Source organism: Balaenoptera musculus, chromosome 10, assembly GCF_009873245.2.
Source record: "Balaenoptera musculus isolate JJ_BM4_2016_0621 chromosome 10, mBalMus1.pri.v3, whole genome shotgun sequence".
NCBI lineage: Eukaryota > Metazoa > Chordata > Mammalia > Artiodactyla > Balaenopteridae > Balaenoptera > Balaenoptera musculus.
The window spans coordinates 85,053,964-85,198,142 of record NC_045794.1 but is presented as its reverse complement, the minus strand read 5'-3'; the positions used below and the strand labels follow the sequence as shown (position 1 = coordinate 85,198,142).

At 40.7% G+C, this 144,179-nt stretch overlaps 1 protein-coding gene across 5 annotated transcripts; it reads left to right on the top strand.

Annotated features, from left to right (window-relative positions):
• Positions 1–29,676: 29,676 nt before the first annotated feature.
• On the top strand, positions 29,677–103,708 carry IGF1 (insulin like growth factor 1). Of its 5 annotated transcripts, XM_036865474.1 has the most exons (5): positions 29,677–30,021; positions 34,533–34,689; positions 84,011–84,192; positions 85,688–85,739; positions 99,693–103,708. In XM_036865474.1, the coding sequence occupies exons 1-5, from the start codon at positions 29,959–29,961 to the stop codon at positions 99,716–99,718; spliced, it is 480 nt and encodes a 159-aa protein (XP_036721369.1). In that variant the 5' UTR covers positions 29,677–29,958; the 3' UTR covers positions 99,719–103,708. The 5 variants fall into 5 exon arrangements, with proteins under 5 accessions (XP_036721369.1, XP_036721371.1, XP_036721368.1 ...); XM_036865476.1 differs by lacking the exon at positions 85,688–85,739; XM_036865473.1 differs by lacking the exon at positions 99,693–103,708 and having other exon boundaries at positions 85,688–86,163.
• The last annotated feature ends 40,471 nt before the right edge of the window (positions 103,709–144,179 follow it).

Genomic DNA, 144,179 nt, shown 5'->3' with positions numbered 1-144,179 from the left:
TGGGTCTGTTGCTCACATAAACACTTCAAATGGAAAGAAACGTCAGCATTTTTGATCTGAACTATTAAGTTGAACCACATGAAATCATCAGTTTGCTACCTACCAATAATAGAAGGGTTATGTCACTCAGCCATACACCTCCTGGCTTGCTTCTCCCATCCAGACATGGCACACAAAGCTATTGTCAGCTGTCTTGAACTAATTTGGAGTGAAGAAAATATGGACCATAATGAAAGGGTGAAGTCTGGGACCAAACTGTACGGAAGAGAAAGCCTTCCCTGTCCCTTTGCTATTGCTTAGGACACTTGAAACCAAGGATAAGAAGGAAATAATGGTCATTTTCTCACTACCTCAGCACAAATGCATTCTAGTCCTACTGTACGCTTCGTTTTCTCATTGATAAAATGGGTCTAAAGAAATACCCACACCATACTTTCAGGAGGAAAGAATTTGATCCACAGGGCAAGTGCACTCACTATGGGCAAGTTCCCTTCACTCCTGCTTTTCTCATAAATGCTTTATTTATTGTCAAGTTTCCTCGGAGCAGCTATGGTCTCTGGTTTAAATTGGTTTGTTCTGGTTGGAGCAGACACATAGTAAGTGGGATAAAAGTCTGGGGTAAGGTTCATAGACACCAGGTTAAGATTTCCTGATGTATGTTTAGATGCTTCAATACTCGGTGGATGACTCTGACCCCAAATGATCAATGTCTCTGTTTGCTTTCTTGTTCTATTTTCGGATGCTGTGTAAACACACCAATATCAAAGAGCAATGTCAGAGTTCTGCTGTCACACTGGACTTTGCCACTGCCCAAAGACCTTGGCCAGTGTTATCACTGATCATGACTAATTGTTGGCAAAGCTGCAAGGAGTCCCTCTCATATCCTGCCTGGGGAAGTGTAAATTGAGAAAACCTTTCGGAAGACAATTTGACAGTCCCATTAAAAACCCAGAAATGTATGTAACCTGTATATTAGAAATTCATCATTAAGAATATCTGGTGAGAAAGTAGTTCATTAGATGTTTGTTTATAAAAACTTGAGGGGGGACCCTCAATATCCAATCATAGGTTTAATTAAATCAAGTATGACTAGGAATGCAATTGGGACATCAGAAATCTCATGATAAAGTGAGAAAGTGTAATCCATTGCTAAGTGAATAAAGCTGATTATAAAACAACCCAGTACAGCGTTTATCTTTTTTTACCAAATACACCAGAAGTTTAACAGTGGTTACGTCTATATGGAAGGATTATTGGTGATTTTTGTCATTCTCTGTGCTTTTCTATATTTTCCAAATTTCCTGCAATCTATGTAAAGTACTTACAATACTTTCAAAATTAGAGGGTTGTGGGAGGGGTGCATCTTTTTGTTTCTAAGTAGTTAATTCAAAAAAAAACTCTTTAAATAGCACTTTACCACAGGGGAACAGAGAAGAGGGCAGGGACTGCTGAGAATGATGGAGACACAAATGGCCATTGTTATATCGTGGTTATGAAAAATTTAAGAACCAGCCTTGTTGCGGTCTCCATGTTCTGTATTAGTACATGCTTAAAGGATGTTGTAGTGAGTTTTCCAGGCTACACGGGAAAACTTGCCTTGACCAGTTGCATTCAACTCAGTGAAGAGTACAATGGAATATCAGGGCAGAAAGCAATCTTAGAAATCAATTTGTTTTACTTCATTTCCTAGACGAGGCATCCAAGCTCAGAGGAGCCAAGTGACTTGTTTCAGGCTGCAGAGCTAGTCATGTCCTTAGATAGGGCCCTATGTAGCAAGTAGATTGGGGTTCGTATGATGAATGGGGGAAGATTATCACAGATTAGAAAGACCTTCCACAAAAGTACCCATTTGGAATAAGGTGGGGTATGAAAGACAGTAACAAGACAAGATGAAACCTGTGCTCGCCAGCGTTCCACTCACACAGTGTTTGTTTCAAGGAATGTTATGAAAAGCTTACTCGGACTAGAAACTGAGGCCTTGGGGCCATGAAATGGTTGGTGCCAAGGCTTCAGGAAGGGAGGCAGAACCCCTCTGCACAAGAAGAGAGAATTGTATTTGTTCCTTAGAAAGGGAAGGATGGGGAAAGAGGAAAGAGATGAGAAATGTTGGTCATGAAATGGTGAATAGATGGTTTTCTGTGAGGTCCGTGAAATAGCTGAGTTCTATATCCAAGTTGGGGCAACCAGTAGGCTGACTTGTCCCAACTCATCCTAGTTTGCTTGAGACTTTCTCAGTATTAGCAGTGATGGTCCATTGTTCCAGGAACCCCTCAGTCTTGGGCAAACCAGGGTAGTTAATCACCTTAGGGCAACATGTGCAATTATGGGAGTTGGAGACCTCATCTGACTTCAGGTTACAAAATACATTTTTACAAATCCAAGAGACTGTCGAATTTTGCAAAACATTGTCAAGTTTTGTAACAGGGTAAATGAGCAAAATGGGAAAGAAAACATCTCTTCCCACACCCAAAGAATCTATAATTTTTCAAAAGCCACTTGCTAGGCTGTAACAGTGCTTTAAATTATTTATGAATGTGAGAACCTTCATTAGAAAGCTTCTCTCTTGCCTGAAGACCAAAGATTAAATTCCTGCCCTGCCAACTGTGCAACTCACCAAACCTCTGTGATATATGTAGAAATCACATCTCTTGTAAATAAAACCCAACTTCCATATGTAAAAATGGAGATATGTTTGTTGTACTACTTCAAATTACTGAAGTTTAAATGAGCACTTCTTTTCTATTTTTGGAAACGCAAATGCGCTAATATTGAAGACAGAAGAAAGGTGAAGGTAAAGGCTCAACATCATAGTTTTGGGCTAGAAGCTGTCCCTAGCCCCATGGAAGCTGCCAAGTTCTCCCCCAAGTTTTCTCTTTTCCTGACCAGACTAAGACAAGTGAGTTAGTTTTTAGCAGGTACCTATATATTTAATTACTTCCTCAGGTAATTCTAATGTATAGCCAGGGTCAAGAACCTTGAGTATAGAATATGTGTGGTGCAATGGGTCCCAGACTGGCTGGTTCTGAGGCAAGTGGAATGCAGCCTGCACTTTGGGAAATGTTGCTGTTATGGTTAAGAGCACAGGTCTGAAGCCAGGAAGACCAGCATTGGGATTCCAGCTCTGCCCCTATGTAATCGTACAGATTCCTTAACCTGAGTTCTCACTGTCCTTGGGCATAAATTGGGAATGAAAATAGACCCTTCCTGTCAGATAAGAGGAGAAAATGTTTGTCGAATGTTTGTCAAATATTTAGAAGCATGGAACATGGTATAGAGTGAATAGTAAGAGATGGTCATTCTACTTCTAATTAGTCACTTAATCCTCTGTGAGTCTCAGCATCCTCATCCATAGAATGGAGTGCACCCAAGATCATCTCTAAGGTGCCTCTCAGGTCCAACTCTCTATGATCGAGTAGGATGTAAAGCAGGCATTGGCAAACTTTTTCTCTAATGGAACAAAGAGTGAATATTTTAGTCTTTATAGGCCATATGGTCTCTGTTGCATTAGACTCTCCCTTTATAATGTGAAAGCAACCATAGTTAATACCTAAATGGATGAGTGTGGCTGTGGTCCAATAAAACTTTATCAACAAAAGCAGGCGGTGGGCCAGATCGACCTTGGGCTGTAGTTTGCAGCATTCTGATGTAAGAGATAAAAGGAGCAGGTAAGTTCCTTGCACTCTGTGCTAGTCAGAACTGTAGTATTGTGTCTTCTCCCAGGTACTACACTTTTAGAAAATACTAAGGCATAGAGCAGTTACAGAATATGCCTTAGGTAGGTTATATTTTTCAAATTGGCCATAACAGTGTCTCCCATTATACTCGCCCTTTGTGCAATGAGACTTTGACACTCTTCTCATCAATAGGTGGGGCCCACATCTCCTAACTTTAACTCTGGGCAAAAGTTTGACTATGGCACGGTGACACTATGTGATTTTTGAGAAAAAAAAATTAATAAAATGATACAGCTTCCACCTGCTTCTCTTGGGACACTTGTCTTTGTAACCTAGACACTACGCTGTGAGGAAGCCCAAGTCACCCAGTGGAGAGGCCCACATGGAGAGAAACTGGCAGTCAGCACTGAATTGCAAGTTGTGTGAATAAGCCATCTTGGAAGTGAATCATCAATACTAGATGAGCCACCCCAAGTGGGAAGAGTAGAGATGAAACGTTCCTGCTGGGCACTGACCAGGCTGAAGCTTCATGAATCAAATAAATGATTGGTTTTACTTTAAGCCTTAAGTTTGTGATGGAATGTTAGGGATCAATAGATCAAGAAAGTTTGGTACTGAGAATGGAAAAAAAATGTGTGCGTGTGTGTATATATATACACACATATATACATACACACACACATATATATATATAAGTACATACATATATACGTATATATAAAGTCAGTGCCATATGTATATATGGCACTGACTTTAGGATTGGACAGTAGGCAGAAACCTAGAGGGTCTTGAAGGGAGTGTTAGTGAAAGCCCAAATGGTCTCAGGAGGCATCAGAAAGAAAAGTGAATAAAATGTTGTACTGAAGCTGGAGGAAAGAGTTTCCATGTTATGTAGTGGCAGAAAATCTGACAAGTCAGTCACCTGGATTAACATGGCCCATAGGAAATGTACCTAGTGAATCTGATGATTCAGCTAAGGAGATTTCCAAACAGAATATTGGAAGAGTCCCCTTACTTCTTCTCACTACCTATGATAAAATGTGAGAGGAGAGAGACGAGCCAAAGAATAAACTGTTGCACACAAGTGAGCCAGGGTTGGCAGAGTTTGAAAAATAAAACCATTTCTCACTCCTGGCCTTTCCAAGATTTTTAAATATATAAATGGCTTCAAGGCAAAGATAGCTGAATAAAGGGTGTGACTATAAACCCCTTTGTCTTCAGAAATATTTAAGGTGGTGCCTCAGAGACCCTTTCAGATAAAAGAACTACCAAGGATATGAGCGGTGTATATCAGAGATCCTCCCATTAAATGATAGGGCTTCCAAGAATCTTAAGGGCAATGTACTTCAGAAGACTTACAGGGGGCCAAAGATTAAGAGCCTGCCTAAAATAGGTTTGTAGGTATAACTTTTGTCTAATGGGTAAACATCAATATGATTCATGGAAAACCCACAATGTATTTATGATAATTTTTTCTGGTGGAAGCACTGCTGATTTGGGCTAAAAGCGACAGCAACTATATAAACTTAAAAGAGACCTTTGGACTGGGATATGGACTAAGAAAATTACTCAGCTACAAACATGGGCTACAGTTTATGGAAGATAAAGGATAATTTGGAAGATAGAACCAAGAGTCAGATGGTAGAACCAAGTGCTGTGGAGAACCATTCCAGGGAGTGTGAACCATAATCAAGGAACTAAGAATATGTGTCTGGCCGGATTCCAGAATTCTTATGGCCCCAAACAGTTTTGTGTTTCTTGTTTTTCTCTCTCTTTGAATAGAAATGTCTATGAGGTTATTCAATGCCTGTCCCAAATTATATATTGGGTATGAGGAGAGCAAATAACTTGCTTTGGTCCTAGATCTTCAGAATGGTACTCAAATGGCTATACCCAAATGCCATAATGGGATAAAACTAGGATTCTGGGAAAGGAGTAAGAGTATATTTTGCATAAAAGATGAATATGAATCATTGTGCCCAAAGCGTAGATTATGGAAGATTGTATTTTCTAAAAATAGCCATAAGAACAGCTCCAATCTCACATGCTTTTTTTTTTACAATGTAGCACTGACATCCTCTATCAAAATGTGATGACCTGTGACTTCTGAGGCTAGGTCATAAAGGTGATACAGCTTCTGCCTAGTTATCTTGAAATGCTTATCCTTGGAATCCAGGCACCATGCTGTAGGGAAGTCCAAGCTCACTGGTGGAGAGGTCATTGCTGAAATTGCCAGTCATGTAAGTGAGCCATCTTGGAAGTGGATCTTCCAACCTTAGATGAGCCACCCCAGCCAACGCCATATAGAGCAGAAATGAGCTGTCTCCACTGAACCTTACTCACATTGCAGATTTGTGCTATAAACAAATGATTGTTGCTTTTGAAGCCATTAAGTTTGGGGTTGTTTGTCACATAGCAATAGATAATTGGAACACTTAGCAAACGGTGGAGCTCACATTTGAACACGAATATGGATTTGCAGTTGGTACAGAGTGCTGCACTGCCCAGATCCCCCTTCAGGACTAAAAGGCATATTCACTCCAATGCTGGGAGTGTTTCCCACCAACAGCTCTCAGCTCTCAGGCTTCTACAGTAATTGGCCTTGGCTGAAAATAGCCATCTTCCCCAAGGTCATGACTCCATCCGGGCAGCCTGCATCCAACATCTGGTTGGTACAGGGATATAAAACCTCAGCCTCCTCACCCCAACTTGGGCCAACTCCAAAAATCCACCCCAGCTTCAGAACTCTCTATGGGGTCATGTAAGGCCCTGTCGCTGCTGCACCACAGCCCAACTTCTCTCTTTTCCGCATCCGCTTCTTTCACTTCCTCCACAGGTGCTGATCCCGAGAAACCTCCCCCAAAACTTCTTACACACAAGTCTCCATTTCAGAATCTTCTTGGGGAACCCAACCTGCAACACTATTCTTAACTATCATTAAAATAGTAAGAGTAGAATGAGATGTCTACAGAGGTGGTAAGCTCGAAGCATTTAAACATAGGCACTTGAAGGGAATAGGGTAGAAGAAAGTTAGTCTATGTAAACCACTTTTACTGAATGCCTACTGCATGGAAGTATAAATTTAAGGGACTGTCTTTATCTAGAAAAGTTTACCATCTAATAAAGGATATAGATAAGGAAATATGAAATTACAATACAGTGTAATAATTACTATAATAGAGAAGAATTCTAACAGGGCCATGGGAACCCAAAGGGTTGGGAAAGGTGTCTTTGAGCTTGGAAATATAGAACAAGAACAGCATATAAATATCCACAGGCACTGCCAAAAATCCAAACAGATGAGAAACGGTAGGTGATATAGCTAGAAAAGCTGGCAAGACCTGGACCATGAAATACTAAGTACCCTGGTTAGTGGAATGCATTTTACCTTATAGGAAACACGGAAGGGTTTCAAGAAATGCATCATCAAGGTTATATCCACATTCTAGAAAGATCACTATGGCCACATCTTGGTAGATGGTATTAAAAGTAGCAAGACTGGAGACATGGAGAACATTTAGGATTTGCTGTTGCAATGATCCTGATGAGAAATTATGATCTTTTCTATTATTATTCAATGGCACCAATTAAGAGAAATGGGAATTCTGTACCTCTCCCCCAACTGCCTGCCAAAGATTAAACCATCTAATCTGGGCAGTCTGTACTGATTACATTGAGCAATTAGATGATTAATCCTCTTCTCCACGGAGAAGCTGAGGAAGCAGAAGAAACATCAGCAGTTCACCAGTTTCATAAGAGCAAATTAGTTCCTCTATCCCCCAGCACTCCAGAAAAAGCACCAGTTCCTCAAAATGAAGATCTATGTTAATTAGACATTTCCGTGACATGCCACTACCCAGCCAAATGTTGAGACATTCTGGGTGCCCCTACAGAGTGGCTTCCCTGCCCAAGAATGTCACGACCACTTGAAAGACTTTCCCCAAGAATGACAACATTTCTGCTGGCAATGTATTATCAAGAACATCTAGTCTGGTTTGTGCCAGAACTTATTTGTTGTTTGTGTTTGTCTTTAAAAACATTCATCAGCCACCATTTCTTTGGTTCACAGGAAAGCAGAGACCTGTGGAAAATGCAACAGAAAAAGAAGCCTGGAGTAGGTCACTTTCCTGATTGTCTTGGAATGGAATCATCCCAACACTAGGGCATCTAAGAGCCCCAGCAAACTGCTGGAATCCTTTTAGATTCAATTCCCTTGGGATTAGAAGGTGAGAATGGAGGTAGGAGAAGAAGTTTCTATTTTGTTTTATTAACTATATCTACACTCACATAAAAACACAACTACAATTCACTTAAATTTTAACTTCTTAAAATACATTCTACATGAACATATCTAAAAATTAGACAGTGCAACAGATTATGGTAGGAAAAAAATGTATGTTTCCCTTCCACCTTGTCTGCCTTTTCTCTCATTCCCAATTTCCATGCCAGAGGAATCACTGGTTCCAACTTCTTCTGTATCCTCCCAGTGACACTTTATGCACACGTAACTATATATACTACATGGAGTCACATCTCAAACTACTTGCCCTCAAATCTGTGTCTCAGGGTGACTTCTGAGGAAACGCAGTTGAAAGGTACCCTCCTCAAAAGTTGGGATAATTTGCACTTCCACCAACAATTCTGTTCTCTGTCCCCACCTCAATTCCATCTCCACCCCAACTCACCACCAGTTTTATTGTTTATTCATTCATTTACTCATTTGTTCATTCATTCAGTAGATACTTGTTGAGCATTTTCTATGTCAGGCCAGCCCCTCGATACAAGATAGAGCCCTGGAGAGCAGACATACCATCTCCATCACCTGCACACCTTCTCCTTTAAATTGACACCTAAACATCTTTTTTTTTAAATGTAGGTCCAATATTCTTCCACAATTGGAGCAAAAGCATTTAAAATGCATAATCTTGACTAAAGCAACACATGAAATGAGAGCTTCCAACAAACTGTACTGGGCAACAGGAAGAGTGATGATCAAATCCTTCCCAGGTTTGCTAGGGGATGGGGTTGAAGAGAACAGGAGATGTCAGACCCTTGAATTAGGTCAAGGGGACCTAGGACAGAAGATATTTTTCAGAGATTTCACGTGTTGATCTAGACGAGGGTCTGGTCCAGGACTAAAAGAAGCTATGTACAGAACAATTTTGTCATAAGGCTACAAATGTTCTGCTTTCATGATTTATGGACATGTTTTTGTTTTTCAGACTGCCTGTTTTCATAGTAAAGAGCTTTATTCCCGGAGCACAAATTAATGGAGGTATTATTGTTTTTAAAAGAACAAGGAAAGTCACCCCTATCCTGGATGAATGCCACAGTCTGCCTTGTCTGCTCCTAAACCAGGGCTGCCAAGCTTTGCTGGGAATTCCCTCTATTCTATAATCACTGACTCCAACCACAGCTGGGCCCTTGATGCTCTGAATAAAACTTGTACTTATCCATGGGCAACTTTTTCCCATTCTTCTCAGCAGCTCTTTCAAACTTTCTCCTTTCTCTTTAAACCCCCTGTTCTTCTACTTTTCCCTTGCTCTAAGCACATTAACCTCTTTTCTATTTTAAGGGGAAAAGCAGGCAATCCAAACATGGGCTCCTGCCTCCACAAACCTCTCCACATCTGCTTCCATCCCCTTTTCTCAGTTACTGGCCTCTCCACCCGAGGACCTCAACTCTTTTCTCTGGTCCCCTCCAACTCATTACTCTAGGGCTTACCGCCTGTATCTTCAGCTTCTTCAGGCTTCATTACAACCTTTTGTCTTCAGCAAATAAACATGCCCAAATCTCTCCCATCTTTAAATAAAAAGGCTTCCCCTGTCACTCCCTCTAGCTGGCTCCTTCTCTGATTTCTTTGATAATGTAATGCCTTGAAAATAGTATCTACCTCACTGCCTCCACTTCTCCCAATCATTTCTAATTCCCTGCATCTTCTTGTGCCCTCCATAACACAGACACAGATACTGTTCTCATTTCCCCTCTTCAAATCTTGCCTTATTCAAAACCTCTATAGCAGTGTTTCTCAAAGGTGGTCCCTTAGACCAGCCAAAAAAAAAAAAATTACCTGGGAACTTGTTAAAGACTTAAACTCTTGGGCTCCACCCAGACTTACTGAATTGAAACTCTGGGTTGGGGTTCAGCCATCTGTGCTTTAGCAAGCCCTCCAGGTGACTCTCGTGTACACGTTGAGGTTCGAGCTCAATACTGCTAACCTCTCCTCTTCCTTTTCAAAATTCTTTCTTTATTTGGTTTCTGTGAACTTGATATTGCTGGTTCTGCTTTTACATTTTAAGCTGTTTCTTTTTAGTCTCCTTCTCCCGGTCATCCATAAACATGGTATTCTCAGTGCTCTATTCTCACACTATCTCTTCTGTCCATGTGATGTCATCTATTTACAACACTTCAGTTACAACCTGTATTCGTCAGGACTTTTGGTTATAAATGGCAGAAGATGCAATTCAACTTAGGTGAAGTTGAACAAAATTAAACAAAAGATAGAATTTATTGGCTCAATGTTACATATTTGTCTTGATCCAGGATCTTAAATAATGTCATCAGGATTTGGTCTCATTCTTTTTGTCTCTCAGCACTGCATTGAGACTGGAAACAAAACCTCTGAGCTGGTTTTGTTTCCAGTCCAGCTTCTTCTGTGAAGCCCCCTGAAGCTCCAAAAGTACACACTCACAGTTTTAGGGCCATGGTGGTTTATGGGCCCATTCTAAACCAATTGTTGTCACCAATAAAGTAGAATATGATGGTTTTCTTAAGCTTTAGTCACATCACCACCCCTAAAGAGAGAAGTCAGGCCAACCTTAACCAAATTGACACTGATTTATTTAACATACATTGAACACCTACTACTTGCCAAGGGCTGTTCTTGGTTCTGGGAATGCAACAGTGAACAACAGAGTCAAAGTGCCTAGGCTCATGGAGTTTATATTCCAGAGGCGGATATAGGCAGTAAGCAAATAAAACAAACCAATAAACAAAGATAAGCACAGGAAGATAAAAGACATGAAGAGTGATGAGGCTGCTGGGTCAGGATAGGGGTAACTTCTCAGAGAATATCAGAATGTTGTTAACAGAAGGATTCTAGGCAGGCAAAAACAATAGATACAATACCTAGGTCTACATCTTTAACCGTTATATCCAAGTGCCTACTGACCCTGTCACTTAATAGGGAAATTGAAATGTCCCAAACTGAAATTAGCCTATTCTCTATTTTTAACTTCCTACTCAGTTTTATTTTAATTGATTTTTCTTTTTAAATAAATAATTTTTAAACTAATAGAGTTCAATATCTTCTCTCCACCCCCTTGTATTGGAGATAATAAATAGTAAAGGGTAGTAGGCTAGAAGCCACAAAAATAGGAGTAGAGAGAAACTACAAAGACCATTTTTGAGAAGTCTGAGGTAGGAAGCTTGTGGAAAGACAGTTAAGGTAGAAAGATATGAATGACCTTCTTAAGAAGTCCCCTCCAATACTCCAGTGAAGCATCTGAGTAAAATTCTTAAATTTAAAATGACTTCATTTGTCCATTGTTTCTAGCTTCTACCCAGTGGTTCATGATATAAGCAAAGCTGGTTATCCAATTGCCCAAGCTCAGTTTCACTCCCCAAATCATGCCAATTCTGCCTCCTAAATGTTTCTGGAGAGTATCCTCTGACCTACACGTCTGTGACCACTTCCTTAGCCCACAAGTCAATCATCTCTTTTCTGAATCTCTCATCCAAATTCTACCCAGTCTTCTTGCTTGTAGCCTTGTCCCTTCCCCCAATATTCTCCACATAATTTCTGGAAATGTCATGGATTTCCAGGCAGTTCTGAAGGTTGACTTGATGTTTGTGGTCAAAAATCTAAGTGAGCCCTCTCACCTGATTATGTGTTTTCTTCAGCCACATTCAGCCGTCCAGGTGCAGGCATGGAGTTGACAGAGGTTCAGAGTTGGGGTTTTGTCTGGCAAGTACGATGGGAGGATAGATGGATGAGGTATATGAACACAAGAGGATGGATTAAAGTGGTGCGTCATGGAATCTAAGTTGAGTAAAGAGGGAAGCAAAGGCATGAGGAGACAATAGACAGGAAGATATGGTAGAATCAAAGGACTGGAGATCCCAATGGGGCAAAGAATGGTTAGAGTAAAAGTACCAAAATAAGTGAGCTGGAAAGATAGAAGATGGTTTGCAGGGAGTGGCGTACGTGGAATGAAGATTTTAGAGATAATTCTTTTATTTCTTCCCTGAGAAGATGTTTATCTAGCATATTCTGAAATCAGTGGAAAATGAACTGAACTTGGTTTAAGGTTTAAGCACACTTAGGCACTGGGCTTTTCGTGTGATAATATTTGGTAACCTAAGTAAGGGGCAAAACCCACAAATGACTGCCAGACCAGGACTTGAACCCTGGATCCTCAGATTGAAAGTCTAATGTTCTATGGACTGAGCTATCCAGGCTAGAAGACATTCAGTTAACAATGAATAAGGTATGAACGTGGGGAGTGATAGCTGGAGTGGAGGAACAGATGACTGGATGTAAGGAAGTCAAGGAGTTCAGAGGTCACGTTGTCAAATAGCTTGTTCGTATGGATGCTGAAGTCCTCAAGAATGGTGCAAGAAGAATGGTGGAAAGAAAGTCAATAATATAGACAATAAACCTTCAGCAAATGAAAGGGAATGATCAGGAAGACAATGGGTAACAGCAAGAAGGTGGGAAAGAAGGTGGCATATTCTGATAGCTTGTGCTTCAAAGGAGCTGGAAGTGGAGTAACGTAGGGAAGAGAGAGCAAAAATAATAAAGTAGTCATAGGGACACCCGTCCATCAACTCCAGACCCGGCTGTGCATGAAATACAAGAAGAAAAAAGTCACAAGAGAAGGCTGGGAAAAATCACTGTCCTGGAGAGGCAGATGAGTCTCTGTTAGAGCAAAAAGGGGAAGCAAAGAACATGAAGAAATGGGGGATTTTGCTGATGACATGTCATGAGTTCCAGAGGACACAGCAGAAAAGTTTGCAGAAGGGGTACAGAGAGTAAGTCACATTGAGGGATGTGCAGAGCAGTATAGAGAGTCCCCATGGTGACATGTGACCTGTAAAGCGGAATCAAAAGCATAAAGGAGTTAGTCCATGTGGTCTTTTAGAAGAAAGTTAGGGACTTCCCTGGTGGCGCAGTGGTTAAGAATCCGCCTGCCAATGCAGGGGACATAGGTTCGAGCCCTGGTCCAGGAAGATCCCACATGCCTCGGAGCAACTAAGCCCATGCACCACAGCTACTGGCCTGCGCTCTAGAGCCCTCGAGCCACAACTACTGAAGCCCGCACACCTAGAGCCCGTGCTCTGCAACAAGAGAAGCCACTGCAATGAGAAGCACGCGCAGTGCAACAAAGAGTAGCCCCCGCTCACCACAACTAAAGAAAAGCCCGCGTGCAGCAAGGAAGACCCAAGGTAGCCAAAAATAAATAAATAAAAAAAATTTTTTTTTAAAAAAAGAAGAAAGTTAGTAACCAGCTCTGACTGTAGCCTCCTTTCTAAGACTAGTCTCTGAAGCAGTTTTCAGGGATGACTTGGGAAGTGTTGGAAAGCAACATGTTCTTGATAAAAAGTATGAGAACCTCTGTTAGTCTTATATGGAACCCCAAAGCAATTCTTATTAAGCTCTGGGTAAACTGTAACCTTTCCAGGGGCTGTTGTATTTTTAAGGGAAGCTGTTTTCCAGTCTAGCAGATGGACGACAGGGGTTTTGAGCCTCTACACCTTGCCTCCTCTGACCCACCTCTATGTATGCTCCCCACTTCACCTCAGCTAATTGTCTAGAGAGTTAATATGGCAGAACAAAGATTATAGCTGCAACTTTCCCATCATTAAATCACTAAAATCAGATAAATACTAATATTTGATGTCATGTCTCTCGAAATCACAGCAGGTAAATATGACAGGAAGATCAATGTGACCACTTGTAGTTTGAATAAAATTTTAAAATCAGAAATTCTTCTGGGATGAATCTTTAGATTTGGTTTCCACTATGGATTGATGACAGGGGTGATAAATTTCGTAGTAGGTGAAACTTCCTAAGGGTTTTGCAATCATTCATGTTAGTTGAATTATTTCTCAAGGCTTAAATAAATTTAGGACTACCTAAAATCAGTTTGAAAAAGGTCACCTTAATTTTGACCCAACTTTTCTAATAAGGAGAGGCCATCAGACAACTCTGCAGACAACACACAATAGGTTCCAAATTGAAGAACTTTATAGGCCAGACATTTATACTAAATACATACAAACATCCTTGTACTAATAACATCTACTCTATTAGCACTTTTTGTGTGCTCAATCTGTGAGGTAGGTATTAATATCCCAATTTTATAGGTAAGTAGTTTCCTAGAGAATGAATAATTTGTCCAAGGTCACACACAGTCAGTGATGCTGCTGGGATTTCCATCCCAGTCTGTCGTATCCTAGGATTGTAGATAGGGACGTTCAGGGAGAATGAGTAACTTGCCCAAGGTCATAGAACTATTTGGTGATACTCCTGGGATTTAAACCCAGGTCTTGTCTCAATTTCTGTGACACTTACTTTGGGGGACAGTTATTTACTCTTTCTCACATGATGCTTCTATTTCCCCATCTGGACCATCTTGAAGCTTGGCCTATCCATCCAAAAATCTGTTTCTAAACTTCCTTTCTTTTAGTGTTGCCCCTCTTTTCTGAGGCACACAAATCTAGAAGAAATGCTTTTCCCAAGCAGGTGCCCATCTATGTGTCCAAGAAGCCATTCTGTTTACCATTTGCCTTTTCTACAAAGTGCCACATTAGAGAACATATGTAGCAAAAATACACATTTTTTCCTTCTTGTTCTCTTGCCCAGTTGGGATCACTGTACCCATTATTCTGTATACTATCCCTCATCAGATCTCCCATTCTCCATTTCAATGAGATATCAAATGAATAGGCAGTTGGACCTGAGATGGCCTCTAAGGTCCCTTCCAAGTCTAAAGTTCCATGAGTCTATCAATACTGTACTTCTGATTCTTGTCTTGAAACATGGTACATTAAGCACTAGTAGCAGATCTGTATTTTTGTTGGCACTCCCCTATCCCCCCCAGCAAAAATACACACAGTGATTATTTTAAATGTTGGATTTGCATTTCTGTAGCTTCTTCTATGATGTCAAGTAACAAGGTTTGATCGTGAAGAGGGAAGATGGTCATGGTTTTCTGTATTTGCCATCCAAAATTCCAAGTACCCAGTAGTAAGAGGAAAAGGTGACACTGATTGCCTTTATCTTTGAGGCTGAGGATGGATATGTATTTATCAGATAGTTCATGTTCATCTAGATGTCTACAGATCAACTGTTTTAGAAACTGTCTTGGCAATTTACCAGTTGACCTTTGTCTATTGCTGTTTCTGACTTTCCATGATTTTTCTCAAGTAGCTCTCTACCTACATCTAACATAATTTTGGTGCAGTTCTGCAAGATAAATTATTCCCTGCCAATAGACTAAAATTATCATAGTTATAATTCAGTTTTATAAATAGCAGTACCTAATTCACAAATGATTTGTGTTCTCAATGTTCATCCACTCCAAGAAATCAGAGCTGCATGAAGAAATTGAGGCTCAGGGACATTAATCCACTTGCTAGACTATTGGCTATGACGTCTCACGGTACACAAGTCCTTACTTTTATCCCAATTCTCTTTTTACTGTACCTAATTTTAAGTAGTGCCTTCTTTTTTTCCAAAAGAAAACATTTTATTTCTATCCAGTTGGAACCAGACCTTTAGGAATCCTCAGTACTAATAAACTGTGATTCTGCCTGCTCTCCATAACAATAATTTTTATTTATTTATTTATTTATTTATTTATTTATTTATTTATTTGTACAGCAGGTTCTTATTACTTGTCTATTTTATACATATTAGTGTATATATGTCAATCCCAATCTCCCCATTCATCCCACCACCCCATAACAATAATTTTTAAAAATTAAGTTAAGTGGGGAAAAGTTCAACCAAATAATGCTTGTGGTAAAAGGAGGGAGAGAAACGAGGTGGCAGCTAGATGGGGAAGTAGAATCAAAATGGGAGAAGGGCCAGAATATTTATGTGCTGATGAGAACGATGCAGGAGAGAGAGAGCTGAGAATACAGGAGGGGGGAAGAATTTCTGGAGTGAGGTCCTTGATAGGCGAGAGGGGACGCAAGTGGTGGTTGGCCTCAACTAGGAGCATGGACGTTTATGTCTACTAATAGGAAAGAAAACAGTATGTGACACAAAAAAAATGAGTGAGTAGGTGAGTATTATGGGAAGAGCTTGCAGAAAGTCTCTTATGGTTGTTTCTATCTCTTTGATGAAACAGGAAGTAAGGTCTTCAACTAAGAGTGAGGATGGTGGTAAAGGTGGTAGAGAATTGGGGCAAGAAGAGAAGATCTGAAAGAGTTATCTACAAAAGGAGGTGAGTGAACAGTCAAGGGAAATGGAGTATGATTGTCAGGCAAGGTCAAGGGCCCATTCTCCACTCTCTGCCCACCATAGCAATACACATGTAACAATAATCTTATAATTTGGAAATTGATCACGTGTTTAATTTAACACTTCAGGACTATATCATCTTGGATTTTGTGTGTGTGTGTTTAGTGTCTCTAAAGCAAGACAGCAAATTTCTCAAGGTCATAGATCATGTCTTGTATTTCTCTGTGTCCTTATAGCGACTCCCATGGGAGCTGGGCACATAGCAGAGGTTCCGTGAATACTCACTGCATTCAATTAGAACCGGATCAGCTACCTGTCTAGAATCAGAAACTGACGTGGTGTAGTAGAGCTTACAAGCCTGATGCCAACACAGAAAAGTGAATGTGCTTCAGGACTGTTAATCTGGAGCTCCTTGACCTTTTTAACTTGGAGATTTTGGCTTGGGGCGGAAGGGGGTCATAGGCTAGGAGGGCACCAACTGAGATACAAATATCCACACTGGAGAGTCGTCTGCTCTGTGCAGACTTAAGACCACAGAGGTCACTTTGGAAGACTTGCTTGTGTTTATTATAATGTTGCCAGGCAGGCATGGTGAAACCTTATCTGGCCCAAGGCAACTATAGTAAAATCTTTATCTGTAGCATTCAGATGAGTTAACTGAGATTTATTCTTAATCCATTTGCTTCCTCATTTTTCAAGAACATTTGGATATTTGTTTCCTACCTCTGTGCTTTCGATTTATGGAAACTACAATTTCAATGAGGAGAAGATTTGATTCAGCTTATAACACTAAGCTTATTCTGCCAGCTAAGAGGTTTGAAGCAACTTGAGATTTTAGTTTTTATTATTGCTTCTTTAAACCATGACTGCTATATCAGGTAGTTTTTACATGCGCAATTTTTTTTAAAGAATGACCTCTAGATTCTTATATTTCTAGTCTTATTTCAACATTAAATTAACTACCATCTCTCAAGTCAACCTGCATTAAAAAAAATTACTTAGGGCTCATGTTGTTTAGTTAAAGCCCACAGTTAGTACCCACAACACTCTTACCCTTTGTGTTTCTAGGAGGCCTTTTTTCAAAGTGGGTCAAGGCCACAATTAATTAATCCAGGTACTGGGTAGAAGAACACAGGTAGAAGAACATAGGTTGTATTTCTAGTTCTTAGCATGTTGCCTATTATGCTCAGCAGCTATTTTATGAACGAAGGAATAAATATATGAATAGAAATCTACATATGTACATAAGTGCCTACAAGAGGAGAAGGCATGAACACAGTGATATGCGAGTTGACAGGGCTGACTCCTCACTTCTAGCTGGTGCAGGAATGGAGGCATGAAGAGATAGCAGGAGGGCTGAGGAAGGGCAGGTGGAAAATGTGCTGAAATTTTCAACCCAAAGAGCTGGGGTTGAGGTGGGGGGCGAAGATACCTCATCAGGAACTAAAGGGTCAAACAGGGCAAAGCATGTCGAGAGTGTAGTAAGTAGTCCCAATTTGGCCAGAGAGGCAGATGAAGTTATGTGACGAGGTACACAATTTGGCCAGAGAGGCAGATGAAGTTATGTGACGAGGTACATTTGTTTGAAAAGATCAGTTCAAGCTGAATTGTAAAGGGCTTGGGAATTGTACTGATTCAGCAATAACTTCAACCAAAAAGTTGGTGTGATTCAGTACACTACCCTCCAGGATAAAGAACACTGTGAAGCAGAAAGCTACAGTCGAAAAGTCTAAACAGTTTTTAAGAGGGCTCAGTAGAGGTTGCTTAGAACTAATTCCTTTTGGAGGAGATATTGAAGTGTAAGCAACTCGACAAATAAAAGCATCTTTTTCTGATTGTGCAGGATATTGAACGGTCTGATTTTACAAAGGTCAGTTACTCAGTGATCCATTCGAGCTGCATTTACTTTCTGTGCCCCTAGACCTTTCCGGCAAATGTTGTTTGACAGTAGAAATGAGCATAGCGCTGTGAGGCTTAAACAAGGAAAGAAAGACCTCAGATGGAAAGGTCCTATAGTCTTGCCTTGGCTTGCTCTTTTTCTTTTTCTCTTTCTTTCTTCCCACTCGTTTTTACATGTTTGTTTTGTTTTGCACACATACACTTACCTAACTGGAACTGTAGGATTTAGCATTATAATCTCAAGTGTTTCAGATTTCAAGTGTGTCTCTGTCTCAATTACTAAAATCAGGCTTCCTGGGCAAGGAGAAAGCCTCCACTTTGCTCCCAGCGAATGATTGGGACATAATGAACATCTGGAATGTATACTCGGCTTCTTTACATGATTACTGATAGACCCAATCCCATCGCATTCTTCCAGGACTATAAAAACGTGTTAACATGGTTACATCACACACTTCAGCTGGTTTGTATAAGGCATGATTTTGCCATATGATATTTACTTAAAGTAAATAATAGTCCCATTCAAAGTGATGCTGTAGCTCAGGGCACCCATGTCAGCCCAGCCCTGGCATTTCCTGCCCATTTTCTGGACTTAACAAAATTGCTTGACACTGAGCTGTGTCAACTTACTTTCCAGGCAGCATAGTTTAGTAGTTCCAAGAGAATGATGTTTCTTCTAGTTCGGGGTGACCCCAGCTTTAGTGTGGGTACTTGGACTGCCCCAAATGATGAGTTGCATCTTTTCGTCATGTGTTTCGGAAATGGTTTCCCTCCACAAAGAAAATCCCTCGTGTAGGGTAACACAGCCCTGGGTTTGGCATGCTCAGGACATGGATGCTGCTGAAATTTTTCAAAAGGGCTCAATGAAGATCCTGTGGAATTGTAATTTATAAACCGTAAAAATGCAGATGTATCACCACTGATGCTAACTGCTGATGATTGCTATTGTCTGGTTATTCCTGACTGCACTTATTGTCTGTTCTTGGTTCTTCTCTCCCACTGAAAAGATTCCTTTCATTCCCCAGGAGTTTTGGGGTTTATGTTTTGTCTGTTTTGTGTCTGGGTCCTGAGAGTTGGTTGCGTTTGGATCACAAGAGTCCCCTGTCCCACTGAGGCTGTCCATAGGGCCAACACCTGGCTAACTGTCTGTAGTTTGAAAACCTTTGCTTTATCTGCAAAATCCACAAAAGTTACTGGGTCAGAAAAGTCCAGATATTGGAAGACTTGACCTAGATAGCCCCTTGGGAAAAACAGATGTCCTTACTTAGCAGTCTCAACCTCTCTCCAAATTTCGCAAATGCTACCACTGCCTCTGGGTGTCTCTTCCTCTCCAAAGCAATGGAGTGAGTTTAACAAACTTGCAGGGAAGCTAGCCAGTCCAGGATGTGGGATTGCTACCTTGATGGGAACCCAAGCTAGGAAGGAGTCTGCCAGCTGCACTGACAGTGCTCTAGCCCCAGCAAGATCCAAATTTTAAGTCACTGTTTTCCTTGTGAAGAATCAGGGATGTAAAGCCAGAGAGCAGTTGATTAAACGGAAATAGTTCAGCTAAGATTCAACAGCCAGGGAAAGAAGGGGGCACACACACACACACACACACACAAAGAATAACTGGGAGCAAAAGGCTAAAATACTAGTCAGTGATAATACAATCTGGTCAAACCATCCTATCTTGAATTGCAGGAAAGTCAGTAAGACTTTAGGAACTGTCCCTAATCCATCATAAGCTCCATTTGGGAATTGCCAGACAGGAAAAGCAATAGCTTTCTGAGAACCCCCAAGCTGCACCAATTCTAAGGCAGGTTGAAAGGGATTTGCTATGTCGTCTATTCCACAACAATCTGTAGATTCTTCCCTAATCTAAGGAAGTATAGACACCAAAGACTGAGTTTGCACTAGCCTCTAGGACGCTAAGAAGTACAGCATAAATTGTCATTGAGTGGGAAATGTTAAGGCCTTTATGTCTCAACAGAACAAAGTTTATTTATTTATTTTTAAAATTTTTTATTGGAATATAGTTGACTTAAAATGTTGTGTTAGTTTCTGCTGTACAGCAAAGTGAATCAGCTATACTTATACATATATCCACTCTTTTTTAAATCCTTTTCCCATATAGGTCATTACAGAGTACTGAGAAGAGTTCCCTGTGCTATACAGTAGGTCATTCATTAGTTATCTATTTTATATATAGTAGTGTGTATATGTCAATCCCAATCTCCCAATTTATCCTTCCCTTCCCCCCTGGTAACCATAAGTTTGTTTTCTACACCTATGACTCTATTTCTGTTTTGTAAATAAGTTAATTTGTACCATTTTTTTCGATTCCACATATAAGCCATATCATATGATATTGGTCTTTCTCTGTCTGACTTGCTTCACTCAGTATGACAACCTCTAGGTCCATCCATGTTGCTGCAAATGACATTATTTCATTCTTTTTTATGGCTGAGTAATATTCCATTGTATATATGTGTCACATCTTCTTTTTCCATTCATCTGTCAATGGACACTTAGGTTGCTTCCATGTCTTGGCTATTGTAAATAGTGCTGCAATGAACAGTGGGGTGCATGTATCTTTTTGAATTATGGTTTTCTCTGGATACATGCCCAGGAGTGGAATTTCAGGATCATATGGTAGTGCTATTTTTAGTTTTTTAAGGAACCTCCATACTGTTCTCCATAATGGATTCAGTTGACAGATGTTTGCCAGTGTGAGTTGCTTTACTGCAGTTGCCCACATGGAAAGCTCCAGGAAGACTACACTCCAGAAAAATCTATCCTCTGTTCTTACTGTAATTAGAGGAGTATAAGTGGCTTTCAGTATGAGGCAGGCTTTGCCTGAGCTTCTGGCTTGTACATCTTGTTTCTGGAGAGTAATTGTCTCTGCCGCTTTGGTTGCTTGTTTTGTTTTATTAGAAGCAACATGATATAGAGAAAAGTCTGCAGGGACTTGATTTCCTCTCTGTGTATTCTGAGGCAGTAGCTAAGGCTAGAAGTGGTGGGAATGAGGACCAGTAAACATAATCTCTCATTGTTAGTTTCCCCTAAAATGCTCCAAACATGGCTATAACCAGACTCCATCCTAAGTGTACATCTCTAAACTTTTCAGACTGGCTATTTTGGAAGTGGCTAGTACAATTATTCTAAACTCATGTTTAGAATTAATTATCCCTTTACTGAGTACCAGTAAAAGTCCAACATTGTACTGTGGGGAATGTAGGGGTAGTACAACAAAATACTGCAAGAGATCATCCATCTACCAAAGATGCATAAACCACGTAGTGGTGTGTATTAGACCAACATGAATTTGAATCCTGGCTCCGTAATTTACTAGGCATCGGACATCATTTAACTTTTCCTAGCTCGATTTTCTCTTCATTCATCTAACAAATATTTTTGAGAATCTGGTATGTTCCCAAAACAGCACCAGGCACTTTGAAACAAAAGTGGAAGTAAAGTATCTATATCATTAAGGTATGTGAGAATTAAGTGAGATGATTAAAATAATATGAAATACACTCAATAATGCTAGTGGTTATTATCATTATTAATTAACAAATATTTATTGAGAACCTATTAAAAACCAAGCACTAGGCGGGGGCCAGGGATGGACAGGTGAACAGTAACAGGCTATGAAGAAGCCATGATGGGCATTAGCAAGAGAGAAGACTGCTGAGGAAGGGAGTGTTTTGAATGACAGGAGAGGACTTAGATGTGACCAAGGAACTCTCAGGAGGTGTAACATGAACATGGCGTTTGAAGAAGACGATTCCAGCAACCAGAGTTGCCTAGATTGCCATGAGGGAAAACTGGTTAGAAGCCCATCCAATAATCCAGGAATTCATCAATCCGATCTAGAGCAACTCTGAGCAAATTGAGAGGAAGAGGCTGAACTTCAAAGACATGAAAAAGGAAGGAGGGGAAAATGAGGGTGAGGTTTGATGAGTGAGTGCATATAAATGTCACATAAAAAAGCCAAGACTGAGACAGTAAGTATACAGGCTCAAGCTTTGAAGAATAAAGAGGTAAACTAAGTCACTAATACACATTCACACAAACATATATATGTATAGGCTACATGTTCAGTCAATACTAAGTACAGATAACACTATTCAATGATGTTTTTAACAACTGTTAACTATAAAAGTAATACCTGCTAAAAGTAAATAATAATAATAATAATAATATCTAGAAAATGCAGAAAAGTACTGATAAGAAAGTTAAAATCACTTGTCATCCTGCTACCCAAAGGGCCATAGGACCCCCATTAATCCAGGCAAAGAGTCAGTCTCTGGGGACAGAAGCACATGGGATATCTCTCTCTCCATTTTGCCAATGGGAAGGACATCACCCTATCCCAAACACTACCTTATGCCTGAAACTTCTTCCCATTGATCAAAACTGCAATTTTTAAAATAAGGGAATGAACACACTTATTGTCTGGAGAAATTAAGCACAGATGTTTACATGTGTGACGGTGTGCATGCATTTTAGTGGTATGAGCATGGCTGTGTGTGTGTGCATGCATTTTAGTGGTATGAGTATGGCTGTGTGACTGTGTGCATGCATTTTAGTGGTATGAGCATGGCTGTGTGTGTGTGTCATATGCACACTTGTTCTCCTTAGCGGAAGGGAAAAAAATGAAGCACTGTTTACCTTCTTGTCACCAATGAACAGAATTTTCATAAAATATTAATGATATTGTCAAGGCAAGTGTGCTGTGACTTCCTTTTGGCAACGACCAAGGAACAGTAAGTTCAGGAGCCAAAGTTTAATGTATGGGAGGAAAACTTAGAATTGGGAAATGTAATCCATTAACTTGAGTTTTCTTTTCGTGAGGGAGGACCAGTGAGTGCACCTTTTGAGAACCACTAATGTGGTTATATGCGTCAACTTGGCTACGCCACAGTACCCAGATATGTGGTCAAACTTTCTAGATGTTTCTGAGAAGGTATTTTTTAGATGAGATTAACATTTAAGTCAGTGGACTTTGAGTAAAGCAGATCTCCCTCCATAAAGAAGGTGGGCCTCATCCAGTCAGTCGAGTCACTTAACAGGAAAAGACTGGTCTCCCTGGAAGAAGAGGGAATTCTGCCAGCAGACCATCTTTGGACTCAAACTGCAGTTCTTTCCTGAGTCTCCAGCCTGCTGGCCTACTCCGCAGATTCTGGACTTGCTAAACCTCCACAATTACATGAGCCAACTCCTTAAAGTATATTGATCAAGAGAGGGATTAACATATACCCACTACTATATATAAAACAGATAGTCAACAAGGACCTACTGCATAGCACAGGGAACTCTACTCAGTATTCTGCAGTAACCTATATGGGAAAAGAATCTGAAAAAGAATGGATATATGTATATGTATAACTGAATCACTTTGCTGTACACCTGAAACTAACACAACATTGTAAATCAACTATACTCCAATATAAATTTTAAAATTTTATTTAATTTTTAAATAAAAATTAAATATAAAAAAAAGAGAGAGAGGAGACAGATAGGCAATAGATCCTGTTTGTTCCATGGCTCTGGAGAACTCTGACTAATACAACTGAGTTTAAATATTTATTCTGAGCTCTGAAAGAAGCTGAGGCCTTTACCAAGGTGTTGTGAAAAGGAGCAAAGTGCGTGTTTCCATGGCGCACCTTCATTCCACCCTCAAGGGACTATGTTGGGCATAGGACGAGGTACAGTCTCCAAGGATATATGCTTCCCAGATGGATCATTACCAAGGGTTCCCCTAGATTCCGTTTCTCCTCCTCAATTGATTACTCAAACTTCTGTTTATGCAGGGAACCCTCACAGGAAGCAGTCTGAAATGTTTCTTAGTAGCCACCTTCAAGTAAAGAATCGAGGCTGGAGGCTATGTGCCCTGCTCTCAAAGAGCACAATAAAACTGCCTCAGTTGACCCACAGGAAGCATGGGACGTTCTGATGAACCAGTTTTTCCAGAAAGTTCATGGCTCACCAGAAATAAGATCTTTTTGCTTCAACCCTTATTGTGGAAAATCTTTATCAACTGTAATCATTTCGTTTTTCCATTAAAATTTACTTAACGAAGTATAAACACTACAATTAAATCTTTCAAAATGGCATCTCTGGCAAGATCATTGTGTGATCAGTCTCCACCTTCGTTCTTCTTACCCAGCACTACTCAGATTGGCCGAGGTTATAATGTAACCCAGGTCTGCTGTTGCATATTTACCTTGAGGCACTATGCCATTCCCAGAATTAATCACAGATTCAGTTACATACAAATCTTTGTTTACAAGAGAATCATGAGGGAATTAGACTGTTTTCCAGTCTTACAGCTCTGTGAAGGCTACTGATGGGGAAAGGAGAGACTAAAGGGCCTCCACAGTGCAGGAGTCTCAGAGCATGGCTGCAGCATTATCTCCCACATCACAGCACTGGGAACCTCTTCATTCCCATCTAATTTTGTCCATGCTGTTCACTCTGCCTGGAACAGCCTTTACTGTTTTTTTTCATCTTGGATGTGAACTTATGCCTCAAGACTCAACTCAAATGCTATTCACTCTACGAAGACGTTTTCAATATCTCTAAGCTCTAAGAAAGACTGGAATGAAAAAGAGTGAGCTTAAAGGGTATCTAAATTAACAGGAAATATAATTAATACATTTATATGGTGGAATGTTTTACACACAGGGTCTCTGTTCCATGCTTTTTTCATAGTGGTTAGGTTGGGTTTTTTTTCCTAACACAGAGAATGTTACACTGCAATCATGCCCAAACGTCAGATATTCAAATACCAATTACACCGTTTTTTGTCATGAACTATCTGTCATCTGCAATAGAATTTACTTACTTTTAAAATATTTTTCCTTAAATTGATTTTTTAAGACTTAGAAACATATATTTTAAACATCTACTTCAAAAACAGCATCACTTGCCCTGAATAGAAAGTATTCTTAAAAACAAATGCCATAAAACAAAACGGTATTATTAAATTCTGGATAAAACCACTGCATGCAAAGACTTTTGGCTTAAGGTTCATTTTTTGTTTTTTGTGTTTTTTTGTTGTTTTGTCAAAAAGGGCGATTAGCAAGTGTCAGAGAGGCACTGAAGACAGATTCGTACCAAACTGAGACTTTCTCCTCAGTAAATTCAGGCTAGAAAGAGAATTAAAAATGGAACCCCTTCCACTCTTACATGATTCTTTAATGCCATGTCTTTGACCATCAGTGTTAACGCCCACATTCTGAACACTGATGTGGAAGAAAGAGTGTAGAACGGACAGGGGGGACTGAATTTGAGCTTGGTTTGCAAGCACCTAACTTTGTTACATTAAAACAAGTCACTTGTCTATCCACCACTCCCCCACCCCTCATTTTTCTTATTTATAAAATGAAGAAGTTGTTCATTTCACTCTCAGAGAGTTTATTATCTTTTTTATGTGAAATAGTTTACCTTTACCACCATTTATTTTCCAGACTTTGATTCAACCAACAAAATGTTTGGAGCCCACACCAAGAGTAAGCACGGGGAGTAGAGCCATCATGATGATGGAGACGTCATCCCTGCTCTCGTAAAGTTTATCATCTTCCTTTCTCCCCTTAGCACTCTTCCCTTTTTTAAAACTAGAGTGAATTAAATACCTAGCTTATTTGTTTCAAAACATAAGTGCAATTTAAAGTGTATTTGAATCCCGAGCTTTGCAAAACTCCCCACGCCTCCCAAATTCCACACATCAACGGTGAAGATTGCGGTGGCAGTTTCCCCGCAGCCCACTAGAGGGCGCGCACATTTTTCTATTCCGAAAGAAAGCGTTCTTTGGGTACTTGCCCCTGAAAATTTGGAATTGGTGTCTCCTTTCCTCACTTTCTTTTCAACTTGGGGCAATTGTGGTGAGCCCTTAGGTTCTCTCACTCCACCAAGCCATCCTCGCCCCATGCAGTGACTCCTCATCTGCCATTACGAAGAATTCTTTTGCTACCCAAACCACAAAAGTTTTGCTTCTGACTGTTCTCAGCATTTGCCCTTTTGACATTTTAGAAGAAATAAGATCCGAGTTTGATGTTGAAAAGAAAGCATTGATTTCTTTAGTGGGAGGATTTCTTCTCCCTATTACTGTTTTCCCTAGCTGTGGGGAAAAAGCGCCTCTAAGGATTTAAAGCAGTTCCTTTGAGCTAAAGATCTTTCTGAGGGCTAACAGAGCTGCTTCTGAGCAGATCTTTTGGAGCTGCCATTGGTCCCCTTGTTAAGCAGCCTGTTGTATTTTTGAGGCCCAGCCTTTTCCTCTGAGTTTTACATTCTGAATTGACCAGATCTTGATCTCAGACATTGGAGAATACACTCCCAGACCAACCCTCCTCACAAACTGTGAGCCAAGAGACAGGCCCAGTAGTTTACCCCAAGTTCTCTGCCTGGTGGGTGGCCCCAAAGCCTTAAACCTCACCCGTTATTTGGTTCCAAAGTCCTCTTACCCCCAGATATCCATCCTAAGCTTTTCGTAGGAGTCAGCACTGACATTAATGAAATAAATTGTAAGTCTGCCCCACTGCACATGGATATGAGATGACCTTTTGAATGAGCGACTCTGCAGTTGACATGGGGAGGACTGGGAATGTGGCTTGAGCAAAAAGAGTGGGGGATGGGGTCTTGCCCCCCCCCCTTTCTGTGAATCTCAATCAGCCTGCTCTTAAGGAGATGAACGACTTTTTTTTTTTTTTTAAGAAAGGTGTCAGAAGTCTTCTGAGACTGCAGCTTTATGCAAATATGCTACTCAAGAAGAAGGCTTTAGGGGAGAGTTATTTATATCCCTCAGGCATTACACATGCAAAAGGTGAAACTGTGAATCTCTGCATTTCCAGGAGTGGATGTTCTCATGATGAGCACATCCTTGCTATTTTGGTGGCACACAATTCCCATATCTAACTGTCAGGTTGTTCCAGGCAGGAGACTACATAATCATTCAGTAATTTTAGAACGACCCTGTATGTTTCTCTCCAATGGGGCTTCTTGACCTGAACTTTTCCTAGGGATTAGATTTACTACCACCTTGGACCCTCTAGTAATAGGTGCATCCATCTCTTTTACTCTTAAACAGGTGCAGGACTCAGTCACTAAAAAGTCATCATGTGGCACATTTATTGCCCTTTGGCTTTCATGTTGACTCCTGGAAGTAGCCAAGAAAATGGCCATTTCCCTAGGAATTATTGCTCTGTTGCTGGCTCACCCTACCCAGAAATCTAGACCATTCTCCACATTGAAGTATACAATAATCACTTCAGGAAATTGCTTTCCCTGTTGGAAACTGAGAGCTCACATCGGAATGTTTCCACAGCACAGCTGATGATAATTACGACTCACTGAAATTTCAGTTTTCTTTGATTGTGACATAAAAACTGGGACATAAATTAAAACCCAATTATCCTTTAAGGGTAAAACCAAGAGACTGTGAATCTGTGTGTCGATAGTGCAGGAGCCCATTGTCGGATGGAACGGTGTGCACTCTGTCTCCCGAAGCAGCCTTTTACATGAAATGGCTGGGGATAAGGTGATCTGTTCATACGGCATGACAAAAGAGCCCATCAAACTGGGGTACAGCCTTGGAGAGGGCAGCGAGCTCCTAGGACATCTTGGAATGATTAAAACAAGCGAAAACTGCAATGGGAAAGTCACGGCCTTTATCTGTGAAGGTGCCCAGCGGTGGACCCAGGCACCCAGCACCAAGACTCAGCGGCTACCTGACTCTGCACACGTGGAAATGGCAGATCTTTCTACGTGTGAGACAATCTACATTATCAAAGTCCATGAGAGGAAGTTGGACTTTTTTTTTTTTTTCACGAAGGATGTGATCTGCCAAAGCTGCGGGGGGAAAAAAACAGATCTTTGGTAAATCAGGTCCTAAGTTAAATGTGTGAAGGGGAGGTAATTAAAGGAAGTCTTGGATTGTTCTCGAAGTATAGGAATTGCCCACACAGCTACAGATGCCTCCCAGGCCACCTCTTGATGATGCATATTTGTAGACTCTTTAGGTCAAATCACATCCCCTGGAACTTCCCAACTTTGCACCCCAAAGCCTCTCATGACACACCCCTCCTCCCCCATCCTGGATTCTCAACAGGGTTTCACTTCCCTGTCTTTCCAGAGAAAGTGTGCACTTTTCGTATTTTTAAAAGAGCACATACCCTCCACATGACAGCAGTGTTTTCCTCTCTGTCTCTGCCACTTAGCTGACAGCCCCTGTGGGGCCTTGACTGTGATGCATGTAATTGGGCACATAGTAGGCACTCACTAACTGATGCTGAATGTACTGCACCATTAAAATGGCATCACTCCGAACGTCTAACTTGTCTTTCTCGAAGGTAAACACTGCCACAAGTTATGAATCACAGAGAAGCCTTGAGCAAACTCAACCCCCTTTCAAAACCAATCGGGTTTTCTTTCGAGGGCACTCACTTCTGCAAACAACTTCCTGGCCACAGGACAACATAAAGACCCAGACAAGGGTTTCCTTGTTTTGAGTCGATGCGTCAATATCACTGGGTCTCATGAGAATCACGAGAGAGAGAGGCAAGGTCCAGACTATCTCCACCATCCCTGGGAAACCATGCCCCGACAGACCTCTAGGGAAAGTGGGATGTCCGACCTGGGCTTTTGCAACCTTATTTCATAATCTACTTTCTTATCTCCTACTTCGCAAAACCGAAGAGAAATTGGTGCAGGCTATATCGACAAAAGATCAGAACTTGATTCTCAGTGGCAAAGGCAAGTATACATTATAAATAGCAAAACAGCTGGCTTGGACCATGTTGCCGGCCACTCATCCAGTTGAGAGATTTGAATGACATCATAACCCTTGAGAGGGTATTGCTAGCCAGCTGGTGTTATTTAGAATACACAAAAACTGGAGAAATAAAATGCACTCACGTGCGCATGCGCGCACGCGCGCGCGCGCACACACACACACACACACACACACACACACACACACTCAGGTTCAAGTTATGCAGAAAAATATGAACGACAGGAAAATCATTTTCCCCTCAGGTGCCCTTCCCCTGGGGTGAGGGCGGGGGTGATAAGCAGCAGAGTAGAGGAAGGAAGAAAAAGATTTTGTTTTATTATTTCAGTTGGCTTTACAGCTCAGCAAAATCTCTGCCCTGTCGTGGGCAAAAAGCATTAGACAGTGTTCTAAAGGGAGCCAACTGCAAAGCTGCCCGCCCCTTTCCAGGTTCTAGGAAATGAGATCATTCCCCTCACTTGGCAACTAGGACGAGGGGTCATCCCAGCGCTGTCTTCCAATCTAGTTTACCCCAGTCATTTGAGGGTTAAAATTGTAGGGTATGTTTGAGATGGTCTTTTTTTCATTTCTTTTTTTTTTTTTTTTAATTTTGCGTTCGCTCTGGAATATAAAATTGCTTGCCCATCCTCCAAGTATATTCCTTTCATACTGGTAAGGTGTATTAGCAGATGTGTGTGTCTTCCTGCCCAGTAGAAAGTTAATCAGAGGACAACATTGGTATTTTAATGTCTGCTCACCCTGTCACTAACACGCATTCTTTTAAGGGAAAAAATGCTTCTGTGCTCTAGTTTTAAAATGCAAAGGTATGATGTTATTTGTCACCATGCCCAAAAAAGTCCTTACTCGATAACTTTGCCAGAAGAGGGAGAGAGAGAGAAGGCAAGCGTTCCCCCAGCTGTTTCCTGTCTACAGTGTCTGTGTTTTGTAGATAAATGTGAGGATTTTCTCTAAATCCCTCTTCTGTTTGCTAAATCTCACTGTCACTGCTAAATTCAGAGCAGATAGAGCCTGCGCAATGGAATAAAGTCCTCAAAATTGAAATGTGACATTGCTCTCAACATCTCCCATCTCCCTGGATTTCTTTTTGCCTCATTATTCCTGCTAACCAATTCATTTCCAGACTTTGCACTTCAGAAGCAATGGGAAAAATCAGCAGTCTTCCAACCCAATTATTTAAGTGCTGCTTTTGTGATTTCTTGAAGGTAAATATTTCTTACTCTTTGAAGTCATTGGGGAATTTTCTTTAAACTGTGTACTGTTTGCTTCTGCTTAGAGACGTTCTTCACTTTAGAATTTTCATTGTTTCGGCACCGGGAGTTATTTATAAATTGCTGAATATGCAATTCTGTGGGATCTGAAAAAATAGCTCCGGGAGATAAATGCCTTTGCACAGATATCTGTATGAGTAAAAACTATTGCAAGGTACTTATGCTAAATCCTCCACTTCTGCAGGGCTTGAGTGGTGTCATTATAGAAGATTCCTTTAAATCCTGTCTATGGTTAAGGGCTAGAGAGCATGGATATGAACTTTTGGATTTTTTTTTGCAGGTGCAGATGTTTTATTTTTAAGACCATGTTCGTGTGTATGTAGGACTGTGTGTGTATGTATCTGTGTGTGTGTAACTTGTCAGGACTTTTATTACAAGGCATGCCACATATAAAGAGTTACATTTTAAATGATATTAAAGCTTTTAAATGTGATCTTTGGAGCGAAGGTCCCGGAACTCTCTGCACTTACGCCCAGAGAGTCGAAGTTAGAGTGAAGTTTACTTTGCTCTTCTGAAAAAGAACTCCTTAAGAACTCTTGCTGACCTTGCACATTCGTATAATTTAAACAAATGCATACTGTATATGGAAAGCGGAAACTTTCTAGCAACTGCTATTCCAAGTTTTTTCTTTTGAAGAGGATTCTCAGGGGCGAAGTTTGGACTTGGGGTTTCGTGTTGTAAAACTCTGATTTTATACTCGGTGTTGTAAAGTCTCTTTAGGTAAATTTGGCTGGCGTTGTCAATGCACTGACTTCTCGTTTCCAATCACTGGCCCTAGTTCAAGTTTCCATTCTCAGCAAAATTATCTCTCTCAAGACTTGTGTTTTTCCAATTTGCAAGCACTTTTAAGCCGCTGTCACTGGCTCCCCGATGCAATTGCCTGAGGGCTCAATTCATAAAACGTCCCTACCACTTAGTACGGTAATCATTTGCTGCTTTCAAATACTCCACCACTAGGACTTTTCTTAGTCAAGTAAGTGGCTTAGGAGTTAAGGATACATCCTTGCCAGGCACCTGATTCTGCTGCACTTGAGATGCCAAGATGCATGCCGGCTACCTTGCTTTTAAAAGAAATGAAGTCAATATACACATATGCTATGTGGTCTGAGAGCTGGGGGCTTTGTCTCCCTGCTTAGACGATCTTAGAAGAGGCTGTGGAGTGTTATCTCTGCATTAATTACAAGTCTGGAAAACTCCAAATGAACTTTCCATGTTGTGTATGCTGAACTATTCAGAAGTAGAGCTAGCCGTAAGTTGTTGCTTTTTCCTGTACTTGGAGCAGGAAGTGGTTTGAGGGAGCTACGTGGTCTTTCAAACGTAATTCAATGAGTAAAGGTGTCTGCCAGGCAGAACTAGCAAGCTGATTGTACTCTGAGTCTCAAGATATTTCCGAGTGTTTGAATCAGGAGGAAGAGGGCACAGGAGAGGACTGAAGCTTGGGTCACTGTCTAGGGCGGCTACTATAGGCACACAGTGGAAATTGGTGGCTTGATTTGGAGGAAAAGATTGACTCAAATCCCAGCCGTGCAATTTGTTCATTGTCTGAATGGACAAAAGGCAGTTTACCCAGGCTCATAGCATACCTGCCTGGGTGTCCAGATGTAACTAGATGCTTTCACAAACCCCACCCACAAAGCAGCACATGCTTTTAAGTCCTCAGTTTATTCACATCAGTCTCATAATACCCACCCTGACCTGCTGTAAAAGATCTGGAACAAACAAAAATGGTTACACCTACAGTGAGTATTTTCTTATGACTATTGCCCTCAAATTTTGCTGGGCATTTTTATCGTAGCCCAAACATCTGGAATCAATTGATATTCCATTTATTTAAGATAAAAAGAAAGGTCTTTTAAATTTTGGATTTGTGAATGATTTTTTGAGAGAGAGTGCTCTGCAATTTTTTTCTTTTTTCTCTTCTCTTTCTCGTTCTTCCTTCCTTTCTCTCTCTCAGATCTTTCCTTTCTCTCTCTTCATTTCTTTTGTGTTTGGAAAAATAAAAGGCCCAGGAAATGATGAACATATGGGGCCACTTGTTTCGAACTTTTAACTCCTAAGCAAGTTCCTTATTGTTTTCTTTCTGGGGAACATAATGTGATAAATTCTCTGGTTCTCTGTGGGTGTACTGGACTGTTCCCTGAACTAAAGGCAAATGCACTAGAGGTTCTATCTTGTCCTAGAACTATAAGTGCTGATATTTATCTTAGAACATAACTCAGCAAAAAAAAAAAAAAGAAAGAAAGAAAGAAAGGAAACACCTGTAAAAAATAAATCTTAAATTCTTAAATGCTAGAGATTTATATGTGTTGCTGGGTTTAAATGTGTCATATAAAATAAATAACTACTAAAATATAATTTTGACCTCTAATGAAGTTCTCAATTCACTAAGGCTATAAGCTGAGTACCTTTTCCCCTGGATTTCACAAGAACTGAAGAACTTGAAGGCATCTACAGTTGCAGGTGCTTGGCCTTAAGCATCACTATTAAATCAACAGAGAAGGAGGGATGGAGAAATAGGATTGGCAAAATAACATACATTCTAGAACTGGCCCGTTGCCAGAGTGTGGGATATGTTCAGTAAGATCAATTATGAGTTTTCTCTTTTGAAAAGGGCAAGGAAATCCAGTTGGGTTGGACTGGCTGAGATTTCCACTGGAAATATTGAAAGGGAAAACTCCCACCAATTATTTTATAACTAAGAAAGATGAGGATTGGATGACTTGTTTCTAGCGGTCCCCGTGGCTTTGGCTACATGGGGGTGGAGGGTTTCCATGAACAGGTCCTATGGAGAAAATGGAAGAAATGGTCCATCAAGCTTTCACCTCCTCTTCTATTTTATGTCCATTATTTATGAGGATTTGCAAATAGAGGAGGCTTTTCATTTTCCACAGTTTTACAAGCATTAACTAAATATTTACATTGTGTTAACGAGAGTCAGGGGTTTAGGGGTTTTTTTCTCAATTGCTGAGCTGAAAGTTTGGCCACAAAAATGGAAATCTTAATTACAATGATGGAGCAAACTTTGCCACTGATGTAGAGAGCCATTAAGTTAAGAGTCCATGGAGGGCAAGGAAGGTGGTTGGAAAATAAATGACTGAGTCTGTTTCTCCAAAAGTGATGGGGTTAAATGGACCTGCCACCACTGGGAGGTTCAGAAAAGCCTCTTTGCATAATGATAGCTTCCAGCTTAACTACATGACCTTTTGATAGGGTCCCTCGCTTAACATCCTGCCACTGACTCTGCTGATGCTTCTGAGAGTGAATGCATCTGAGGGGGGTGAAGCTACTCACCTTGGAAGGCTTCCTAGAAGAAACCACATCTTGGTGCCACAAGTAGCAATATGGAATAACTTAATGATCACCTTCGCATTGTTTCTACTGCTGAGAGTGAGGATGGAGACTTGAGCCACAGGAATCCTGCTTCTGGCAGGGCTGCCATTTGGATGTCTATCATTTGCTAAGTCAAGCCAACCAGGGGTTCCTGCTATAAAATGGTTACAGCGACACATAAGTCCCTCCAAGAGATGAAGTCAGAATTCCTGTGACTTAAAAAAAAAAAAAAAGGCTTTTGCAGGTTTTGAGCCCAGTGCCCTGTTCATGGAAGGCACAGTCCACATGTGTGTTGATCTGATATTGAACTTGACACGAGGGGCTTTAGAATGAAGAAGGCGTAGGGTCTACTTAGCATAAGCCAATTTCATTCCTAAATCCTCACATTTTTCCCGTTCCTGATTTTTAACTTCTACCTGTAGTTGTTAATTGCTGATCTTCCCCAGGTAAGAAATCTCTCAGTCTCTCTTTCTCTGCCTGTGTTTCTCTCTGTCTCTGTCTCTGTCTCTCTCTCAAGTGAAAAAAAAAAACTGTAATGATATATAGTATTTTCACAAGTTCTTTTTCAGCTGCAGTAAATTCTCTTTAATCAGTAGCTGGGGAATGATGTTCTGGTTAATTTAATATTCTGGTCGATAATGAATGCACATGCTATTTGTGGATGGCCAATCTTGAGAGAACTTAAATTAATAAAACATATTTGGCCCCAAATCTGGGCTGAGCCCAATTTAACCTTTGATGATTCCAAAGGTTTACCAGGATCTCTGAGCGGTGTGGGATCCCACTGCAATAATAGCATCTTTCACATTCACATAGTAAATGTTTCTAGATATTTTATCTCACTGAATTGTAATAGGAACCCATAAAGAAGGGGTTCAGGAAGGACTTCCCCAAGGTTCCACAGTAGCAAGAGGATTCAACTCAGGTTGCCTGATGCCAAGACCTGCTCAGCCCTCGCTGCCCTGTGGTCACTCACACACCTTGTTGCACTTCGGAGCGGGTAGTTTTGATTAATGACAGAAGGGAGAGCTGAGGGTAAAGGCACCCCTGCCTCGCCCCCATCTCCTGGCAAGGACCCAGGAGGAAGCATGACCCTCCTTCTGCTTCTTCGGCAGGTAAAGATGCACATCACGCCCTCCTCGCATCTCTTCTACTTGGCCCTGTTCTTGCTCACCTTCACCAGCTCTGCCACGGCTGGACCCGAGACCCTCTGTGGGGCTGAGTTGGTGGACGCCCTTCAGTTCGTGTGCGGAGACAGGGGCTTTTATTTCAGTAAGTAGCCTCCTTCTCACTGCTCTGTGGATTTACAACCGCAGGGAGTGTGTGAAGAACTGAATGACTGCCCACGGCTGGCAGCCGGCCTCAGCCTCCGAGATTCTTCACCTTAAAGCGAGCCTAGTGTTTCCGCGGGGCTGTGGCACGTTTTGCAGATTTCAGATGGAATTTTCCTCCTTAGCAGTTTGTCTTTTAACGACTTCCCACTGAGCTTTCTTGCAACTATGCTGCTCTACCCTCACTCTTCCATACCTTCCAGTGAAAAGGTGTGACAAAATGGCCCTGGAGGATTAAGGTTTTGGTTTTTGAGATCTGTGAGTGCACGTAGCAACCATATGTGAACATGTAGGGCTGTTTTAAGTGCTAGGTTATTTGGAGGAAACTAGGAAGGTGGACTTGGGCAAAGAATGATGGGGCCCTTCCCAGATGCCTCCATGTGATATGAAATCACCAGGAACACACAGAAGGTGAACCTTGCTGAAAAGCACATTTGCAAATACACAGGCTCTCACTCAATGCAAACTGAAATGCTGAATTAATTTGCCCTCCATTCAAACTGACCTTGAGTCTTTGTTATTGCCTTCCTTTGACATTGCTCTTCTCTGGAACTCTCCAGTGATGTCTCCATCTGGAAAAGGGTTTCTGACAAGTGCAAGGTCACTTATCCCATAAGTAGGTCTCAGGTGACTAAAAAGTCAACAGTCAATAAAAAGTAGACTGCCAAGTCCACGCTTGCAAATAAATAATAAACACAAACAAGAGTCCATGCTACCTGAGGGAACAGATCATTTAAAGAACCTACCTCAGAGGCAACTGTCTTATTGTATACTACAGGACACTGATGGAAAGCCAGATGCTCATTCTGTATAATTCTTTGGAAGTTTAGAGAGTTTCAGGAAACTGACTCTCAGGTCCTCAAGACCATGAATCATTCTTAGAAGTTCATATCACTTAAGTGTAGACAGCTTACCTCAGTTACCCACTAGGCTTTGAATAGCTCCTGTGATGACTCACAAACTTCAAGTCTCTGTCATCTGCTTCCCAGGAAGGGGTGTGTGTGTGTGTGTGTGTGTGTGTGTGTGTGTGTGTGTGTGTGAGGCTGGAAGGAGGGGTCTGTGTGTAGCAGTCCGGGATGAGTACGGAGCATGGGAAGGAAGAGGCTGATAGGCGTGTTGATGGTCTGTACTCATTGTAGATTTGGTGACAAATAGCTTTTCAACAACTAGTGACAGAAAGTGAGAAGTGCTTTCTACTCTTTGAATGGGAAAATTCCCACTCTCTGTTTCCAGCCAATGCTTTGAGTGAATTCATTTATTTTTCTGGCAATAAAGCGATTCTATCCCATTCTCTGTTGCTATGCAGATGAAAGCCTTCATTGGGTGAGTGCTTTTCAAATAGCAGGCTTGTTTTACCTTCAGAATATCTTGAGGAAGGCAAATGTGTCACACGAACATCACCCAATGAAGGGTTGTCACTATTCTTTACTTTGCTACTACTGATCCACATTTTACAAGATGGATAAGTGTTTCTCACTTATTATGCCCAAGAGGATTTTTTTGTCTTGATAATCCATTTGTGCCATTTCCTTTTACCCAGTTCACTAAGTGATTGCCAAGCCCCCAAGTGTCTTGTGTTATGTGCCAGGTTGAATTGTGATGTTCAGTGTGACACGCTCCAGGATTTCCATGCACAGTGCATGGAAACTGGGTCTTTCTATGACTGTGATGCTTGCATTAAATGATTGAAAATGAGAATGGAAAGAAATAATTTGGTCTCAAGTAACCATATGATACTTATATATGTTCACGCAGATAGTTAAGAGTATTGGACAACTGTGATGGAAACTGATTTCAACGCACTGAAAGGCATTCTGTTACTCCAAGGATCAAAGTTTAGCAAATGTGTTTTAATTCCATTTTAGTAACTTGAAAGGGGAAGGTTCTACATGGCAACTCTTAATGTTTAGAGTATGACTTTGGATAGAAAGTGGTTTTATAAATTGTGTTGTATTATTATTGAGAGTCTAGGTTTCATAAGTTCTGCCTTATAGAACTCCATGACTTAATATAAATTATTTGTCGGACATAAACCCTCATGCACCAAAGTATTCTTATTAACTTTCTAGTCAACTGGACTAGCCTTTTTGCCCAAGAGAAGTTAACCCCTTTAAATTCTTTAATTCAAAACATCGATGGAGCATCTGCTATGTGTAAGACACAGTACGAGGCATGAGTGAGATACCTAGAAATGAACGAGAGATTAACTTTGCCTTCAAGGAACTCACAGTCTAGTTGGGAGGTTAAAAAAAATAAGTATCAATATTGTCAAGTGTCATAGAGAAAACTAATCATGGAAGAATAGATTATAGTCCTTTATGCTTTTCCTGAATACTTTTTCCCATTTTTTGAAATCACCTAACCCGGATCTGCCCTCTCAATGGGCTCCTTGATACCAAAGGCCATATTTATTTACCACTGAATCCCAGTATCTAGCTCAATGCCTGGCTGATATAGCTGCAGCTCTAATTTGATTGTTGAACTGGCAGGGCTGAATTGAACGGAATCCAGCTGAATGGAACGGCATGGCTTGTTTGGGATCTTAGTCTTCAGAATCATCAAGAATTAGGTTTGCCAGGTACTTTGGACAATTCTCACCTCATATTTACCCACCTATTTGATAAAACTTTATCTTTTTTCAACTGAATACAGTGTATACTAACAATGACTTAGAGGCAGCATTTTGGCCCTCCCCAAGCTACGCTGATGGTCTGTTTTGTGTCTGAGCCAATTATTCTTACAGGCATTAACTGTTGTCAACAAATTTTATTGAGTTTCCTTTTTGCCCCTTGAGATTTACTGTGTGTGGAGAAGTCAGCTCTAAGCATTTACAGCCTTTGAAATACTTTTTAGAGGAAAGCAGTCTTCCCTACCTCTATCCTCTGTCAATCGACTCTTATTATTTTTTTTACCCTTATTTTCAAAGTTTTATTGCAGCTGTGTGTTTCATTTTAAGCTACTTCATATCCATTTTGAATGTATGGATTTTTTCATAGTGGAAGGGGGTTTCTGATCTTAGTTTGAAACACAAACATCTAAAAGAAAATTGCCTCCCTATCTATCTTTTTTATTGGGCTGGAACATTTAACAAGGAGAATTTTTAACCCTATTAGAGACAGAACTGTTCTAAATAATTTTTTTTTGTAATGCTTATTTTGCATAGATTGACCCAATGCTGTAAATGAGTTCCTATTTCTCTACAAGCCCAAGTTCCACTAGAGCACAGGGGAAGCCACCTTCTGGATTATTTGTTTTGTGAACATCTTCCCAGCATAAGTGAAATAGTTCCTCTATAATAATGCAGCTTCCGAAGACATTTTATGCAATGAAATTTGCAAAGAAGAGCTAACTACTGATCCTTCCCTATGTATCATAGTAAGAGAGCATATCAACCAGTTTCATACTTTCATAGTCTTGGGAGAAAAATGGTGGCATAATGGAGCTGGCACATTGGGAAAGAGCTAGCTAGCTATTATCTTACCAGATTGATGGAACCCTCCTAGAGAGTAGCTTGTTATAACCTCGCTGTGCATGGAACAAAGCAAGAGGAAAAGAGCTTCAAGTGAAATAGGAGAAGTTAAGCTTGCCATAGATATAACTTTTGACAGTCATGGTGATTAACCATTTTAACATGCGCTTTAGAGGCTTGTGGAATTTCTCTCCTTGAAGATACTTTAAAAATTGACAGACAACCAACCACCTTGGACGGTTTCAATTAAGAGCAACCAAAAGAAAGCGAGTTTCTGGGGTCCTTTTTAGTTTTAAGAGTCTATAAACAGTCCCTTAAATAAACTGTATATGCTTTACCTCGGCGGTCTGGGAAAAAGGAGAAGTAAATCAATTAGAAAGGAAAGTTGGATGCCCTTTTGGCTATTCCAGATTTATAGCTTTTGTAAAACATACCTCCAATGCATAGTTATTAAGAACAGGTCTGAATAAATGAATGGCATTCTTCATGTGTTAGAACATACTGTTTTATAAAGAGTTTAAGTAAAACTTTGCAATGAATTTCATTGTTATTGATTGCAACAACCTTCCTAGATCGAAGTTATTATTATTAACTCAAGCTTCTTTCATTTGAAATATAGTGCTCAGAAAACTACTCCCAGACCTGTCATTCATTAGCTGTATGACTTTGGCAGGCATTTAAACTTCCTGAGCCAAAATGTCCTTGTCTATAAAACAAGGGGATTTTGTTAAAGTAAATGACCTCTTCTAACTTTAACAGACTCATAGTCTAGGTTGTAATTAACAAGGATTTGGTGCTATTCAAGAAAGGAGAACCTTGGATTTAAATAGTGACCTGACCAAAGAACATTTAGACTCCTTTATCTTCTCCACATAGTTTCTTTTCCTCCCCAAAGATAGGAGATCCCACCTACTTAAAGAAAGAGGAGCCAGCTTCTTTGTTTTATTTTGTTTTAAGCTGGGTTCCAACCCCTCGGGGATGAAATAGAAGCTCAGACATGACCAAATACACGCAAGTCATCTGGCCAAAGGAGCACACACCTCATGAAAACAGATTGCCATTTTTCCTTACTAGGAAGGACGAGCTGACAGGTCTCATCTTTACATTTTCTCACTCTCCTGGACGTGAGGATGGTAAGTAGGTCATTTTTTAGCTGCCCTTTATTAAATTAGAGGGGGCAAATTAGAATCTATAGGCTTCTAAACCTTGACTAAAAGCCTTTTCCCAGCCTATTGAGACTGCCTTTCCATTAAAGGAGAGTGCACCTCTGGGGACACCCAAAGACACAGTCACCCACCATTAGCATTGCTGTCAGTGGGGCTGGATTTGAGCTGCACCATTTGCATCCTTGGCTTGGCACCCCTTAGACAGCCAGCCATGCATTTGTATGACAGCTGGTCAAGCTTTTCTCTTTGAAACTAACTGGAACATGTGGGATTTGACCTTGGCCCTGGCCTCATTAGCACCACTAAGCTAATAGGCCACAGATATTCTTAAAGAAAAACAATGAGTTTTTTTATTGACCCTAAGTGCTTGCTACTATTTAAAAATGCCCAAGGGGACCAGTCTGGGCAACCAAGGGACTGCTAAGAAAGTGATGATTTCTGTGCAAATTCAGAAAATAATTTGCATTTTCCTGACATTGTAATGCTCTTTGAGACCATCTTCTCCCTCATGGATAATTACAAGAAGCAGGAGAGGGAAGGATTCAAGACCAAGCGTGGTCTCTGTTGCAAAGAATCCAGGGTTTGAATCCCAGCTCTGAAACTTACTTGGTGGGTGGCACTGAGCAAGTAACTTAACCTCTTTTTTTCCTCAATTTGCTCATCTATAAAACGGGGCCTACCTCATAAAACTGGTTAATATATTAGAACATATTAAATTAGAATTCTGCCTGGCACATAGTAACCATCATAAACACATTAGCAATTATATTTATTTACTCTCTTCTGGGATCATTTGCAGAGTCTATTGCAAAGGTAGAGGTATCAGGGCAGCCCAATTCATTATACACTCATTTCTCTCTACAGGGGCAGCTGATAAAACCTGTTGCTAGCAGTAACAGTTACATAGTAGTTTCAGTAACACAAAGGATGCCTTATGTTTGACTAGTATATTCACTTTTTCAAAATCCAGCTGTATCAGCTCTCTCACTTTGTCTTTACCCCAGTCTTAGACGGCAAGAATTATTGCTTAATCGGACAAATGAGAAATGTGAGACACTGAGATTCTGTGACTTACCTCACTGGATGGATGCAGAACCAAAGTCCAGTTCTCTTGTCTCCAAGAAGCATGTTCATCTGGCCGTTCACATTGTTTAAAGGTCCAAAGTGTTATAGCATAGGGAGATGCTTCCAAAAATCCCAGGCTTCCCTAAGAGATCAAGAGCAGGAACCCCTCAGTTCAGTGTCAATTCGGAACACTTCTTTGAAAGGAGGCTTGAGGGAGACATACATGTAATGGCCCTACATTTTACCTTCTAGGAAAATCTTAGAAAATACTAATAGAATTTCCTCAGGGTGCACAAGAAAAGCTTCTTTGATTAGCAGCTGCTGCTGTTCAAGACCCTTCACAGACTGGACTGCCCTCAGACAGAGCACCACATCTCACCCATGAGCAGGAGAGTATGCCTTATGATCTGTGGGACCCTCTCCTCTGGCCAACTTCAAGTTTTCTTCTTTCTCTGCCGGCAGACCTCAAGTGCTTTATTTCTAGCATCTATGAGTTCTGCTGGTTTTTCTCAAAGACCTACTGAAGAAAGGCTGTTTATTGGACCAAGGATCGTTCTCTGGGTGCTATAAGAGAGGTGGTAAAGGAGAGGTGGTCCCAAGGCACCATAAGCCTGAGAGTGAGCCAGGCAGGAAGAGTCTTCCCCAACTTGGCCATGAAAGGAGCTGTGGGAGCAGCCAGGGGTTTGGATGGGAGGCTTCCACCTGTGCAGGCGCCCCTCAACCAGTTGCTTGAAGACCAACGGTATCGGAAGTTTTCAGATCTTCAGTGGTTGGCAGGTGCATATCTCCATTTGGGATCCAAAAGATAGTGTTGGTGTTCTCCAAACCCTCTGGGCCTCCATATACCTAGTCCAGACATCATGTACCATGCCAGCATTCCTCAGGGCCTCTGTAAAGAACCGACCTCATCTCTCTAGCAGACTTTCTTCTGATTTCACAGCCCATACCAAAGAATTAGACACACTGCAAACAGGCACGAGATCTCTCCCAAGGAGATTTCTCATTGTTCTCAATAATGGGCTACAAAGCCTTTCCTCTTTTATGCAGCCAGAGTCTTTGACAACCAGAGTAGCAAAAAAATTGTTTCTGCACTGAGCTGTTGCCCTGGCAGAGGTCCATCCTACACCTCTCCATGAAACATCAGCAAGCTCTTACATCACAAAGAATTACTTTTGGTTGCCTGGAAAGTTCAAATCCCCAGCCCTTATTAGCTGTTAGACTAAGGAGATGACAACAGAGCATTTCACTTGTCTTTATCTATATGCGAGATCATGTTTAAAACATAGCAAAGAGCTGTTATTTGACATGCGATTCCTTAACTGCAGTAAGTCGTATGCCTATTTAATGCATTGTTTAGTCTCACATTGGCTAAAGCCACTTAAAGAAGCACTTGGCAAGCTTTGGCTTTTCATTCTTGGCATAGCTGCCCCTCTTACTTTTTCACTGAACCTTAAATACCAAGAAAAACCGTTCGCTTACTTTACATCTGGCATGTTGCTTTATGCAGTTGGCCAGAACTTTTGCACGTGGCCCTCTGCATTGGTCCTAAGGTAATTAATGGCTTTGCAATATCTGATCAGCAGCAGCACGGACACAAAGAGAAGTTGTGCAACCAGCAGAGACCACACGGTCTTTTAAATGAAAACCTTTTGCATTAAACGCTCAGGCGTTCTGTGGGGATAAGAGTTTCCATGCCCCAGAAAACAGCAACAATAACAACAACAACAACAGAAATGGGCAAGCTGAAGCCCCTGGGAAGACACCCAAGAACCTGATTCTTGATTAAGTATACATCTCTCTAATAAAACTACCTAATTGTTTAAAGGAAGTAAAATTGAAGATTGTTGTAAGCTTGGAAGCCCTTGAAAAATAACCTAGTCAAACATCAAGAGTGAAACTCAGAGAGGAGGGACATGTCCAAGGCCATGCTTCTAATTAGTGGCAGAAGTAGGAGATACTCTTGATTCTGTTTCCTGATTCCATGTGGTGTTCCACCTTTAGCTTCAATGGACCATGCCTCTGTCTAAGTTACCTGGTAAATTTAAATGATCAGGAGAGGCCTCCAATCAAGCTCATCCAAATGAACATAGATCTTGGTGGCGCTCTCATTCCGATGAATTCAACTGAGACTGAAGCTAACACTGTTGTTCCCCTGCTGTAGAAATTTGTACAAACTAAGGGGATTCCCTGCCCGCTTCCTATACAATGCACTAGGCCTTTCAATATGCTTTGGGCATTGCAAGTCCACTTCAGGTCATGATTTAGACTATTATTGTATATTATATTATTCTGACTCTTTGGTCACTCTCTCCAATGTCAACTTGGGTAGAACCGCTTTGGAATGACTTAGCAAAGCTGTGCTCCTGGAAAATCTGAAACAGCCTGACGAGTCGTTGGATCAGCTTTTTTACTGGAGATTTCTCTGACAGCCCTAAGCCAAAAGAAATTTACACCTGATTTTTTTGCAGATTTCCAAGCAAATACTCTGTGAATCTCCTCAGATTTTCCTCTTTCACCTGTGGTCTTTTTGAGGTAGTAGAAAGGCTGTTGGAAGGCGCTTTTAAACTTTGAGAATTTGTTAGTCATGGAGTCAATTCTGTGAGTATTTCTGGGAAGATGGTCCTACCTCTGTGCCATTTACCTTGATGAAATGGGTCTTTCATCAGAGGCAAGTGATGAAGAAAGTCTGTACTGAGCCAACCCACATGCAACCAGCTCCTGATTATCTATGAAACTGGGGAAAGGAACACCAAGGGTGGGAATTCTGGGTTCAGCTGATTTGGGGACACTGTACATTTCAGCCTCCTCATTCCTCCTTCCTCCCTGCCCCCAGCCCCAGCCCTTTTGTGAGACCAAGTGGCATGTTTTAAAATTCTACTTTATTCTCTTATTCCCCCCTCATGTCCCCCAGCAGTGCCATTGGCAATGGGATTTCTCAACCTCAGCACTATTGACATTTTAGGCCAGATAATTTTTTGTTGGGGGAGAGGGACTGTCCTGTGCATTGTAAAATATTTGGCTTCTACCTTCTAGATGCCAGTAGTCCCCTCCTCCCATTTGTGACAATCAAAAATGTCTCCAGACATTGCCAAATTCCCCTGGGGAGCGGGGTGCAAAATCACGCTTCATTGAGAATTACTGGACTCCAGAAGAAAAGCAACTAGAGAGACGGGAAAGCCATGAGTGAAAGTGACACACAAACTAATTATCAGTCACTGGTTAATGGGGTCTATGGTCCATTGCCCAGAGTAAAGCAATGAGAAGAGTTACTAGGGTTTTGAAGGCTTCTCTATGAAAATAAAAAGCTCTTCCTATAGGCCATCAAAAAAAGGTGTTTGTGGGCCCTCCCTTTCATCTGATAGCTATGGAACTCATTTATTTTAGTAACAGCAGTAAGGGAAGGCAGAAATGATGTAGAGCAAAGCTGTGTGCTTAGAAGTTTGATTGTGACCACCTGGAACAAATGAAAAAAAAACAAAAAAATGCTGGTTCTCTTTGAACTCAGTATTTGTGGCTGTTCCCTTCTTGGTCATATAATAAATAAGCTCTCAATTCAGAGTGAAAAAGCCTGGTTCAGAGGAAGGGCCGCAGTTTTTCTTTTCCCTTCTTGTGTCTTTCCTATCTGAGTATCATCACAGTCATTTTATTGTCTATAAACAGCCCCACCAGAAAGCAGAAAGAGAAGATCAATGAAGTATTAGTTTGGAAATCAGAGGTTCCACATTTGGGCCTCGCCCAGCTCCCTCAACAGCGCTATGACCTTGGAGAAGCCACTTAATTTCTTTGGGTCTTACATTCCTCATTTGTAAAGTAGGAATAAAAATATTATACCTCAAGGGTTTGTTAAGGCTCAACTATAGAGGGGCTTGGAAACTGAAAGCGCAACCAAATGTGTTACTATTAGTGGACTGAATTGAATACTCACTCTGCCTTGTCCCTCTAATCACCGTCCACAAATTAGTTCAGTGGTTTGACTTCAACTTTTAGTGACATTGAACCATTAGTTCAATGGTTCTGCAATAACGTTAATCTAGAAAAGCTAATTTGGCAGTGTATCTTCTGAACCTTATTAATTAAAAATAAAAGCATGCTGGTATCTTCTATTCACCTATCACTTTGCATTTAGACCACCCAAGAGTCTATTAATTGATCTTCAGAATGCTTACTCAGTATTACTGTTTATGTCCTCATTGGAGGAAGCAGAAAAAAAGATGGGACCTATCACTTTACCACAATGAGCTTGCTTAAAGAGTTAGTTTTCACACAGTGGTGAGATAGTCACTGAGGTTATCACACATAAGCAAAAGATTTCCATTCTCCCAAGTCAGCTATTGGTGATTTTTGCTTACCCTCAAAAAAGCGGTGTTCAGCAGAGGGAATGTACTCACTAATCAGAAAAGTCTCTTTGTACTCTCAGGTTGCCCATCTAAACTGCTTCCTTAATCACAGCCTGACTTAGGGGAATTGAATTTTTTTGTTTGAGCATGGCGTTGATGAAATCAAAATTGTGAGTTTCATCACCATATGGACCCATGACCATGTGGTTCTTCTATCTCACAGGCTTCACATCCAATGGCTCCCAGAGATACATTTGACATAGAAACCACAATCAAATACCAGTTACTGCCACCATGAATTTTCATCCTCTCTCGTTTGAGCTCTTTCAGAAAAACAGAGACTAAGTTTTAAAAGTTTTTTTCTGTCCTCCACAGCATCAGTGTTGGCCACTTAATAAAACTTCTTGACTTGATGTTAAAAAAGGCATTCCAAAAGCTATTTCCTTCTACTGGTCCCCAGGGTATACCCCATGACTATCCATTTGCTACTGCCACTGTTGTGGATCTGAGATTGAAGGTATAGAAGAAAAAAGTCTATTTGAGGTGTCATCCCTTGGGACTCCTTCACTGTGGCCCCAGTGAAAACTTATCCTAGATCAACAATAAGCTAATTCTAGTCAACAGGGAGTCTTCAAGAGCTATTACAGGAGCCCACACAATAGATTCCACCTATGAAAATGGTTTTGAGAACAGAACCTCCACTCAATTCCTCTCTCTTATTTCATCTGAGGCATTCACACTACAAGGAAAAGTGGTAGGCAAGGGAAGGTACATAACAAATGGTACATCCCTGGTAAATAAGCCCCAAGATAGGTATAACAACCAGAGCACCAGCCCTCAGAGAACACAAGTAGTTTCTATTTGCCAAAGTAAAATTGAAGAATTGGAGAGCTAGAAAGAACCATATAGAGCAATCTGGTCCAGTGTTCTCACTTCCCAGATGAGGGAAGCGAAGTCCAGAAAAAAACATGATGTGCATGAGGTCACAAAGCATGCTGGTGGGAAAGCCAGGACCGTAATTCAGTCACCTCACCCTCTGTCTGGGGCTCTTTGCATAGCGGGACATTTTAAACTTAACCTTGATAAACTCATATGAAGGTAGCATAACAACCACAGTCCATAAACTCAAAGTGAACAGCTATGTCATATTCTTCTGGTGTCATGCATTGGAATAGTCTTTGAAAATTTAAGCCCTTAACCGTTCATAAGAACTTTTTTTCCAATTTTTATCACCCATTGGATAATTTCATCAAGTCTCTTTATCCCAAATCTGACCAACCTGATTGCAGGACTATGGATCTTCATAGACTCTAGTAGTTTGATGGTTTGGAGACTTAAAACAAAGAAGGAAAGGACTAATTCCTTTTAGAGGCCATTTTAATTTAAAGTCATGTCAGCTGGTTGACTGGTTGATGCATTTTGTATTGCTTGTTAACTCAAGAAGCTACCCAAAACAAAAGGTATTGTCGATGCATTATTTCTGTCTCTAAACATTCCTGACTTACTAGTCTTCCATGAAGGCCTTCCATGAAGAAGCTTAAATTTTCCTACGTATTTTGAGTTTTATGTTTCTTTCCATTAAAGTTTCCAGCCGTTCATAGACATATTTAGTTTGGCAGAAGGTAGTGGTGACTCATGGAATGAAGAAATTTGAAAGCAAAGCTACTGAAAATGGATCTAATTTCTTTTTTGGGTAATTTGGGAGCGAGCGATTGATAATTTGTCTAATTTTTCCTGGTTTCATCAGCTGCCATACTGCCAAATATTTGTTCCATATGGATGCTTTGTTATTCCTGAAACATGTAACAAATTTCAGCTGCAACTATATCAAATTTGGTCAAAGGGTAAGACTATTGTTGGCTCATTTTCTCATTGTTTTTGGCTGGACACCCTCAATCAATGGCTATTGAGTGAAAAAGCAGGATCATATTGAAACCATTTTCAGCATGTTCCTTCCTATGGATCCAACCATTTCACTCTGAGTTTGTCAAGCACAGCAAATGTTCCCTATTAAAGGGATGATTATGTTTTCGGCATAGACGCCACTGCCAGCTAATTGCATTCACCTTATAATTCCACTCAATTTGGTATAGAGGAGATGTTTTTGGCTCTCCAAAGAGTCCCTCTTCTCTGATCCTTGCCTCTCACTATGGAACAGATATTCGGGGATAGATTCTGAGAAGATCAATGACACACACCTACAGTAGGCACTGTTTCAGGTTTACTTTAAGATAGACAGCCTGTGGGCCCTGAGACATAAGAATCGTAAGACTTGTAAAAGGTATTAATGTCACAAATCTGGCTGGCATTTCTGTAGATTACTAAGTGTTTTGCATGCAGTAATGGAGAGCTCCCTTACCAGAAAAATCAGACGAGGATTCAGTAACATTGCACAAAAACACCATCATATGTAAGTTATAGACACAGAAGGACTTACTTCTGGCTGGTTCTGAAGTAGACACTGATCATTTAGCTTCAAAGTCATTCAGTAGGTAATTGGTTTCAATCAATAAAAATGATTTCAATGCTCCCCCATAAAAAAAAAGCAATAATAAAGAACAGAGAAGTCTCTCTTAGAAGAAGCCAGATTTTACTGAAGGCCATGAAAGTGTTGTGTGGCAAGAAATAATCTCTTATTAATAATGGGAAAATTGGATTTGATTAACAAACGTTACAAGGGGCACCCATCAATGTCACATAGTAAAAATCCAGGTTCGTGTAGATGGATCTAGAGCCCTGCTACTCAAAGCCAGCTGAGAGCTTGTTAGAAATGCAGAATCAGGGGCCCTACTCCCAACTAACTAAAACAAAACCTGCATTTTAACAGATACCCAGGGGATTTGTATGCACATGAGGGTTTGAGGAGCCCTGGTCTAGGGAATCGCAGGAGATAGCAGGTACCTGCTGATCCGTGTCTCTCATCTGTTAACAGAGAGAACGCAAAACAGTCAGAGCTGAACTTTCACTAAAGATTTGAAAAATGGTGTTGGGGCCAAACCTGCTTGTGGTCATTAACAATATATACGCTGATTCGACAGTATCAAATCCTGATTCTCTCAAGTTGGTGGAGTTTTTCCTCAGAGGAAGTATAGAACTGCTCCAAGCATAACCCCATGGCCTGACCTTCTGTGAACTGGAAATTGGAACTCCTAATTGCTGTGGCTGCAGTTTCCAAACCCATCACTGGGGCCAGGAACTGAGATCCAGGCCTTAAGATCTTGCCAGTTTCTTTTTCAATAGTTACATTTTTCAAGAAGAGCCAAGCAAGAGTCCTTTAAAAAAAATATTTCTAATTGCATTGAGTGGAGAAATGCGCATTTTACTCATATCAAATTGCTTCCTTTGTCATCCCCAGCCAGGTTCTAGTATTATTTCTTTTAACTCTGAGTTGATTAGTTCCATTAGGACTCCTATTGGGATTTAAGAGAAATGGTTTTAAACTAAGAAAAAGTGGGTTTCTGTCACCTACTGGAATGTGAAGGGTAAACTTTAAATCTGCTTTTCAGAGACATCTGGTTCCCCAGTTGATAGCCTTCACTAGACCCCATTCTGGAACTGGGTGATTTCCCCAGGCTGAACCCATTGAAGAAGGTCTGGTCATCTGAAAGACATGGCTTCCTCAGAAAGACATTATCCCATAGCAGGGTAGGTAGAAGTGAGAGAAGGCCAGTTTGTAACTTCTCTTCTTTAAATGACACTAGAAAAAAAGGGGGGATTTGAACTGGGGAGTTAGGGAATCTCAGATTTACTCAGAGCTCTTCCACTAAATAACTTGGTAAACTGGGTGATTAGTCTCATGGGTCTCCAAACCTGTTTCCATTGGAACAATGATATTAAGATGAACTAAGTTGTTCCACTTCCGAAATGGGATTATTGGGGTCTGTTTTCACAATTTTCCAGGGGTGGGGGAGGGGAATAAGCCATAGATAGAGTTTTCATATTTTTTTCACATACATTTTTCTTAAACATTAAGTACTTGCCACCTCTTAATTGTATTCAACTCAAAGATAAGGTGGTATTGGACTTAGCTCACAATTATATATTGAATTTGTTTAGACTTAATCCACTGCATTTTAATACAGTATCCCTGACTCTTTGGCATTCTACCCATTGACAGAATGTTGACAAGATAATTTCTAAGACCTTTCCAGAACTAACATTTATTGTTGTTTCACGGAAATCTCTAAAATCCTTTAAGAAATCTAACTGGATGTGGAGCTTAATGTATGTTTCTTTTATTAGCATTTTTCTTTCATTACTTTTGTTCAGTGCTTTAGTAAAATATACGGAAGTAAAATTATAGCACTAACTAACCAATTTAATTGTAACATCATCGGCTAGTCATGTGCTCTGTGCTAAGCAATACCCAAGGGAGGATGTAGCCACGCCTTTAAAGAGGTTTCCTAATAGCTATTAAGGACCCATTAAATATCAATCAGACAACCCCAAGCTTGACTCAGATAGGAATAATTCTCGTCCATTGTATTCCAGTCCACACCATGCATCGAGTGCCCTCTGGTTAGCAGTACACTAATGATGAAAGGAATGAGTAAAGCACAGCCCCTACCCTCATGGAGTTCATACTCTAGAGAAGATGTCACAAAATGGTGCCAGACCCTACTCCCACCCCACCTGAATCTAGCCAACAAACATGTTTTGTTTGACCCACTCAATGAGTATTTTTAATTTTGAAATTTTAAAAATCAAGAGGTTTTTAAATCAAGACAAAGATTAACAGCTTCTCTTGAAAACTTGGGTGATCTAACATTGCTGGCTGGCATTCCTGAATGGCAGCTATTGGCTAAAGCCTTTTATGTGCCCCTCCAGCTCACCACAGTGACTTACAGGCTTTCTTTATTCATTTATGTACCCATATGGCCTCAGCATACATTGATCTATGCCACTCATGTCCCAGATATGCAAGATCTCTTTGGATATTAATCATACACCCTCCTCTTTTATTCAACACTCATTTATTGCTTTTGTACTATCACCCAGGCACTAGTCCAGCCACTGCCGATGCACATGAGTAAGACACAAATCTTATCTTTAAGGAACTCCACAGCTCTCCTCAAACATAACAAGAGTACAGTTCAGGTAGAATTTAAAAGGCAACCAAGTCCTCCTGGTAAAGGAAAAGCCCAAATCTGAAAAGCTGAACTGAACTCAATAATTTAGAGATTATCAAAGAGATATTTCTTCAAGAGCAAGTGAAGTTTTTGGCCAGTGACCTTGTAAAGCAGGAAAGGCCAGGTCCCAGCCAGAGCAATGGACAAGTTATGCAATCACTCTGAGTGTTTAGGACAGTGGAGACCATCAAACCCAACTCTTCAGACAAAGCGAGTTGTAGCATTGTAGTTTGTTTTGCACCAAGATCCAGAACAGCTGTTACCAATTCGCTGGAAGATTACACATGTGTCCCTCCTTCCATTCCCATCATTATTTAGGTCCTCCTCATCACTCACCAAAACTATTGCAACAGCTTCCTCAATGATGGCTCTGTGTCCAATATTCCTTGACACCAGCCATCCCACCCATGAGATTAATCTTCCTAAAGCACAGTCCTAATCACTTTATCCCTCTTCTAAACAATTTCCAGTGACCATCCGTGGCTAAGTAAATTGAATCCAAACTCTCCAATTTGACAGTAAAGCATTTTATACGAGGCCTCTATCTAACTTTCCAATTGTATTTTTGTTTGTAATGTTTTGTTTCTAATGTCTAACTAATGTTTCCCTACAGCGGTGCTCACAGACTGGCAGTCTGTAAGTGATAGCCAATCTTCAGAAGTATTTTGTTTGGTGAATACAATGTTTTCATGAAACTCTGAATTATTTGTCAATATTTACTAAATGACTCTTCCCTCTAGATTGGCACATGCTTTCTGCTTTACCAAAATCCTCACCATTCTCTATTACCTTACTCTGGCCCACTTTACTCCTTTATGTGACTTGCTTGGCTCTGATAGGCATCCGAGTTTTCATTTGCCCCCTACATATTCTAATATCTGACCTAGATGTCTTACTACCACATGCTTTATTTTCCTGGCCTTTCCTTCTGTTCTTCTCTCAAATGTCACCTCCTCTGTAAAATCTTCTACCAGATGTTAACCCTCTCTCCTCTGAGTAGCAATAATATTCCTCTAACCACACTTATCATCTAATCTATATTGTGTTTTTTTATTCAGTGTTCTTGCTTTATACCATCTGGCTGACTAGAAGCTCCTCAAAGGTGAGGGCTGCAAGGTCCCACACACTCCGTTGCACACAGACAGCACAGTCTGTTTGTATGAAATTAATTAAGTTATCCATTTTCCTTTGGCCTTCCAGGCCTAGATTAGTTGTGTGTACCCATAAGAAGGCAGTAACTCATCTGAAATGCAGACATGGCTGAGTCAGAAGGCTCCCATGGACTTTCAGGCATTTTCAAGTAGGGAGTGAGAAATGCTGGATCTAAAGGAAACTACTGAGGGAATTTAGGTAAACAGAACATGATCCTTTTTTTTGGAAGCTGGCTGTGACCTTCAGATTAAATCATTATCGCACATCTCACAAGAAGCATCAGCAAACCCTTTAGTATGCTTGTGTCAGAATTACAGGAGTCAATCCATTCCTGGGGGCCCAGCTGAAATATTGAATTGAGCCAGCACCAGGTAGAGCACAAATACTCTGGAAAAAAATGAAACAGAAAGAGCTCTGCACACTGCTTTCAGAAATGTCTATTTCTAAAGTTACCAAATGCCCAGAAAGGAGCTCTCATTCTTGCTTGCCCTGGCAGAAGAGCTGTCAACAAGTTACAAGGTTATAGAGCCAAGACTCAGTGACTTCAGAAATGGATCCAACTTATTAGATTTTGATCGAAATGACCAGTTGTAAACTATGGACTAAAAAGAAGAAAGCCACTCTTCTTAAATGTAATTTAATTCAGCAATGTCTTATGGACAACTGTGTGCCCGGGATAGTGCTAGAAATCAAGAGCTAGAAATAGTGCTAGAAATCAAGAGAAAACTGAAATAAGAAAGCCAGTGGAGACAGCTAATATTAATGGGCACCTACCACATTCTCAAAGTGTGATATCAAACCTGCCTTAAGGTTGCCCTCAATCTGGTTAAGAATGCAACACTTACCCATGTGTAGGAATTGTCATCAAAGCAATCTGACAGCAAAAAAATAGATAATAATATATAAATATGGCATTCTTTTTTTCTATTCCTCTGGGACATGGCAGATCTCAAAACATGTTTACAAACGAAGACCAGGGATTTTCATTTTCCTCTCCCTATCTATTATCTTGTGAGGTTTTCCACTGATGTTTAAAAGTAAGGTGGAATTTGTCACCTTCATGTACCTTCTGTCTGCCTGGGTCCTTGACTAGGTAGAGGTATAGATGGGTTCTGTTGCCAGAGGCCAGAAATACTGTATGAACAAGGTACTTTGACTTTGATTTGATGGAAAGCTCATGAAAGAATCCTTCCTTTTGTGAAGTTGCCAGGCCAATCTTTCCAGCTGAAGTTCAATGACAATCCAATGACAATTCCAGTTCAAGTTCAATGTAAATCCTACCTGGAATCACACGGTTCCCCTCCCACCTGATCCTCCGTAACTCCCAGTTCAGACAGGATCTGATGCAAAGAACATGGGCATCACTGGTTTCTTTTCTTTCAGCACAAGAAATCCTCAAAACAGAGATTTTTCTGAATTAAATGGAAATCCAGCTATGAGTGCCTGGGTATATTTGAAAAATATTTATTTTGTCACCAAAGAGATGTTAGGTATCAGAAGGAGCTCTGAATATGAGGTGAGGAGACCTAACACCCTGAGGAGACTTGGCTTTGTTGATTATAAGCTGGGTACCTTTGGGCAGTTCTCTTGCTTGTAAAATGGGTACAATCAGCCCTGCCCTGCTTCCCAAAAGGATTTTTTGTAAGTATCAGGTGAGATAATACCCAGGGAGTCATCACAAAATTCTCAGGGAATCAAGGCCAGCTACAGACTTCTAGAGATAATTTGAATGAGGCATTGTTTGAATTGAGGGAGTGCTAGGGCGGGGTACATTCTGAAGTTGCAAGTGGGTTAGCCAAGATGGTACTCAATTCCTGCGTCTTCCTTGAGATCTTCCTCCAGAGCCTTTCCTTTTTGGGTCGTGTATGCTTTCTGTGGACTGGAATTACAAGGGCAAAGGCAGAAGTAGCTGTATTATTGGTCAGTGCTTCCCATAATCCACCATCCCGTGAGTAAGGATAAGAGGTTAATTAAATACATCTCTTGGGCAACAGAAATGATCAAGGCTGTCCCTGGAACACAGTTGCTTCAAAAAGTAGGCTTTTGTTTCAGGGAAAAATCTCCCACAGAGAAACATGGAACACCAAAGAGAACTATAAATAGGACTATCATTTATGTCAATTATAAATAGATTTGTTCCCTTTTGATTAGAAGATTAATGCTACCTGAAAGCCAGTAGTTGAACAGAAACGAGGGAAAAACTCCTGACAAAATATTATGACATGCTAACAGTTAGATTTGATATCTCTTCCTCCCTGTGGTATTTTCTCTGATTTTCCCTAAATGAAGACTCTCTTCTCATTTGAGTTTAGAATTTAGTTGTTAGTCTTTGAAGTACATTTGTTCATACTTTATCAGCTCCTCAAGATCTCTCCTTACCCTCCAGATTAGAACACACACACACACACACCTTTTTAAAATGGCAAAATTGACTATCAGTGTTAGGAATTCAAAAAGGGCAAAACTTTCCTCTCAGATCCTCCCAAGATGGTCACCATGACCTATTACAAAAGTTCTCCTTTTCATGAAGGTGATTCTTTACCAAATTACTATGCACATGTAGATCTTTAGCAATTAACATATTAGCAGTGAACGTAATGACCAAAGGGATAAAGTAAAAGATCAGTAAATGAAGGGCCACCTCCCACAGGCTGCGGTTCCTGAGCACGTGGTCAGATATGCAGCCTTTTCCCTTTCATTCTGGAGGGAACGTTATCCAGGGGGATCCCAGCTCTGTAGGCCTGGTTAGCCAACTCCTTGTGCTCTGCTCATGTTCATGACTCATCTCTTCCCAGGGCCAGGGAGAGAAACGGCAGCTTCCCATCCAAGCTGTCTGCTAGGTTCATCCTGGGACGAGGGTTTGTGGATGGAGCAGCAGGGTGCCTCAGTCCTGTACCAGGCGCGATGGAATGCAATAGAATGCGTGTCTCACGCCTGCTAGGATGAGGCGATGGGAAATCTCACCTGAGTCCACCCACCTTGCCCCATGCAAGGTCTTGATTCCAGCCACCCCAGACTCAGCATTAAGAAAGAGGCTGTAGGTAGAGGTAATTGGGAGGAAAGGGCAGATGCAATCAGTACGGACCACTCTGGGAAATTCCTCCCCTACTTTAAAGGCCCAATTCTGGTTTCATTGTGGGATATTTTAAAATGAACTTAGCTTGTCAACTGGAAATTCACTGCCTGACCCAAAATTCAGGGGGAGATTTCTGGAAAAACACTAATCAGGGATTTTGAAAGCTTGGTTCCCAACACGTAAAGAAATATATTGAATATTTTTAAAGATATACAATTCTTAGAACCGTTGGACAGGTTTCTGCGTGTGACCGCCCTCTTCCAAGTGGCGTTGCTCAACAGCCCAGCTCCCATCAGAAGGCTGACATCATGCTGTTGTGCAACTCCCAGCCATCGCAATGTTACTTTGCTCACGGCGCTTGCTGTGCGTTCACTACCGAGAAGCCAAGCGGCTTTAGGTTTTAAGTCAGAAGTTCTGAGCAGGATCATTCCCGTGAAACTTGAGCCCTCGGTTCTTCTAAAAAGTCAAAATACATTTGGATCTGCAAATCAAGAATGTCAGAGCCAATCATTTCTTCTTTAATCAAAACCCAGGAATGGCACGCTGGGTGGCTGGGGCCATGTTCTCCCTTCCTCTCGTTCCCTTCCCCCACCCCCTCAGCCAAGATTCTTCAGGCTTGAGAGAACTAAATAGGAAAGAAGCCCTCAGTCCTGAACCTCTCTGCTGAGCACTGCATCGTGCTGGACTCTGACACAGTGGGATGTGGAAACATGAGCCTGAACATCAATTTGTCCCCAGACTGATAAGTAAACAGAAAACAGAAAAGGCTTCTTCCCATGTATCCTTGCATTCCCAATCAAATATTTGGGGTTCTGTCCAACAGCCCAACTCTATAGCTAATGTTCACCTCTGACTCAGTTGACCCCTTGATGGGGACTCTTTTAACCAGTTGGATTATTTCTTGGATTCAACCTATGGAACAATTTTCAAAATTGAGGAGGTGAGACTCTTTTCCATTCTAAAATAGGCTGGCCCAGAATGTTCTTGGGAGCTTCATGAAGAGCTCTGAGTCCTGGCTTATTCACAAAGGTGGCAATGGCCTTCAGATTGGGTTAAGTGAAACCCTTGCACATGCAGGTGGCCATCTTTATCTTGTTCCTTCTGTGAGGCTGTCACCTTTCAGGGAAACCCAGGAATAGTAGAAGAATGAACCCGTCCTTCCCCCTGGTGCATGCGTTCCCTCTAGGGAGAAGGGAGGGAAAACCCTGACATTCCCTAGACCCCATGAATCACTCCAGAGGGTCAGTAGTAGCCATGGTTAATGGCAAGTTTCAGAAAGGGAGCTTCCAAAAATTGGCCACAATGCCTGTAAAGTGTAATGAGGCTACTCCCACTTGTCTGGAAGTCATATCTAGTGTTTAACATAGACCTTGAATAGATAGGATTTTGATAGATGGAGAAATTCTAGGAAGAGAAACCAACTCAGTGGAAAAGTACATAGAGAGCAGAATGTAGAGTATGTTTGCAGGAGCAGACACCATCCAGCCAGTTGTTGGGGGTCACAGGCTAGTGGAGAGTCATGCAAGATAAGCCCAAAAAGATAGGTTAAAGCAACGTTTATACTGAAGAGTGATAAGAGCTAGCACTTTCTGAGCTCTAATTACATGTACGGTCCTGTTCTAAGCACCGATATGTTTTAACTATTTTAATCCTCCCAACAAACCTGTGAAGTGAGTTCTGTCATTATCCTCACTTTACAAGTGAGGCAACTGAGGCACAGAGAAGTACCTAACGTGCCTAAGGGCACATCGCTTTTGAGTAGGACAAAACCGAGGTTCTCACCCAGGCAGCCATTTCCAGTGCCCATGGTCCCTGGCTGTCCTGACAGCCTCCTGCCCACAGCATGCCTTTATTCTTTGCTTTTTTTTCTCATTCCCTCTTCCCTAGCTGTGGAAGTACTGTCTAACCTCTAAGGACAAGTTCATATGTTCCTTCCTTAGTGAGACCTCTTCTAGCTTTGTCAGCAAGAATTTATCTTTCCCTATTCCTGGCTCCTCTATTTTACCTACAGTAACTTTTCCAAACTTACCTATGTTAGAGTTCAGTATGTGTTCATTTGCAAACTTCTTCAGGCCAGAATTGACATCGTATTCCCTTTTATGTCCTCAGAACCTGGGACAGTGCTTTGCATGTATCAAGTGCTCAATTCACATTGCCTGAATTGAACTGAATACCAGAGTCCACTGGTTGAGGCACGGAATGTCCCCTAATCATTCCACCACACTTCTTTAAGATCATCTTTCCAAATTCAAAACAAACAAAAACAAAACAACAACAACAAAAAAAAACCAAAGAAATCTTAGAACCCACAGGGAACTCTCCCACTCCTGAAAACCTACAACCCATTAAAAAACCATTTGGAAAAGCACAACATGGACAATCTCAGGCCACAGACCAAGAACACCATTCCAGGTTCAGTCCTGCTTGGCTGCAAAAAAAAAAGGCTAATGGTAACAGGGCTTCTAAAGGCAAAAACGCAGCCACATGTGGATGAAGTCACTCACCAAGGGCTGGGGGTTCCAGGATTTCTGAGAAGGCTCCTTCTATCCTAATAAAGTTCTGAGTTTCTCGACCTCCCAATCCCAACTCCCTGCAGGAGACTCAAAAACACCCAATTTAATTAAAACTTCTTTTTTTTTCATATTGAAGTCACAAGTTTTCACAGGGTGCAACGTGTTGCTAACCCAGCAATTCCCAGACTAGACTGTTCAGCAAGGCAGGTGCTGTTTTCTTTCTAGGGCCCATGTCCTTAAATTGCTTTGCTGCTTAGATATCTCTGAGGGCCAAATTGCTCTGGCAGATTCCAGCCCAAGCTCTTCCTCCTTCACCCAACTCTTTTCTGGCCTGCAAGATTTCTTTCTCCCATAGGCAAGATTAGCCAATAGGAAGAGAATTCTTACCTCTTTTTTTTTTTTAAAGTATACTTTTAATGTTTGTCTTTAGTTACCTTGAAACTCAGATAGTCAATAACAACAGTAAGCACAGCACTCTGCCTTCTGGAAGAATGTCAAACAAGCATGTGGAATGGTCTACAATTTTCTAATTGGCAAGATCGTTACACAGATTGAGCGTTATATTTCTGCAAATTCGAGTGCTAAAATAAAATGTGATCAGTCTGTGCGTATATATTTCCTGAGTATCTATTACACACCGGGCTCTGTAGCAGGTTCTGGGAATACAGTGTTGAACCAAACTGACAGGGCTTCTGCCTTACGTGCTTAGCGTTTTGCCAGAAAGCTACAGACAGCTAGTGCTAAGAGAGAAAGAGGGTTGGTGAGACCCTTGTGCCCTGGACTTGTCTGGGAGGAGACTATACAGTACATTCTCCAAGTTTTCTTTCCTTCCCAACTGTGGGAATATCTTTCTAAGCAATCTCTCATCTTCTTTCCCCCTTTTCTTCTTATTTCTCTCTACAGCATGCATTGTTGCATAGCCACTGTTATAGTCACTGGTTTTAGATTCCTTCTGGCAAGGAAGTCTCACTATTAGGTTCAGTGTGAGCTCTTAATCTTTCCTCTTAACCCAGCCAGCCAAGGGAGGCAACTTGAATTGTGTGACTTGTTGGTTTCCATCTGGAGTCAGACTCATTGGTCCTCTCTGTCTTCCTACATGTATTGGGAAATTCCAGGTACACTGGAGTCTCTTGTCCTGGGAAGGCCCACAATTCCTGAGGTGTTAAAAAAAAAAGACACTGTAAAATATCTATGGGCCTATATCTTGGTACTTTTTGCTCTCAAGCTCCTGGAAGCACCAGCTTCCTAGAAATTTATTACTCACTCTGTAAACAAACAAAAGAGAAAATGGTAAAAAAAAAAAAAAAAAGGCAGTTCTCCAATTACTTGCTTGAGAAATACACAAGTGCTCTGTAGAAGGGAAAGCAATGGTCTCTCTGATCCTTGAAGATCGAATCCATAAGGAAGTCACAGAAGTCACAGGTTTTGATACAACTTCGTTGATGAACTCAAGCCACTATCTAGGAGCCAACTGGTCTACCTGGAAGTGTTCTGGGAATATACAAACTAGACTATGTGTGGGGAACCATTGATCAAACTCCAGATATGAAACTGTGACTTGATATGGCATTAGAATGTGTATTTTGACATTAGCTTATTTTCTTGCCAGTAACCTTTCTGATTTTCCAAAATCCTTTTCCTTGCTTTCCTCTGATGCTAGGAGATTAACTTTCTATAACGAGATCATCTGAAGCCTCTCTTATGGCTAAACTGCTGTGATTTTGTATCCCTAGATCCCAAATCCTGCAATTAACAGGGGTTTAGGAGAAATGACCCAAGACCCTTCTCCTGAAAATCTACCCAATTTATTATTGGAGTCTTATTCGAATTGGAAAGAATGAATCAAAATTAGATCCACAGATAGAAGAATATAGTATTGACAAACAGCATGTAGATCTTGAGAAAATGAAATTTAAAATAGCAAGAGAATTTAAGGGCACCAAATGAGTTTAAAAGAAAGCAAATGTGTCCTTTATCTGTATTTGCCAACACAGAGTAATAACCATAGTCTCCAAATTAGATGGTGCATACCCTTGGCCTTCAAATGAAGGGTGAAAATAGATTGAGAAGTCCAAAACACTCAGTGTTTTATCAGGTCTAATTTAGTCCTAGAGCTATCAGGAGTCCATTTGTCTCCAAATGGAGCATTGCCTGGTGGCTGTGTTTCTGTTCATGGCAGAAAGCTGCTGGGGCCATCAGAGCAAGGGAAACTTCACAAAGAAAGTCAGAAAGCAGGGCCAACAGGCAAATAAGGTTCCTGTCGCAGCCAAAATGGTTCACTTAGCTCTTTGTGCTCCTCTCTTACTCTTTGTAGTGGAGCAATTTCTATGAGAGTTGTGTAAAAACAAGGAGATTTTTAGCTTTGAGCAGCAAATGAGAGAACTGGGCAAGGAAAGCATGAAATTTAGTGAGGGAAAGAAAGAGTGATAGGAGAATAATGTAAAATCCCTGGAAAAGAGTGCTTCCTCTTTAAAGACTCTACTATGTGAAAATCCATGCCTGTAAAACAGATGTACTCTGGATGGATTTTCTCAGTTCTGAAGAGTCCATCACTTTACCAAAATGTTTTTTAAGTCTTCATCTCATGACCTCACATTCAACGTGGTTGAACATTTTCTTTTGGACACCTCTCTATCTACTCAGCTGGAAGAGATGAAAAGGAGAATCCATGAGGTAGGGTCCCTTGGAGGTCTCTGTGCCTACCCATGTTTGTGCTTTGCTCTGCCAAGTACATATAATATGACAAGACTTAGAAACCCTAGGTAGTCCAGAGGGGAGAGTTTCTGTTAAGAATGGAGGCAGAAGAACCATGGACTTACAGGGTTGGAAAAGACCTTCAAACTCCTAAAATCTCTCTGCTGAGAAGGCAATCCCTTCTTCAATGTCCTGACAGAAGGCCTCTGCTGAAATCCCCCCAAACGGTAAGGACATCAGTGGTAAAACAACTCCACTGCCTCCCCTATTCTGCAAGCAGAAGACCATAGCAATGGGGTATTATACGAGTGATGAGATAGTCATCTCTTTCATGAGTGGAGGTCACCCCTTGGTAACTCAGCAGGGTTCCTTCTCTGAACCTTCATTGTATCTGTACCTGCTAAGGCACTTGACCTCACTCTGCTTTATATTATGGTTATTTATGGGTTATCTCATCCCCCTGCTGGGTCATAAACTCCTTGAAGGCCAGAGCTTTGCCTTACCCAACCATTTTCACATACTCCACAACACTTAGGACAGTGCCTTAAATATGGCAGGTAATCAATAGTTTTGTTTGCTTTTTAAAGTGATTTGTTTTTAAACTGGATTTTAGCTTTGCTCTGCAGAAGACTACTCAGATTAGAAATTATTTTGTCACCATAGATTTAAATTTCCTTAATATTTCCTTATATTTAATCCATAGAAAGTATGCCTGCCACACAGTAGCCAGTAAATATGTTCGTTGAATGAATTTATGAGTGAATACATCAATGAACAACTGCTTATAGAGGGTGCTCTCCCTTTTTCCCTGTGAAGTTGAGGCCGTATTGGGAGAACGTTTTACTGTCTGAACATAACTCTCCTGTTTCAGTCTAGTATTGCTGATACAATGGTGTCATCATCACTGCTTATCCAATATTGATGTAACCTGAACTTTTGCTCTGTGTAATCACAGATCTGGGTGAATTTCCTAGAAGAGAACAGCCCCTGAACTAAACTGTTAAGTAGACAAAACACAAATTGGGCATCTTCCATATTGTCAAGAGCGAGGAAGGCCCTAACTCTGCTCTGCCCCTTCCATCTCAGCCCCTCAACTCCCACAGTAGCACCTACCAACGCCTTCCACAAAATAATAGGCCCCTTAAGCTTGCCTACTTTATGCCTCCTCCTGCTCTATTCATGCACCCTGGGTGTTATGTTACTTCCTTCCCAGAAGCTCTGTATAAGTATACCCTAATCCAATGGAACAAAGCTATAATGGGGACATTCAAGGCACCAGTAACCATTCACTGAACTTCAGTGAACTTTGTTCATTCAAGAAGTGGTTGTCAGTAAGATAGTCTGCAAGTAACAGAGTTCTAGGTTTACATTGGCTTAAACAACATGGAAGTTTACTTCTCTCTCATGTAGCCATCCCAAGATACATAGATCAGGGCTGCTGAACATCAGTTCTGTTCCACAAAGTCCTCAGGGATCCAGGCTTCTTCTAGCTTTCTACCTCATCATCCTTATATTTTCGCCCTCATCTGTATGGCCCAAGATAGCTGCTGGAGCATCGAGGAACAACATTCCAGTCAGCAAGAAGACTTATAAAAAGTAAAGGAAGTATGCTGGTTGTCTTTTAAGGAAGGATCCTAGAAGCTGTCATGTTACACTTTCACTTGTATTCCGTTGTCTAGAATTTCAGCAAATGGTCACACATAGTTGTAAGGGAGGCTGAGAAATATGGTTAGCTGAAAATCAGTGTTTCTGTTATTACGGAAAGAGGGAAAATGGATATTGAACAATGAGTAGGAATCCCTGCCAGAAGGACCATCCCAGAATGTAAGTCATATCACTTAGGTGCTCACATATGCACTATAAAATCAAAGGTTGATCTAGTGTCAGCAAGATCCAGATGCCAATCCTGGCAGCATTACTTGATGAGCTGTGTGATGCTATCAAAAACAGGAATAGTGCCTCCCTCTTTGGTTCCTATCAGATGATATGAGATGACCAGCAGTGCCTAGCACAGTGCCTGGCACATAGTAGATGCTCAGCTAACATTTATTATTATTTTTATCATTCTGCCTACATATGAGGCTGGCTCTGCTTCTGACTGTAGACAAACTTGGGCATAAAAACATTAACAAAATTCCCAGTGGCCATGTTTCTTGAGCAATTTCATACCTTATTCCACTAACCAGTTGCATTAGAGCAAATGAATGGTTGCCCAAAAGAATGTCTTTATCCTCAGTTGCCCTTTCCTTTCTGTCTTTGTTGGATGATGTCAAACAAAGACAAAAGCAATTAACAAACTTCTCAGCAGCTTAAGAGATGACAATTAGGATCAGCAGAACTTAAAAAGGAAGCCCAAAATAATGGAGGGGGGAAGTAAACTTTTCAGAATGCAAAGATCATTCATTTTCACATCGCTTTATTTATCAGGTCAAGCAAACTAACGTGAGAAGTCACTCTGGAAAAGGGTAAAGAAAAATAGATCTCTTTTGGTACTGTCTACCATGCCATATCAAGTAAATAGATTAAGAAGTATACTAGGCTTTATTTTCTATTGTTTCATACTCACTTCCTCTTTGAAGATGCTCTAAGATGCACTAAGCTCTTCCCATTGGCTTCTGTCTAAGCAGGAAGTTTCTACTCAAGTTGAGAATTACTGTGGTAGAATGATTTAGTGCTTGGGCAGACCTGAGTCTGAATCCTGGCTTGCCCACTTAATAGGTGAGTGATCTTGAGACAAATTAATTAAGTTTTCTAATGCTCAATATTTTTAATGGTAAGACGGGGATAATAGTGTCCATCTCGTTGAATTGTCTTAAGAATTAGATGATAAAGTGTATTTGTAAACCAGATGTCCCCAAGTTTTCCAATCCACTTGGGTCACAGTTTTATCCAATATCTATATAAAATGTCTTGTGACACCCTTTCCACATTCCATGGGAAATCCATGTACTTTCCAAAAGCTCTGAAGATTTGGGGTGCCATGCTTCTCCCAAGTTAGTTCACTCCGTAGTCTGTTTTCCAACTATTTCCCACTCCCAGTTGTCACTCTTGACTCCTGAAACTGCTCTCCTCTGTCACCTGCCTCCTTTGCTCTAGCTCACCTGAGAGATAAATAAGGGTAGGAAAAAGTTGGAAGCAGAACAGTCATGAGTGCCTGGAATTTTGCAGGAGCAGTGGGAATGGGCAGGAATAGGGAGACCTGGCAGCTATGATAAAGGAAGACTTGATACAAAATGTTGCCTGCCCGGATAAAGGGAAAAAGGAGGAGAAAGTAGTCAAAGATGATTGGTAGATTTCAAGTCTAGATAAGCAAGAGGATGATGGTGCAGATATGGGCAAGACCAGAAGAGTATTCGACTTTAGTTGACTTTAGTTAATGGCATTAGTTAATTAACTAATGACCTTAGTTAACTGACTTTGGTTTTAGAGATACTGAATAATAATGGAGCATTCAGAAGATAACCCCCATGGCTCATGAATGGTGGTGGTCCAAAGCTCTGGGAGAGGGCAGTCCAGAGCAACAGGTTTGGAAGTTTCTTTGTACAGATGACTGCTGAAGTACAACACCCTCCCGAGCTCCAACATTAAAACTTTAAGTTATATTTTAAAATAAAAAGAAAGAAAAGAAAATTGCCATTTTGGAGTCTCAAAAAAACTGAGCACCATTCAATTACATCCCAAATAATCTCATTCCTTTAGCCCAGCAACTGAGTTTCTATTCACTATTATTTTTGTAACAAAAATTTAAAATCACAGAATCATAACACACTGCGGTTGTAATAAGCCTTAAAATGTTCCTGGTCCAAATGCCTCACTGACATAGGGGAAACTGACCTACTAGAGTTCAGGTGCTACAGGTGGCCTGTACATACTTAAATTGAATGATGCTCCCAGGTATCCATAACCTGCCAGAGGAATTTCTGCTCTTCCTTGCACATCTTTTCACCTACAGTTTAGCTACTGAAGGTATGGTCTTAGACATTCTATCTGCATTTTAAATGTTCCTTCCAACTAAAGTACAGACACAGGTAGCGAGGAGACACTGCGGAACAAGGAGCCAGAAGGCGTAGATTTTAGTCCCAAGCAGAAAGAACTGGCTGCATGACCTGAAGACAGTCATTGAATCTTTCAAGGTCTCAGTTTCCTCATTTGAGCAGCAAGGGATTGATCTGGATTAGCTCTGAAATGCCTTGCAGCTCTGATGTTCCTTGATTCTTGGAGGTATCGACTGTCTCCAACTGGATGCACATCTTCCAATCCCACACAAGATGGAGAGCAGGCCCATCCCAGTATTTGGGGAGGCCCATCAGGACACGAGCTGGCCTCTCTCTGTGGGGGCTGGAGAAGGGAAGCAGCTGAAGCAACACTATCAGTTTCCTTCCTATTCAGAAGAGAACAATCGAGCTCCTCCCAGGGGAAGCCTTTCGGATTTTGACAGTGTGGGGTCTGTCTTGTGACGGGAACGGAGGATTAGTGGAGAATGGGGTGCTTAGCAGCCGGGATTCTGAACACAGCATCAAAGATGGAAGGAAAGCCAAGAGGTCCTTAGGTCCAGTCCCCTGCCTCTATCTAAGCCTTCCAAGGCAGATGGTTGTCATCCTACATTTAAAGATCTCCAGGGCAGCTTCCCACAGAGCCCTGGGTCAGCATGTTTCCCCCTTACAATCAAGAAATTCTTCCTGATGCTTAAGTGGAAACACTTTCAATGTAGCACAAGTCTGTTTACCCTCGTCTAGTCCTCAGTGGAGATGAGAATGAATACTCTGTGTAATAATAACACTTATTATACCTGGCGGTGAAGATTAAGTCACCTCTTAGTCTTTTCTTTTCTGGGTTAAATCTTCACTCTATTTTCCACCCAGTTCATCATTTTTTTAGTCCTATCTGGATCCATTCCAGCTTCTCCAAATGAGTCTGAAAATAAGAGGATGAAATCTGAGTTCCCAGTCTAATTAAAACCTCAGCAATGCCAAGTTTTGTGGAAAGATTACTCTCCAGGCTTTCATTTCATAATGCTCGACATACGGCCGCATCATATTACAATTTTGTTGTAGCCCTTTCTCACTCACTTAGGGCCCACAGCTATCTTGCTATAGTACTTGTCTCTGCCAGTTGGAGCCCATTTCTGTCCATTTTAAACATCTTCCTGTTTTTAATGACCACCCCCTTCTAAACTGTTAAAGGTCACTTTAAATTCTAATCCTACCTCCTAATGCTTGAAGATCTTTTCCTGCCTTAGTGCAATCTGAAAAACATTCTAATCTATTACCTCAGTCCCTGAGAAAGGAATCTCAATTTATATCAATCCTATAAGAGTCTGAATACCACTCATTTCTCCCAATACCCACAAGCATGGTTTGAGCATGAAAAACAATGCAGACCACCCCTCTCCATTCATTTATTCAACAAGCATCTTTCTAAGCACTAATGATAGGCACTGGGGATACAACAGTGAACAAATCACAATTTCTCTATCCATTCAGTAGCACGTCCATACAATGTATACCACAAAAGGTATTCATTAAGCTCTTTCTCTTTGCAGACCTGCGGTTGGTGTTGGGGCTAGAGCAGTGAACAGGATCTCATGGATCTCACGTTCCAATGGGGGTGGGGAGGGGGGAGACAAGGTACAAGTCAACCAATAAATAAACGGAACCGAGTCTATCTTGATAAATGTTTTCAAAGAAACAGTGGAATGATAGATATCAGGGTGGTGGCTATCTTAGATGTGGAGAAAGCTCCCCAACGAGGGGTCTCTGAAGACCTTACAGCTTAGCAGGGGTCTGCTATTCTGAACCAATCCCCTTTAGCAAACCAACCTTCCTTATAGTCTATTCTCCCAGACCTAGACTTCACTTTTACTGGGATGTTGATGGCTGACAATGCACTGTTCCTTAGTAAATTATTGACATTTCCAAAGGACTCTTTCATGTACTTTAATCAAAAGAAGTGATAAACGGAAGGAATTTCGGGATCCGTTTGCCTTAGTTCCTTAGGAAGTTAATAGACATTCCTGGGAAACAGGAGTCCAGTGGCCCATTAAATACGGGGAGAGTGGACTTAAGTACCATCAGATAGATTTCTTCACTATAGAACTTCTCACAAACTTGAATAGGCTGGTGAACTTTCAGACTCTCTAAAATGGGACAACATGTACAGCTGTTTCCTAAGTTTTTTGCATGGAACCTCTTGAGAAACACTCTTTGGTGAACACTGGGCTGAGGAGGTATCTTGGATCCTTTGGTGTCTTTTGACGTTGGATGTGGCATTTGGGATATGATGTACAGGCCAGCTGGATGTTTGTGAAAGGTAAAATAGGAACAAAACTGGCTTCTCTGCAAGCCTGGGCCTGGACTTCTCTACTTTCCTCAGATCGTGGAACATTTTGAGAATCTTTTGAGTGTCTGATCCACAAACACACATAATTACACACCACACAGAGGATTCACAGGCCTCTTACCAAAACTCATCTATGGACTACAGGATTTCTAAGGACCTGTTCAGTGCTAAAGTTCTACTAAGTTTCTGCTCTCAGGTTATGTTGATCTCTTGGTCCGTGTTTTTTATTAACTTATGGGTTTCTTGGGACCAGACCAAGCGTTTTACATCTTCCCAAGCTCCTTCAGCCTTGGTGAAGTGCTCAGTACACAAAGGATGCTAATAAGTAACAGCCAGGGAGGGTGGGGAGACCCCTCAACACAGAAGTACCAGCCAACCCTGGGGATACCCAATTGGCTTCCCAATTAGTGAATGAGGTCATTTTCCCTCTGATGTTTTCCAGAAATAGATCTGTGAAGAAGGCGTGCACTGAAATGACCTAGTGAGGCAACGGGAAGGAAGTGACTAGAAAGGGAATCATTAAAAATCCAACTTCTTCTTTAAAGGGAAATGGAAACAGGGACCTGGAGGACGGTTATAATTGCCAAGCCAGCAGTGGCCCCTGCTTTCCTCCCCCTGCTCCCAATATGGATTTCCTGCCGGCGGGGCACCATTTGATTTAAAGCTATGGGAGCCTCACAGACATTCTCATGAGAAGGGCTCGGCAAAGAAATAGAACAGCGTTTGCCCTCTTCCTGCCACTTCTGCATGGAAGCAGTCGGATTAATTAACCCTGTTTCCTCAGCAGGATTGATCCCGACACTTGCTCAAGAAACTTTGATGCTTATGTGTAGCCTGACTGACAAATAACAAATTATGATTTTCCTGTTTGCAAAATTGAATGTCCTCTACTTTATATAACCACCTGGTTCTATAAGCAATCATCAGTGGCATATTTCCCTTTAACTCTCCTTTGCCATGAGTTTTGAATGCTCCGTGAAAAGATGTTTTGATGATGTGGTCCTGAGGGTGTGCCCAAAACCCACCCCACCTGTTTGGCTTCTCTGCATTAGCCTGGGAGGTTATAAAGGGTGAGGGCATAGAAAAGATAGATTTGGGTCCTTGGGAAGTCGGTCTTCTAGAACTAAGTTTTACAGCTGAGCAGATTGGCTTGAATACCCACGTGACAATTTTGAAAGCCTAAAAATAAATTGAACCTGGTACTTAGAAAAGGCAGCTTTCAATATCAGAAGACATCCCTGTGTTTCTAGTTTTCCATTTGGCCGGGGAATTTGTTAAGGCTCTAATTTCCCTCCCTGTGACCTGGCTTGCTGTCTTCAGGTGCTAGCTGCAAGTCAGAACGACACAGACTGTGCAAGTAAAAAAGGCAGGGAAGGGAAAAAGGTCAACATGTGTTTTTCGTTTCAGTGTAGTTTCTTACTTTGGAGGGTTATGATTTTTTTTCCTTTTTGCAATAAAACTGGTTCTGCTACTAGACTGACATACGGTTACCTTTATTAGGCAATTATCAAAAGAGATAGGAAGCCTTTCTGGAGTTTTTTTTTTTTTTTTTATAAATTTATTTATTTTTGGCTGTGTTGGGTCTTCGTTGCTGTGTGCGGGCTTTCTCTGGTTGCGGCGAGCGGGGGCTACTCTTCGTTGCGGTGCGCGGGCTTCTCATTGTCGTGGCTTCTCTTGTTGCGGAGCACGGGCTCTAGGCGCGCAGGCTTCAGTAGTTGTGGCACGTGGGCTCAGTAGTTGTGGCTTGCGGGCTCTAGAGCTCAGGCTCAGTAGTTGTGACGCACGGGCTCTGTTGCTCCACGGCATGTGGGATCTTCCCAGACCAGGGCTTGAACCCATGTCCTTTGCATTGGCAGGCAGATTCTTAACCACTGTGCCAACAGGGAAGCCCCTTTCTGGAGTTTTTAAAGTGCAAGGGGTCCTTCCCAGGATGCCTGCCCTCATTGGCCCTTTCCTCCTGGCCAGTGCTCCACCACTTAGTCATATATTATATCCAAATGTTGGATGTCTATATCACACAGAGGCCAGAGGCACGGCCATCATCTGAGAACTTGGAATTGCAAATTATCAGGCACCATCTCAGACTTACAGAAACTGAGGGTGGGACCCAATGATGTTGTTTTAACCAGCCCTCTGGGTGACACTGATACAGGCTCAGGTTTGAGAAGCACTGATACTTATCATTGTGTAACCACCCACTGCATGACGTGTGAGTCACCTTGGCCACTGGCTGCTTCAGGAGCTCCCACAGGTTTATGAACCTGAAGTTTGTCTTTTCATGGGGGTTAGGAGGCAGGTATGTGGGTGGAGAAGTTTTACCGTTTGAAATCAAAGGAACTTCCAGATTCGTGAGTCACTTAAGCTCTCAGTTTTCTCATCTATACAATGAGGGTAATTCCATCTGTCTCACAGGGTTGTTGAAATGGCTGAAGGACAGAATGTGTGTGAAAGTGATGTGGGAATGGCCAGGCGCTGTCTGCAGTGAGCTCTGGAGTTAGCTCTATGGATCAATAACACCAAGATGCATTGTGAACTGCAGTCTCCTGAATGCGGAAGGGACTGCGTGTCCTCTGTCCTCATCTGTATTCTGAACCCCGAGTCCAGGTACATAGTGGCCATTCACTGACTCTTTGCTGAAATCTTGGAACTAAGTATTCACTCGTGCCGTCATCACAAGTACCCTGTGAGGTGGATACTATTCACAACCACCCTTTTGGATGAGACCCTAGAGGTTAAGCAACTTACCCACAGGCACAAAATTAGAAATGGAGCGAGCGTCTGAACTCAGGCAAATAGGCTCCGGAGACTTTGTTTTCACTAGTTCGCTGTCCAGCCTCACAATTAATTCATTAATGGTGATGCTGAGGACGGTGATGTGACATTTCATGAATGCTTGTTCTATGTCACTCACGGTCCCAATCTCTCTATGTGCCTTAACTCACCACAGCCCCACAGAGGGAACTGTTAGGTAACCATTGCTAGCATCATTCCGCTTTAACAAGAAAGGAAACAGAGACACAGACATGGGCCCTGATTTGGGGTTTCTTCTTTCCAATGTAAAAATTTCTTCATACTGTGCCTCTCTGTGTACTGTTGGTGCACTTGACATCAATCCACTAATCAGTGATCATTTATAAACTGCCTGATAAGTGCCCAGCGCTGTGCTTCTAGACACAGAAATATGAGACACCATTTCCACCCTTAAAATGCTTCAAATCAAGTTGGGGAAATGGATCGGTCCTCATAAAACAGAAAAAAAAGACTAATATATAGATTAAGTGCTAGTTTGTGATGCACAAAATAATCATTTTGCACCTTCAGAGAGGTTAGTGGGAATGAAATCCTCAGACAAGAATTCTCACAGGGGCCTGAAGGAAACTCCCTTGCTGGACTCAGACTCCAATTGCTCTGGGCAATGGTCATTGAAACGAGGACACTACAGTTTCCTATAAGGTTGTCATAGGAGCCAGGGGCATGGAGGGCATGGTGACCTGTTATCCCATTTTTGTCTGTTTTGTTCACACCTTATCCTCGGTACTGAGAGCAGTATCTAGAATATAGTAGGTGCTCAATGAACATTTGTGATTGAATGATTATAAGCAGGAAAGGAATAACGTGGTAAAGGAGGGCAGGTGTGGCCAAATTTGGGGTTAGATGGGGAGGTAGGTTGTCAGGGATATTACTCCCTGAAAGAAGGTTGAGAGACCCCAGCTTGGGCAGGAGGCAGGTATTCCAGAGAGGTCCTGAGTTCAGAAGGAGCACGAAAGCAGAGCCTTTGCTATTTAGAACACAAACTCCCCATCTCCCTACAGGAGGTGTGATGCTGTTGGCAGCTATGTTCCTGGGGATCCCCTCTCCCCACCCTGGAGAAGAAAACTTGTAGGTACTTGGTGATTTTGAAAATTGAGAACTAGGGTCTCTTGTCATCAATTTCATTTTTCCTGGTTTTTCTTCTACTTGGTAAACTTTTGGACACCAAGCCCAATTCTTGGTTACATCCCATGTTTCCTTCAGAGGAAACTGCACTAGTAATTGAAAACAGAAATTGGTTCTTTTATCTAATTCACGGTATGCAGGTAAGATTCCTGTTTGTGCTCTACCTTGGCTCTCGCTTTTCTAATCCTGGGAGAAAATCTAGATATAATTCTCTGCTTTGGTCCTTATGAAAAATTGTAGGCTTTCATCAAAATAGGATTGTCTGATAATATTATTTGACTCAGTAATTCCATTCCTGGGAATTTATTCTTACAAATGATCTAGAAGGAGAAAGTTATGTGCACAAAGACACTTATTGGTGCATTAGTTAAAATAATGATAAAGCTGAAACTAGACTAAACGTCTAATAACAGGAAAATGGTTTAAAAAATAAATGGTGGCAAATCTACTCAATAAAATATTCTTCAGCTTTAAAATTATAATTATAAAGATTATGGAGCAATATGGAAAATGCTCGCAATATAATGTTAAGTGAAAAAACACAAAAATACCGTAAATTTAGGCTGTGACTGTACCTGTGTCAAAATGATGCATGCATCTGGGTAAGAACTAGAAAAAATAATAGAAAAATGACGATATTATGATTTGTTGGGATAGCGAGATTATGGGTAAAATTTCTTTTTTCAATTTCTGCTGAAGTTGTCATAATTTTGTGCAATTCAAAGGGGATTGGAAACGAGATGGTCTGGCTGCACTACAGAGCTGACTGTCCCTTTTGAAAGTGGAAAGAATCACAGTGTACTGGGTGAGATGTGAACATCCAACACCAGCCATGCCTTAAACTGCAGGGTTGCCCAGACTTTTCTCTCGAGGGCAAAAGCCATGCATGACATTCCTTCTGGCAGTCTCTGGAATACCTAGGCTATAACTCTGTCTACTGCATGTGCTCAAAACCTGGGGTTGGTGGGCTGACTTAGATAACCTCCCCCATATCCTTCATGGATTTTAGCATTATGTGCCTTTAAGAATCCCACTAATGGTATCAACTTCAGAATTTTTCCTCACCTGAGAATTCTCCCACTTTCAAGGTGTCCCCAGTTGAAGTGAACTCGCTTGGCAACCTACTAGCTATATGATTTGGGTCAAGTTACTTAACCTTGCTAAACCTCAGTTTCCTCATATGTAAAATGGATATAGTAATAATGCCTACTCCATGCAGTTGCTGTAAATGAGATGACATGAAAAGTAATATTTACTATACTAGCTTAATAGAAAGCACTCAACAAAGGGAAGTTATTGGTAATATATTACCGCAAAGGCACGCATTTGTTATAAATGTCAAAGAAATTAGTTTAAACATAAAATGAACTGGAGAATGAAATGCCCCTTTTCAATCTCCAGAGAAACTTGTGTTTAATGGAAAAGTTTCAAACCTCATTTGATTATACCTTTAGGTCTTATTATAGTTCCTTCTTTCTCACTAGCTAATCAATATCCTCTAGGTTTAGGTCTTCTCAAATGTTCTTGAGGCATGAAGGTGTTGTCTGCACTACTGTGTTTAAATCAACGTAAGGGAGCTTAACTAAGCATCAAACCAGGTAGTATGGTCTGCATAGTAACTCTGACACTTGAAGAAATGCATCATTTCAGGCCAGATAGAAGGCTAGGAGAAAGAGCCACAGTTGGTGACGCCACAGATGACTAACCCTGATGGGGGAAGATGAGAAGGTTGGGAAGCCAAGAGCCACAGCCAAGGACAAGAGAAGAATATGGTTTGAAAGGAGAGTGTTAAGACATCAAGAGCCTGGAAGGAGAAGTCCAGGGTGATTTGTGGCCTGTTGAGTACCAGGAAAAAAGATGTGGCCAAAGAAGGCACAGATGTTCTGAAGAATGCAAGGAATTTATGACGGGTCATAGTCTGACTGCAGGAAATGCCTGCTGAGGGCAGATCTCAGTGGACCGTGGGAGCCCTGGTTCAATGAGAAGATATGGGAAGACTAGGATGTCACAAGTACCTTTACCAGAGTCTCGTCCTGAACCGGAAGCAAAGGAGGAGGAAGAGGAGGACAAGAAGTTGCTTGAGGAGAAAAATAAATAAATTAGCAGGTCGATAGACGTAGATTAAAATATTTCTAAACCAACAGCCCCCTTTTCCCTGTCACTCTTCTTTGTAAAAGTCATTGTCAATGACTTGAACTGACAGCTCAGAAATGAGAATGTTCGTAGCTCTCTCCACATTCTCTTATCAGAACCCTTACTACGAGTCAAAAAGCTTCACTTCTCCTCCTATCCCTATTATACAGAAGCTGCTGCAAGACCTTGACAGTCATTTCTTCTCATCACCCTAAAGGTTTATACATGCAGTTTTTATATAAATATGCATCTAATTGACATAGTGGGGATTATGGAGACCATACACATTAAGAGATCAATGGATTTTATATTCTCCTTTCTAGCAGGTGTGACAGGCTAGGTGTGGGGTTACAAGGAAGCAGGTACTTGCTGGAAGGCTGGAAAGAGAGAATGGAGGCTTCCCTGTTCAACAACTATGCATCAGAAGAGAGCCTTTAGCCCCTGAACTTGGGCCCTGACTTCCTACTAGAGTTAGGACAGAGCTAATTATGCCTAAGTATTAACATCAGCAGTGCCTTCATGCAGGCTTCCCAAACCCAGATCTGAGCCAAAGAGAGCAGACAGAAGGTAAGTGTTGAGGGAAATAAAATATCCCACAAGCAGTTATCCTGGCCCAGTATCCCTGCACGAAGGAGCCTCCGCAGCCATAGGACACATCAGGCCTCACGTTGCTTGCTTCTAATGAGGCCAACTAATTCTGCAACCATGGACAGGTTTCGTGATAAATTGGAAAACGACTTCTGGGGCAACTGTCTCCAGTTCTCAGAAAGAAAATTCACAGAAGTGAGTGATTGGCTAAAAGGCCAAGAAACCATTGCCTCAGAGTGGGGTCCCAGAGCAGAGCAATGTGGTCATTCACAGTGTGTTTGAGTATGTGACAAAAAATAAAAATAAAAAAGAGTTTGATTTCTCCAGCCAACATCACGAGCTGAAAATATTTTCCTTTAGTAAAATAAATAAGAGAATCAGAGATTTTTCTTGATTGATAATAATATTTGCTAAAAGCATTTAATGAGGTTTGGAGATGTAGACATGATATCAGTCCCAGATGAAATAAAGATGAGAACAGGATTCAGCTTGGAGACGAGCTGCAACCCAGCCACACCTCTCTCTCCTTATTCATACTTCACTTGCTCAATTCAGAAAAATAATATTTGGGGGTGGGAGGAGTGGGGTGGCTAAAACTAACAGGCTCGGTGATTGCCAGATTACTAAGAAACTTCTTAGTTGACCTTGAATTTGCTCTCAGGTCCAAAGCTTTATGAAACTCTAAAATTTAATAATTTGAGGAAAGCCCTTAAAGTCTCTTGGTCATGTTTAAGCAATTAAATATTAAGGGGAAAGGGAGAAAATTACAGTAGCAAAATTCTATAGAAAAAAAAGAGATAAAGGATGGTTAGACAAGTCCAGATTTTAGCTGAGAGTTCCTGAGATAATATAATCTCTCTCTAAATGAACCATTTAGCCTCAGTCTGCATACCTGCTTAATATTTTGATGAATCATACTACCACTTGCTTGAGAACTCCTTGTACAGATTTAAAATTTTTAATAACCTTAACATTAGTTTATCTTACCAAAAAAAGGTGTAGCATTTGAAAAAACATGTATATAATGGTCTTCTAATTTTGTCCTCTGGGCAGATGTTGGGTCCCACTGGTAGGGATGATGACCTGTCTGGAAGCCCATTCACGTTATCAGAGATGGGATAACATGTAATTGTAGATGGAATTTTCTGGGGAAACTATGTACCAGTCCCCCAGGAAGAAACTGAATATCACACAGAGGATTCAGATACCATTGACAGACACTTAGGAAGCTAGTGAAATAAAATGTTGCCCACATTGAATACTAGGAAATTCAGCATTCTGGTCAACAATATTAACAACCCTCCTGGGACTGGTCGCTGATCTTTTGAAAATGTCGCTTTGCGAAGAGTAATGTTAAAAGACCATGCCCCCAGAATGGCCATCATCAAAAAATCTACAGACAATAAATGCTGGAGAGGGTGTGGAGAAAAGGGAACCCTCATACACTGTTGGTGGGAATGTAAATTGATACAGCCACTATGGAGAACAGTATGAAGGTTCCTTACAAAACTAAAAATAGAACTACCATACGACCCAGAAATCCCACTACTGGGCATATACTCTGAGAAAACCATAATTCAAAAAGAGTCAGGTACCACAGTGTTCATTGCAGCTCTATTTACAATAGCCAGGACATGGAAGCAACCTAAGTGTCCATCGAAAGATGAATGGATAAAGATGTGGCACATATATACAATGGAATATTACTCAGCCATAAAAAGAAACGAAACTGAGTTATTTGTAGTGAGGTGGATGGACCTAGAGTCTGTCATACAGAGTGAAGTAAGTCAGAAAGAGAAAAACAAATACCGTATGCTAACACATATATATGGAATCTAAAAAAAAAAAAAAAGGTTCTGAAGAACCTAGGGGTAGGACAGGAATAAAGATGCAGACATAGAGAATGGACTTGAGGACACAGGGAGGGGGAAGGGTAAGCTGGGACAAAGTGAGAGAGTGGCATGGACTTATATACACTACCAAATGTAAAATAGATAGCTAGTGGGAAGTAGCCGCATAGCACAGGGAGATCAGCTCAGTGCTTTGTGACCACCTAGAGGGATGGGATAGGGAGGGTGGGAGGGAGATGCAAGAGGGAGGAGTTATGGGGATATATGTATATGTATAGCTGATTCACTTTGTTTTAAAGCAGAAACTAACACACCATTGTAAAGCAATTATACTCCAATAAAGATGTTAAAAAAAAAAGTCACCAGAGGGGCTCAATAGTAAATTTGAACTGGAAGAAGAGGGAATCAGCAAACTTAAAGATAGATTGATAGTGATTATGCAATCCAAATAACATGAAGAAGGATGGAGAAGAAAGGAACAGAGCTTCAGAGGTGTATGGGGCATCCAATAAAAACGTTAAAAAAAAAAAAAAAAAAGACCATGCCCAGGAGTTTCTAGAAAGACTCTTCTCATACTCATTCTCATTTCCGGGTGCCCACACAAATGAGGCCACTTCCTCATTCCTCAAAGCCTTTAGGATCCGTTTCCAAAATGAAGTTGGATTCTTTCTACTATTTCAACAGCTCCAGCAAATGACTCTCTTATCCTCCTAATTCACACCTGTATCCTGCCTTGATCTGCCTTCTGCAGTCCTCACAAATGGTCTTGTCCCCTCCCTGTACTCAAACCCACCTCCATACTGGTCATTTTCCCTATTTTCCTCCATCAAACCCAATGCTGATCCCTGCTTTTCTTAAATTCAATCTGATATATCAATCTTGTTTTCATATAAGGTTAAATCTGACAAAGAGGAAAGACCTGGTTCTCTCATCAAACTTCTCTTCACTGTATTTTTCTCTATTATTGGGGTAAAGCACTGATGTGCCATATATGCATTGTTGATTAAAAAGTGGGTCCCATAGCCATTTAGATAATGCGTGGAGTCGTGTTGTTAGAAGGAGTGCTTGATGTTATCCAGTACTTTGTCTGTGTGAGAAAACTGAATCTCAGAGAGTTTGGGTGACTTGTGAGTTTGCACAAAGGATCTGGGCTGGAATCCAATGTTGTTTTCAGTATACCATATTGCCTTCTTTTTTACTTCCTCTCTGCATATGGCACTGTGCTAGGTGCTATAGAAACACTCCCCAGGACCTTTCAATTCAGGAACAACGCTGTTGACACACCAGCATGAAAGGTACCTCACACACAACCCAACTGGCACTGACGTGCACACTCTGCAGTTATTTATATCGTGTAGCGCTTTAACCCCCTTCTCCCTCCCTCCCTCCTCTCCTGTGTTCAACCTGTCGCTGACTCTGGCTGTTGCTTCTCAGCACTAATGCCAAGGGCTGTCTCTGCTGCTGTGGAGGCCGCCCTCCAACACCTCACTCCCTGATGCAGGTCCGGATGCCTCTCCTTATGCGGCCTACACCTCCCGACACTCTCCCTTCAGACACGCCAGACGGCCCTGGCAGCTGTCACCCCTTCACCTGGATCCTGACCATGTCACACCCACCCCTGGGAAAATCTCCAGATGCACCCTGAGCAAAACACAGAGGCCTGAGTGAGGAGACTGATGGGGAGCAGGGCCCCTGAGAACACAGGGCAGGTGCCAAGTTGCAAAGAAAAGAGAAATGATAGACTTTAGAGTGAAACTAAAAATAAAGAGAATGTGTTTTAATACCCCCTTGGCTGATTCATCTTTCTGTGGCACCAGAAAGAGGGGCGTTACCCCCTATTCATGAATGCCTTATGTTTTGCCTACAAGGCCTCTCTTCCCACACCTGAAAGAGTAAACTGACAGTAACAGTGTAAGTATAGGAGATAATGCTGGTGGCATGGCTACAATCTCCACATTGGAGCCGGACTCATCTTACAATTTCCGTCACAGCCTTTCTCAAAAAAATGAGATAACTCAGGTCCATATGTGCGATTCCTCAACATCCCTTCTTATTCTCTCTTGTTTTGTCTGTCTTCAGCTCATTCAGGCATGGGTCCAAGATGGAGTAGTGATTAGTGGGCCTGGTGACATTGTATACTTGGTGGCTGCTTATTTCCAAAGCATGGTTGGCAGGAAAGGGAGCCTTAGATTTCAGTCATTCCAGAGAGGGAACTAAACTCTAATTCTTAGCCTACCATGAACTCTGCATAATATGAGCTTTGGCCCTAAAGTGCATCAGTGAGCAAAAAGAATGTCAATGGCTGTCAATAGCAGGAGACAAGAAGATATAGAGGAAGAAGAGAAAAGAAAGAGGAGAGAAATACATATGCTGGTGGAAAGTGATTGGGGAACCCCTCTGACCATGTGTTTTGCCCACACCCATCCCATGCCTTGCAGCATTGTTTTGAAATAAGTGAGTCGATACTAATGCTGAAAAGCCAATTATTTTAGCCAGTGGATTATTTGGGAGAAATCAAAGGTAACAAGAGTTCAAGATAAGTCCATATCACTTGTGTGACTTGACTGGAGGATCTGTTCTCATAGAGTGCCTATTCGAGATTAAAATTATTTAGGACAGTCTATACAACATAAAGTTTGGATAATCTTTCAAAGGAACACATATTCATTCATTTTCATAGAGAACAGTCCTCCTTTATCTAGAAAGGCCATCTTTTCAACCAAACTTTGGAAAGGATGCATTTTTAAGAGGAAGAGAGGAAGAGTCCTGCCCAGTTAGCCTTGCTGGCCAACTAACTCCATAACAATTGTAAGAGCTAACATTTATTTAGAGTTTATTGCGTACCAGACATTGTGCAAAACACTGCACATACATTCTCACTTAACCTTCACAACAGTCTTGGGAGATGCTCTCATGTCCATTTTACATAAGAGGATCTGAGTCTTAGAAGAGTTGGTGCCTTGCCCAAGGTGAATAGTGAATAAGTGGCAGAATCCAGACCTGTCTGACTCCAAAACGTGTGCTTTTAGCCACTCCACACATTGCCTCGTTCACTGGTATGACAGATGTCACAGGCAGATCATACTCAAACCCTGCAGTATGTTCTAAATAATCGAAACTAGATAACTGGAAAATGGTAGCTAAATTATATAGCAGGCTCAACTGAAATAATTCAAACATAAAAATGACCTCCTGGCGTTTGATTATCTTTTACCTTAGACGTTGATAAACCAAACCATCCCCTCAGGACAACATTTCTGTCCAGCAAAGCATTTCTCTTGCCAAAGTATAATTTTGTTGGCTACATCTATCTCCTCCAAGGCCTGGAATCAAACCTAAACTAGTAAATTGTGCTGACCTGGCAAGACGCTCGCCCTCCAGGGCATTGTATCAGGCTAAAGTAATACATCACGTTGCTTCCCACTCTGTCGGCCCATTTCTCCAAAGAGCCCTAAAACGGTAATGTTTCTCCTCTGAATCTCTAGTTTTCTTGCTCATAAGCCTTGCGCTCTAGCTCCCTGGCCTTTGGGACAGAGGCAGACTGAATAGCACTAGTTTCACACCTGCCCTTGAGTTGGGGCTTCCAAAAAAAAAAGGCAGATTTGAAGAAAGGGGCAGCCCCACAGAGCGCTGCTTCATTCCTTTTAGGCCCAGAGATACACAAACATTGACTTGATTGGGTAACAGGAAGACTTTGGTCTTTGGGTGATGGGGATTTAGTAGCTGAGAAAGAGTTGCCGAGTGATGGGGGTGGTGGCAGGTCAAACGGAGCCGCGATTCCTAGAAAAGATGACCTCGTTCAACTGAGAAGTAGTGGGACCAGCAGACACTGGAAATTAAAAATTAACACAGGCTGAAGTGAAACTGATGACTGAACTTGATAGGTTTTCAAGAAAAGTTTATGACATGCCGTTCATAGAAGAGAGGACATTTTCTGTGTTCACTTTTATAAATGCCAAAGGCCAGTCCTACTTGGAAAGATCTTCTGCAGAAAAGCAGAAATGTGCAGAGTCCACTAGCAACATATAAGGCAGGCAATAGGTATATATTTTCAAAAAATTTCTTCACAAACAATCCTATTTTTAAAATGTTTTGACAATAGTTTTGATACTGACAGTCAAGCACTGCATTCCCCGATATGTGTTCAAGTATATGTGTGTACATACTCTCGTTATTCTAAATGCATAGTGATGTGGATGGTCTTACAGTAGTGAAGGCATCTTTCCATATCTTTACTAAGCACATGAACACATATATCTCAATAATTGTTTTAATTCAAGTTGATTTCCATAGAATTTTTTAAAGGTAAAATATCGATTCATCAAAAGGCTTTAAGTTAATGCAAATCCTATGAATTCAGGAAATATCAACCATTCAATGTATTACATTTGGGGTCTAGGTAATGGTCCTATCACAATTTTCCTTATATTAGGAATTCATGAAAGGAGTCCAGTTTTCCACATAAAGCCATAAAAAAGGAAAGTGAGAAGTGATTCTCACTAAAATGGACACAAATTTAAGATTACTCACATTTTACCCAACTTTCCTACTAGTATCCCATGCAAAATTATGTCAACTGAATGGATTTTCATTAGATAAGGTGGTCCATGGAGCACTGCTGCCTAAGAAACTAATCATTCTGAGTTATTCTAAATTGTCAACAGGTCTGGAAGTTATGGATAGATAGTTGGTGTAGGAAACCTAACTGGCTTCTACAGATGTTAACTATGGTATTTGATTGTGTGATCAATCTTAAGTTAATCAAAGTTAAATGCAACTTTGTTTTTTATTAGTTAATAATCCATTTGCATTTTCTACCAGACACATAATTGTGAATTTTCTAGAAATAGCCCTGGAAATACAACTAGAACTGTCTTACTTCTTTTTCCCTGCTTTCAAAACACAATCAACTTTAGGACCTCCCCCGTTAGCAATTTCTAGAGAACTTTTAGTCCTTGGGATGCAAAGAGTAACAAGTGTATATCTTCAGAACTGGATATTTCCCTATTTGGAAAATGTTTGCATTTTTTATTATTTAAATACTGATTCTTCAAATCAATGTCTTCTGTTTCCAACGATAGAGTTAAAATAATTAAAGGAAATCTTTCTCAATAAGCAAGAGGGGAAGTTTCAAAGGAAATTAAAGTTGAGTAAAATGTCCCGACTGTATTCCCAGAAATCTATAAAGAAACACAAGCTTATGTAGCACCAATAAAGGTACTACATATTTACCAATGATGAATGACCAGAGCTCTTTGTTCTAGAAGTGATGACCCCAGTTAAATCTCATTATTATGCCTTCTCCTTCAGAGATGGAGGGAAGCAAGTTGCTTGCATCCATGATAAAATGTGAGACTCAGCTAATTAGCATGGTTTTGATGATGCCACAGTTCTGCCCCAAACCCTTATAACTAGCAAGTTTGCCCTGAAGATTATTGAATTACTCCACTGACCATGCATTATTTAAAGGGAAGTGCTATTATTATAGAAGCCAGCTGTTTCATCATTGGAATTCTGTCTGTTGGCCAACTTTCAAGATACAGCCATGCACTGTGATGACACTTTATGTCTGCTCATAGAGGACTCAAGGCCTAGGTTAGGTGGTAGCCAACTTGTCCACTAAGCAATCTTTGGTTTGCATGCTCTGGAGCAAACCTACTGAAAAATAAATACACAAATATATAAATTTCCAATATCAAGACTTTGTCAGCAAGGAAAATTCTGTGAAATTCTACACATGCCTGTTCACCCTAACAGTTGAGTGAGTATATGGACACTTCATAATTGGTATGACAGAACTCTGGGACTACACCTAGTTGTAGAAAGGACTATCCCAGTCACCTGTCCTTTGTTATAGAATTGAGTACAGAAAAATGTTTTGAGCATCTTGGGGAACTCAAATGATAAACAGAAAACAAATTTTAACCTTCTAAGTTAGAAAATATTTGGTTTTCTTTCTTGAAGACAGTGTAAAAGTGGTTTCCACCCATAGTGAATATTTGGTTGGCCTAGATGAGTTTTCTCCTCCATTTCTTTACTTATTGCAGAATATTTGGAATAGAAAGGACCATAGCAGTCAGACACTGTGTTCAATACAGGAATATGCTCTTAGGATCTCTGACAGGTGTTCACATAGCCTTTACTTAACTGCTTCCAGCAATGGGAAGTTCATTACATTTAAAAGAAGTCAGTCCCATTTTTAACACTCTTAAGTTCAAATTGTTAGAAATTTTTTCTTATATTAGTCCAACATTTGTTTCTTTTTCACCTACCAATTCTGATTCTGCCCACTGGAGCATAATTACCTAGTGCTTAATGAGGAGTTTTTAAAGGCAAGGATGGAACAGTTCATTCCATCTCATTTAAAAATTACTCATAATGACAATAGCTGCAATTCTGAGGTCATTAAAAATCCCTATTTTTCTCAAAATTGATACTGTAGCAAATTATTTTACTGTTTTCCTGGTAAACCACATTGCATCATGCTCCTAGTTTTAGCCCATAGCAACAAATATCTTTATTTTGGTTCTGGAAAAGTAAGAAATATGAGGCATTTGAAGATAAAGGGAAAAACTTTGACCTTCAACTCTGGCCTCTCAATTGGTGAGAAATGAGTTTTTTGTTGTTAAATATCTTTATGTAGAACCAGAAGTCAAGTCTATAAGACACTTCAAAGGATCAATTAAACTTTAAAAGGCAAGGTAAATACTTGTTATGTTCATATATTTTCAATGAAGTACAATTAGTCCATTGTAGACATCATGAATAGACAAAGAAAAACATCTTTCTAGGATTCCGGTGGCTAGAAATAACTGGTAGTTACATTTTTGGCAAAATCCAAGTCTGTAATATTTTGACAACAGTAAAAAAACAGATATAGACATAAGGTAAACTTTCTTTTTAGAGCATTATGGAAGAGTCCTAAATTTCTCTGTTCCTAAAGTCATTGATCTATGGACTAAAAAAGCACAGCTATTTTATAGACTGAGCCATGGCAAACTCTGAGCTCATCTAAGAGGTGACAAAGCAGATGCCTGGTGTGTGCTATTATTGTCTGCTGTGCTGATGATTACTTTCTATCTCTCAAGAGGAAATAGTCCTGTGGTGAGTTTCATGGCTGTTGACAGTCACCAAGAAGGGAATATGTAATACATACAATGTTTGATGCTGTTCTGAGATGAAGGTTAGTGTCTTTCTCCAGTGGCAAGCAAGAAGCGCCAGAACCTATGGAGTCTCAGAAGGAAGATTACTTTAGAGATGCTTGAAACAGAGGTGCTAAATAGGTCCTGGAATCACAGAGCCTATCCCTCTCCATCTTCAACCCATAAGGATGAAATTAGTTGTTTCTAAGTTAGCCGAGTGTGAAGGTTTCTGGAACCACTCCTGCCACATTACCTCCAAACATCAAATTACTATTCCAAATTCAACAAATGAATCGCAATCATGTCCCATTAAGAAATGCATCGTTTTGGCAAAGAGCAATCATTACCTGCGGTGGATAGCAGGGACACTTACCTCAAAGTAGGCTGAGTCACCTTCCCCTCTCTCCCCACCCCAAGAGAAAACCAAAGAGTATCAGCCACTCTCCACTGGCTGACCCCTTCAGCCTCTTGAAATAGCCACTTAGCAAAAAGTATGCAGAAGTCCTTTGTGGATTACAAAGAACCATGTAAGCCTATTTGTGTCTTTATTCTAATTTATAGTTCCAGGAAAAGATTATAAAAACAAAAAAACAAAAAATATTGTTTACATTGCCCAAGGGACCAGATAAGTCCTGGCTTGCCAGGGCCCAGCTGGCGAGGAGAAGCAGAGAGTCTTCTGCACTGGTTGATCCTCCAATGGCAAGTGAAAGCACCGTTGAGGCTCCAACTGGGACCAGCTGCCCGGTCCCTTCCAAATCCCTCAACCATGAGGAACCCACAGGGTTCGCCCTGAACGAAAGCAGCACACCCCACCCAAAGAGACCACAATTGAACCCTTGCTAAGTTTCTACCCCCAGCTGCCCTAAGAATGACAATAAACCTGCCTTACAGGGAGGAAGCATCCCCAGGTTCCTGTGCCAAGCATCAGGAAAACATTTGGATTCTTAGAGGATGCCATGAACAGCTGGCCCCTCGAGCCGCAAGGCAGCCAAACTAGTTTGGTAGCAGGCCATGACCATGGGTCTGATCTCCCCCAACTAGAGAGTTCAAAATATACATGGAGATTTTGACTTTCAAAACTCCATCCTACAGTATCATTATCATGTGAACGTAAGACTTTTTATTTAACATATAATGCTGTCTTCTGTGTCAGGAATTTAAATTGAACATATGTCACATTGATTAATTGGATCCTTCTGGCTCAATAGTTCACAAATTTTCTTCCATGAAGCTTGGACATCAGTGGAGAAGACTCAGGCCCTCCACCTCCCAAGGGAGGTAAGGGAGACAGAGAAAGCCAAGATCCAGTCCCCTGCCCTTGCCCAAGCCACAGCAGTTTCATTTCGTCTGTTTTATATACGGGTATATAAGTAAGATTTGGTGTAACAAAAGTTCTACTATGACAAAAAGTTTACAAAGAATTCAAGTACATTTTAAGTTCCATGTAAACTTGTTTTGCCTCCTTTTTACTTCTAGAGCCAGGAAAAGTGTGTCCAAATCAAAACAAAACAAAATAGAATCAAACTAAAACCTACTTGCCAAGTAAAGAGGCCTAATTGATTTGCAAATATCAAAAGAAATTTGATTCCTGGTGTTCCCTCTGGGCAATCAGAATGAAAAATGGACATTTAGTTGATTCTGTCTCAGTCTAGTGGTTATGCTATAAGAAAACAGAAATGATGGTTCTGGTCTCCCTAGGGTGATAGGAGAAGGAGCCCTATCACTTTGGTATTGTCATCAGTTCCAAGTTCCAAAGCTTCTGGATGCAGTCAATAGAGAGCCTGTCTCTTCACAGACCCTATATGATCCTGGAAAGCGATGTTCTGAGGAAACAAACCAACATTTATTTAGGACCTACTAGGTGTCAGGTGATACGCTAAGTACTTTTCATACAGTATGTCATATAATCCTCAAGCAATCAGTACAAGGAAAATCTTATTAACCCCACTTTACAAATGGGTAAACTGAGGCCCAGGAAGCTTAAATGACTTGTCCAGAGTCATACAACAGGTCTCCCAGGCTCTATGAGGCACTTGGGCTTTGCCAGGAGTAGACCTGAGTTTGAATCCTGGCTCCACCACTTACTGCATGAATGACCCTGCGTAAGTCATTCCCAACTCTGAGTTTCGGTTTCCAAGTCTTGGTTTCCGCATCAGTTAAGTGAGGAGAACTTTCCAGACTTAAAACCTCTTTAATTCTCAGTCTGATGTTATAACAGAAGCAGTTAAGCCAAAGAGCAAACATCTGAGCCATCCTGCACACAAAAACCATGCAGATTTGCTAAAAAGATTAAGAAAACATAAAACATGCTCTTTTAATTAATATTCCTAGCAGCCTCCCAATTAAGTCAACATATAAGGAAAGGTGAGGATTGGGCATAGACAAGATCCTTGACTACAGGTGGCTAAGAACTTGAGGAGAATTAACACAAATAAATGCACGATGAGTGAGGTATTGCCAACGAGTGTGGCACCAACTCCAGGAGACATACTGGAGTCCAGAAAGATCTAGGGGGTCAGGAATTGTTGGAGGAGCCTCAAGAAGAGGTTGACTCACAAAAGTGTGGGTTGACGAGGTGTGGGGAGAGGAGAGTCTTCAGGGGCTGGGTGGGACTGTGAAGATAGCATATTATCCCACTCTAAAGCCAGGCCCCTCTGCGTTTGATTGGAACAGACAAGCCCACGGGGTATGGCTCGAGCAGTCGGAGGGCGCCTCAGACAGGAATCGTGGACGAATGCTGCTTCCGGAGCTGTGATCTGAGGAGGCTGGAGATGTACTGCGCGCCTCTCAAGCCTGCCAAGTCGGCCCGCTCTGTCCGTGCCCAGCGCCACACCGACATGCCCAAGGCTCAGAAGGTAAGCCAGCCCGGGGTGGGGATGGGGGTCGGCCACCCCTGCGAGATCTGTATCCTATCCATGTGGGTGAGCCAAACAGTAACTAGGTCCCGTAGTCTCCTGGCTCACAGGTCAAAAAAGCTCCATTCTCAGCTGAGAAGTCCATCCCTTACATCGCTCCACATTGTAAACTCTCCCTTCCACTGCTCTGGACCATCTGATCACCAGAATATGGTGGAGAAGAGTGATTAAACTTGGGCTTTGGTATCAAACAAAACTGACATCCTAGGTTCACCAACCACCAGCGGAGAGCCCTTGGCGAAATAATGTAACCTCTCAAGCCCTAGCTTCATCAGTAAAGTTGGGATAACGGTACTATCTACCTCATCAGGTCATTAATGCGCATGCAATGCTTTTCACATGCCTGCACAAAGTAACTGTTGGACAAGTGTTAACTTCTGTCATAACTGCATGAACAAAGTACGTGACCTTTCAAGTCCTGGTATTCTGCAAAGGTGCAAAGAAAATAAAAAACACTCTAAAATGGGAACTAATAGAAATTCACATCCAGTGGCAAACATAAAGGAAAATAAAAACAAAATAGAAAGAAAATAAAAACAAATAGAAACTTCTGTTTGGCTCTAAGAACACCAAAAAATTTCTAATGATCAAAATCTGCAGGTGTCTCTTACTAAGAGCTAGACTTTAAACAAGCCTTAGAGGTACTATCTATGACATCAGAAGTACGTAAATCATCTGATGCACGTTGATAACTTAATACATTTTTGTTGAATGAGTGAACGAACAAGTGAACAAATGAATATAAGTGACTACATTTTAGTGATTAAGTAGAAAGAATGAGAACTAAAGAGAAGGTGAAGAAAATGAGGAAGGATGAATAAGGAAAGTAAAAAGCTCTCAGGTCTCCTTGGGGACTCTGTTGACAAAAAAAGAAAACAACAACTTGAGGTTTTAATCTTTGGAGACAAAACTAGCATCGTGCAGAAGGCACAAGATGAGAGACCAAGAAGTACATAATAACACCTTTGCTGCTTCCTGGTCCTAATTTGCAGCTGAGGCTGGAACAGGGGGCTTAGCTGAGATGTGACCCCAGGGAGCCACCTTGAGTGATGGAAAGGGACTAGGCACAACCTGGTTCACAGAGAACACAGTAGCCAGAGGATGAGTCAGGGAGCAAGCACCACAGAAATAGCTTTTAGGTGAATGTGGCTGGAAGGTGTGCTTGAGGGGGTGAAGGCAGGTTAATTCTTTCTCTTTCCAGGTGACACAGTGCCTCTCAATTTCTAGTTGGGGAGGGGGTGGGTGGTGTCAGAGATGAGTCCCAAAGTTCTGGAATATCAGGTCTAGTGACTGAGGTCCAGACACCTCTCCAGCACCAATGATGTCTTCTGCATCTATAGAGCCCAGGCATTCTGGGCTGACCCAAAGGCTCTGTCTCCCGGGACACCAAGGGAACCACCTGTTCTCAATGCAATTATTTTTGTGATGTTTACAGTATCAGCCCCCATCTACCAACAAGAAAACGAAGTCTCAGAGGAGAAGGAAAGGTGGGCCAAAGAAACATCCAGGAGGGGAACAGAAGGAGGGGACGGAAGCAAGTCAGCAGATGAAATGAAAGAAGAAAGAGCAGAGGAGGGAGACTGGAGCTAGAAACTGAACACAGGCAAGAAAGGAAAACGGAGGAGAGAAGGACTAAGACAGAGGCAAGGAGGATGAGAGAAAAGCAGACAGCGAGAAAAAAGTGGGAGATGCTATAGAGGAAATGAAGAAAAGTAGGCCCGCTTGAGCTAGAGAAATCATGTGACAGAAGGAGGAGAAACGGAGAAATGTGGAGAAACTAATAAACGTGGAGAAATGGAAAAGGAAAATGTCATGCCCAAGAAAGTCCAAAGAAAGAGAGTGGCAAGAATGAAAAAAGAACAAAAATTATGAAAGAGGCAAATAAAACAATTCCCCTCCCCACCAAAAAAACAAGTAAAATAATTAAAATAAAAATCAAGGCTTTTATATGCATTTTAAATTTTTGTGTGAATTTTACAAGAATTTCCATGTCAATATATATCCAGAGTTAAATATTAGCCCCAAATTCTCAGCAAGACTGAATTGTGTCATAAAAGTTCCCAGATTTCCTTTCCTACAGTGTCATTGGAGGCTGCATTTCTTAGTCAAGCTCGGGCCAAAGGGCACCCAGTATTTGCCTAAAGGCCCATGAGGCCTGAGAGCTTACCTATGAGAGGAGGTCACTGAACTTTTTTGTGTGCACTTTGGAATCAGACATAAAAGATGTATTAGTGTGATAGGGCTGCCATAATAAAGTGCCACAGACTAGGTGGCTTACACAACAGAAATTCATTGTCACACATTTCTGGAGGCTGGAAGTCCAAGATCAAGGTGTTGGCAGGGTCAGTTCCTTCTGGGACCTGGGAGGGAAGGATCTGTTTCAAGTCTCTTTCCTTGGCTTGGAATTGGCCTTCTTTTCCCTGTGTTTGCACATCATCTTCCCTCTATACAAATCTCTGTACCCAGATTTCCTGTTCTCATAAGGACACCAGTTATATTGGAGTAGGACCCATCATAATGACCTCATTTTCACTTAAATATCTGTGTAAAGACCCTATCTCCAAATACAATCACATTCTGAGGTACTAGGGGTTAGGACTTCAACATATGAATTTGGTGGGGAACACAATTCAGCCCCAAACCAAAGACTTCTGATGTTTGACTACTGCCTTGTGATTCCATCACCTATAAAATTCTCTCCCTCCCTCCCTCTCTCTCTCTCTCTCTCTCATGCACGCACACAAACACACACACACACACACACACACACACACACACAAATCTAGAGTTTTAGACCTGAAGTCCTATGAGTTTCTGCTCCATGGAAATACTAGGGCCATGTTATGTTAGAGCTGCAAATCATTTGCTTCAATCCCTTCATTTTGAATGTAAGGATACTGAGATACAGAAATGGGTAAAGACAGGCTTGGGTTCTAAGCCACCCTCCTCTGGCCAACAGAGAACAGCACACAATCAACAGGGACTAAGAAAGAATTCCAAAAGGAAAAGATAGGGCAGAAATGGCCACATGAAGTCTGCCACTAATTTAATATTTTCCATCAGAAGGAAGGGGGTGAAAGAGCGCAAGAGCGGTAGATTTTCCTGAGGGTAAAGAAAAGTCAAGTAGAATCACAGAATTTGAGTCTTAGAGATTTTCTCCTTCAGCTTCCTTGATTTAAACAGTAGGGTTAGTGTCTTCATAGATAATAAAGCAAAAAGCCTCAAGGTCATTCAAATTGTGAATTATAAGAGGTGAGAGAGGGTGCAAGAGAGAAGTGCTCAGCCAAGCAAATGATGACACTTGGGGTAAGAGGATGACAACCAAGAAGTGAAGCATTTCATCGAAGTAGCCTACTTTGAAGATGTCATGGTATAAAGGAACATTCATTCTACCTGTCCTTCATGCCCCAGCCATGCTTTCTACTTCAGGATCATCCTTCCTCCATGGGTCACTGAAAACCCAGGATATATAATATATGGATATGCCCAAGGCTCAAGCCAGGAACGAGGAAAAGGTCTGATCACAAGCATGTCAAAGCGCCACATGGGAGCCAAGACACTGCTGTTATGGTTGCAAAGTAGGTCCTGGCTTATTAGAACAGACAAAAGCCAGGCTGGTGCCTGAGCCCATCTGGCCAGCCACCTTATTCAGGAGATGCCCAGTTCTCCTGCTGATACATACATGCTTTGGAACCAGCCTCAGGCATAAGCCAATACCTACTGTTTCTACCACCTGAGAGTAACCCCGCAAACAGTGATGGCTTTCCAAGGGACCACAGTTTGGTAGAAGAATTAACAGTTCATGTCCTATGGAAAGATTTCTTAGAAGATTATCCCTTCCCTTTTTCCTTGATGACTGAATCAATGTCAGTTATAACACAGGGCTTTGGATACACTATAGTTATACCCAATGATGAACTTCATTCAAGAGAATGTAAGGCAAAGACTTTAAAAGAAAAAAAAGGAATAGAACTTTCTAGTTAAAGAATGCTTAACTACCAGACTATTAGTTAAAACCCACTTCTTTTTGCAATGGGTTTTATCAACTCTAAAGCAGTCATATTGAATGCCTACATGTGATTTCTCAATAATATGAATTAAGTAAACAGGAAGAATCTATTGTTGTCTTTCCATCTTATCCCTTCTAGAATCAGTCCTAAGCACCTAGTGATACATGGCATATAATGATGGATGAAAGGATGGATGGACAAGTGAGTGATATAGGGAGGGGAATAGTATTAGAGACATAGACCATAAAAGTAAGTAGCACTGCTGAGATGAAATAATTCCTTTTGTCCTTGCATAAGACAGTGAGGCAAGTGCAGCATAAAAAAGGGAAGGCAGAGGAATTGTGCTTGCACAAGTCTTGCATATTTGGAATTTCCTACTCTAGCCAAAATTGAAATCATTCAAGAACCTACTGCTAAAGGAGGCAACTGGTTGAGTACCTTATAGTGAATGTTATGTTCCTATTCGTCCCCTCAATGCTTTCTTGAAGTGGGCAGAGTATTAAATATCATTTAAAAGTCCACTGTTGGGGCTTCCCTGGTGGTGCAGTGGTTGAGAGTCTGCCTGCCAATGCAGGGGACACGGGTTCGAGCCCTGGTCTGGGAAGATCCCACATGCCTCGGAGCGACTAGGCCCGTGAGCCACAATTCCTGAGCCTGTGCGTCTGCAGCCCGTGCTCCACAAGAGAGGCCGCGATAGTGAGAGGCCCACGCACCGCGATGAAGAGTGGCCCCCACTTGCCGCAACTAGAGAAAGCCCTCGCACAGAAACGAAGACCCAACACAGCCATAAATAAATAAATAAATAAAATTTAAAAGTCCACTGTTTCAAATGTTTCTTGTAGGGCAAATTGATGATTGTGTGTAAAACTAACAGGAATATGTAAGGAATCATGATCCTTAAATTGTTGAAAATATTTTTATTGAGTACCTATGATGTGCAAACCTCTGTACAAGGCAGGAAGGAGAATTATAAAGATTGGAGAGACAATAAAACATAGTGGTTAAGAGTACAGAATCTAGAATCAGACTGCCTGGGTTCAAATTCTGGCTATTTCACTTAATAGCTGGATGGCCTTGGGAAAATCATGTAATTTACCTGTGCCTCAGTTTCCTTATCTGCCAAATGGGAGTAATAATTGAATCTACCTCATAGAGTTGTGAGGATTTATTGAGATTGTGTGTGTGTGTGCGTACAAATATATATTATAGTGTTTAAAATGGTGCCTGGCACATAGTAAGCACTATTAAGTTTTTAGTTGATATTATTTTACTTAGTTCTTAAAATTAGAGCCATCTGAAAAAGAAATAGGTCTCCTCAAGTAGAAGCGAGGCTCCTATCAACAAAAACTTCCAAGCTCAAGCTTACCAACACTTTCTAGTGACATGGTAGTGTGTTTCGAGCATATGATAGGAAAAGAGAACTCGATGACCTAAGAATCCTTCCAACCCAGAGAACCCCAGTTCTATGAATTATTCCAACTTCAGTGGAAGCTTTGCTGTCCCACGTGAAGAACCGTTAACTTTTATTTTGAGGTCACAGAATGAACTTCCAGAAAACCACCATTTTTCTCAACCAGTTAAAATCAAATGTAATATGTGTTTTCATTTCATGGTGCCTGAGGAAAATTTAATTGTAGCATGAACTCCAGCTCTTACTAGTTTAAAGTAAAATTGCCAAAATAAATAAAAATGTGGGATATTTCCGGGCTCACACAGCTTCCGGGACATTTCAGTTTCTAGGGCTGCCGATCCGGTGCCTCTCACAAACATTTGATCTTCTTTCAAACATCTCTTGAAAACAAACAAAACCTCATATAGCTTCTAATGTGCGTGCTGTTAGGATGTAAGGGTGGAAAAGAAATGAGCTCCTGAAGAGCCCCTCCCCTACTCTCTCCTCCATCTCCTGACTGTCTCCCTCCCACCGATCACCAACAGGAAACAATGTTTTCTTAAGTAATAAACTTTGCAATTTCTCAAGTCCACTTGCATCCATGGGGGAAGATGAGGTCTATTGTCTTTGTTTGCCTATGTGAAGGGAATAGGGCTTTTGGCAATATTTACTAGAAAACAGCAAGCTGACTTTTAATCCAAGGACAAAGTTGATAGTCTGGAGTTAAAGTGGAAGCCTTTGGTAGCAAGGAAAAGGTAAATCATTTTAGAGGAAGCAGAATGCCATTTATGAGGTTTGAAATATCCACTATAGAATTCCTCAGTGATTAAAAGCCCAGCTACTGAATCCTTTGAAAATCAGTGACAATATATATTGACTTAGGCAAGATAAGTTAACTTTTAAAGAAGGAACAGGCAAGGTTAGCAAAGGTTCTTCAGTGGCCACTAAACTTCCAGACCTGCAAGGTCAAAATCAGCTTCTCCATCCTCAGAGGCCTAACTGAAATCTGAGTACCTTTCCCTGATACCCGTCTATTTGGGACTCCTTCTTTAATGGGACTCCTTTAACAGCCTTAGTGCTACCTCATTTTTATCTAGCAACCAAAGGAGATGGTTTAGAAATATATACTCACATTTAAACTCAAGTAGAGAGAAATGGAAATTGAGAACAGCAGGGAAATTATGAGAGATGTGGGACAAGGGGTCTATGAGTCCATGTCTGGTACTTCTAGAGAGCAGAAACTTCTCACCGTACTAGGAACTCAATCATAGCTCAATGGGCCATTGCTAGATAAGTAACAAGAGCTAGAAAACATTTTCTAAAATTTCCATCTATATTTTATTCACTAATGTGGTTACAGTTTTAAGACCCATTGGTCAGAAAACTAACTCTTTTGAAAAAGTAGAGGTTTGATAGAAATAAGAATGCTAAAAGTCCATCCAACTAATTTTAATTCTAGATACCCTTGGTGGTAATTTACAATCTGTAGTTAACTACAGCAAATAGTTTTGAAGGGAAGGAGATTATTTTCTCTCCTTTGCTTTTTCTCTCTCTGAGTGTGTGTGTGTGTGTGCGTGAGCGCTGGTATTCACATGCCAAAATTCTTACAAAATTCTGTGTAAAATATATAAACATTCACATGGAGTTTTCTGTCTGGACAGCTCCAAGAGGTCATGTAATCAAAGACCAACCAGCTCCGCCATCCATGAAAATATGATGTGCTATTTTCACAGCTGTAGGTAACAATTATGGAAAGACAAAAATTCTAAATGATTACAAGTAAGACCATGGCAGGTTGAGGGTTGGGTAAAGATTCCTAATCAGTTGACGATTGTAGACTTGGGAACATGTGATATTTATGTCATGGTATGAGTGTGGCAAGCTTGAATCATTCACGAGGCATTGGAGGACTAGAAAAAAATGAAAAGTATAAAGGAATCAATAAATATATAGCATTATTTTGTCAGTATTGGTTGACCAAGGCCACGATTGGACAGCTCTGGTTTGTCTCTGTCAGTAATGATATTTGTTTCCTTCTTCAAAAAACGCTAGGATGGAAGTAAAAGTACTTTTGGCACAATGCAATGATTCTGATTTTTTAAAAACTGTATACACGCATGAATTATTCTTGCACCATTTTCTGTCTTGGAAAAGCACTGGCTGGCACCATGCATGTTTACTCTTATATGCTGAAGGCTCCCATCAACCTCAAACAGATGCAAATCACTTTAACTTGTCATAGTGTTATTTTGTTCATCCTAAAAGTTCAGAAGATCCTTCCAAACTTGCAAAATTTCTCTCAATTCAGTGAGGAGGAAAATTCAGAACACAGTATTTGAATGTTCTGCCCAGATTTGTCACACACACAAAGAATGAGTGGAAGAGGGCAACACCCTTTCCTACTAATCCTCTGAACTCATCACTATTGCATTGAAATGACTCTAAAAGGTAACAACCCTGAGCCTTGCATCTCCCCAGAATATTATAATGTAAATTACCACATACATGAGTTTAAGTACTCCAGCATATGTTGTATGTCAGATGAAACAATGCCATTTTGGAGGCTTAAGAGAAAAAGAATAATCAAATCCAGTTTTTAGGTAAAAATGTGCTGAATCTTTAGTACATATCAGTGAAATTGCTAGAATCTGGTGTTCCACTTTTTTAAATACCACAACATTTGAACCTTTCAGCAATTCCAAAATCAACTCCCTCTGGGAAAGATAGTGTGCTTAAAGTTTTTTTTCTTAATTTAAAAATGTAACACAAACACAAACAGCTAACTAAACAGGCTGCCCATATAATCAACAGTCTAAGCAGCTCTGAAGTATTTTACAACATCCTTCAAGACTATTAAAGGCAACATAAATAACTACTGCCGGCAAGGGAAAATACCCTTCAGCTTTTTTTTCCCTTTCCTTTTTTTTTTTGGTTTAATTTTTATTTATTTATTTATTTATTTATTTATTTATTTATTTATTTTTGGCTGCATTGGGTCTTTGTTGCTGTGGGCAGGCTTTCTCTAATTGCAGTGAGTGGGAGCTATTCTTCATTGCGGTGCGCAGGCTTCTCATTGCGGTGGCTTCTCTTGTTGCGGAGCATGGGCACTAGGTGTGTGGGCTTCCATAGTTGTGGCACACGGGCTCAGTAGTTGTGGTTCGTGGGCTCTAGAGTGCAGGCTCAGTAGTTGTGGCGCATGGGCCTAGTTTCTCTGCGGCATGTGGGATCTTCCCGGACCAGGGCTCGAACCCATGTCCCCTGAATTGGCAGGCAGATTCTTAACCACTGTGCCACCAGGGAAGTCCCTCCCTTTCCTTTTTTTTTTTTTTTCTTTTTCAGGCTTTTAAACCATTTTGGTAGTGATTTCTTACATCACAGATAGAAATACTTGAAACAAAGTCAGGTGGTATCCTTTGAAAAGTAAGAAAGTTGCCAAGACAAGATAATTTGTGAATAATTATGGGATAAATATACTCCCTAAACCTGGGGATTCCTAGGGATGTACCAGTCACTAGAAAAAAGAGCTATACATCTGCTATCCCAGCACTCAAGGGAGCCCTGGGCACCCAGTAAATAACTACTCTTTCACCAGCCAGAGAAAGGGCAGCACCCAAGCATGGCGTGTGCTTTGACAACAATAACTATTTTTTAAAAGGCAATAATAATAGCTGTTATTTATTAGGCATATGCTCTGTGGTAAGCGCTATCACGAATCACCTCATTCAATCTTCACTGTTAGCCTGTAGGGCAAATGCTATAATTACCCGCATTGCACAGATTAGAAAACTTGGGCTAAGGGCAGCTAAACGTCTTGCCAAGATCTTGCCCTAACAAGTGTTCAGACCAGAATCCAAACTCAAGACGGACTCTAGCGTGTTAACCATGCATTGTGCTCTCTCTTCTGCATTTCTTCACTGATATTTACTGTACTGCAACCCGCCAGTTGTAAGTTCTGAGACCGGAGGGGGCTCTGTGCACAGCAGGAAGTAGGAAGCCACGCAAGGCTTGCTATGACCTGAACTCTATTCCACCACTCCTGCAGGAAATTTAAATCAATTTAACAAGCGTTTCCTGGTTTGCCACTTTGCTCAAAGCAACATGCATCCAGGGAGGAGACAGAGGTGCAGGAACAATGCTACCTGCCCTCAGGGAGCTTACTTTTTAGTGGGGAAGTGAACACTTACATAATTTATCCCACAGCACATCAATGCTCTAACAAAGGTAGACCCAGAGTGTATTCTGACAGCACAGAAGCCAGAACAGACTGTTGTTGCCATCAAGTTTGCAAAATAGATCTAAACCAAGGGCCCTTGAAACAGTAGGCTCTCTTGCATACAACTCTGCCAGGTAGATGTGTAAGGGTGATCACATGCAATCCTAACAGTATGAGGTGGGTGCTCTTACCCCACCCTTTCATTTTACAAAACAGGAAACAGAAGGAGAGAAGAATGTAGTGATTGTCAAAGGTCACACAATTCTGTGCTGGGAGCTGGGATCCAAGCTAGGTATGTAAGCCCAGGACCTCCGAGACACATAAATGAGACTGGGTTAAAGGAGCAAGGATTTCATTAGGGGAAATGCCCATGTGAAAAGCAATAGGAGAGGATCAGGGAAGCCTGAACAAGCCGTCAGAATGCAATGCAAGTCTGACCCCAATGAAGCAGAGGAAGAGAGACAGTTGGGTGGAAGCATCCTAGACTGCTGAACCGTCTAAGCAAAGTTCAGCAAAGCCACTGAGGAGCCCTTGAGCCAAAGCTGGCCAATAAAAGAGCCTTGTGTTTCCCAGAAATTGGGTCTGCCTTGGTTTCCCCACCATACTCTTCTTGAGCTATGGGAGGGGTGTGCCAGGCCCATCCACTATGGCCAGAGGAGACAATCATACTGGAAAAAGTGTGCATTCCCTCTATAACCACATAAAAGATAGGATGAGGTCTTTCCAGAAAAAATAAGTAAAGAAGAGGCTGAGCAGACCAACACTGTGCCCAGACTATACATCTCTCCCTTTGTTAAAGAGGCAGTTACTCCACCAGGAGCATACGTCTCTTGAAAAGTGCACTTTGTCCTTTGGTTTTAAAAGTCACATCCCAAAGCACTGAGTTGATTGCATGACACTCACTCTGCTTGGCTCCCACAGATGAAAGACTGACCTCACTCTCCTGGAATTTGAACTTGTAATCCCCCAAAATAACGAGACATCAAAGTTGATGTTGAGACATCTAAATCATCCTCTACAATTTCACGTGTCTCCAGGCCAAACCAGAAAAATAGCTAGAGCACATCCTTTTCAACAGGTAAAGAGCTGACATCTGGGCCATCTCTTCAATCATCCACTGCTCTTTCTTTTTTCCATTTTGCCCTGTTAAGGAGAAGGTCAATGCTCAGTTAGAACTTTATGCGGTACAATAGGCTGCTAACATTCCATGATGGACAGTATTTGCCTAGCATTTTTTATAGGGTGCCAGTCTTTTCTTAGAGTTTATGTCATACAATACTTAACTTGTTTGCAGTGGGTGCAGATGGAAACAGAGTCTATTGAAAACATCACTGCTCCCTCCCGAAAATGTAAAGGGCCTATTATCATCCTTCTTTTAGATTCTGTCTCTCGGGCAAAATCTCATAAAGATAGGCAGGGAGAAAATAAGGGCTTATAACATCCACAGGGTTAGCTTTTGTTAAATGAATGCTGTGCTACTAGACCTCTATCACTAACCATAAAAACAGGACTCAGCTCATATTGTGATAAGGGAGGGCACCCACTTCCCTAGAGTCTTGCCTTACCCTCCAAACCAGCATCTACCACCATTTGGGATCATGGGCAGCTCATGACATTATCAGTTATTGTTACTGGAAAGAGATGTGGATTTTGAGGCACCAGATACTGTCCTACCACTTAGAGAGGCAGTATGGCAGAGTGGCTAACTGGTGAGCTCCAGAATCAGAAGGGACTGATACAAATTCCAACCGTGGTCACATCTTCACTCTAAGAAATTAGGAAAGTTGTTTAGCTTTTATAAGCTTCATATTCCATAAAGGTAAAATGAGCAAGGCACTAGTACCCATCTCCAAGAGAACTATGAGAATTAAATAAGAGAATGTATACAATTAGCACCTTATAATACAGTGTCCAGCACATACAAATGTTCAAGTGATAGAATTGTTATTCTTTTATTAAAATAATAAATTATTTTACTATTAGTTCTAGGTCTATCGATTTGTGCCTATGTGACCTCAAGCAAGTCCCTAAATCTTAGGGAGCCTCGGATTGTGAATGAGACAGATGCAAACAACATCTCACAAGGTTGTTGGGAGGGTTCACTGAGACTACCGTGTAAACTGTAAAGTGTGTGCAAGTTTTAATCCAGATTACTAGTATTGCCATTGTCATTAGCTCTCAGCAATCTTAATCCAAAGGTTTGTGGATAGCTTTCCTTTGGAAAAAACCAAGAGCTAGGATGTGCTAAGAGATAACGGGGGAATATGAATGACCCCTTCAGGGCATTTTCCAGCTTCCTAAATACCTGTGTACGGTACACACTGTGTAATAAAGTATATCACAAATTAACCCCTATCAAACCTATGTCCTCGTGAGTTGGTTAACCCTTCCTTCAGAGGGTAAATTTCCTCAACCAACCCCAGTGAGCTAAAGGACCAGCATTTTTTTGGTAAATAATCTTACCTTCCCTGGTGTCAATAGGAAACAGTATTTACTCACTACTGTTTTCCTTTCAAAAATCTGTCTAGTTGCATACTAGAAACAGTTTCAGCTGGTTTGTTTGTCTTGGACAAGCTGTTGAAGTGAAAAGTTTTTGCTTGGCTGAATGTGGGACAGTTTCATAACCCCTTCAAGAAGTGCGTTGAAGGTGGGTGCCAGCTCCGACGGCTGCTTCTAACATGTCTCCACTTGCCACCCATTGTCAGGTGGCCCGCGTCATTAAATTAAGACAATGAGCAAAGCAACAGATGCAACTGAGACTAAATCCCTGAGTGCTTTTGTTTTGTCACTGTCATTGTCTGCAACAAAGAAGTCACATGTGAGAGCCTGGGAAGAGAGCCAAATGCAAACCAGACGACATCCCAGCTGGTTTTGAATGGCCTCCACCACACGCCTGTGTGCATGGGAACCATGCTGCTCGGAGCAGTGTCAGCTTTATCAAGTGAGTTTCTGCCCATGACTTTGCTGCGATGCCGAGACAGACCCAGAAGAAATAGGCCAGAAGATCCCTCCACTCAGACTTTACACTTTAGACTTCTGCTTTGAGGGAAAAAGAATCTCTCTGTTGGGGAAAAGAATAAGATCTATATGGCTGGCCAAGCTAACCCCAATACTTTTTGCTACAGCCCTCATGAATTTGAAGAGGGAAGCATAGAAGATACTTGAATTTTTTCTTCTGGAAATCTGAGATTAATTTGGCTTGAGAGGAAGACTGGAGATTAAATACCTCATGTACTTTCTTTTTACTTGTTACCATCTCATTCTGGAGCATTTTCCTAGTTGGGGCTTTATCCAGATTCTTAAAAATCTTCTTTTTCTAAGCAGGCATGCCTCTTAAACAGAAAAAGAGGTAAAACCCAAGTTAGGGTATTTTTAGACCTGTTGGTTAATTTGGTTACTAGTTTGATAGACTGATAGTGTCCTTAATAATAGCGATTGTGGGGTTTTGATGAGCCATATAAAATCAGCAGGGTCTACTGAGAACTGAACAGGAATGTTTCAAGGAGTTTGGGACAGTAGTGTCTCTACTCTGTAGCCCCATATGTCTTTCTTCCATTTTCTGGAGAACTCCTTTAAGGAAGCAGATTAAAAGGTAAGACTAGGAAGGAATACAAACTTTACTGTTAGCTTAACAGCAGATACTTTACTGTTGGCTTAACAGCAGAGCAACAAATGCGTGTTAAGTGAACTTGGTAGAAGTTGTACGATATTTGGGGGAAAAGTGGCAGGATTTTAAACAATAGTATTTCAAGCTATCCTATACAAATGCCCAATTTCTCCCCACAAAGTTTTTTTCAGTGGCCACTGAGCTAGATTTTTTTTTTTAATTGTGCCAGTTTGGTTTTGTTTTTTTTTTTAATTTTTAAAATTTATTTATTTTTGGCTGTGTTGGGTCTTCGTTTCTGTGCGAGGGCTTTCTCTAGTTGCGGCAAGCGGGGGCCACTCTTCATCGCGGTGCGCGGGCCTTTCACCGTCGCGGCCTCTCTTGTTGCGGGACACAGGCTCCAGACGCACAGGCTCAGTAGTTGTGGCTCACGGGCCTAGTTGCTCCGTGGCATGTGGGAACTTCCCAGACCAGGGCTCGAACCCGTGTCCCCTGCATTGGCAGGCAGATTCTCAACCACTGCGCCACCAGGGAAGCCCTGAGCTAGATATTTTAATAAACATTTTTACACAATGATCTTCCTTCTATTCAGTAGGTACAAGATATTTTGACCATCAACTTACAAAGGGCTAACTTGCTTTTATAAAGGTCTTGGTGGTAACTCTAATGTTCCAGGTAGAGCTGAAAAACATGTGTAAGAAAAATTATCAAATCCCTATGGGTCTTAGTCAATAGGTACAACTTCCAGGGACTGGTAGTTGATACTGCCCCACCTTCTTCCCCTCTCCAGTTCTCAGGGCTGAGTGAGCTCCAAGGTCCCTTACAATGATCTCTAAACTTCTAACAATGACTGGGTGATTGATCATTTCCTTAGCCAGAAGGAAGAATTTGGAGATTCCAGTCACCATGGTGAGAATTCTTGGTTTTGGTCTTGATGGAAAATGTTCCCAGGAAAAAGGACACTGAATCCTTGAACCTCACTCTGTACCAATAATTATCTATTACATCCTTCTCTAAGGGCCTCCTGACTAGAAGTAAAATCAAGAGAAGCAGCACCTGATGTTTATGCACGCAAATGTTATTTCCTCCCAGATTTTATTTTACATCTTATTTGTCTAAATTAATGTTGCTATTTAAGTATATTCAAGGATAAAATAATAATTACAGAAAAAGTATAATGACTTGATTCTTCACATTATCAGAGGGTCCATTATATTCATTCATTCATTCAATTCATTCTATAGCTATTTATTGAGCACCTGAAATGTTCTGGGCACTGCTCTAGACATGGGGCTGTAACAGTGAACAGAGACAAGTCCCTACTATCATAGGGCTTCTAAGCAAAACTCAATATTCCTTGGATAACAGAATTGCTTGTTGATAGGTGAATGGTAGCACCAAAGCAAGGAATCCAGAATTTTTAATCCAAGAATGGTTACTTTCCAATAAAGATGAAATAATAATAATAAGAGTAAATAACAATTGGTAATACTTACGTAGTGCTTACCGTGTGCCAGGCCTATTATAAGTGCTTTTATGTTCTAATTCTTTAATCCTTAATCCTACAACGTAGAAACTATTATTATCCTAGTTTATGGATGAAATTGAGATACAAGAGATTGTCACTTGCACAAGTTCACATAGCTAGAAAATGGAAGAGCTGGATTTGAGCACGGCTTAGAATGTCTGTGATTTTATAGATTCTAAATCAACTACAGAAATTCCCAGTCTTCTACTTCTAAAGCTCTGCCTCTCTCCAAAGGAGATAAAGAAAAAATGAAAAAGAAATAGCTCCTTTTTACAAAAACTAAAACAGAACAAAATGCAATAAAACAACAAAGGATGATCCCAAAATGTGATTTTTTTCCTCACTAGGAAAAGATGTTCCAGGCCAGAAGACTGAATTTTAAAGGATCTCCTTCCTGTCAAGGAATCTGTGATAGTAGCTGATGAATAAAAACACATTTTTGTGTAATTATAAAGCAATCTGTGGTTCCCATGCCATCAAGGATAAATAGAAGTAGCCTGAGTGAGGTTTGGCTAAACTAAAAACTACAGGCCCATCTACTTATATGTCTTTCTCAGAAAAACTTGGCCCAAGCTGTCTGGTAAATTGAGTGGTGAGGCACAGATATGAAAGGTTGAGACCCAATGTTAGAAACAGATAGGTAGGATACAAAAAACTTCATCAAAGTAATGTCACTTTTTCTCCCTTATTTTTAGGAAGTACATTTGAAGAACACAAGTAGAGGGAGTGCAGGAAACAAGAACTACAGAATGTAGGAAGACTTTCCTGAAGAGTGAAGAATGACATGCCACTGGCAGGATCCTTTGCTCTGCACGAGTTACCTGTTAAACACCAGAAGACCTACCAAAAAAATAAGTTTGATAACATTTCAAAAGATGGGCATTCCCCCCAATGAAATACGCAAGTAAACATTCCAACAATGTCTTTAGGAGTGATTGTTAAAAGCTTTGCACCTTGCAAAAATGGTCCTGGAGTTGGTAGATTGCTGTTGATCCTTTATCAATAATGTTCTATAGAGAAAATATATATATAGATCTTAGTCCCTGCCTCTCAAGAGCCACAAATGCATGGGTGTATATAGATCCAGTTGCACTACATTTGTCTCTGAATCTTGGCTGCTAGAGACATTCATTCAGCAGCCTTATCTAAGTGGTTTATTAATTTTTTTATTTGCACTTCTTTCTACGCAACACAGGCTGTTTGTTTTACAGTGTCTGGTAATCTTGTTCGTCTATCCCTCTCCCCCCTTCATCACCTTTTTATTTGCCAAATTTGGCCTCCTCAATAGCAGCAGCAAGCAGTCAAATAGCACACCAATTTTTAACCCACAAGATTCCATCTGTGGCATTTGTACCAAATATAAGTTGGATGCATTTATTTTAGACACAAAGCTTTATTTTTTCCACATCTTGCTAAAAAAAATGCAAGTAGTTGCAACTTTGAGGCCAATCATTTTAGGCATATGTTTTAAGCATAGAAAGTCTCAAACTCTGAATGGCTCCTTCAAATGATGAGTTAGTGTGCGACCTAATCAGTACTTCTCTCTTTTTATTTTTTCCATATAAAGCACTATGTAAATTTAGCATGTCAATAATACAGGATGTATCAAACAGTATGTAAAACTCTGTTTTTTAGTACAATGGTGCTATTTTGTAGTTTGTTATATGAAAGAGTCTGGCCAAAACGGTAAAAGGTGAAAGCAAAACAAGAGGAAGCCTGGAGCCAAAGGTGACACAGAGGGGAAGGGTACTCAAAATTTAACCACTTGGGAAAGAAAAGTTCCCCAATTATGCCTTCCAAAAGAAATAAGACACAAAGTCCACTGATGCAAATTTGATTGGCGAGTCCAGAGAGGAGTAGAAGAAGCAAAAAGCTAGGAATTTTAACAGTCCTGGTTTCTTATTCTCGCTGAAGAAACAAACATCTGCCGACTCTGTCACGGACTCACCACCGTGTGACCTTGGGCAAGTCACTTCACCTCTCTGTGCCTCAGTTTCCTCATCTGCAAAATGGGGGCAATATGTCATCTACCTACCTCACAGGGGTGGTATGAGGATTAAAAAGATAAAGCTCCAGATTTTTATCCTGAGTTGCTATGAGGGCGTCAAGATCAGAGCCCTTGAGCTGCTGGGATGCAAGGAATTCTATGAACAACTCATTCACAGCATAGCTAGAAAATTGATAAGCTGAATGCTCCTGACATGCCAGTTCTTGTCAGTGAAGCTATCCAACTAACTATCCAACTAACTAGTTGTTAAAGGCTAACAGCTCAATCTCTTTTAAAACACTTTTCAAAATAACCTAGAAACATTTGATCTGCAATTTGATTTTGAAGTCTGCATTTGGATTTAAGAATACAAAGTGAAAAGAGAGGAAAAGAAAAAAGGAGAAAAACAAAGATTTCTCCCAGCGAAAGGATGATTATTCCATTTGCTAGCACTTACTGACTCTGCCAGGAAGTTACTAATAACCTAATAATACTTCTTTTAATATTATAAATGATACTCTATTCATTTTGAAAAACAGTTCTTTCCGCTTTTCAAGTAATCTAAAAAAAGTCCCAAGATTTCAAATACTGAAATAATAACTAATAAAATGTCACGAATTTACTTTCTTTAATGAATTTTGTTCTTATCCTTGGAGATACTGATATATACATATATTTTTGGTTAAAGTATGCTTGACTAGAGTTGCTGGTTGAAAGACAAACATTTCCTTCACAGCTAGAAATTTTCCCTCATGTCTGCTTAGAAGAGTGGCCTCTAGTCCTCTGTGGATGTGTCTTATCCATTCAATTGAAAACTGGTATCAAGAAAATCCAATGATGAGGACAGGTCCATGCTGACCTAGAAAATATTTCCTGTCTACATATCAAGATTTTCTTATTAAAACAATGAATCATCCATCATTCAGATCTTTTTATCTGCCTTAGAACTTTTTGGTGAAAAGCAACCAGGCTTGATTATTTCATGCAAATTATATCCTTTTTATTCTTGGAGAGTGTACATGCAAAACAAAAATAACATCTTTAGTCTTCATCCCACTGGTTCACCTCAAGGTTCAGAGGCCAGAAAAAAACAAGATTTCCTGGATCTCTGAACATATGCAAAAAGAAGGCCTATTTAATGGACACCTCTGGTCAGCCAACTGGTATTTTAACCTTAGTCCACAGTGTTATTTGAATTTAGCACCCCTGGAATGCAGAGCTATGTTCTGATCACTGTGGACAGATGTAAAAGAAACCACAGGTAATTTTGCCCTTCATCTGTTTTCTAGACATATGGGTTCTATGGAATGAGATGCTGGACCCATTTTCCCAAAATGGCACTCTGATTTTTATTTCTTATTCCTAGTGTGTATCTTTAAAAATTACTAACTACGAACAACACTTTACATGCAACCTTCTGCAGACCTGTAAGTTTCCAGACATAGTTGAATACGGTAATTCTAAGAGTGTCTACGACTTATTTGATTCACTTAATAATTCTGTTCACAGCAAAAAATACCCCAGTGAGGAAAGCTTAAATATGCGAAGTCATATTACCCTTCTTAACTTTTTCTAATACATAGTCCTCTCCAACTGTATCACAAATCAGCTAATTAAAAATTAACTAATTATACTAACCCACTGTCTTATTTTCAAATGATTTAAAACTAGAAGACAAATTGCTGTCAACTCCACAAGTCAGCTGATCACTATATACTACAGCAGAACTACCTGGTACTGACAGAAGGAAGCACAGAAAATCTTACAACTCAAAACTTTATAAGCTTTGCTTTAGAATTTTGAAATGAGGCAATATCAAGATGTTTATGAAAGAGCTATAAATACTGGTAAGAATGAGCTTTTAATTTATGGGTTGATTTCCAATTTAATTGACAACACTGAATACCTAGGTCAAATTTCCATTCCCACTTCCCCAAATAGTATAACTGTATTATTCGAACATTTTAAGATGAGGAAGCTCCACTGAAAAAGTTAAAGCATCTTTCCATCAGGATCCACTCTTCTAGAGATAAAGAAAAACTCTCCCAATACCCACCCTACACACACACACACACACATAGACACGTGCACTCACACACTCATCCTAAGAGTCCAATGGAATACTTGGAAGAAATCACTTCCTTGAAAAATCTTTAAAAAAAAAAAAAAAAAGCCTGGCCTCCCTTGAGAATCCTTCCCCTCCTTGGAATGTCAGTGTTTGTGTAGATGAAACCATCTCATGCACTATGGCTTCAGGGTTTCTGTTATTAGTTTATGCACTTGGGAGAATGCTTAAAATGGAAGATGTAGCACATTTTGCTTTCCCATTTATTGTTTGGCCAGCTATGCCAATGTGGTGCTATTGTTTCTTTAAGAAAGTACTTGACTTAAAAAAAAAAAAGAAAAAAGAAAAAAAAGAAAGCATAGACATATTTTTTTAAAGTATGAAAAAAACAATTCTTTAGATAGATGGCTTAAGAAAATAGCATTAGGTCTAGTCACCACCACCTTTCAACTTTATATCACTCACAAGTAGTGTACTGTTCACCAAATTGTGAGTTTGGGGGTGCAAGGGCAGAAGATGGAAATTTTTTTAAGTTAGAAGGCTCCATTATTTTGTTGGCTCTCAAACTCAATAAAATTAGCAATATATTATCCAATATGAACATCTTGATTCAAGAGCATGGAGTATAAATGGGAAAGAAAAAAAAAAAAAAGACCTTATAGGCAAATGGCAGAACTGAAAAGATGATTAAGTTACTCATTGTGTGTGTGTGCGTGTGTGCGCGTGTGTGTGCATGTGTGTGCGCGTGCTCTCTGCTCTAAAACAGATATTCAGCAAGTGGAGAAAATAAAAACAAAAAGAAAAATGCATAGATTCACCTGCTAAAAATAGCTTCTGCCACATCCCCCTTGAGTAATTCTTTGGAGTTTACTGGTTTATAGAAGATATTCTCCCTTCACCTAAACATCTCAAAGAGCAGTAGCTCTCATAAAAAGCAATCACTGATCTCATTGGGAAGTGTTGGCAAGTATTTCCTTCTGAGATGGGGGTTATCTACTGATAAGGAAAGAGAGGAATTTATGAGAAACTGTTGAAAGAGATGGCTAACAATCTGTGAAGATATTTTTGTTTTTGTTTTGTTTTTTTACTTTATACAGTCTTTATGAATATCTTAATGTTCAAAAATGACTTGGTTTTTCTCTTCTTTTTTTATATTGGAATGAGGGATGATAAGTTAAACCCACATAGACTCTTTAAAACTATAGGCTAGATAGAAATGTATGTTTGACTTGTTGAAGCTATAATCAGACTATTTAAAATGTTTTTGCTATTTTTAATCTTAAAAGATTGTACTAATTTATTAGAGACAGATCCTATTTGGCTCTCTTCATAAGAAAGAGCATTCCCACTCAAATCACCTGGGCTTTCCCATCAATGTTTTCGAAAGATAAATCTGATTTATGCATCATTATGGCATCATTTATTTTGAAATTTTAAAATAAAATAAGCGCGATTCTTTATGCCCCTCTCCTGCAATGCTCATAAAGTCCAGAATCTGAAGGGGCAAAAACAAGAGGAAAATTTTGTTGATTCTTTGTTTTTGGTTTGTTTGTTTGTTTTCAATGCTAGTGTTTAATCCTATAGTACATATTTGCTTATTGCTATGTTAATATTCTAAAAGACTTTCCTGTTAGGTATTAGAAACTGATATATAGATATCTTTTTTGTGTGATTTCTATTTAAAAAAAAAAAGGAGATGAGAAGACTGTCTGAGCTTTAAGTGCGTATGGTACAGGATAAAGATACAAATTTAAATAACCAAATCCTATCTGGAACAATACTTTTTGTAGGAAACCTCTCACAGATGAGACAGAGGCCCAGGGAGTTTCTGAAACTGACTTTTTTCCTCTTAGTCCTTATTCATTTAGTATCTGCCTCAAAATTTTGTAGAGGGCTGACCAAGCTGAAACCCTAGAATTAAAGGGGCCTCTTTTAAAGCATACATTTCACATGTTCCTTCTTAATTTATGATGCCACATTGATCTTAAACACGGTCACCGTTTCTCCCCATTCTTCAGCTGTCATTGATAAGGTCTTTCAAGAAAAAAAAACTTAAAAAGAGAACACAAAAGTTCAAATGTTACTGCCCAATTGAAATGTAAGTTAAGATAGAGATATTTTCTCCTATTTAACCCCTGCTGAATCACCTGTCACCTTCAAAATGACCTTCACAATCCTTAGAATATTCCTTTTTTTAATTGTCCAGCCCTACTGTATCTAAAAATTAAACATTACTCATTTTCTTTTGCCCAAAATGCACTGAAGTAAAAGTAGGAAAAATGAAAAAAGAACTCGAAAATCCCTTCCAAACCACCCATTGGCCCCACTCACCTACCCATAGCAAAGTCACTACTGTTAATCCCTTAATCTGATTTTGTTTGGGTATTTATCTTGTACCTGCTGCTAAACACACTGCAGGAGGGACTCTGAAACCTCAAGCCACCTACTCACATCTCTTATCTGTGTCTGTGTATTATTAAAATGTCTATTCAAATATCAAAAACTTTCAAACATCATGTAGCTTGTATTCAGTTTATACAAAGGCCCCAAATACTATGTCAGATCTCTTTTTTGCTGAGAGAGCTAATGAAGTGTGAAAACTGGGATTACATCATGTGTTTTGCTTCATTTGTTTTTATCACATTTAGGCCAAGTGTGATAAATAAACTTACAGACACTGAATTAATCTTCCCTGCTACTTTGAAACCAGAAAATAATCATTGGTCATTGATTTAATCTGTCTTAGTTCAAAAGCATATTTTTTATTAAATTAACTCTGATTGTATTTGAAATTATTATTCAATTCATTTATGGCAGAGGAATATCAATCCTAACGACTTCTAAAAATGTAACTAACTGAATCATTATCTGACATTTACTGTTTAATAAGCATATTTTGAAAATGTATGGCTAGAGCGTCATAATAAAATGATATATCTTTCTTTAGTAATTACATTAAAATTAATCATGTTTGATTAATTAGTTCTTTTGGACAATGTTGGTGTAATGTGTCATTCCTTAAGAATTCTATTGTCATGTAGCATTTTTATTAATTAAGGTCATTGCAACAAATAACCATGAAAACTTACCCAGAAAATAAAACTAATCATACACCAGAATGGAGATATCTTATAGAATTTACAGATTATATTTAAAAATAAATGTTTCAAAGAACTTGGACAAACGATGTAAGAGATGTATGAATTGTACAGTAGGTGCATTAACAATAAAGCAGGTTTAAGTAACCCATCCCCACTTACCATAACCCAACAGTGAGTTATAATCCATGACAAAGCGTTTGGGAAAAGGTTTTCTATCACGTAGGGTACATAATATACAAGTAGCATTTAATACACTCCCAATATCGAGAGATGTTATAAGAATGTGATCTCTCAACACTGAATTTCTGTTTCAATAAATCTTTCTAATTCTTTACTGAATAGATACTGCGAATATCAAACTCACAGTAGCATTTGTGGAAGCACAAAGGGGAAAGATTAGTGATTTCCCTCTTGTTGTTTGAAAGCATCTCATTCTGTTTCCCTTTTCTTAAGCCGTCTGTGAGTTATTTGGAAAGCTACCTAAATGTAAAAAAGGCTCATGAGCTTTGTACTTGACTTTAAGGAACTAATAATATTACTAAAGTTTCCTGTATCATTTTCCCACGTGGGGCTCACCATCACGCCCAACTTCACCCACTCAAAGTCTCCATGGTTCTCCCTAGGACCAACAAGAGGACTAACCTCCTCGTTCTGTTTGCGCTCTGCATCGGACCTCCCGTGGCCAAAAGCTTCTAACTGCAGGGCGTGCACGCGCCTGCGCATGCGCATGGCTAGCCTGGGGACAGCCTTTTCACTAAAGGTTTTGTGGATGTTGAAGTGAGAGGGCAGAAAGATCTCAATCATCACTTTCATCTTAGTAAGATTCCCTTCCTCTCTTCTGCAAACTCTCCCAGGAATTACTTCCTATCCAACCCTTCATCCTCTCCCTTAGAAAGAACTCGCAAGAAAATTCTGCTACTTCCTCCATCACAGCTTTGCCCATAGTGGGGATGGGGGCAGGCCCGCTCACCTTTTATCATTGTATATGCCCGAAGGTTGTTTTTTCCTAAACAGAAGAGCAATTCTGTCCCTAAGGAATTCTGTCTTCCTTTAAGATCATCTAGGTCAAATTACAGCCTCTTTTTGAAAATGGTATTTTTCCTTCCTGTAAGATCTGTGTGAGTGATAATTACCACCACCCCAACAATGGTTAATATTTGCTGAGAACTTGCCATGGGTCAGTCACTATACCAAATGGTTCACCTATGTTCTCATTAGTCCTTATGAAAACCCTATGTGTCAGGCACTGCTATGAACCCTATTTTACAGATGAAGAAATGGAGGCTCAAAGATATTATTTAACATACTGAAGGTCACAGCCAGGCAGCATAGGCTTGAATCTGGGTTTGAAGACATCAAACCTGTGTTTTCACTACTTCACCATTCATGCCTCAATCCAGACACAAGGACAATTCCAGGTACTGACTGTCACCTTCTTGTTCAAATTTGGTTGTACATGCTAGAGGCAGAAACATAGCTAATTTTGAGTGATAAAATGTTTTTGAGTATGGTATTATTAAGATAAATTAGAATTTCTGCTCAATAATCAATATATCTAACTGGGCTTTTAACCTTACCTACTGCCATTCCTCTACTGTTCACATTGCAATGTCGTTTCGTGATAGTCCTTCCTATCACATATGCAATACCCAATGGTAAATCAATCTCAGTGAGAAAGGCTATGTCTTGAGCCCTTATACAGTCCAGAAATAAAGCATTTCTGCATAAGTAAAACTAGAAGTTGATCATAAAGAATCTTGCCAAGAGCTCTGGCAACACTACACCTATTGTTCTCTTGACAGTTTGTCAAAGTCACTGTGGTCTCAAGGAATGTGGTTGAAGCAAGACTTCCACAGACAAAAATGTGGACAAAAATGTGAACAGCGTCCATGTTCCTATATCCCTGTCCCTCAAAAAGGCCTTAGTTATCCCACTCTAGGGATTCCCAATGGGTACAGTTCTAACCCTAGATGGCATTTTGGAAACATGCAGGGACATTTGGGGTTATCAATCACAATGACTGAGGGGGGGCGTTATAAGGTATTTATTGGGCAGAGGTTAGAGCTCCAGACACTTCATGTAGATGATAAACCTATTTATAATTACCTATGCCTAGAATCTAACTCCAATTTGTTTATAAACTCAAAGCATTTTTGCATGATTTTTATATAAGCTGAATTTTCCAGGAATGCTACCACTGTAGTCAGTATATATACCACAGTATAAAGGTGGTACTTTATTTCATTTGGAACTTTACCAAGCATTGTCCACTGTTCTAGAAAAAACATCACTTATGGCAATGCTAATTGTACTATTTGAATCTCTCTACTCGCCACCTGTATCAGTAGCTGTCACATTCATAATTCTCCACATAGGGGTAAAATATCTGACCACTTCCCTATGTTTTCCAATAGAGTTGGGCCTTAGCATTTCTATCTTGTAATGCATGTTATTTTACTACGAACTGTTTTCATTATACTTTATATTACAGTTCAGGCATCATTTTGATTTTTGTTGAAATTGTATATTATCTATGAATTTCACTTTGGGATATTAAAGGGTATATCATAAAATGTTTGCTATAAAAAGGGGAGCTTTGGGTCTGATAGGGCTGAACACAACAATTATGATCCTGCCTGAGTAATAATGCCAGATGGATGGCAGAGCCTTTGCCCTCTTCCCAGTGAGGCATTTAAAGTGTAAAGCTGAGCTGAAAGCTTGTATTTTCCTCACCTGTTTGTGGATAGAGATTAAACCTCTTTGGGATCCAATAAAGGATAATGGTTATGGTTAATACAACATCTGGTTTCTAAATGTTCTTTCCTTCACCCTGTGATGGGATGAGATGATTTTGAAAAGAATAAAGCAATCACTAAAAACAGAAACAGATGTAAATTGGATTTGAGACAATACCATCGTACATCAAAAGTAAAATTTGACCTTGGATTTCAAGCAAGGTTGGAAATGTGGCCTAGAAGGTAGGTTTCTCATTTTAATGGTTACTACCAGGAAAGTTAAAGTTTAAGTAACTGTCCCATAACTTCCTAACTCTACTTTGTTTATTGAAATCAATGGCTCCACCTTAGCCTCCAACCTCCTCCAGAGGGAACAGTGGGAGAGTCTCTCCAAACGGAAATTTGGGGGGTTCATAGTCTCTATTCATGGCAACTTCTCTATATAAGTGCTGTGGTTGAATCCATAATTCCACCCCACAAACAGGGAACTCTCTTTCCCAACCCCAAATGTCTAAAAGATGTGATAGAGAGACGGACAGATAGACAGACAGAGATGGAGAAAGTGCTCCTCTAGAGAAGGAGACAGCAGTAATAGAGGCAGAAATGACACCTAGTATTGTACTCTCCACCTTATTTGGCCCAGATCTTCTAATTCAGCCACCATTCTAGAACCTAAAATATTCAAAGATAGGGTTACTCCAAGACAAATATTCTCTCCCTATTTTTTCTGTCTCTCTCTTCTTCAAAGGGCTTTGGGAATGGAAACATTTCCATTCCCCTCCTATAGCCAAGTAAATTCTCTTAGTTAATATTGAAAAGTCTCTTCTGGTATCTCTAGCCCTCACTGCAGTAGTAAAAGATACAGTGAAATAATTTAATACATATTTATGCTAGAATGTACTGGATGTTTATCTGTTTGCTCTCATATCCATTTCCCAACATTCTACATTTTCCAGCCACCCCACCCCCCCTTTTTTTTTTTCTGATTTCCAGGTAGGCTTGGCTGTAGGAAACACTAACAAAAATGGAGGGCAGGAAGAAAGTAGAAGCCAGGGTATTCCTGCCTTTTCTCTCTGCTTCAAGTAGCATCTTCAGCAGTAATTGCTGTTCCTGCCCCCCACTTGGAGTGGCACCCTGTCCCCCCAGTGGACCTAGATCCATCCAGATGGTTCTTCTCAGATGGGAACACTACTTCCTCTCTGTGTCTCTCAAGTTCTAGGGATGGTAGTGACTTCCTGATGTTAATCTCTGGGTTGACCCCCATCTCTTATTTGGCTACTCATCTCTTCCATCACCTGTACTAAATCCCCTCTGTTTAAAATACCTAGAATAGTTTCTGCTGCCCTCTCTGGACCTTAACTAATACCCACAGGAATAACATAGTGGTAAGAAGCGTGAGTGCTGAAATCAAGCCGATGTTGGTGTGTGTTGTGGCTCTGACACTTCTGGCTGTGTTCTTTAGACAAATTAAAACAACTTCTGTGAGGCTCAGCTTCCTCTTTTGTGAAATGATATTAATGACAATAACAACCACCACAACAACAATAATATCTACCTCCTATTGGTATTTGAGAATTAAACATTATCATGCAATAGTTCCTAAATTTCTAGATTTCTCAAAATTGTAAAATTTCTAAAAATAAAAGTAGAATTTTCAAGAAATTGAGATAGGGTGGCAAAATCTTTACTGGGCTAAAATAAGGACATTTTAAAAAACCTATCATAACATCATGTCATTAAAAGGGAATTCATTTTAATAACATGGCATGGATATAATCTCAGAATAAAGGGCAGTTTCTTAAATTTAATAAATTAAGCTTTATGAAAAACTCATCACATTGTCTTAATTTATCCCTTTCATCTTTTTAGTTTCTCTATGGCTAGATGAAAACACAGGCACAGTCCAGCACTGGTCTGCTTCTCAGCTCTTGTTTATGATACTTTTGTTGTCACTACTTCTATTGTTACTATTAGGAATGAGAGTACTCATTAAGGATCTAAGACATCCAAGGCAAAATTCTCTCCATTGGCTTTGTCACACGCTTTTCTACATACGCTCTTTTCTCTTTTCTACGTACACTCTGATTCATGGCCCCAACTTTTATGAGCAAGTGACCACCTCTTCCCTTAATTTGACTCTGACTTAGCAAAATCAGGGAAAAAGTACTGTTTGAGCCTAAAAAATCCTTATACCACAAAAGCAAATGTAAAAGTTCAAGTCCAGCATTTTCTTGCTATGTCACTATAATCCTTCCTCTTTCTTCACCTCATCCCAGCCCAGCCAGCAGAGCTACAAATTTTCCATATAATGATTTCTAACTGTTTATATGATATTTTCAGGCCCTCCCTAAATAGTACCGAAATAATTATTCTAATTAATTCAAGGAAACAATGCAAATAAGTCAGTTGTTTGTCATTATGCACAACCTGAACACCAATAATTTTTCAAGCAGTTTTACTGGCTTCCTCAGCACATAACTTCAGTTATTCCGCCTTTTACTTTTAGTCATATTTGTTCCACACCATATTCTTCTAAGTCATCACTGTTATTCTTAGCAATTGCTATTAAATGATATTTGATGGTCTGGTCTCTCACTCCTCAGCCTTTTAAATGTTCCATAATGTCAAATAATAGAAATATCCCTGATGAGGCAAACATGTCCCTGAAAGAAAAGTGAACCTATTTTCAAGTCCTTCTTAAACTGTGAGGATTTATTTTTAATCTTTCAAAGTGTGCATCACATTATTCCAAATTCTCTTTGGGGTTGCTCCTGCAGAACCCAGGGGTGTATCAGTCACTGGAAGAGCAATTTGAGAACCTCTAGGACTGATTTTTGAAAACGCAGTATCCACAGAAACACTCTTCAGACGCTATCCCAGCAAATGCTGGCAATTCTATGCTTGTGTGGAAGGTGGCTTCTGTGGGTTTGTCCAAGTGTTGTTCTACGGAGACCATCACTCTTGTAAACACAGCACATTCTATGCTGTATCCTTGCATGACCATCACAAGAATTCTGAACGTAGACTTGTATTTCCCAGAAAGAGTATGCCTCAAGCTAAAAGCAGCCGGATGAGATAAGGAAAATCAGTCAGTGAAAGGTTTGCTTAGAGTCTTTGGGGCATGTTCATGCTCTCCAGGGTTTATGTGTACAATATTAATAAGCCAATTCTAAAAGTCAAACAGATAACACTCCAAAACTTGTATGTAGACTCTTGCACCGAAGAACCACATACTCCTGGATCAGCTCACTGCTTTTTACCTAAGAAGTAAATGAATGTGGGAAACAGATGTGGGTGGCCAGCAACAGGACAGTCCCACGTGCATTTGGTCAGGATATTACCTCTGAAAATGTGATCTCTGTCCCATGAACTGAGGGAGGAAGGAAGACAAACTTCTTGAAGAAACAACCCAGATAAACCCACTTGAAGCCATTCTTCCAGTAGTTTTAATGGATTGCACACAACCACTCGCACTTTCTCGCCAGGCCCCCTTGGGACCAACACTACATAGTTCAGAGACAAGCAGACAGGATTAAGGGTGAAGTCTGTGAACCACGGAACACAATTTTCCTCTCCATGAAACTAACTGGCCCTTCTGAGGATCAAACCCATGACCCTGGGCTCATTAGCACTCTACTCCAACCATGCCCAAAACAAATACAGGTTTGAAGCCAGAGGAGCTTCAAACCACACATAAGAATGTAATCAACAGAGCCACAGGGAAACACATAAAGTAAACACTTTCTATATAGGCAAAAAGAACAGAAGATTTGGAAAGAGCCTACATTCTCTGAATCCCTTAGTCATCTGAAGGCTTACTGGAAATTTCCACTTGGATATCTTCCATCATTTTGACTTCAACCATTTTCCTCTCTCAGCCCCCACCCCTGAAAGGAATTTACCATTTGGAACTTTCAGTTTATGGCACCATCACTCAGTCGACCAAGTTCAGAACCTTGGGGTTGTCCTTAGCAACACGTCTGACAATCCAATGCATATTTAGTCCAAAAACAAAATTCATTGAGGACTTTACTCAGACATCTCTCATGTCTCTCCTCCTGCCTATCCCCAAAAGTCCAAACCTCACCACCTTCTGGATATTATGATAACTGCCTACCAGCTTTCGCCTCTCCAATCCATTTTGTATACCATTCTTAAAATTCTGCTTTGCACATCTCCTCAAAAACTTCAGTGGCTACTGTTCCAACTTGATATCTTACATTTTCCCAGAATCTATTACAACTAAACTGTTCATATTCATCCCCACCTTTGCCTAAGCCCTTTTTTTCTAGATGTCCAAAGACTAGCCACCATTTAAGATACAGCCCATATTTCAATTCTGTTTTTCTAGGCTACTTCAAACCCTTTGAATCTTTCTCTTTTGAACTCCTAGACCCCACGTTAGCAATACTAGGAATCTGATTCTCTAATAATCTATCACTACTTTATTTTTTGCTCTATGTAACACTTTATCAATCATATTGTAAATTCTCTGAAGGCAGAGACTTGGCTTTTATCCCACGGGTATTTTTGAGTCCTAATGTGTGAGCGATACTATTCTGGGAATATAATAATGAATGAAACAGACTTACATTGTAGTAACAGGGAGATGGACAGTAGACAAATACATAAACAAGGTACTTGCAAATAGTAGAGAAAACAAAAGGGCAACATAAGAAAACATGAATTGAATCACTATTATTAATTCATCTCTTTTCTGGGGCCAGGCAGTCCAATGGGGAAGTCAAACCCTTATAAAATGAATTATTACCCCATTCTGCCTTGGGTTCGCTCTTCCTCTAGCATTCTCTCTCTTACAAATTCCATCCTGTCACCTGGTTTTCTCCTCCATGAAGATGATGCCAAACTGATCTCTCTCTTCTGAAATTCAGTCATTATAATCCACCACCTGACAATCACCTCCACCTAGAATTGTACTGTCCAATACAGCAGCCACTGGACAGCTGGTCAAAATTGGGATATGCTGTAGGTGTAAAATATGTACTGGATTTCAAAGACTTAGCATGAAGAAAAAGAATATAACATAATTGGTATTTTTATATTGACCACATGTTGGCATGATAATATTTTAGCATTAAGTAAAATATATAATTAAAATTAGTTTCATCTGTTTCTCTTTAGTTTTTTAAATGTGACTGTTAGAAAAATTTTAAATTACACATGGCTTACATTTGTGGCTCTCATTATACTTCTATCAGACAGTGCTGACCCAGAAGTTTTGAGCACTTACTGTATACCAGGCATGATTCTACTTGATGCCCAACTTCTAGGATTGCTATTACTTCAATTCAAACTGAAGGTGTCTTTTCTCCTCCCAAGGCTACTCTATATTTTGGCTTTCCTACCTTTGTCGATGATTCTGTTCCAACTTTCCAGAGTTGGAACAGACATCTTTATCTTTTTTTCATTGTTCATCATTTGCCAAGTCTTGTAGAGTTTCCTCTGTAGCATGATCTGTATTTCCTCCCTCCCTTCTGTTCTCATACCACTGTCCTTGACATCTCTCAAAGAACAATTTAGTAAGATCTCTGCTTTCATATCTCCCCATTCCAGTCTAATCTGTATGCTACTGCTACATCAGTCTTCCTAATCCAACACAACAATACCAGAATCAAAGAATGGTACAATTGAAGGAACATTGGGCATCCTTGTGGAATCTTTTCACAATAATGAAATGAATAGATAAGATTTATAGAGGGAGTGCTGCCTGTTTGCCACTGACTCTTAAGTATCTCACATATATAATCACATTTAATCATCCCAACAACCTTATGAGGAAGATATTATTAATATACCCATTTTGCAGATAGGAATCCCAAGGTCCAGGGATATTAAGTAACATGTCCCAAAGGCACAACACCAGTTGTCAGCCCAGGTCTATCTGACCCCAGAGGCCTTACTCTTAACTTCTATGCTATATTATCAGAGTGAATGGGAAAAGTCCTCATAATCCTGTCCCCCAAGACTTGCTATTCTATCCAGATCAGTAAATGATATCACTATCCACCCAGGGGCTCAAGTAAAAAACCTGAGTCATTCTTGATGTCTTTGTCCACATTCCAATCAAATCTATCAGCAAACCCCATTAACTCTCTATTAAAAATATATCCCAAGTTTGCCTTCCCACTATCTGCATACATGTATCCTCATCATAAGCCCTGTCATTGCTCACTTAAAAATTCCAATTTGGTTCCTTACTGCTGTAGTGGATTGAATTGTGTCCCTTAAAAAGATATGTTTGATTCCTAACCCACCCACCCCCAGTAGCTATGAATGTTGGTACTCTATTTGGAAATAGTCTTTGCAGATGCAATTAGTTAAGGATCCACAATGAAATCATCCTGGATCTAGGGTGCGCCCTAAATCCAATGATTGACATCTTTCTAAGAGAAAGGAGAGAGCAATTTGGACACAGAGACACAGATTAGAAAAGGCCATGTGAAGACAGAGGCAGAGACTGGAGTTATGGTGCCACAAACTAAGAAATGCCAGGAGCCACCAAAGCTAGAAGAAACAAGGAAAGATTCTTCCCTAGAACCATCAGAGGGAGCATGGCCCTGTCAGTACATTGATTTGGGACTTCTGGCCTCCAGAACTGTGAAAGAATAAAATTTCTGTTGTTTTAAGCCACCTAATTTGTGGCAATTTGCTACTGCAGCCCTAATATACTGCCCTTTCATCTTCTTCAGTCTATTCTTAACATAGAGACCAGAGTCGTTCATTTGACTGAAAATCAGATCAAGGCACTCCCTGCTCACAATCCTCCCTTCTGTGGTTTTTCATCACACTCAGAATAATATCCAAAGTCCTGCCCATGGCCTTCCATGTCAGATATGAACCTGTCTGTAGCTACTCGTAGACCTACTCCTGTTATGTCCACTCACTCTGCTCCAGTCTCTCTGGACTCTCACTGTTCCTCAAAGGCAAAAGTATATTCCCACATCATTACCTCTGCACTTGTTGTTTTCTGCCTGGAAGGCTCTTCCCCCAGCTCTTCTCATGGATTTCCCTTTCTTCATACAGGTTTCTGCTAAAAAGAAAGAAAGGCCATCCCCAGCCAACCTACCTAAAATAGCATACCCTGTCCTGGCCTTTTGATCCCCTTACCCTGCTTCAAAGCTCTTCCCACTGAATCAATATTACACATGTACTTTTGTATTGGTTTGCTTACTGTCTATCAGCCTCACTGATGCATCCCCAGCACCTACCATGGTCTATGATACATAAAGGCTCTCAATAAAGATTCATGTAATGCATGAATAAATGAATGAACACTTGAGTTGGAGCCTAAGGAAAATTTAGTATGATTGACTTATGGGCCAAGTATTTTAAGTCAGGGTAATAAAAATATAATCAATAGCAGCAGTAACCATTTCTTGAGGGATTTCTATGTGCCAGGCACTGCATGAAGGGTTTTCAATATCTTATCCCAATTAATCTTCAAAACAATTCTATTAGGTAATCATAATTATCTACTGAGTAAACTGAGCTGAGAAAGGTTAAATAGCTTTATATATAATTCTTACAATTCAATATAAAAATACAAATAACCCAATAGAAAAATGGGCAAAGATATGAACAGAGAACTCATGGAAATTAACAGATGAATGGCTGATAGTCATTTGAAAAAAAGTGCTCAATTCCATTTATAATCAGAAAAATAAAAAATTAAGCAGTGAAAGAATTTTTACTCATAATATTGGCAAAATTTTAAATTTGGTAATACCAAGTATTGACTAGAGTGTGGGAAAACAGGTATTCTCATATCCTGCTTATGGATGTATACCCTGGTTCATTGGAGGGCAAGTGGGAAATAATAATTAAAATTTTAAATGCCCATATCCTGTGATCAATCAATTTTGCTTCTGCCCTAGAGAAGTCCTCACACATATGTACATGAAGGAAAGAACAAGGATATTCACTGTAGTATTGTCTGTTAGCGCAGAAACCTGTAAATAACATCAGTGTCCACAGTAGGGGGCACAGTTACATAACAGTGAATGTATTCATGGTAATGAACACTACGAAACAGTTAAAAATAATGGAGTGGATCTCTATGAACTATACAACCAGATTTATAATGTTAAATAAAAAAAGCAAGATTTAGAATGATATGTGTAATAACATGTCATGTATGCAATAGCAAAATAATACATTTTCTATGGAAATGATTATTAGATGATCGATATAGATAGATAGATAGATAGATAGACATATAGATAGACAGACAGATATCCGAGTTCATTTGAGCTGCTATAAGAAAATACCATAGACTGAGTGGCTTCCAAACAACAGAAATTTGTTTCTCATGGTTATGGAGGCTGGAAGTCTGAGATCAGAGTGCCAGCAAGGTCAGGTGAGGGATCTCTTCCAGGTTGCACATTTCTCATTGTGTCCTCACGTGGCAGAAGGGAGTAGGGAGTTCTGTGGAGTCCCTTTAATAAGAGCACTAATCCCATCCATGTGGGCTTCATGACCTAAGCACCTACTAAAGTCCCCACCTCCCAGTACCATCACATTGGGCATTAAGATTTCATCATATGAATTTTGGGCAGACACAAACATTTAGACCATAACAATAGCTATAGATAGATGATTGATAAATCGGTAGATAGATAGATAGATAGATAGATGATAGATAGGAAGAAGTGAGGGAAGAAGGGAGAGAAGGAAAAAGGAAGATAATTTAGAGCGAGGAAATGGATGATATCAAGTAAGGGGAGAGTGTGGAAAGAAAAGAGTGGAGGGCCCAGGTCTAAACCTGAAAGAACTCCATTACTCAGAGTTTGGGTAAAAGAAGGGGATTCTGAGATGTTGCATTCACAAAGGCAAGAACACTGTGGTGCCACTGAGTCAGAATTACAAAGTGTTACAAGGAGATGTTTTACTATACTGAAAGGTGATAACACGTTTAGTAAAATTACTTTTGCGGCATAGCATATATTAGTGGTTTTTCTTGAGTAGTTTTGGCAGATTAGAGAGAGCAAACACCACACTGAGGCTGAAGTAAAGAATGAATGAGAGGTGAGGAAATGAAGAAAAAGGTATAGAAAACTTTTGACCAAGAAAAGGTCAAAGACACAGGGGAATGTAGGCCCAAGAGTTATTTTTAATGAAAGATACTGGAGAAGGTATGTATGCTAATAGAAATGACCCAGTAAAAAGGTAAAGATTAAAAATGAAAAAGAGAAGGGGACTTCCCCGGTGGCACAGTGGTTAAGAATCCACCTGCCAACACAGGGAACATGGGTTCGAGCCCTGGTCCGGGAAGATCCCACATGCCACAGAGCAACTAAGCCCATGTGCCACAACTACTGAGCCTGTGCTCTAGAGCCCATGATCCACAGCTACTGAGCCCACGTGCCACAACTACTGAAGCCCGCATGCCTGAGCTCGTGCTCCACAACAAGAGAAGCCACTGCGATGAGAAGCCTGCGCACCGCAACAAAGAGTAGCCCCTGCTTGCCGCAACTAGAGAAAGCCCGCCCGCAGCAACAAAGACCCAATGCAGCCAAAAATAAATAAATTTATAAAAAAGAAAATGAAAAAGAGAGAAAAGGGGAAACTTGAAGAACAAAGTCCCTGAGAAGATGAGAAGATCCAGACCCCAACAGGAAAAAAAAATGGTTTTTGACTAGAGAAAGGGTACTTGCCCAATGGTAACAATGGAGGGAAAAAGAAAAATAGAAGTGCAGCTGCAGGTAGGTTTGTAAACTTGGTAGCAAAAAAAAAGGAGGGTGTGCCTATTTGAGGATGTTTACATTCTCCATGAAGTAGGATTCAAGGTCATCATTAAAATTGAGGGCAGCGTGGGATGCGGAGAGAGGGACAGGGTAGGTGGAAGTTTGAGAGGGTAATAAAAGGTATAAAATATATTCGTTGTGGTTGGTAATTGGGGGATATCTATTTGTTCCAGTGGGTAGAAGGACATACAGTAGAGAAATGTATTAGCAGAGAATGTCTATTTGAGGTTGAGGATTACAAATACATAGTGATGCCAGTATGACCACTTGTCTCTGTGGCTATAGGTTGCATATACTAGAGAAAAAGGTCAAGGTCTTTGTTAAATACAGCATTAAATTTTACTTTCTTTCAACCACCAGTAAACTTCTTACAGTCAGTCAAAAAGTGTGCATTCTATCTGGTATTTTTTTTTTAATAGTAATCTTTTATTTATTTATTTATTTTTATATATTTATTTTTGGCTGTGTTGGGTCTTCGTTTCTGTGCGAGGGCCTTCTCCAGTTGTGGCAAGCGGGGGCCACTCTTCATCGCGGTGCGCGGGCCCCTCACCATCGCGGCCTCTCTTGTTGCGGAGCACAGGCTCCAGACGCGCAGGCTCAGCAGTTGTGGCTCACGGGCCCAGTTGCTCCGCGGCATGTGGGATCCTCCCAGACCAGGGCTCAAACCCGTGTCCCCTGCATCAGCAGGCAGACTCTCAACCACTGCGCCACCAGGGAAGCCCTGGTATTTTTTTAAGATCAAAGAATTATTTGGGGAATATTGTCTAGTGTTGCTTCATTAAAACAGTTCCGGGACTTCCCTGGTGGCGCAGTGGTTAAGAATCCGCCTGCGAATGCAGGGGACAGGGGTTCAAGCCCTGGTGCAGAAAGATCCCGCATGCCGCGGAGCAACTAAGCCCGTGCGCCACAACTACTGAGGTTGCGCTCTAGAGCCCACGAGCCACAACTACTGAAGCCCACACACCTAGAGCCCGTGCTCCGCAACAAGAGAAGCCACCGCAATAAGAAGACCGCGCACCGCAACAAAGAGCAGCCCCCGCTCACTGCAACTAGAGAAAGCCCACGCTCGACAACGAAGACCCAATGCAGCCAAAAATAAAAAAAAAATTTTTAATTAAAAAAAAAAAAACGGTTCTGGAAGCTTCCCCATCACTTAAATGAGCAGTATTCTTTTTGTTTTTATAAATGAAATGAGAACAATATATATAAAGGTGTTATCTTTGACTCTGCTCTCTCCTTCATTCCTTTTGCCACCTGTAGCTGTCAAGCCCTCCCATTCTGCCTTCCAGGTCCGTCCTTCTTCAATGTGTCCTCTTGTTCCATAACCACTGCTATCGCTCTAGTCTGCACAGTAGTGTGGCCAAAGCCAGCTACACATGAGAATTCTCAGAGCTCTACCTAAACTGGTTCAGAACTTCTGGAAATTAGGACCCTAAAATCTCCATTTTTAACAAGTTCCTTATGAGGTACCTTTTCAGTCCACCTCAGCCCACATTTGGAACACATGCTCCCATATGCAAGGTGTATTTTGGAGTTTCCTGACTTTGGAAAGAAGCACCCGCCACCACGTAACCACTCAGAAATAAATCTGAGGAAGTGAAATGGAATTTCCATTTCTGAACCAATAAATTATCCTCAGAGATGACTGCTTGAGTGTAAAGTACACAAGGCCATATTGCGTGTAAGAATTAATGTTTGTGCAAGGAATAAATGACTGGATAACAATTGAACCCAAGGTGGGGGTGAGGCGACGCTGCATTTCGTAGTAGTCTACAAGACTGGACGAGAACTTTGCACATTCTGTTTTGAAGAGCTGCCAGGGAGAAGAAATGCCAGGCCAAGGAAAAGTTGTGTAAGAGGAAAACTTAAAGAGGAGTATCGAAGCTTGGAAGGAGCCACATATGAAATAAAGTGTCATTTATTCTTTTCTAATCACAACTCAGTTTAATGAGGAGATTTGGCAGGGAGGGGACCCTGGTTGGAATAAAGATACTCTATTAACCGAAGAAGCCAGTAGAGGCTACGCAGCCAAATAAACTGTACCGGCCTTCCTTAATTTACCAGCTGTTTCCTTTCTGTTGAATGGAAATAGAAAAATTAAACCTTCTAAACTCAATATGAAAATGATTCCTTCAGACTCTAGAGAGCATGCTCAGGTTCTTACAAGAGAAACTATTTAGCAGTGACTTAATAATATGTCTCCAGAATACAAATTCAAGGGACCAGACATGGAATGTTCATCAGCCTTTCTAATGACATTCACAGAGTTATTTTTATGCTTAATCAAATGAGTCTCAGACAGCTTTTGAATATGGAAAGGATGATACACAAATGTTTGTGCCAATTTCTGGTTATGCACTTTGCTTAAAAATTGACTTGGCCTAGCTAAAATTTTGGCTGAAGGCTTTTCTTGGTAAGAATGCAGTAAAATATGTGGGCATTTCATCCGAGTTGGGAGGGTATCACTTCACTGTGGGTCTCAGTGTTGTAAAAGGTCAGTTAGGTGACAAAGTGACAAATTCTCTTTACACTACTTAACGAGATTTTATAGATTACACATTGAAGTAGGCAATTTCCATGACCATTTCCTGGATGGGGATTACATTGATATCTTCTATTAAAAGGATAAGAAATGACTTAAAATGTAAAAATTAAAGCATGTACTCTTTATTTGTTTTTGCCTTAGAAATACAAATTCATAATATAATATAATTTGGAACTAATATAGACATAAGAGAGCATCTAACTCAAAACATTTGTTTCAAATATTAAGAGAAGCTGTCGGATTTAGTTCAAAATTAGAGCACCTAAGAGTTGATTGGATTTATGATAGTACTGCCAACTTAGAACTTAGTACGACCGAGGACCCTGCTTCTATATTCCACATGTGTACTAGAAATAAAACCAGGGCTCCCCAAATAATTTCCCATGAATGGATGGTGGTCATTTCCCTCAAAATCCTTGTCTTTGTAGCTTTCCCACAATGTGTTGGTTTCTAGGAACTACCTGATGGAGTAAAGCAAAAAGGGGAAGGGAGACCCCAGCAAAATCTTACCAAAACTACTAATCCATGCAAAGAGAAAAAAATCATTTTTTCCTTGGCTAAAGTAATTTGGTTTGGCTTTCCACATGACCCAAATTCACCAGATAATTACCAGTTCTCTGTTTCTCTTCGTGCCGTTTTGCTCTGGTCGTTGAATCCTGAGTGTACCCACAGTCTAAGGGATTAACTGAAAATTTCCCCTGACATTATTAAACCCATATACCATGCATTTTATGGCCTGTTGCAGGACCCCAGATTGCCAGCACTAGGAAATGCACTCAGGAGATTGGCCCTGGCCCCCAGATCGGATGAAGGGAAAGAGGTTATTGAAAGAGAACAGCTGGGGTGGCAAACTACAGGAGGACGGGGATATGTCTGTTTGATATGTCATCTTATCCTCAGTACCTTGCATAGTGCCTGATGGGCATATAGAAGGGGCTCAATAAATATTTCTTGGAAAGCGTATTCAAGTGAATGAATAGAAAAATCAAGTGAACAACCCCAGAAAGCTGAGAGAGTGAAGATGTAACTTCTCTCTTAGTTATTGTAAAAAACTGTCAGAGCTTCTCAGCTCTATAACACACACACACGCTAAGCTAAACACGGACAGTAAGAACAACCATAAGTGACAATTATTGAACTCTACTATGTAACGGGCATTGTTCTCACCAAGTCTTCCATGTGTGTTAATTCATTTACTCACTGAAAACCTATGTGGCAGATACTGTGATTATGCCCTCTGGCAGATGAGGAAGCCAAGAGTTTCATAAACTTCTTCAGTTTCACATTTAATCGAGGGATAGAACCAGGATATAAAGCAGGCAGCCCGACTCAAGAGACCACAATCCTAATAACTATGCTCTATTAATTCCTCAAAATTGAAATTAAACCTAAGTAACAAAAATGGTTCGGTATGAGTGCTAGGGGCTTCCCCTCTACTTTTCCATCCATCTTCTGGGGACTGTGCCTGTGTTTCATGGCATTTATTAGTGTCCTTGGCCATTAAAAAGAGAAATATCCAAATAGGTAGCTCATATGGAGTTTAGCAAAATCTTGGGACATTGTGGGGTATCACTTCTGATGACAATCTATGGATAACATGCAGGCAGCTGTTTACAGAAGGTCCTCAAAAGAAAAGGCTGAAAGAAACAGCCAACATGGCCCTCCCCTAAATAGCGGTGCATAGTCTGCAGGGCACCCCATCCCTCTATGCTCATCAGCTCCCTTTCACCTGGTCCCCTCAGGCCTGGCCTGCTCATCCCAACCCTCAGCCTACCACTTCACCTCTCCCTCTTCTAATGAGATGACCACCACCTGCTAGCCCAGAAAGGGGGCTCAGTAACCTGGTTCTTTCCCTATTCTCTTTTTTTTTTTAATTTATTTATTTTATTTATTTATTTTTGGCTGCATTGGGTCTTCGTTGCTGCGTGCGGGCTTTCTCTAGTTGCCACGAGCGGGGGCTACTCTTTGTTGTGGTGCATGGGCTTCTCCTTGTGGTGGTTTCTCTTGTTGCAGAGCACGGGCTCTAGGCGTGCGGGCTTCAGTAGTTGTGGCTCACGGGCTCTAGAGCACAGGCTCAGTAGTTGTGGCTCACGGGCCTAGTTGCTCCGTGGCATGTGGGATCTTCCCAGACCAGGGCTCGAACCTGTGTCCCCTGCATTGGCAGGCAGATTGTTAACCACTGCGCCACCAGGGAAGCCCTCCCTATTCTCTTTGTCACCTAATTTTATGTCATAGATTCTGTAGCCTGCTTCCTTAAGAACCTTCCTTTTGGATTCTCAAGGACTCTCTCCTCTCTCAAAACCTGGCTCTTCCAAATCAAAAGTTCTGGCATTGGAATCCATGCTTCTATTGTGGGCTGCAAGAACCTATTCTATTGGTTCCTTCCTTTTTGCTTTCCTGATCTAACAATCCTAACTCTCCTCGAATCAATACAGATGCCTCTGGCTGAGCAGGGAAGAAATGCTGAAACATAAAGAGAGATTAGTATTTCAAAAACAAAACCCAAAACCTCTCTTTCAAGCCAGTCAACTATAGGCCACTAAGTTTAAGAAATCAGCAAAGCTTGGGACTTCCCTGGTGGTGCAGCGGTTAAGAATCTGCCTGCCCATGCAGGGGACATGGGTTCGAGCCCTGGTCCAGGAAGATCCCACATGCCACGGAGCAACTAAGCCGGTGTGCCACAACTACTGAGCCTGCACTCTAGAGCCCACGAGCCACAACTACTGAGCCCATGCACCTAGAGCCTGTGCTCTGCAACAAGAGAAGCCACTGCAATGAGAAGCCCGCGCACCGCAACGAAGAGTGGCTCCCACTTGCTGCAACTAGAGAGAGCCTGTGCACAGAACGAAGACCCAATGGAGCCAAAAATAAATAAATAAAAATAAATAAATTTATTTAAAAAAAAAAGAAATCACCAGAGCTTAATAGTTCACCTCATTGAAGTGCTGTATTTCATTTCATTTTGTTCTTTTGTTTTGTTTTGTCTCCTCCCCAAACCTGCAGAAGCAATTCTTGGACATGGCTCCCTTTGCTCCAGAGTGGAAAAGAGCTCTGGGCCTTAGCTTTTGTCCTGAGTCTGTCATTAATTTACTGCAAGACTTGGGCTGGCCACTTCTCTGCACTGGGTGACTGTCTCAGTTGCACCATCTACGTAACAATCATTTCACCCACTGTTTATGAGGCAATTATTGTGGACAAGACCTCTCTGGGAAGGTGTCCATGCATTGCCTCTTTTGACTTCACAAGAATCATGGGAGCAAGGAAGGTATTTTTATCCCCATTTCACAGATAAGGCAGCTGAGGCTTATCATCCAGGTATAGTGATAAATCCAGGATTCAAACCCAGGTTTTCAGGACTCTGAAACCCTTTTCATTCTACAACTATAGTATTTTATTTTATTTTATTTTTTTAACATCTTTATTGGAGTATAATTGCTCTACAGTGGTGTGTTAGTTTCTGCTTTATAAAAAAGTAAATCAGCCATACATAGACATATATCCCCATATCTCCTCCCTCTTGCGTCTCCCTCCCTCCCACCCTCCCTATCCCACCCCTCTAGGTGGTCACAAAGCACCGAGCTGATCTCCCTGTGCTATGCGGCTGCTTCCCACTAGCTATCTATTTTACATTTGGTAGTGTATATATGTCCATGCCACTCTCTCACTTTGTCCCAGCTTACCCTTCCCCCTCCCCGTGTCCTCAAGTCCATTCTCTACGTCTGCATCTTTATTCCTGTCCTGCCCCTAGGTTCTTCAGAACCTTTTTTTTTTTTTAGATTCCATATATATGTGTTAGCATACGATATTTGTTTTTCTCTTTCTGACTTACTTCACTCTGTATGACAGACTCTGAGTCCAACCACCTCACTACAAATACCTCAATTTCATTTCTTTTTATGGCTGAGTTATATTCCATTGTATGTATGTGCACATCTTCTTTATCCATTCATCTGTCGATGGACACTTAGATTGCTTCCATGTCCTGGCTATTGTTAATAGAGCTGCAATGAACATTGTGGTACATGACTCTTTTTGAATTATGGTTTTCTCAGGGTATATGCCCAGTAGTGGGATTGCTGGGTCGTATGGTAGTTCTATTTTTAGTTTAGATTAGGGGTGTGCGTGTGTGTGCGTGTGTGTGTGTGTGTTACTACAGAGCTGCTAAGTCTATCATAGAGGAAATGTTAATGGGAAAATACAAAGTCTGAAATACATCTATGCATAATACTGGAAAGGGAATACCAATAGTTGGTTACCCAAGTCAAGTGGCAGAGCCATGGGGATATCCTGGTCCAAGAAGATACAGGCAGCAAATGTGAATGAACAAGCAAATTCCCTTTGGTTGACCAATCTAGGTTGATTATGCTGTTGGGACAGTTTCTCACCCTGCTAAGGCAAGACCAGAGTTGCAAAATCTTAAAAAAGGGCAAGGCAAAGACCACAAGCATTCTGGCAAAATTCTGGTTTGCCGTGGCCTCTCACGCTGACTTATTTCTGCTGAAATGATAAGGATCCCCGGCAGGCTTTCTGGGCAGGAAACTCCAGTGCTTAGGGAGGGAACCTAATTGGGAAAAGGACAATGAACCATATGCAGACTCTTGTATCCCTGACACAGCAAAACACTGTCTTTGCTCTCGATGGCAAAGTTGTTTTCCCACTGTGTGTGTGGGAGAGAGATGACGCATTCTGTGACAGTAACTGTGAACAGGTAGTGGGGAAAAGCAAGGGTCACTTCCAAGAGGTCTGTTAAAACTTTCCCTTTTCAAAGTCTGAGGAAATAATAATGTGGCTGCCCAAGTGAAAATCTATCTGTTGCTATGCATTCAGTGTACACCTTGCTTATCCACTCAAAAGTCTCAATTAAAATCACAGCTGTTATTCATGTGTTGGGTTCAGACATTCTCCCATAGCCATGGCAAAGGAACAAAGGAAAATACCCGTGTTGGTCGTTACACCTGCAACTGGGAAGAATGGTGGTTGATGTCAGCTGCATTCATATTGTATCTGGAATAATAATAATGCCTTTCATTTGCCGAAAGCTTTACAGTTCATGAAGCCTTTATGTGCATTTCATGCATTCGTAAAATTAAACATGGTGACTCCCTTATAGAAAACAATACAAAAAGATACTTTTTTTGAAAAATCACCCTCTGCAACATGTAGATGACCAAATGTTTGAGTGTCTAAATATATGCTTTACGTAGTCATAGCACCCCAAGATTTCCCACTCAACAAATTTCTTCTCCATTGTAACAACGGGAACACACACACACACACAAAGAAAGCATATTTCCTGTTCTTAATTGAGTGTATATCTTTTTTGCTTAATGATTTATAGGAGTCCCTTATACATTCCTGATATGAGTTCTTTGTCACATATAAGATAGTTACTCTCTTCCAATTGCTTATTGAGCCTGTGATTAGCACACTATTTGTTGAATTTTAGAGTTAGAAAAATTGCTTTAGTCCAACTTCTTCATCCACAGATAAGGAAAACTGTCCCAGAGTGAAGTTTTCACATAGCTACTTAGTGGTAAAAAATAAGATTAGAACCCAAGTCTTCTCACTTTTTCTCCTGGGCTGTAGCTAATATTCTGCATTGGTGAATTCTTTCTTTTCTTTTTTTTTTAATTTATTTTTTTATACAGCAGGTTCTTATTAGTTATCCATTTAATACATATTAGTGTATACATGTCAATCCCAATCTCCCAATTCATCCCACCACCCCCACCCCTGTCACTTTCCCCCCTTGGTGTCCAAACATCTGTTCTCTACATCTATGTCTCAATTTCTGCCCTGCAAACCAGTTCATCTGTACCATTTTTCTAGGTTCCACATATATGTGCTAATATACGATATTTGTTTTTCTCTTTCTGACTTACTTCACTCTGTATGACAGTCTCTAGATCCATCCATGTCTCTACAAATAACCCAATTTCGTTCCTTTTTATGGCTGAGTAATATTCCATTGTATATATGTACCACAACTTCTTTATCCATTTGTCTGTCAATGGGCATTTAGGTTGCTTCCATGACCTGGCTATTGTAAATAGTGCTGCAATGAACATTGGGGTGCATGTGTCTTTTTGAATTATGGTTTTTTCTGGGTATATGACCATTAGTGGGATTGCTGGGTCATATGGTAATTCTATTTTTAGTTTTTTAGGGAACTTCCATACTGTTCTCCATAGTGGCTGTATCAATTTACATTCTCACCAACAGTGCAAGAGGGTTCCCTTTTCTCCCCACCCTCTCCAGCATTTGTTGTTTGTAGATTTTCTGATGATGCCCATTCTAACCAGTGTGAGGTGATACCTCATTGTAGTTTTGATTTGCATTTCTCTAATAATTAGTGATGTTGAGCATCTTTTCATGTGCTTCGTGGCCATCTGTATGTCTTCTTTGGAGAAATGTCTATTTAGGTCTTCTGCCCATTTATGGATTGGGGTGTTTGTTTCTTTAAAATTGAGCTGAATGAGCTGTTTATATATTTTGGAGATTAATCCTTTGTCCATTGATTCGTTTGCAAATATTTTCTCCCATTCTGAGGGTTGTCTTTTGGTCTTGTTTATGGTTTCCTTTGCTGCGCGAAAGCTTTGAAGTTTCATTAGGTCCCATTTGTTTATTTTTGTTTTTATTTCCATTACTCTAGGAGGTGGATCAAAAAAGATCTTGCTGTGATTTATGTCAAAGAGTGTTCTTCCTATGTTTTCCTCTAAGAGTTTTATAGTGTCCAGTCTTACATTTAGGTCTCGAATCTATTTTGAGTTTATTTTTGTGTATGGTGTTAGGGAGTGTTCTAATTTCATTCTTTTACATGTAGCTGTCCAGTTTTCCCAGCACCACTTATTGAAGGGACTGTCTTTTCTCCATTGTATATCCTTGCCTCCTTTGTCACAGATTAGTTGACTATAGGTGCGTGGCTTTATCTCTGGGCTTTCTATCCTGTTCCATTGATCTATATTTCTGTTTTTGTGCCAGTACCATACCGTCTTGATTACTGTAGCTCTGTAGTATAGTCTCAAGTCAGGGAGTTTGATTCCTCCAGCTCCGTTTTTTTCCCTCAAGACTGCTTTGGCTATTCGGGGTCTTTTGTGTCTCCATACAAATTTTAAGATTTTTTGTTCTAGTTCCATAAAAAATGCCATTGGTAATTTCATAGGGATTGCATTGAATCTGTAGATTTCTTTGGGTAGTACAGTCATTTATACAATATTGATTCTTCCAATCCAAGAACACAGTATATCTCTCCATCTGTTTGTGTCATATTTAATTTCTTTCATCAGTGTCTTATACTTTTCTGCATACAGGTCTTTTGTCTCCTAGGTAAGTTTCTTCCTAGGTTTTTTATTCTTTTTGTTGCAGTGGTAAATGGGTGTGTTTCCTTAATTTCTCTTTCAGCTTTTTCATCATTAGTGTATATGAATGCAAGAGATTTCTGTGCATTAATTTTGTAACCTGCAACTTTACCAAATTCATTGATTAGCTCTAGTAGTTTTCTGGTAGCATCTTTAGGATTCTCTATGTATAGTATCATGTCATTTGCAAACAGTGACAGTTTTATTTCCTCTTTTCCAATTGTATTACTCTTATTTCTTTTTCTTCTCTGATTGCTGTGGCTAGGACTTCCAAAACTATGTTGAATTATAGTGGTGAGAGTGGACATCCTTGTCTTGTTCCTGATCTTAGAGGAGATGCTTTCAGTTTTTCACCATTGAGAATGATGTTTGCTGGGGGTTTGTCATATATGGCCTTTATTATGTTGAGGTAGGTTCCCTCTATGCCCACTTTCTGGAGAGCTTTTATCATAAATGGTGTTGAATTTTGTCAAAAGCTTTTTCTGCATCTATTGAGATGATCATATGGTTTTTTTTCTTCAGTTTAATATGGTGTATCACATTGATTGACTTGCGTATATTGAAGAATCCTTGCATCCCTGGAATAAATTCCACTTGATCATGGTGTATGATCCTTTAATGTGTTGTTGGATTCTGTTTGCTAGTATTTTGTTGAGGATTTTTGCATCTATATTCATCAGTGATATTGGTAATTTTCTTTTTTTGTAGTATCTTTGTCTGGTTTTGGTATCAGGGTGATGGTGGCCTCATAGAATGAGTTTGGGAGTGTTCCTTCCTCTGCAATTTTTTGGAAGAGTTTGAGAAGGATGGGTGTTAGCTGTTCTCTAAATGTTTCATAGAATTCACCTGTGAAGCCATCTGGTCCTGGACTTTTGTTTGTTGGAAGATTTTTAATCACAGTTTCCATTTCATTACTTCTGATTAGTCTGTTCATATTTTCTATTTCTTCCTGGTTCAGTCTTGGAGGGTTATACCTTTCTAAGAATTTGTCCATTTCTTCCAGGTTGTCCATTTTATTGGCATAGAGTTGCTTGTAGTAGTCTCTTAGGATGCTTTGTATTTCTGTTGTGTCTGTTTTAACTTCTCCTTTTTCATTTCTAATTGTATTGATTTGAATCCTCTCCCTCTTTTTCTTGCTGAGTCTGGCTAAAGGTTTATCAATTTTGTTTATCTTTTCAAAGAACCAGCTTTTAGTTTTATTGATCTTTGCTATTGTTTTTTTTTTGTTTCTATTTCATTTATTTCTGATCTGATCTTTATGACTTCTTTCCTTCTACTAACTCTGGGTTTTGTTTGTTCTTCTTTCTCTAGCTACTTTAGGTGTAAGGTTAGACTGTTTACTTGAGATTTTCCTTGTTTCTTGAGGTAGGCTTCTATTGCTATAAACTTCCCTCTTAGAACTGCTTTTGCTGCATCCCATAGGTTTTGGATCATTGTGTTTTCATTGTAATTTGTCTCTAGATAGTTTTTGATTTCCTCTTTGATTTCTTCAGTGATCTCTTGGTTATTTAGTAACATATTGTTTAGCCTCCATGTGTTTGTGTTTTTTATGTTTTTTTCCCTGTAATTCATTTCTAATCTCATAGTGTTGTGGTCAGAAAAGATGCTTGATATGATTTCAGTTTTCTTAAATTTACTGAGGCTTGATTTGTGACCCAAGATGTGATCTATCCTGGAGAATGTTCCATGAGCACATGAGAAGAAAGTGTAATCTGCTGTTTTTGGATGGAATGTCCTATAAATATCAATTAAATGTATCTGGTCTATTGTGTCATTTAAAGCTTGTGTTTCCGTATTAATTTTCTGTCTGGATGATCTTTCCATTGGTGTAAGTGAGGTTTTAAAGTCCCCCACTATTACTGTGTTACTGTCGATTTCCTCTTTTATAGCTGTTAGCAGTTGCCTTATGTATTGAGGTGCTCCTATGTTGGGTGCGTATATATTTATAATTGTTATATCTTCTTCTTGGATTGATCCCTTGATCATTATGTACTGTCCTTCCTTTTCTCTTGTAACATTCTTTATTTTAAAGTCTATTTTATCTGATATGAGTATTGCTACTCCAGCTTCCTTTTGATTTCCATTTGCATGGAATATCTTTTTCCATTCCCTCACTTTCAGTCTGTATGTGTCCCTAGGTCTGAAGTGGGTTTCTTGTAGACAGCAAATAAATGGGTCTTGTTTTCATATCCATTCAGCGAGCATGTGTCTTTTGGTTGGAGCATTTAATCCATTCACGTTTAAGGTAATTATTGATATGTATGTTCCTATTACCATTTTCTTAATTGCTATGGGTTTGTTTTTGTAGGTCCTTTTCTTCTCTTGTGTTTCCCACTTAGAGAAGTTCCTTTAGCACTTGTTGTAGAGCTGGTTTGGTGATGCTGAATTCTCTTAGCTTTTGCTTGTCTGTAAAACTTTTGATTTCTCCATCGAATCTGAATGAGATCCTTGCTGGGTAGAGTAATCTTGCTTGTAGGTTCTTCCTTTCATCACTTTAAATATATCATGCCACTGCCTTCTGGCTTGTAGAGTTTCTGCTGAGAAATCAGCTGTTAACCTTATGGGAGTTCCCTTGTATATTATTTGTTGTTTTTCCCTTGCTGCCTTCAATAATTTTTCTCTGTCTTTAATTTTTGTCAATTTGATTACTATGTGTCATGGCATGTTTCTCCTTGGGTTTATCCTGCCTGGGACTCTCTTTGCTTCCTGGACTTGGGTGGCTATTTCCTTTCCCATGTTAGGGAATTTTTCGACTATAATCTCTTCAAATATTTTTTCGGGTCCTTTCTCTCTCTCTTCTCCTTCTGGCACCCCTATAATGTGAATGTTGCTGCATTTAATGTTGTCCCAGAGGTGTCTTATGCTGTCTTCATTTCTTTTCATTCTTTTTTCTTTATTCTGTTCTGTGGCAGTGAATTCCACCATTCTGTCTTCCATGTCACTTATCTGTTCTTCTGCCTCAGTTATTCTGTTATTGATTCCTTCTAGTGTATTTTTCATTTCAGTTATTGTGTTTTTCATCTCTGTTTGTTTGTTCTTTAATTCTTCTAGGTGTTTGTTTGTTCTTTAATTCTTCTAGGCCTTTGTTAAACATTTCTTGCATCCTCTCAATCTTTGCCTCCATTCTTTTTCCGAGGTCCTGGATCATCTTCACTATCATTATTCTGAATTCTTTTTCTGGAAGTTTGCCTATCTCTACTTCACTTAGTTGTTTTTCTGGGGCTTTATCTTGTTCCTTCATCTGGTACAAAGTCCTCTGCCTTTTCATTTTGTCTATCTTTCTGTGAATGTGGTTTTCCTTCCACAGGCTGCAGAATTGTAGTTCTTCTTGCTTCTGCTATCTGCCCTCTGGTGGATGAGGCTATCTAAGAGGCTTGTGCAAGTTTCCTGATGGGAGGGACTGGTGGTGGGTAGAGCTGGGTGTTGCTCTGATGGGCAGAGCTCAGTAAAACTTTAATCTGCTTGTCTGCTAATGGGTGGGGCTGGGTTCCCTCCCTGTTGGTTGTTTGGCCTGAGGCAACCCAACACTGGAGCCTACCTGGCTCTTTGGTGGGGCTAATGGTGGACTCTGGGAGGGCTCACACCAAGGAATACTTCCCAGAACTTCTGCTGCCTGTGTTCTTGTCCTCACGGTGAGCCACAGCCACCCCCCACCTCTGCAGGAGACCCTCCAACACTAGCAGGTAGGTCTGATTCAGTCTCCCCTGGGGTCACTGCTCCTTCCCCTGGGTCCTGATGCGCACACTACTTTGTGTGTGCCCTCCAAGAGTGGAGTCTCTGTTTCCCCCAGTCCTGTCGAAGTCCTGCAATCAAATCTTGCTAGCCTTCAAATTCTGATTCTCTAGGAATTCCTCCTCCCGTTGCCGGACCCCCAGGTTGGGAAGCCTGACATAGGGCTCAGAACATTCACTCCAGTGGGTGGACTTCTGTGGTATAAGTGTTCTCCAGTTTGTGAGTCACCCACACAGCAGTTATGGGATTTGATTTTATTGTGATTGCACCCCTCCTACCATCTCACTGGGGCTTCTCCTTTGTCTTTGGATGTGGGGTATCTTTTTTGGTGAGTTCCAGTGTCTTCCTGTCAATGACCGTTCAGCAGTTAGTTGTGATTCCGGTGCTCTCGCAAGAGGGAGTGAGCACATGTCCTTCTACTCCTCCATCTTGATCCTGGTGAATTCTTAAGTTGTTGTAGTCATACAGTGTGATATACTCATATAATTCACATATAGCAATTAAAAATAAAAACCATCTACTGACATATGAAACAACATGGGTAAATCTCAGATATAATGTTAAGTGAAAAAGTCAGACATAATAAGCTATATACTGTGTGATTCCATTCACATCTAGCTCAAAACTAGGCAAAACCAACCTATGGTGGTAGAAATTAAATCTCTAATCCTTGGGAGAGGATAGTGACTGGAAAAGGCCATGAAGGATCTTCTCTGGGTGTTGAAATGTTCTATGTCTTGATGTGGGAGGTAATTGCATGGATGGATACAAATGAAAAGATTCATTAAACTGTACATTTAAGATATGTGCATTTTCAGGAAGATCAGCTCAGTGCTTTGTGACCACCTAGAGTGGTGGGATAGGGAGGGTGGGAGGGGGGTGCAAGAGGGAGGGGATATGGGGACATATGTATATGCATAGCTGATTCATTTTGTTGTACAGCAGAAATTAATGCAACATTGTAAAGCAATTATACTCCAATAAAGATGTTAAAAAAAAAGATATGTGCATTTTGCTGTGTGTAAGTTATACATTAGTAGAAAACAAAGAAGAAAACCAAAGCAGAGACTTAACTATTTCTCATTAACTTGATGGATATTGAGCAAAAGAGAATAATTCTGGCCCTCAAATGATTTTTAATCTGAATTATTCTTCTTGGCTGACTTTCACTATTACACAAACCACAAAGCTGCCAAATCTCTACTTCTTTGAATAGTCTGGCTCTGCCTTGAACAAGCTGTGGGTTGGGCTAACTGACCTTCAGAGTCACTCCTAGGTCCAGATTTCTGGGATTTTTGGGAAAAGAGATGCCAAAATATATCTCTGAGTGGAAAGGAACATCAGAGCTGTCTGGTTCTTGTCTGTAATTTTGTAGGAGAAAAGAATGAGCTTAGAAAATGGAAATGACTTGCCTAAGGTTGCCCTGATAGTAATTCAGCACAGCTCTGCTGACTTCATCTCAACTCAGGTCAACAAATATCCCTTGAGTGCCTGCTATGTGCCAGGCACTGAGTCAGACACCACATTGGGCTCCCAGGTTTCATAAAGCCACAGCTAAAGGTGGCATTGTGTTGCTTTGTGAGGGAAGCAGTGAGCTCATTTCCCACAACCTAGTGTGAGAGCACCAGCAGAAAAAGTCAGAAGACTTAAAAAGGAAGCAAGACAAAGGTCAAAGCGCCAAAGTAATGTAACCATATAAGGTCCTTTCCTGCACTCAACCACAGAACTATCAAAGTCTCTCCTTGTCCCAGAGTAGTGGTTCTGGGACTCTAAATCATCATAATGGTAAGCTATAATTCTGGAGTCTATTATATGAAAATTCTGGTCATATGGTTTAACATCCTGTGAACCTGAACTTCCCTATTTTATAAACTTCTACTTCCTTTCTGGTGAAACTTGTATCTTTAAGCAAAGTTCTATTCTCCCTCAGTTGATTTAGCAAACATGAGGAAGTAATTGCTCTAGCCTTCTTACAAAGTGGCTGTAGGAACCGAATATGATGAATGTGAAATTCACCACTCAAAGCATGCAAAACACAAGAATTCACCATTGTGACAACAGCTTAGTAAAGTAGACACAGGCTCAGAGAGTAAGCCAGGGACATGGGTCTGTCGTAATTGTACCACTGACTAGCTATGTGATCTTTGCCTCTCTGGGCAGTCACTCCACCTCTCTGAGCCTCTGTTTCTTCATTTACAAATTGAAGGGATTGGACCAAAGAACTGTGCACATTTTTCTCAGCTCTGAGAAAAAGAGCTGTGACTCATGGACTCATGAAAAATACTTTGGAGTTTTGTGGGTTTTGCTGGTTGTCCCTAGGAGGACTGTTGGTAGTGAAGAGGCAGAGGGTTAAACAAGAGGGAAAAGGGTGAAGAAAATACAAGAGGGAAAGGAGAGGAAATTGAGAGGACTATAAGAGGGAGAGACTTTCATTGAGGGTCTGCATGACCATTTGCTACAAAGGGCCTTCAGGTGGCTCTTGCACTGGACTTCTGACCTCCTTTCCTTCTTCTTCACACCGGTACTCACAAAATTTCTGATTCTATCTTGATCAAATTGGCCCACTAAGTCCCCAAACCTCAGCCTGGGGTGATGACTGGCTGTTTTCCTAGACTTTCTCCCTCCCCTCCCACCTCTCCCTCTTCTATCCCATTGTGATCCATTCCAAAACTTCTCTGCACTCCAGAGTCACCATAACCCATACAACACTTTTCTTTCCATTCATGAAACTTAGGGACTTGGTTGAGGTTTATACCTCTAACCTCTGAGCCTAACAGAAACTATGTGAATGTGTAACCTCTACTACCAATCTCCTTGCACTCTTGCAGTCTTGCCTCCTTGAACTTGGCATGGCTCAGAATTCACCTGGGGTACAGATGGGGATTTTTCAACCATGGGCACAGGATAGGGGCCCGATGCATCTCTGAAGGAAGTAACAGGGGTTCTGAAGACTCGCAGCCCTGCCCAGACCCTTCCCACCTTCCCCGCCCACCCGTTCCCCTGTGCTGGAAGCAGTTGTTAATTTCTCTGAATGAAGAAGAGCAACCTTTAAAAAAGAAAAAAAAAAAGGGCTTCCCTGGTGGTGCAGTGGTTAAGAAACCTCCTGCCAATGCAGGGGACATGGGTTCGAGCCCTGGTCCGGGAAGATCCCACGTGCTGCGGAGCAACTAAGCCCGTGTACCACAACTGCTGAGTCTGCACTCTAGAGCCCGTGAGCCACAACTACTGAAGCCCACGTGCCACAGCTACTGAAGCCCAGGTGCCTAGAGCCCATGCTCCACAGCAGGAGAGGCCACCGCAATGAGAAGTCTGTGCACCGCAACGAAGAGTATCTCCCGCTCACCGCAACTAGAGAAAAGCCCGCGTGCAGCAACGAAGACCCAAAGCAGCCAAAATAAATTAACTAATTAAAAAAAAAAAAAGTAACAGGAATACTCAGTGCCCAAGTATCAGGAAAGAACAGTTCTCCTGAGGGCACAGCTGAGACATTTTATGGGGACAGGTTCCCAGGAGAGCATCCCTTCCCGAACACAAAGGATGTACAAACCAGATTGGGTCTTGTTTCCTAAAAACACTATTTCATAAGAGCTAAACGGAAGTGTGAGCTTGTAGAAGCCACCTCTCCCAATCTCTCTCCACCTCCTACAAAATCAAAACGAAACTCCCCAAACTGGCATGGAAAGCCCTTCATGAATTTCTTACATCTCCATCATAATTTGTAGCCATTCTCCATGTGTCTGCTTCACCTTCTGATGCTCTGGTTCTGTGGTTCTCAAGACGGGTGAAGTAGTTCTCCACATTAGAATCACCAGGGAACTTTAAAAATTCAGATGCCCAGGCCACACCCCAGACCCATTAAATGAGAATCTCTGAGGGTGAGACTGAGGCGTCAGTATTTTTTTAAAGCGCCCCTGGTGATTATAGTGTACTGATGTAGAGAATCACTGCTTTAATTGGTTTAAGAATCATCGTGGGGCGGGGGGGTGTCAAGAATAAAGATTGCTTAGACCCCCACCCTTGAGATTCTAAATCAGTTAAGTACAAGGTGGGGGGCCTTGAAATGTGCATTTTCAGTAGGCTCCTAGGGGGATTACAGTGCAGATACCTGAGAACCACACTTGGAAAAAACATTGCTCGTGGTCCATCAGACTACCCGTCCAAGTTGTCTGAGTACAGTGAGCACTCTCACTCTCCTTGGCTTTGAATAGGCTTTGCTCTCTGCCTGGAATGCCCTCCCCTCCCCCTGACCTCTGAGAGAACTTTCAGTCACCTTCCAAACGTAAACTCTTCTCTGTGACTTTTCCTGACCCTTCCCAGGAGGAATTAATTACTCCCCTGTATAAGTTTCCATAGCACTTTGTACATGCTTCTGCTAAAGCATTTATCACACAATGTTATGGCTGTTTCCTTATGTATCTGTCACACCATTTAAACTATGAGTATTTTCCTTTTTTCATCTCACCAGGACCTAGCACAGTGCCTGGGACATAACTCAAGTCAGTAAATGTTTATTGAATTAATGAAGTTGTTTGTGGAGTTGGTCATCATATTAGATATCCATCCATCTATGTGTGGCAAGACTACAGATGCTGGGATAGGGCACAGGAAAGATGCTAGTGCCAGAGAGGAGAGCCAGCCATAACAAGGCCAGGGTGGAGAAATGCCAGCCCTAGGACCAGGGCTAGGGCATGACTCCTCCAGAACAGAGGGCATACAGACAGGTTCAGGTTTGCTTCCTAACATCAGTAGAGACAAGAAAAATACTTAGGATGGTAATTGAAAGTTAGAAGTAGATATGAAGCAGAAGTCCAAGCTCATGGATATGGTTGGTGACCCTAAGAATGATTGGGGTACCTAGCATTTATATTAAAAGAACACAAACATCTGAGCCAAAGTCCAGACCTACAATAAAAATCCCCATGAGACATGTGGAGAACCTGAACATTTAACAAGAGCCCCAAGAGATCCTTATGATCACTCAGGTTTATGAAACACCTGGCTAAGAAACTTCAGGAAGTGCTGAGAATGGGTAGAAAAAGTTTTTAATGCAAAGGAAAGGCAGCATCCCCAGGCACATAATGACTTGCCGTGGTGGCATTAAGTCCATATATTATGGGGAGCAAGGTAAGTTTGAAGTTTAAAAAACAGGGGCCAAGGGTCATCGCTGGGTCCCAGGAGGCCAGGGACCTTTAGAGAACCTTAATGTGGGCTGCACCAGCTGAGAGGCAGCTCTTCTTATCTATCCTACCTCCTTGAAGCCCTGGAGTTGGGCAAGTCTGAGTACAAGGTGAGGGACGTTATGAAGAGAGGAACCAGAATCTGAAAAAGGCTGTAGAAATGAAGCCAGCAGAGTAGGCAGAAAAATAAATCAGAACACAAGCAAAGTACAGCCCTGTCTCTCCCAAACTACAATAATGTAAAATTATTATTCCAGTCATGTTTCAAGCTCGGAGAAAGAGGAGGGATGAGGGTTGTCATTACCAGAGTTAGCCAAACTGCAGTCTCAGGGCACAGTCTCCCAGACTGCCCTTACTTCTGACACTAGCTGCTAGTTTGGGGGATTCCCAAAACCACCCCAGGTTTGATCATTCACTAGTAAGATTCACAGAACTCACTGAAAGCTATTATATATACAGTCATGATTTATTATAGGGAAGGGATTAGAACCAACAAAAGAAAAATTCACGAAGGGCAGAGTTTAGGAGGCTTCCAAATGCAAAGCTTCTGTTGTCCTCAGGACACATTACCCTCCCAGCATCAATGTGTGACAATACAAACAGAGTATTGCCAACTTGGGAAACTCAGCCTCCGTGTCCAGAGTTTTTATTGGAACTTCATTACATAGGTATGATTGATGGATTGATTGCCCACATTATTGAACTCAGTCTCTGGTGGCACTTCCCCTTCCCCAGAGGTTGGGCTAGAAGAGGCCTGAAGGGGAGAGGGTGCCTCCTCTTGGCCATGATTGAAATGGAGTTGATGTTGCAGAATCAAAAGTGGATTTTCTGTGAAGCTGTAAGGCCCTCATCCACATTGCATAGTCATGGGATCAATCAAAGAACAGATTAGAACTAGTATAGCTTTACTAAAGGTTTGGAATAGAGGTAAAGATATTCAAATATATACATATAATGACTCACCTAAATTTCAGTGAAACCCTTAGTTAGACATCAATCAAGGGAGGGAGATGCAAGAGGGAAGAGATATGGGAACATATGTATATGTATAACTGATTCACTTTGTTATAAAGCAGAAACTAACACACCATTGTAAAGCAATTATACTCCGATAAAGATGTTAAAAAAATGTATCAGTCACAGCCAGGAATATGAAAATGTCTTTGAGGGAAAAATTAACTACCTACAATCAGCACTCTCTTCAACAGTGCCACCCTTTGCAGATTCTTGAACCCTCTGATCCCCATTGTTTCACCAGCAAACTAATGCTTTAAACCTATGGCTTTTGTGTTGTATCTGGCCTTCCTGGGTATACTTAGAACATTACTAGAAGAGGAGTAAATCTATCAACAAACTCTAAAAAAAAAATCTATCAATCAATTTCTTTTTGTTGAAAACTATACTTACTATGTGCCCAACACTATCCCAGATGTTAAGCTACTATTTTGGGGAATACTATAGAAACATGAGATACAATCAAGGATCACAGAAGTTACAAGCTGGTTGAGTAAGGTAAGTCAAAATACTGAAATAGGCAGAGGTTTTTACACAGAATGTAATGGGGCATGTGAAACTCTCCGATACTGATGATCACTGACAGGAGAGGTATGTTGATGACTGGAATGTGTGGGCTAGTAACTATGTGGAGGCAGAAAAGAGCTGGAAACTCCACTGGAATAGAATGTTTAACAGTATATTATTCAGAGCTTAAATGTCAGGTAGAAATTCTGCATGTGAAATGAGCTCAAAGGGAAAACCAGCGAGACCTGGAAGAGCAGCAGGAGTTTCTGGACAAATCTTGAAGTAGCAGATGCTTTGGACAGAACAAGTGGAAAAAGAAACCCACTTTCACTGCCTTGATGGACAGTAAAGAGCTAACTCAGTACTACATCTATTTCACCACAGCCAGCCATCTGAGCAGCAGTGTGTACTTTCTGATAATGAAAGTATCTAGCAAGAGCTTCAGAATATCTTCCAAAACTTATACACAGAAGCAAATGGCACATGAGTCAGGCTGCCGGGCCATAACAAAGATATAAGGCCCTTTCCCACCATCTTTATGAAGCAGCTGCTGAATAATCAAGATATACCACTTGGAGAAGAAAAGGTTTTTTAAAAATAGAAGTCAGTAGTTTGCTAGAAAAGGAAACGAGGGTACTCGGAGGGAGATTTGGGGGTAGTTACTGAAGAATAGGGATCAACATAAAAGCATTCTCAGGAATAAGTGATTGGCACAATTCTGAACAGCTAAAGAATTTGGAAGATAGCAAAAGTCCCTGAGCAATTTCAAAAACTCTCTAAAACACCTTCTATTTTATGCCTTATTATGCTGTCTGAACTTTGAGAGGTTCAAATATCTCATCTGATTTCTAAGGCTTTCCATTTCCTGTTAATAAATCTTATCTTTGTCATTACATGAATAATTAAAACACTTATTCAACAAATATTTGAGGATTTCCACTACTCTAGGTTCTATGGGTACAATAATAAACAAAAAAAGTCTCTGTCCTCATGGAGATTATATTGCATCAGAGAGGGACAGATGATAAACACATATATGTCTAATATCTACTATGCAATATAGTTACTAGTTCTATAATGGGAGCTAAAGCATGTTTAAGGTGAGGGAAAGAGAGAATGGGGAGTAGGGTAGTACTGTTTATATAAGGTAGACAGGGAAAGTTTCACTGGTAAGGGTGTTTGAGCAGAGGTCCAAATGAAGTGAGGGATTAAGGCATGTGGATATCTAGGGGAAAAGCATTCCAGGTTGGGGAAACAGCTAATACGAATCCTGGAGGCTAGAATGAGCTTCACCTATAGGCTTTAACATGATGGGCAATGGGATGAGTGGGATGAAATGAAGTGGGAGAGGTGGGTAGCAGCCAACTCACATAGGCTTTTGTAGATCAGAACAAACTTTGGATTTCATTCTGGTTGCAAAAGATAACCTTTGGAGTGTTTCCTTTATGTTCTTGCAAGTGCAGATATTTCCTGCTCTTTTCACGTCTACTCTCAAACCATGACTTCCCTGGTAAGAAGGCCACAGTGAATATTTATTATTTCCACTCTCCACTACTCATCCTATGTTCCCTTTACTTTCTCTTCAGATGGCCAGTGTTCCTACTGTGGAGTGACCCAAAACTTTATTCCAGAGGGATCTGAGCTTTCAGGGGTTCTCGGTTATAAAGAATTGCTATATCCTTCCCTTAATTTATGACTGGGCAGGGAAGACCTAGGAGGGTCCTCTGGATTTTATTCCTTTTCTTCTCTGACTACACTATGTATCAGAACCTTTGATAACCAGAATCAACTATAGCCTATATTTTCCCTACCTGGTGTTAAAAGGAGCCTGGAGTGGCAGGGTAGCAGTCTCTGTTGTTTCCTCTGGTGGAAGCATTTCTTCTCCAAGTACAATACTAAAGCTCCTATACAAGCATTACCCAAAGTCATAGGTATAATATGAAATGTAATTGTGAGAAGTGGCATTCCCATTTCTCACCTTGGTCCCTGGATCCACGTTTTCCGCAAGGGCCTGCACCATATATCAAACACAGGTAGACACAAGTCTCACCTCTAAGATGGCACTCCAACCTTTCAAGATGCTGAGTTTCAGTTGGCACCATAACTGATTCTTACTTCAGTCATTTCACTGTTTTTTAAAGCCAGCTGCTTCTAGGACACAGTTTACGATAAGACCATGAATTTCCATGGGCATCAGCACAGTGTCTTCTTCTCCTAAAGTGTGAGCTTCTTGTTGAGAAGCAACATTGAGTGGGATACTGTGATAGTGAAAAAAGACATTCAGAATACCTACAGATGATGGCTTTGGCAGAAGCACTGAGGGAAGAGAAGTAAATCTAAATCATGTCTATTTTAGTAAGGACATACTGCTTCTCCCTCCACAAAGGAAGGAATTAAATGCTACGAACCTGCCATCGTGTGAATGACTGGTCTCCTTGGAGTGCTATCAGTTGGGAAGGTCAGGGTTGGTCACTAGAGCTGGCAAGTTGGTGGTGCTGGTAAAGCCTTGGTGAAGAGAAGTCCACATAATTGAGCTAGTATGTCAGTTCCTGCCACCATGGTCACTTAACTAGTGAGCCCACTGAGCACCATTGGCACAGCTGAGGATAAAGAGCTACTGGCATTCAAATGGCTGATCCTATTGATCACCTAAGTATTACAGGCCCTTTTTGTGAATATTTACATGGAACTAAGATATTGTGGACCCATTTTGAGAGCATATCAGATTAGAGTGCACCTGGGCACACCTGAAGGTATGATTTTGTGGATCAGAAAACACTGTGCATGGTTCCAATTTCTATACCTATTATTTAGTTATAAGCATCAGAAACTAATTTTTAATGATTTATGGGAAAAAATGATATTGGGTAGCTCACAAAATCTCTAGGAAAGTCAGCAAACCAAGCTCAGAGGCTACACATTCAGGGATCATGCTCAAAATCACGCTACAGAACCTGGTTGGTGAAGACACCACTGCCACAACCAATAACAGTAGGTGACCCACACCCCTATCACTGGACATTGCTGACAGCCCTGTACCACTGCTGTCTCTAGAAGCTGGATGTAGCTGCCAATCACTTTAATGGATCTGTGGAGTCCTCAATGCTCTCTAGCTTGTTTTTGTGTTTGTGTTTATTTGTTTTATTTAGAGGCTTGTCTCCCAACAGTAAAGTCTAGGGGGATAACATAGAGTTTACAACATAAGCCAAAGAAAAGAGGAGAACAGATAATGAACTAAGAGTAGTTTTGGACTCTAAAAGAAATTAGTTTAACCAATGGGTGGGAAGCCAAAGACAACCTGAGGAAGCTTGACTGGCATTTATATAAAGTAGGTCACTAAGAAATGACAAGCACCCTTCTCCCTCGTAGGTTCAAAAGCCCACAGAGGTAAGTGACCCCAGGATATGTTCAGGGAAACTTGAGGGCTGAAGGAACTATTGCTCAGTTTCCCAGTGGATGGCCTGGGAGATGACAAACCTCACATGAGAGACTTAGGTCCAACATGAAGGTAAAATATCACTGACTGAAGGAGGTGTAGCCGTGAGAAGCTCATCAGGAAAACAGAGCCCACCCAAGGCATTTTAAACAGAACCAACTTAATATAGGGAATTGTTTACATAGGTAATGAAAGAGCTAAAAAGCCAAACGAAGGATGGTGAGGCAACTCAGATATTAGCAAGAGCAGAAAGCCACCACCACCCCTAGGGCTGTAGGGACCCAGGGAGGATGTCATATTACCAGAGCCAGAACCTGAAGCCATTGGTTGAGAGTTAGAACTGTGGCAGGGGCTGCTCCACAGGAGCTGGGAACCCAGAGGATGTGCTTGACCAACAGGACCTGAAACTGCATAAACAAGCAAGCAAACTAAAGCAGACAGTGCTGGAAGCCTCATTGGAAGCAAAAAGGAGGAGAAATACTCTGGCTCATCCTGCCCTCCAGTCTTCCACCAGTACCACCCATTGGCCAAACCTACTTGAAAGCCAGTTGGTAAGGGAACCTGGGAAATGTAGTTCCCTGCAATGCAGATGACATGAGCTCTTCAAGCAGCCCACCAAAAGGTAGTCCACACAAGGCAAACTGTGGAGCTCCACCCTCTGACAGTACCAATTCTGTAGGCCTGCGAAGGTCACAGCCAGACAGGAGGTGCTCAGTCTCTCCTAGGCCTTATTGCTGGAAGGTGAGTCATCATTATAGATGCACTTGTTTGACTCCTAGTGATTATTTTACAACCTGTGGCTAAAATAGAAATGCAATGCTGGTACAACCATGAGGTGACCACACTGAGTTCTGGGCTGATGTGGTTGAGGGTCAGAGAGGTACCTAAATGTATCTTTTGTTAGGATTTGTGGGTTCCTGAGAAGCCATACTAGGCAAATGCCCCTATCTGATATCAACACTAGGCTTGCTGAGATCTGTTTCCTTCAAATTGACCTTCAGTATAGTAGAACTCACAAAAAATGTATGTGTACTGGTGCTCATTTTCACGAATTCTCATACCCAGTCCTCTGATGGACTTATGGAAGGGTTAGTGGCTCAATCCTTCAGGCAGCCAGAGTTCCAAGAAGAGGTCTGCAGCTGGGGGATGAAAGTAACAGGGGATTGTCTGTTGCTCAAGCCCATTTGGCTACTTAAGAGAAAACTTGTCTTTTTGAAGCAGTCTTTAAGACTCTCACACAAATGTGGCTTGCTTTTTTTTCTGGGTCAAGATCCCCCAAGATTACTGGGACAAAGAAGATGAGCTAGGTGCCTGGCATTTTGAGAGAAAAAGGAAAACATCTATTGGAGGACTTCTGTACCCCGCATCCAGCCTTGGCACCTTTCAAATGTACCATATCATCGGTTCACACAACAGCCCTATGTGGTAGTGGTGGTTCTCCCATTTATAGGTGAGGAAACTGAAGCTCAGGTAAGCAAGGCAAATTCCTAAGGACATGTAACTAATGAGTGGAGAACCAGAGTTTGAGGTAACAGCACCCGAGGCCATACTCCCAGAAAATATTTGAGAAGCCCCCCTCAGAAGGAACGAGGCAAGTCAAGGGGTTCTTGGGGTCTAGCTACCCAAACTGGGGGAATCAAATTCCCAAAGACTAAATCAGATGTGATTCACTTGGGATTCATAAAGATTGCAAGGGAAAAAATAGGTAAGGACTCATAACACTAGATTGACAGAGGATTCTGGAGCCTTGTCTAGCCCTGG

Coding starts and splice junctions, on each gene's coding strand:
- IGF1 (XM_036865473.1), top strand. CDS start 29,959: ATGGGAAAAATCAGCAGTCTTCCAACCCAATTATTTAAGTGCTGCTTT. Junction 30,022..34,532: donor GCTTTTGTGATTTCTTGAAG/GTAAATATTTCT, acceptor CTTCTTCGGCAG/GTAAAGATGCACATCACGCC. Junction 34,690..84,010: donor AGACAGGGGCTTTTATTTCA/GTAAGTAGCCTC, acceptor TGATTGGAACAG/ACAAGCCCACGGGGTATGGC.